The following is a 121,896-nucleotide window of genomic DNA, read 5'->3' as shown; positions in this document are numbered from 1 at the left end:
CAGAATGATGTGGATGAAAAGGAGATCCAATTCAACTCAGTCAGATGGAAGTAAGTCAGAAAAAGAAAGACAAATACCATATGATATCACTTATATGTGGAATCTAAAATATGACACAAATGAACATGTCTGTGAAACTGAGTTACGGACATAGAGAACAAACTTGTGGTTGACAAGGCGGAGAGGATTAGGGGAGGGATGGAGTGGGAAGCTAGGGTTAGCAGATGTAAGCTATTATATATAGAATGGATAAACAACAGGTCCTACTGCAGAGCACAGAGTAATGTATTCAATAACCTATGATAAACCATAATGGAAAATAATATTTAAAAAAGAATGTATCTATATGTATGTATAACTAAATCACTTTGCTGAACAGCAGAAATTAACACAACATTGTAAATCAACTATATTCAATTAAAAGATAAAAATAAAAAAATAAAAAATAAAGCTCATGTTCTCAATATAGCATACCACCTTCGCCATCAGAGGGCGAGAAGCATCCTTACCTAGACTCCTACATCACGGCAGGGTTTGCCTTCTCCTTGGGAGCCCCAGGACTGAGCAGCTGGAAAGCCACGTAGGCTGCCACCAGGAGATTTGCTCCATCCTTTGTGGGTGTGCACCATCAGGAAACCCACATGGGTGTTTGGCCCCAGCCCCAGCATGGGAGCCACTGACAAAGTGCTGAGGCCCCCAGCAGAGAGCCATAACTATCCCGCATCCAGCCAAGTCATGGGTGTGGGTCTGGACCCACTACTCTTACTTAAGTAACTTATCCTCTTCCAGCCTCAGTTTTCCTCTCTGTAAAATGTGCATAATAACATCCACCTTGAAATATTTCATGGTTCAAATGAGGCTAAAGTGAAGAAAGGCTAGTACATAATGTACTAACTGTCTTTTGCTTTTCTCCTAAGGCAGGCCGTAGAGTGGTTAGAGCATAAAGCTCTGAAACAAGGCTGCTTGTTTCCACTTCTGTGTGATCTTGGGCAAGTCTCTTAACCTCTCTGTGCCTCAGGGTGCTCACCCATAAAATTACTACAGTAATAGAACTTACTTCATAGAGACATAGGGTTCAAAGAGACTGCACATGTTGACTGTTGAGTGCCAGTGCCTGGAGCAGAGCTTGGCAGAGAATAGGGTCTCAGCTGAACATGGCCCCTGGCGCAAATAAGTACCAATAGGTATTGACCATTATTTATATTGTTATTATTGTGTTATCTCTCCCTGGCCTATCTTTCCTCTGGCGAGACCAAAGCAGTTCTCATCTGCCAAGAATCTCTTCCTCTACTTCTATATTCTCTTTCCATCTAACCCTTCAGCCTGACTCTAGTGGGGGATGGCAGGAGTCCCGCAGATGTGGGCAAAATCAGTGATGCGCACACACACACACACACACACACACACACACACACACGAGTCAGGAAAAGGGCTCCACAGACAGACACACCACAGGCTCCTAAAGCAGAAGAGACTTCCTGCGAGCTAGAGGTTTTGTTATTCACTGTTCAGACAGATTGAATTCTGTCAATTATTACCCAACTAGTTATCTCTCCAGAGGTCATTAAAAAAAAATGCGTGTTTGTTGTGGGTGAGTATGCGTCTGTGTTGTGTGTGAAGTGGGCATGCGGGGAGCAGTCAAATAGGAAGTGCTCTAGTATTTATATTAAACTGCAGACTGGTTTAAATTACCCACCAGGAAATATGTGGCTGTATGAGTATGCTTAATTCATGCTCATTCAACGTGTTCCGGGGCTGTTTTCTCCCCCTCCCTTCTTGCCTCTCTGTTCATATAACCCAAGCTGCCTGCAGCCTGTCTTTGCCCACTTGACTCACTGGCCCTGAGCACGGAAAGGAGCAGAGAGTCTCTGAGAATGGGCACTTTCTTCTCTGAGCCAGGATGGCTTTGCCTGACTGTCACCGCAGTGCTGGGAGGAACAATTTTTTGCAAACTCAAGAAGAGCCAAGGGCAGGTGGGGAGAAAGGTGGTCTGCCTGGCGGGCCTCTGGGGAGGGGCTTGCCTGCTCAGGCTGTCCCTCTTCTGGGGCTTGATCCTCTTCTCCCTGTCATGTTTCCTCGTATATACTTACTTTTCTGGCCAAGAGTTGTTACCTGCGGATCAAAAGGCGGTGCTGATCACTGGTAAGCAGACGGCACTTCGATTCTCCCTCAGGGCAGGAACTGACACTTGCTTTGCCTTACGGGGACTCTTTCAGATTAGTTTTAAGAAGAAAATACTTGGCATGGAGTAAATGAAAGCACTTCCCCAGTGTCTTTCACTACACTGTTTCGGTTTGCTTTCTTTAGGAGGTGCACTTGAGGGGCTGATGGTGAGAGGGACTGGGAAGGGGACGTGCACCTAAGCCACGAGTTTGTTAATTTCCCAGCATGTGTATGAGTAAGTGAACGCGGTTTGTTTCGTTGTAGCCAGGATTGTCGCCTCGGTTTTTTAAAGCTTAAACCAAATTTCGTTCTGAGATTAATGTTCAGCTGCGTTCTAGACTTGGCCTCTTATTTCCTAGGTGCGCAAAAAAGCTGTCAAATTTAGGTTATCCTTGTACCTTGCTTCATTTTTTTAAAGATCGAAGAGACTTACCTGAGCTGGAAATTTTGCGGTTTTCCCCGACTGCTGTCAAGAACCTTGGGTCTCATCTGAACCTTTGTCTTCAGATCTGTCATTGGACCACTAATATTTACTAATTGGATCAAGCTGGCAGTGTGTCCAGAAGGCGGCTGCTTGTTGGCTGAGCTGCCAGCTTTTTCCTTCTTTTGTGTTTCTTTTTCCGATGCAAGTGTGAGGCCAAATTAAATTCCTGGGTGTTGTAAAACTGGTTTGTTTGGTTGTGAAGTTTGAGCTTGGATAGGGCTTTAATTAGGATCACCCAGCGTTATCCTAACCCAGAAAGCCCAGCCAAGGTGAGGATACCAGCTGTAGAATCGTTTGCCGGGAGGTCATCACCCCACTCCCTGCCCCCAACCCCCAGGCTGTGACCTGCGGGAGTGAAGGCAAACAGGGAGTGGTGAACAGAAGCAAATCAGGCGGTTTCCCAGTTCAATGAGAAATGGACTAGAAAGTGACTTGTCTATCTTGCCTTCGACTTTAACTCAATAGTGAAATTCTCTCTTAAAATGAGATGCAAGTTGGCCCTTGTTGGAGTTTTGAAGTGCTGCAGAAATAAAGCTTCTGTGATGAAAAACAAAAATAACCAAAACAGTTCAAAGGTAGAAAATTCAGCTGATCCATGGGACGCTTATCTCTGTGAATGTCTGGTATCACCTGGAATAATGCATCCAGAAGACTGGCTGTGTTTTCCACTGTTCCACTTGAATTCTCTGGGGCTGGCTGGGTGAAAAGCTATAACAGCAGTATAAATTTTTCTGTTCTGTGTGTAGTAGCAAGTACCCATGGTCTTCAGAGTAATTCTAGGTCAAAGTTATTTTTTGTACTTTTCCACTTGCACGAAAGAAAACAGAACAATTAAGCATGTTAAAGAAAATAATGGCGATGCTGTGGTTGACACTAATGAAACATGATCTCCTGGAGGTCCAAATATTCCTGGGAAATCAATTTCAGGGAGCAGCACTTCTAAGGCTCATAGATAAGAATAAGAAAGCTTAGGATAAACAGAGGCAAACTTCAAGGTAACCGAGAAAATAGGAATTATCTCTTGCTTGTTTGTCTTGTCAATGTTCTTTATCCTCTGCTTTTGAAGATGTAGGCATGCAGAAACTCACCAAATACACACCCAATTCAGTTAGTTCACATCAGCCATTGAAATGTCCTGACTTGTGTTCAGTGTCATGGAAAATGACTGATTCAATTAGGCAACTTGAGCCCAATGACTAATCCCTCAATGAAATGCTTAGCAATTAGAAAGCTTAGAATTAAGAAAGGAACGACATACATTAAGGCTGACTGAAATGTGCCTTTCAGGTTCTTTGTCATTTTCATGAAGAATGCCATAGATTCCACATAATTCTAGAGACGCTTTCAAGACCTTTGTACTAAATAGGGAAATTTTAAATGACTTCATTTAGTTAGGCCAAAACTCATTAAAAAATGAGTCATCGTGACTTGGAGTAACTTTTGTTTCAGGTTGGCTTATGTTATAAATTGGTACACATTTTAGTGTCGGGGGATACAGAGAGAAATGTCTCAGTATACGTCAAAACCATAAATATTATTCCTTTATCCGATAATTCAAGATTTGGACATTTCTCTTAAAGAAATAATCTGAAATGTAAAAAAAGGGTAGATGCAAACCAAAATGGCACATTCACAAAGTTGTTCAACACAACCTTATTTAAAATTGTGAAATATCAAAAGCAATCAAAATGGTGACAACACAACCTTATTTAAAATTGTGAAATATCAAAAGCAATCAAAATGGTAAAATTAGAAAGAAAACAATAAATGTCATTAAAAATGAAAAAAAAAGAAAACCCGAAATGGTGACAAATTACGGTATATCCTCTGGATGTAAAAATAGGCAACAATTAAAAATGACAACCACAGGACTGTGTTATAACATGGAAACTGAACTAAGAGAAAACACTCCGGGGATCTAGGTGTTTGGATAAGACTGCATCTATGTCACATGAAGAGGAAAACACTGGAAGGAAACAGTCTGTGAATGGTTGGATCAGAGTACTTGGATTTGTTTTTCCCTTAGAATTACTCTAATATAGTTATGTAACTTACATAACAAAAATATTTAACAAAGAGATTATGTTAAAAGGGGAAAGTCCATTTTAGTGCCTACTTAATTATGGACCCAGGTATAGGACAATGACAAGAACAATTTCAAAAAACCTTTTTTTCTTTGAGTCCCCTACTTCACTTTGCTAAGATAAAGGTCTTTTGTCTCTGAGACATATACTTATAGCAAGAAGAAGAAATAAGCAAGCACAGGGCATTTGAACACACATTTGTCCTCAAGGCCCCTGAAGCCACAGCAGCCATTCAATTTTTAAAATAACTATAAGATTAGTGAAGAACAGGTCCACAAGATTGCGATAGCATCTCAAGCACAATACAGTGAAAAGAATGTTGAAGTCTGACAGGTCTGGCTTTGAATCTTGCATTTACTTTGCCTTAGGGTAGGTTCTCCAGGGGCAGGGCTTGAGATGAAGATTTGTGTGAAAGGGATTTATTAGGAAGTTCTCCAAGGAACAGAGGTCCCAGAGTAAGGAAGATGGACAGGGAAGGGGAGGAGGCCAAGCCCGGGTTCAGCATCAAGAGAAGCCTGCTGAGGGTCCCATGTTGGCTTAATCGCCCGGGGCAGATCTGGAGGCACTGGGGGGCGGGGGGGTCACAGGTGAGAGCCATCCCCATTGTGGGCCAGGGAGCTGTACTCCTTATACCCCCACACCTGTCAATCATTAGTTAAGGGCTGTCACCCCCATCCTCTTTGGTGGTAGGAGGGGAGGCTTAAACTCCAGGCACTTCTGGCTCTCCATGGTCACTGGCAAAAAGGACCCCAGCATCCTGGGCAGCCCTTGGACAAAGTCGCAGGTTCAGGTGGCTGGGAGTGAAGGTGGTATGGATTAGAGCACCAAAAAATGGTCAAGGGATCTGGGGCAGCATGACATCTGCTACATACCTCTTACTAGAAGTGTGATCCCTGAAAGTACCCAGTTTTAGGCTTTTGAACTTTTGCTTTCTCCTCTGTAAACTGGAAATGATATACACACACACACACACACACACACACACACACACACACACACACTCTCATAGATGGAGTTAGTAGATGAGAGAGGGAGAGGAAGGGAGGAAGATAGGAGATTCTGTGTGTTGACAAGGTGAGCGTTGAGGTTAGGGAGAATAAGAAGAGAACAAAAAGAAAAAAGAACAGCTGACAACGAAATGGAAAGAAGAAACATCCATTTATTCATTCTATTCATTCAACTATTGATTGAGTCCTTGGTATGTGCCATGTATTGTCCAGAAGCAGTGGGGGAAGAAAGTTAAAGACCATGCAGTTGTTATGTTGTTGGGCGATGGGATCTGAGTTCCCAGTTTTCCTTAACCTTGGACCCACGTCCCCTGGGGGTTCCTTCCCCTTCTTACGAGGTCGTGCATTGTCATTCTCAGCCTACCCTTTGAACCTGGTAGAAGATACACAAGTGACTGATTTTCCACCCTCAGGGCTTTCATCCTGGCCCCTCCAGTGTTTCTCGCCCATCTCGAAAGTTAACTACTGATTTGGCATCTGCTGTGTGCAAGGCAGACACCTGGAGGCTTTCCTAGTCCACTGGGACAGATATGGCCACAGCTTACTGTAGCCATGAGGTGGGGTACAGAGGGTGCCTTCAGGAGGGTTCCCAGAGTGCCATGGGTCCCAGTGTTGGGTGCAGGAGGGGCCTCATTAGGAACTGAAAAGTAGCTTTCTACAGAGAAAATGAGGTCTTCCAGGCTAACTGGTTAATAAGGTATGACACACATCTAGCCCTCATTAAAATTTGTTGAGTTGAATAATTTTAATTGGAATTTTCGAAATTGGGTACAAAGGAAGAGAGATCAGGGAGGGGAAGAAAGATATGTTTGATGTGGAAGTCTTTAACTTATGCTCCAAACAAAGTGTCTAGGTCGATGGTGACCCCCTTCTAGGGCTTATTAGGTAGTCTAATTAAGGTTCTAAAATGGAATACTGTTGGCATCAGCCTGGGATTTGGGCTCCTTTGACTTTAATGGTAGACTACTGAAATGGATAAACATTGACAGTGGACTAGGGACTAAAGCAAATAACATCTCTGCACTCAGAGCTTTACATACCTTTTATATTTGATTCCCATAACCCTAATAACTAACATGAATGAGGAAACGGTGTCCAAAGTCCCTGAACTACTAAGCAGCAGAGATGGGACTAAACCCAGATCAGACCCATTTGCCACCCAAAGCCTTTTTCTTAACCACTGTTATTATCAGTGTTATAGCTACAGTTACTAGTAGCCTACAAAGCTTTCCAGGATATAAAATGTGTCCATTCATCGGCAAGTGAGTGTTGAACATCTTTTATGTGCACAAGACTCTGCTTGATACAGAACTTGGCAATTGACTGGATGCAAGATATGCTCATGAGAGAAGATAAAATGAAGGCACCATGGATGGGGAAACCTTTGAAAAGGGTGATAACTGAGAGATGACATATGGTGAATTTGACTTCGGGTTTGAGTTTGAGGGCAGTGAGGGGGCAGTGCAGGTGAAAAGTCATTGGCAGTTGGGAATACAGACCTAGACCTTGATTAGGTTTGGAGAAGGAGGATGGAGAAACACAAGCAATACGGTGATGGTTAATATTACAAGGGAAGAGGTCATTGGTATATATTGTATGAATCAATACTGTCCTCAGTGAGTCTATAATTCAGTCGGTCTGTCAGATTTTTTTTTTTTTTATGAGCACATATCCTCTTTTATCATTCAGTTTGAGCTTAACCTTAGCCCTCTACAGAGAGGCATAAAAAAGGGATTGCTAACTTGGGTAATTTTGTAAAGGTTTGAACAGTGACTTTATTAGGCATTCTAGATGACGTGTTTAGGTTGGCGGATACTCTCATGGAATGAAGTCCCCCAAATGTATCATAAGCTGTTTGATGGCAGGGACCAGATATTTTTTATAACCAAGTCTCTCCTCAGTCTCTGAGCACGTTAGACCCAATACAATGTTAATGAGTGAGTGAGCCGTGAATGAGTGAACCAAGCTGGTGAAATGTCCTCCCATTTTCGTGGTCATTGGTTAGACACAATGGGTTTGTGCCAATCTGCCCACTTGCTTAGGTACTTATCTCTGCCGGTTCTTTTTGCTGGGGTCACCTGTGTAGAAAGGGCAGAGTGACATGGCTGAGCTCTGAAGGCCCCATTGTTCTACAGTGACTTCTTGTTGGCTTGCTCTGGACAGGGCTTCGTGGTGACTTGGTTCTAAGCACGCTCCTGCTCACCCAGGATGTAGCACGAACAGACTGTCCTCTGGTCACACCCCCAACCCCTCCCAGCAGGCTGCTGAAGCTGCTCTCCCAAGGGTCACTGGTGCCCTCCTAGTCCCCAGAGCTTGTTTCTACTCCAGCACTGCTGACCATATTTTCCTTCTTGACACGGCCTCCTTTGCCTTCTGGGATACTACATGTCCATGCTTCTCCCCCACTTCTCCATCCTTTGACTCCTCCGGGTCCTTCTTCCTACCCCTCCCACTAGGTGGCCTCTATGGCTCTGTCCTTAGCTCTCTTCAGAAGGGTTCATGGTACCAACAAGTTCTTATCTCAGAAAGTGAACAAAGATTATCCTTGCTTACCCCCTCATGGCCAAAGCTGCCTTTTCCATTTGTTTATGTCACTCTGTGAACCTTGATTACCCCACAGATTTTGGCATCCCCTATTTATGCTCCTAAAGATGAACCCTTCCCAGATGCTATTCCTTTGCCTTATCCCCTACCTTCCAGCATTGGGGTTCAATGCTGAGCCTCAGAGTTGGGGATTACATTAGATCATAGGGTGTCAATATATATCTGCTAGGACATGGTGTGGGCAAAGGTTCTGAAGCAAGACCGGAGATAGCAGGTTAATGGGTAGATGGTTCAGATAGTTCCATTTTGCTGAAACAAATGGAGATAAACAGACACCTGGGGATGACACAAGTCAGTAAATCCAGGGGCCAAAGAGGACAAGATGGGGGCAAGGTAAGCAGGGAGCATGAGGAAGTCTCGTGCGGAGACAGAGCGGAATGGAGAAACATGTCCATCTTGGATGATACAGGGACCCCTGGGTCTGTCCCATTCACCACTGTCACAAAGTGGCATCTCCTCTTTAACATGGAATTCACTACATGCAGCACACCCTGGTGTTCCCTGACCCCCACCCCCTTGCCCACTAGTCTGCATCATGAGATCCTTCCTCTGTGCTCAGAATTGCCATCTCCCATGGATTTCATGCCATAAACAGGACATTGAAAAGATACATATCCTGCTCGCCAGGCAGGGTCTGGTCACATGCAAGGGTCTCCCTTGGCCTGACTCATTTGTAACAAGCCCGTTGTGATACTGGGTGGAAAAAATAATGAGGAGGAAAGAACATCTCATCTGACACTTTGGCATTTACACAAGCTACGGATAAACTTCATTTCCACCATGAAAAGGTACTGAAAAACAATTCTAAAATTCAAAAACAGAAGCCATTAGGAACCTTGAATGCCCTCTGTGTGCAGAGGACTCAAGGTCCAGGGACTGGGCCAGGTGAATTTTAATTTGGAACAGTCAGTGGCCAGCATGGTCTTAGATTGAATAGAACCCAAATTCCACTTTTATGGATCAAAGGCTTTGATAGGGCAGTTGAAACACTGGAAAGGGATCTGGATTTCATTGAATTCTATTTTCTAAAGACTCACACCTACCGAGGTCCAATAGCCTATAGAGTCAAACCAAACCTGGGCATCATTAAGGAGAGGAATAGAAACAAAACTATGTTCCTCTCTTGAAACAACACATGTGCATCTAAGTGCAGGTCTGGTCACTGTCATTCAGGGTGGGCAGTAGGTTGCAGTGGTTCACACCATACACTTAGGACAATGACTGATATGGCTACCAGCTCCTGCCTTGCCACTTACTAGCTTTCTGACCTAGGGCAAATTAATTAACCTGTCTGAACCTCAGTTTCCTTATCTGTAAAATGGAGATAATCATAGTAGTGATCTCACTGGGATTGTTGCCAGGATGGAAAGAAATAACACCCATAAAGGGCTATCTGTAGATGGTAACTCTCATTCTTAGCCAAACAGGGCAGCATGAGGGTGGTGACCACATAGTCAAAGGATGAGGTTGCTGAAAGAGTCCTTCAACTCTGAAAAGAGAAGAATGAGAATGAGCATGATTGCAATAGGCTCTGGAATATGAGATGGAGGGAATCACTTCCTTAGGATCCTCCCACCCAATACCAACACCTTTTCCCACTTAAAGTTTGAGAGATGCTTCTAGAAGCCACAGAGAGTGGGTGTTCACATACAGATAGTAAACCAATAAGTCATCCTAGGGAAATATCATTGTAGGGACAATGGTGTAGGGGCTGGGGTTCCACTGCATCCTGTGCCCCAGTCAGGGTCTGGTCACATGCAAGGGGCCCCTGGCCTGACTCATTTGTATCAAGCCCGTTGTGATACTGGGTGGAAAAAAATCATGAGGAGGAAAGAACATCTCATTCTGCCACTTTGGCATTTACACAAGCTATGGATAAACTTTATTTCCACCAGCCATCTCCCAATGCCTGAATGACCTTTTCAGGATCATCCATTTAATCCAGTGGGGTTACCCCTGTAATGGAAAACTCATTACCTTCTCAGGGAAATCATTTCACTTTTATCCAATGCTAATCGTTGTAAATATTTTCTTTATAATGAGCCAAAATATGCCTCCCTAAAATATCCAACAGTGTACTCAGTTCTGCCCTTGGAAGTCACATAATCTAATTAAACCACTCTTTTGCACGGTAGCCCTTGAAAAATGTGAAGACTGCATCATATCATAGCCAAATCTGCTTTGAACTAAATCTTCTCATTCGTTTTATCATTCCTCCCATGACCTGGTTTCCAGAACTTTCACCATTCTACTAAGTCTCCTCTGGACCATTTCCAATTTCTTGACATTCCTTTGAGATGTCAACTCATTTTTAACATCAGGTGCCATCTCGGTATGAGCAATACACATCAGACTGGAACTAATGCGGTGAAATTAAATCAGTGTACATGCAAGGTTCTTCTTAGACGTTGTTGCTTTGTTTGGTGGGGTCAATCCATAACTCCCTTTTTAATATCCCCAGCTGAGTTCTGAACTAATAGACATAGACAAGTGGAAATCAAGATGTCAGCTTTATTCCCGATGGAAGCCTTGGAGAAGGTGTCTTAGATGTGTAGTACTAATGGTACACCCAGTCAAGGCAGGGTTGAAAAGACTCAAGCCTTGCCCACAAGGTAGGGCTTGGGTTGAACAGCTAGGCTATCACAGCCTAATTGCACAGGCGCTCTGCAGGCTGGGCGATGCCGAGGAGGAGAGGAGAGCTTCCATGTGACACTCTGCCCTCTTGAGTTTTCTCCTCTATTTCTCAGTCCTGATCATTTGCTCTGAACTGTCCTTTTGGTTCTTCTGTTAGAGAGAGGAAAGACCTTTGCATCCAGTGAAACGGTCTTGTACAGTTCTTTCTGTCAAAATCACCAATCAGATGCTTTTCTCCACCTCCCGAGGGGGAGGGAGGAGTGGGAGACAGAGAAGGTCCAGTGTCACACTGATAGATATCCCTCCATACGGAAGGAAGCATAGGCAGTGAGGAAGAAGTGTTCGCCCTAATATTAGGCTCAGAAAACCGGCTCTGTGGGTGGAGGATGCTGTATCTGAACTGTGGCTTATGTGATAGAGGTCCAGGGAGGTCTGACTACAAACTTAAATGGGGTCAATAGTGGGCAGCTTGCCCACAGCCTACCCCCCACACCCATCCCAACACACACACACACATACACACACAATATCTAAAAGAAGGTATTAGACCACTGACTAGCTCTGGGCCCTTGAACAAGTTGCTTTACCTCTCTGAGGTTAGTTTTCCTCCTGTGGAAAAAGGGAATCACGATGGATACCTCTTCTCAGGATTAAATAAGATTACAAATATACATGTATGCTACATGGCACATAGTAGATGCTTCCTGAAATATAATAACTTTTACCCTTCCCCATCTTGTCCGGTTTAGTAATCTCCTTGGCAAAGGAGATAAAAGCGAAATAGGAGTTTGGTAATTCTGCCTTCTGTACCATTCATGAATACTACCTCATTGGCCTCCATTTTGCCTGCTCCTTTGCTCTTTTGCATTATGACCATCACTTGAAAGACAAGCCTTCTTTCTGTGGTTAACTCATTTCTGCAGGCCTCAGACTCATCTAGGTTTTCACTTACAGATGCTTTTCTTACATGGGTAGGGCTTCTCCCATGTCAGGACCCTTAGTTCTGTGCTGTACCTATGTTTGGTTCTTACCCTTTTAAGCCCTGGCCTCATCTGAGAGCTCCCTATGTGGTCACTCTAGCCTCTTGAGTTTTCGCCCATGATTCTTCTCAGTCTTGATCCTTTTCTCTGCGTTGTCTTTTTGCTTCTTCTCTTAGAGAGAGAGTCTTTGGAGGGCATTGGATCAGGAGCCCTTGCTCTGGGTATAGCGCTCAGCTGCTGTCTCTCCTCCTGAGTCTCTACCTCTATATGAGAATCCTAGGCTGGGTGTGAGGGGTGCCGAGAGTGATGAGGATGTGTGACTGACTTGAGCTGTGATGGGAAACACAACTGGTTATTGTCTTCACGTTTCCAATCACCACTTGTCAACTGCCCCCTGAGCACACTTGACATACAATGGGGAGCAAAGACAGACAAGGTCTCTGCCCTCATGAAGCTTAATTCCAGTGGAGAAAAACATAATACAAACCAACCAATAAATAGATAAAATAATCCCAGCATGGCAAGACTTTGATGGCACGGATAGTGACTTCACTGTACTGCTGAGAACCACCTTGTATTGGAGGCTTCCTATGTGTTAGAAACTGCATCAGCCACTGTGATTAGCATTTTCCATGCCTAATTTCAGTCAGTTTTCACAATACCTCATAAGAAAATTTTTTTAATATATGCAAAGCTTTAAATATATGAAAGTAGGGTAAATATTCACAACATGCCCAATACCCATATTCTAAAATCATGATGGAGAGATCGATGAGATAATATCTATCATTAATCCCATTCAGAGATGAAGAAATTGAGGCTTTCAAGGGATTATACAACTTAGGTCATATAACATAAAATAAGTAAGTGGCAGTGCTAGAATTTAAATGCAAGTATTCTATCCTTCTTTTAGTTCAAGCAGATGATAGAGTAGTGCAGACAGGGGAATGGCAGGTGTGCCTCTTCTGGGGGAAAGGGACAAGGATGGCCAAATGTTTCAGACCTGCTAAGCTGTCTCAAGCATCTCTGGCTTCCACATTCAGGCCTAGGGTGTGACGGTAAAGCAGACTCTCAGCAATGGAAGGAGAGCTCTATCACCCAGCAAGGCTCACCTTGGCAGCTCCAGAAAACCTTGAGGACTGAACAAGCAGGGACTTCCCTAGGGTTTCTCTCCAACAGCAGGGTTGTTATGTTTCCCATGAGAAGCCGTTAGTGCCCCGTGCAAGGTGACTTCTCACAGGGAGTCAGTTCCTATTTTCCAAATATTCCCAACTGTGCCCTGGGGCTGTCACTTGGCTACCTCTAGGTTATTACTTCAAACCTACCTTGTGTACTGTTGAGTTTTGTGAAGTTTTCGGTAGTGTGCAAAGGGGATTAGAATCTATTCATTCATTATTTCACCAATAATTATTGAGCACCCTGTGCTGGGTACTGGGAATACAGGGACAAATAGCATGCATTCATTACACTGAATAAACTTACAGTGTAGTTGGGGGGATAGATGAGGAACAGGACATTACAAGGCAATGCAACATGTGAGCGTTCAGAGAAGTGAGAAGAAGTAAGAGGAGATAAGACCCCCTAGGAGTCTGGGGCAGAGGCCAGGAGTTTGGAGAGCAGCAGCTGATTGGAGGGACCTTATGATGGGAGAATCAGAGGACTTGCTAGCTCATTGGGTCTAGGTAGAGAAGAGGAGAGAGCCACTGCACATTAGACTTTCCCTACTATAACCCTCAGCAAAGCTCTTTGTGATTTCTTTTGACAGTCTATCTTGCCAGATGGACGGTGAGCTCCACGAGGGCAGGCAATATGTAAAGCATGGTGCCCACAGCAAGCTCAAGGAATGAATTCATGAACAAATGGATGTAGACAATGATTCTGAGGCACTGAGAATGATTCTTCCTACTAAGAGAAACAGATTTTGAGAGGCTGAGGGGAAAGAATTGACTTTGAAGAAAAGATAAAGCCTTTTGTTTGAGACACTTCAAATCTGAGGTGCCAAGGTTGTATCCAGGTGGAGTGTCCAGATGAATTGGAAAAGTGAGGCTAAAATCCAGAAGGAGCCCAAGACTGGAGATACAATTAGGTTAGTCTTCCACATAGGTAGGATAAATAAAGCTCTGAAAGCTAAAACAATGCCTGAGAGTAGAGTGTAGATAGAGATTGGGACAGGGAACTGGGCAGTGAAGGCTACCCAAGTCTATAGAAGAGAGGTAGAAGGTAGATCTGAATGGTGTAGGGTTCCAAGGAAGAGGAAAGTTCCAACGAGGAAAGTTATAAACAACTTCCAATATGGAGGACAGATTGAGTGGGATGACAAGATACCTCTGGATTCAGTTCTCTGGGGAAACTGATTAGAGACATTTCAGGAAAGGGTATAAGAAGAAGCCCCAATGCAAGGACAGTGAGGGGATGGTGTTGGTGAGCAACTCTGAAGTTCTGAGAACACTGGTGGAAAAAGGAAGGAGCAAGATGGGAGATTCGCTCTAGGGAATAGTAAGATCAAAAGAACTTTTGGGGAGGGAGAAATTTGTGGGAGTGGTTTTGGAGCCCCAAAAGGAAGGACTCAATGAAGAAGACATTGAAAGTGCAACAAAGATTGTGGTAATTGATGAAGTGGGAGGCTCTTGCCCAGGGGATGAAGAAGAAGTACAAGCAGTCACTGTCTCAGCTTTCCTTCAATTTACTTCATTTCAATTCACTTACGTAGTGAATCGTCAATGGTTTGTGGTGCCAGTTATGGTTATAGGGTAGTTACGAGAATAAAATGATATAAGGCATGCCAGATGCTTAGTAGTGTGCCTGGCTGCATATTACAAAATCAGTGAATGCTACTGCAGGAAACTAGAGAAGACAAAAGACAATAAAGTAATCAGAGAAAGCCTCATGTTGGAAGTAATACCAGCTATTTTTCTGGGCTGGAACAGGTAGTCTCCATGTTGGACTCTTATCTCTCTGTTCCTGCCAAGTTAAACAGAATGTCTCCTGTCATCACATTTGCCAACCTTTATGAGTATTTGTTTGATGTCTTCTTCCTTCTAGAGCAGTAGCTCTTGACTGGAGCAATTTTGCTTCCCAGAGGACATTTTAGCAATGTCTGAAGATATTTTTGGTTGTCACAACTTGGGGGCATGGGAACAATCCATTGGCATCTAATGGGTAGAAGCCAGGGATGCTGTTAAACATTGCACAGCATGGTCCCCATAACAAAGAATTACTTGATGTCGGATGTCAGTAGTACTGAGGTTGAGACACCCTGTCCTAAGGTGTGAGCTCCCTAGATCAGGGGCCATATCACTTTTACTGATCACGGTATCCCCAAGTGCCAGGTACAGAGCAAGTCACACGATGGGTACCCAATAAAAATAAAAGAAAATGAAGGAAACGGATAAAGAAGATGTGAGATACACACACACACACACACACACACACACACACACAGGAATATTACTCAGCCATAAAGAAAGAATAAAATATTGCCATTTGTGATACGATGGATGGACCTAGAGGGTACTATGCTAAGTGAAATAAGTCAGACAGAGAAAGACAAATACTGTATGATTTCACTTATATGTGGAATCTAAAAACCAAAACAAATAAACAAACATGATAAAACAGAAGCAGAGTTATAGATACAGAGAACAAATAGAGGGGGGCGGCCGATGAGAGAAATAGGTGAGGGAGATTAAAAGGTACAAACTTCCAGTTGCAAAATAAATGCATCACGGATATGAAATGTACAGCATGGGGAATGTAGTCAATAACTATGTAATATTTTTGTATGGTGACACATTATAACTAGACTTGTGGTGATCATTTTGAAATGTATAGAAAGACCAAATCACTATGTTGTGTAACAGGAACTAACATAGTCTTGTAGGTCAATTATACTTCAAAAACAAACAAACTAACAAATTCATAGAGAAAGAGATCAGATTTGCCGTTACCAGAGGCGGGAAAGGGGGAATTGGATAAAGGCAGTCAAAAGGAAGGAAAAAAAAAAGGAAATTGGGGATTGAACTGGAGCTTGAAGAATAGGCCAGGTCTGAATGTATTCTTCTCTGCTTTGAGTACACAGTGGCAGAGGGTGCTGGGAGTTGTTTGGAAAAAAAAGTTCACAAAGGAGACTGTAAATATTCTATCCCCAGTGGAATGGAAGAGATGAAGCAGCCCTGGGGCTTCCCCAGGAGACTGACACTGCTATAAACAAGAGTCTCAGAACAAAGGGCTTGGAACTGAAGGTAACACAAGGACATCCCAGACTATGAGCAGTTCATTGTTTTGACAGAATTCAGCCAGTCTCAGAAGCAGCAGAGATAGAATTTTAAATAGACACAAAACAGAGGGTTCTTTTGGTAATGCACAAAGGTGAGGTTTCTCAGCCTACTGTGGGCTGCCGTGCACACAGAGAAGGTCTCCACCTTGGGGCAGGTCTACGAGTCTGTGGGATGTCAACCGTCACTGTGCACTAGAATCATCTGTGGGGCTTTTAGAGCATACTGATGCTTGGGCACCCACTCCCAGAGCTCAGGTTTACCTGATCTAAGGTGTGTGACCTGGGCATTGGTATTTCTTACAGCGCCCCATCCCAGGTGAAGCTACATTGAGAATGGAGCACAGCTCAAAGCCTCCTATAAGCAATTCCTCTCTCTAACACCTTATGTACCCAAGTCCACTGGGTGTCTCGGACTTGCCATGTCTGGAAGTGAGCTCTTGATTCGGGACCCCCTCCTACCTGGCCCTGGCTCAGTCTTCCCCACCTTGGAGATCCACACTACCCAGCACCCTGTGGAGACCAGAATCCCTGCTTCTCCTCCTTCTCCCCCCAGATCCAGTTCATTGCCAGTGCCGATACCCCCGTTGCTCTCCTGCACCACCTCTGTGCTAGTCAAGGCTGCCATCATCTCTTCCTGGGCAGTTCCGGGCCTCTGGGGTTCCACTCTTGCCCCCCGGCCCAAATCATTCTCTGCAGAGCAGCCAGAGTGCCCCTCTCTGGTTTAAAAACCTTCAGAGGCTTTCCATGGTAAAGAATAAAACCCCAAACTTCTGCCCAAGCCCAGGGGCCCTGCATGATCTGCTCCCTCTCATCCCACACCTTTCTCCCCTACTCCTTAGCCTGAGACACTAAGCTTTTCCTGGCATTGTAGCCTGTGCACATGCTGTTCCTTCCATCTGGAATGCTTGGGGCAGGGGAGCCCCTTTACAGGGCTGGCATCTTCTTCACCTTCATATCTTAGTCTAAATCAGGGTTCCTCAGTCACCATTAACATCCCAGGCCATAAAATTCTTTGTGGTTGGTGTTGTCCTAGGCATTGTAGGATGTTTAGAAGCATCCATGGCCTCTACTCACTAGAGGCTAGTAGCACCCTACCCCACCATTTTTGATTGTGACCACCAAAAATGTCTCCAGACAATGTCCCATGGGGGCCAAATCACTGACCAATTGGAACACTACTGGTTTAGTTTAATTCTTTTTAAAAAAAATTTTACTGACGTATAGTTGATTTACAATGTTGTGTTACACTGGTTTAAGTATTCCCTTCTTGAGCAAGTGTTCCCTCGCGTCCGGGCTTTAAGTCTCCAGCTGTTATTCTCATTCTCCATATCTTACTTTCATAGCACTTTTCTCACTCAGAAATTAAATATACGTAGCCTTTCCCCACTAGATTACCTTGACCTGTTCACTCAGTTCTGTATTAACACAGCTGCTGGCACATAGTAGATACTCACTAAACATGTATTGAACAAGTGTATGCATGAACAGATGAATGCATGAATAAGCCAGGACTGCTGGACATGTGAGTGGGAGATGATCTAGCACAGTAGAAAAAGCATGGACTTTGGAGCCAGCAAGTTCTGGCTTCCCAGAAGCCAGACCTGTGTGACCTGGAACAGTGTAATGAATACCTCAGAGCCTTAATTTAATTGTCTACAAAATGGGGACACTATCCTTGAGTGTCTCATCAGCTGTGCATTCCTTCCTGCTCTCTCCCAGATCACAGGTGATTTTCATGCTCCTTCCTGTGTCCTTGGCAGCTGGAGCAGGTCTGTGTCAGAGCTCACCATTGCCAAGGTCAGGAATCAACACTGTATCCTCCAGGCCTTATTTGATGCCAAAGCATATCATAGGTGTTCCGCCAACGATCTCTGTTCAGTGTGACCAGAGATCACGTTGTATCCATGCTTTTGTGACAGCACTGTGGCCAGTCTGCTGGGATGATTCCTACGGGGCCGGTCCCTGGGAAAAATGGCCTATCCCAGATCCCTCCTTGGTAGGTCATGGGTCTGGGCAGGTTGTGCCCCTCTCTGTTATGGGTTCACATTCATGTAGGCCTTCTGGCTTCATGCAGAAAATTGGGAAGCCTGGCCTGGGTCCTCCAGTTTCTCTGTTCCTCCTTCTTCTCCAGGCTTTGCAAATAATGAATTTGATGATGATGTTGTCCGACTGACTCTTTAACCCAGGGAACTGAGGGTGGGGAATAAGGCCCTCCTCTTCCTCATTCACCAGAAAAGGGAATCTCCGTGTCTCCAAGATGGTTCTAGGAAAGAGTCCTTGTGAGTGGAGTTATCAATAAGTTCTAGTTTGTTCCTAGCAGGAGCTCCCTCAGGAGGCATCCCTTTTGTAAAAAAAAAAATATATATGTATTTATTTATTTATTTGGCTGCGTCAGGTCTTAGTTGCAGCATGTGGGATCTAGTTCCCTGACCAGGGATCAAACGCGGGCCCCCTGCACTGGTGGCATGGAGTCTTAGGCACTGGACCACCAGGGAAGTCCCAGGAAGCATCCCTTTGAGGTGCCCTACCTTCTCAGAAGCCCGCAAGAGGAGGCTAGCCCCTGGGGTATGCATTTCCCTTGGGACTGGCTCATCCGAGTCCCACTAGGCCAGCAAGCGGCAAAGCAAGGATCTGAATCTAGGTCTTGTCCATCTCTCTATTTAATGCTCAAAATCCACATCCTGGCGGAAAATATCCTTTTCCCCAGCTCCAGCAGGGTTGGGCTATCCAACCAAGATGCCACGTGGTAGTGAAGGGGTAGCCCCCTCTGTAGTGTCCTAGGGATGCTGTAATAAAGGACCGTATACTGGGTGGCTTAAAACATCAGAATAGTTGTTTTTAAGTTGGTTTCTTTTTTAAATTTTATTGGAGTATAGTTGAGCTATACAATGTTGTGGTAGTTTCAGGTGTACAGCAAAGTGATTCAGTTATATGTATACCTACATTCATTCTTTTTTAGATTCTTTTCTCATATAGGTTATCACTGAATATTGAGTAGAGTTCCCTGTGCTATACAGTAGGTCCTTGTTGGTTATCTATCTTATATATATTAGTGTATGTATTCATCCCAAGCTCCTGATTTATCCCTCCCCCTGCCCACTTTTAAGTTGTCTTACGGTTCTGAAGCCAGAACTCCAAAATCAAGGTGTCAGTAGGGCCTTGCTCTCTTAGAAGCCTCTAGGGGAGGATACTTACTTGCTTCTTACAGCATCCATTGGCCCCTGGTGATACTTGGCTTGTGGCAGAATAACTCTAATCTCTGCCTCCATCTTCACATGACTGTCTTCCCTCTGTGCGTCCAAAGTTCCCTTTTCTTATAAGGACACCAGTCATATTGGATTAAGGGCCCATCCTACTCCAGTATGACCTCATGTTAACTAATTCATCTGCCACAACCCCATTCCCAAATGAAGGTCACATTTTGAGGTACTGGAGGTTGGGACTTCAACTTATCTTTTTGGAGGATGCAATTCAACTCATAACATCCCCTCAAACCAAAGCAAGGTCCCATCACCAGAAGAAGAGGGAACGGATGTTGAGCAGATGTGCCGGCTACAGGCAAATCCACACTGCACCCACCCCTTCTCCATGCATCTTCCTCCCTCTGCTCTCCATCCTGGAGACTGACCTCAGCCAATGGAGAGCAAGGGTCAGAGGTTGCAGGAAAGGAGAAGTGTGAAATCAGATTAGTCCTCCTGGCACCCTCCCTGTAGGGTCACTGGGGGCTGCCTAACTCCCTTGCTGGAAGGTCACAGTTCACTCTCTCTAGATTCCAGTATCTAATCCCTCCCTTTGCCCCTTCAGGCCTAGGAAAGGGGATCCTGACTTTTACATGCCCGGGGTGTTCTACTGTCCTTTTACCCTTCCCACACCCCTTATTGACTTTCCTTCCAATCACCCAATTTGCCATCTCTTTACTCAAGATATCCTGCCTTATACAGCAGCAAATACAACGGATGTCCACTGAACTTCTAAGAAATGTTCATTCTTCCGTTATTTCTTGATAAAATAAACACTTTGCTAAATGACATCTCTTGGTCACGACTTCCGGTTCTCCGTGTTTCTTTGATCCTTCATCTAATCATAACTCATTAACTAAAGTGCTTTCTAAGAACTTTTCCTAGCAGCACAGGCTTTGGGTGCACTGAAGGTGCAGAAACATAAGGACCCGCAGAGCCCGTGCAGATCAGGGAGTTAGTGACTTGGACCACAGAGAAAAGAAGCCAAGCCAAAAAGCACTAAGAGCAGGGGAGATTTGGAAGAGGCACGCATTCCAAACAGGCTAAGATTAACATGCCCCTTGTGCAGAGTCTACAGAGGAGACAGAGATCCTTGAAATCGTCACCATTTTTCATTCTCCTGAGTTAAAAACAATGGCAGGGATTGCAAACTAAGACAGCAAATACCAGCATAACCAATGGTAAATTTAGCAGGAATGGGAAAAGTCCGGAGTGCCAGCCATGGACTCTGAGTTTCCCACCGGACTGTAAGCCCCTTGAGGGCAGCGACTGGGTCAATCTCGGTCATCATTCTACCCCCAGCATCCAGCCCAGTGTGAGGCAGAGAGAAGCTGAGTGAATTAATGAGTGAGACTCTTTGGTTGGGGCTAGCTTCTAAAGGTGTTATAAATCAACTCTGAGACTATGCAGAGAGAAAACTTGACTGTGTGTGTTTTTGTCCCTGAGGGAGGCTTCACCTCTGGTTGCTGCTGGGAACCAACACAAGGCTGGATGTGGAGAGTCGCCCATGGGCAGGGTATCCCCTTGGCACTATGCAAGGAGGTTCTAACCTAGAATATATAACCATAGATAGAAGTTCACGTTTTGATTTAATCAAGCAAATAATCAAAGTGACTCAGATATCAGGGAGGGTCACCCTGCCCCATTAAGTCAAGATATCATCTGCTTGAGTCCCTATATGATACCCTGTGAGAGGTCCATCCATGCTCTCTAAAACATGTTTGCAAATCCCCAATCTTTCTCCAAGTCAGCTCTGACTCTCATTTCCAGTGAAGGTGAACTCCTGTTCTCCACACTGCTTTCCATCAAAACATTTAAGAGCCCCTTCTCCTTAAATACTCACCCTCAAACCACCTACCAAAAAAGGAAAAAAAAAAAAAGCCACACACACCACGCACACAAATCAGCTGAAAGTAGTAAGTTTTCCAGAAAATTCAAGGCTCTTCTGTCATAGCAGACACGGTAGATATTAGACTGCCCTATTCTTCTATTATTTTTTATATCTTACTTTTTATTGACTTATAATTCACATACCATGAAATTCACCATTTAAAGTGTACAATGCAGTGGTTTTTAGTATATCCATAAGGTTATCCAACCGTCATCACTAACTAATCCCAAATTTTCATCACCCCCAAAAGAAACCTGGAACCATTAGCAGACTGTTCTGTTCTGAAAATGTCACTTAGTCATTTCTGCCAATTCGACTTCTCAGCCTCCCGACATGTTGCTTTCCATCCCCACCACCTCCACTTCATCTCTTTGGGGTGTCGCTCTTTCTCCCTTTCCATTAGTGTTTTTAGCTGGAAGGGAATAGCACACGGCAGTACTGTCCAGTGGAAATATAATGAAAGCCACATAAGTAATTTAGGTTTTTCTAGTAGTCACATTTTTAAAAAATGAAAAAGAAACAGGTAAAATTAATGTTAATCATATATTTTACTTAATGCAATATATCCAAAATGTTATCATTGCAGTATGTAATTGGTGTAAAAGTTATTAATGAGGTATTTTTCCTTGTACTAAATTTTTGGTGATTTGTTTGTATGTTACTTCCTTGGAGAACTCTTCCACGATCTGCCTCCTCAAGGCTGGTCCCTTCTGCCTCTGTTATTCATCACAGCACTCATTTAGTTCCTCTGTAACACTTAAAACAATTCATCATTTTCTTTTTTATATCATACAGGTAATGTGTGTATCCCACACTGGACTGTAAACTTTGTGAAGATGGTACTATAGTCTGAATTATGTTCTCCCCAGGAATTCCCTGGTGGTCCAGTAGTTAAGACTTCATGCTTCCACTGCAAGGGGCACGGGTTCGACTCCTGATCAGGGAACTAAGATCTCACAAGCTGCGCATGCAGCCAAAAAAAAAAAAGAATTACATTCTCCCAAAATTCATATATTGAAGCCCTAGCCCTACCCGCCCCCCCCAAAGTGATGGTATTCAGAGATGGGGCCTTTGGAAGGTGACTGGGTTTAGATGAATTCATGAGGGTGGGGCCCCCATGATGGGATCAGTGTCCTTACAAGAAGAGATACCAGAGAGCTCTCTCTCCTTTGCTCCCTCTCTGTCATGTGAGGACACAGTGAGGAGGCCTGCAGTGAGATTTCTTCCTGTAGGCCAGGAAGATAGCTTTCACCAGAACCTGATCATGCTGGCACCCTGGTTTCTGATTTCCGGCCTCCAGAACTGTGGGAGAATGGATTTCTGTTGTTGAAGCCATCCAGTCTACGGTATTTTGTTATGGTAGCCTGAGCTGACTAATACAGATGGGGATCACATTTATCTTCCTCATCAATATATCCCAAGTGCCTACCACAGTGCCTGGCACACAGTATGATCTCAGTAAAAACTTGGCGAATGAATGAATAAATAGATACGGATGTCAAAAATTACTAAGGTGTAGCAATAGCTACTTAGACAAGTCACCTAGAATAGTATCCATTGGGAACTTTTCTTTCTGGGAATTGTCACCACACTTGGAGATTGTTCTCCTGGGAATGGGCCACACAATACAAATGAGATTTACTCATAGCTGTGGTCCAGGCAACAAATGTTGAAACTCAGTTCTCTTGTCTGTGAAATGGGGATAAACAGATTGACCCTAGGAGCCATTTATTCACTCAACAAACACAGAGTTCCCAGTGTACTCCAGGCACTGTGCTAGGTGCTAGAGATTGAACAGGTCACAAAGCAAAGTTCTTGCCCTCATCAAGTCTGCATTCTACTGGGAAAGACAAATATTTAAAAATTAACGTACCGGGACTTCCCTGGTGGCGCGGTGGTTAAGAATCCGCCTGCCAATGCAGGGGACACGGGTTCCATCCCTGGTCCGGGAAGATCCCACATGCCACAGAGCAACTAAGCCCGTGTGCCACAACTACTGAGCCTGCGCTCTAGAGCCCGTGCGCCACAACTACTGAGCCCGCATGCCACAACTACTGAAGCCTGCACGCCTAGAGCCTGTGCTCCGCAACAAGAGAAGCCACTGCAATGAGAAGCCCGTGCACTGCAATGAAGAGTAGACCCCGCTCTCCACAACTAGAGAAAGCCCGTGAGCGGCAACGAAGACCCAACACAGCCATAAATAAATAAATAAATTTATAAAAAAAAAAGTTAACATACCAATATGTCATACAATGTCAGGTAGTGGTAGGAACAATGAATGAAAATACTGAGATATCCTAGTTAAGGTGTGTAGTACAGTGTCTCAAATATAATAAGGGGCCAATAAATGGTAGCCTTTATATCACTCCTACTATTCAAGTTATGATTTACTACACAGTAACTAAAGAGATACTTTTAAAATCAAAGTCAGCTCATGTCACTCCTTTGTTCAAAACTTTCTGATGCCATCTCATCACACTTAGAATAAAAGCTGTAGTCATCACCATGTTGAAGGCAGGGTTTCTCTATCTTGGCACCATTGACATTGGGGCTGGATACTTCCCTGTTGTAGGGCTGCCCTGTGCATTGTGGGATATTAAGCAGCATCCTTAGAATCTACACACTAGATGCCAGTAGCACCACTCAACTGTGATAACTAAAAATGCCTCCAGGTACTGTTGGATGTCCCCTGGGGTGGGGGCCAAATCGCCCCAGTTGAGAACCATTGGCTTAATGGCCCCACATGAACTGGCCTTGAACCACTGCTCTGATTTACCTATTATTCCCTTCCACACCTACTCTGCTCTGGTCAAAATGGCCTCCTTGTTCTTCCTCTAATAATTATGTCCTAAGAGCTCTTCCCTGTGCCTATACAGCCTTCCCTGGGATATCTGTTCAACTGTTCCTGCACAGAGGTGCCTTCCCTGACCTCCATACAGAACCTGGCATCCTCCTCCCCAGTCGCAGCACTCCTCACTTCTTAATATCATATGCATTTGTTTGCGTGTTTATTGGATGTATCCCATCTCCTTCTACCATGTAAGTTCCATGGGACAGGGACTTGGGTGGTTTTATGTACTGCTGTACCCCCATGATCTACTATGTGCATAGCACATAGTAGGTACTTAATAAATAGCTGTTGAGATGGCCAGTAGGCACATGAAAAGATGCTCAGCATCACTAATTATTAGAGAAATCAAAACTACAATGAAGTACCACCTCCTGCCAGTCAGAATGGCCATCATTAGAAAGTCTACAGATAACAAATGCTGGAGTGGGTGTGGAGAAAAGGGAACCTTCCTACACTGTTGGTGGAAATATAAGTTGGTGCAGCCACTGTGGAAAACAGTATGGAGGTTCCTCAGAAAATTAAAAATAGAATTACCATATGATCCAGCAATCCCACTCCTGGTCATATACCCAGACAAAACTATAATTCAAAAAGATACATGCACCCCTGTGTTCATAGCAGCACTATTCACAATAGCCAAGACATGGAAACAACCTAAATGTCCATGGACAGAGGAATGGATAAAGAAGATGTGGTACATATATACAATGGAATACTACTCAGCCATAAAAAAAGAATGAAATAATGCCATTTGCAGCAACATAGATGGAACTAGAGATTATCATACTAAGTGAAATAAGTCAGAAAGAGAAAGACAAACACCATATGATATCACTCATATATGGACTCTAACACGTGACACAATGAACCTATCTATGAAACAGAAACAGAATCACGGACATAGAGAACAGACTGCTGGTTGCCAAGAGGGAGTGGCGTGGGAGAGGGATGGATTGGGAATTTGGGATTAGCAGATGCGAACTGGTATGTATAGAATTGATAAACAACAAGGTCCTACTGTATAGCACAGGGAACTATATTCAATATCCTGTGATAAACCATGAATGGAAAATAATATGAAAAAGAATGTATTGGGTTGGCCCAAAAGTTCGTTCGGTTTTTCTCCGTAAGATGGCTCTAGTAGCACCTAGTTGTCTTTAACTTCACTCGAAACAATTTTGTTAGACTGTATTGTGACAGCTGTCATATCAGTGCGCATTTAAAAAAAAGTTATCAAAATTGGTGAATTTTTGTGCAGCCATTTTAATGTTGAAGATGAAAAAAAAAGCAACATTTTCAGCATATTACACTTTATTATTTCAAGAAAGGTAAAAATGCAACTGAAACGCGAGAAAAGATTTGTGCCGTGTATGGAGAAGTGCTGTGGCTGCTCGAAAGTGTCAAAAGTGGTTTGTGAAGTTTCGTGCTGGAGATTTCTCGCTAGACGATGCTGCAATGTCGGGTGACTGAGTCACTTTGCTGCACAGCAGTAATTAACACAACATTGTAAATCAACTATTCTTCAACAAAAAATAAATAGCTGTTGAAAGAATTAATTAATGAATAAATGTATGATTATCAGAAGGATAGGCAGGAACACACAGGATGGAAAAAAGCAGGACATGTGTGGGATGATGAAGAAATCAGCCTGACTGGAATACAAGGTAGAGCCTAATCTTGGGCTTGGTTGGGCGTGTTATAGAGATTATTGAAATCCAGGCAGGGTACTTCATCCATTACTTATCAGACAAGAGGGAGCCAGAGGAGGTTCATAAGTCGGGGAGAGATATGGTAAAGATGGAGTAGAAATTAGAAGCCAGACTCCAACTAGAAAACAATGGAATGAAAGTCTGGATCCAACTAGAAAATAACACAATGTTTTGTGTGTGAGTAGGGATGGCAAATAGCTTCCTCTCTTTGCTGTCTCTGGTTGGTTAGGCATATGGGGGGGAGTGGGTTCTAAGGGAGAGAGGGCTTTGATTGAACAATGTCCATGGTGGCATCAGAGGGGTGTGGTGGCAGGGACATCCCAACCCTGTTGGAAGGAACTAAGTCATTGGCGGTGATTGTTAATGAAACAGGAAATAGAGAACTTCTGTAAATCAGAGATCTCTTGGATTTCTGGGCAGTATTTTAGTCATCTTTGGCAGGTAGCATCTTGTACCATTATATGTTAGAAGCAGCCAAGTGAGTTTTTGGCTACATGTTGGCAAGACGGACATCCTGTCAGTCAGGAAACACCTTTCCTGTGTAAAAGACGCACAGAGATATTATTAAGGCAGTCCTTTGCAGATGAAACTAGAGATAATCATAGGGAGGAGGAACTAAGCCACCCTGGGACAATGGGGGAATTTAAAGACATCTCTAGGTAGTTTTCCCTTCTTTGTGTTATGTTAATCTTAAGTAAATTTACTTTTTATGTAGTAGTGTGCTATTTTTTTACGGAGTTGCTTAACATGTTTTTACAAGTGTTACTTTGCTTGTAAACTTTCTTGTGAAATACAGGGTTGGAACCTTTTGAAAAAAAATTCCACTAACCAAACCACGTGAAAACAAAGCAGAATGAACAAGAGAATCCAGCTTCAAAAAGGAGTAATGCATGGCTCCATTTATTTAAAGTGAAAATCAGGCACAAGTGATCCGCTGTTAGAAGCCAGGATAATGGTAACTTATGGAGTGGGGATCACTGGAAGGAGGTACAAGGGAGATTTCTGGTGAGCTAGTAATGTTCTGTGTTTTGATCTGGTTGTGGCTGCATGAGTGAATTCACTCTGAGAAAATTCATCAAGGTGTACATTATAAAAAGTAAAAAAAAAAAACTAAGGAAGTGGCGGGGGGGTGGTGGTGGTGGGATGAATTGGGAGATTGGGATTGACATATACACACTAATATGTGTAAAAGAGATAACTAATAAGGACCTGCTGTATAAAAAAATAAATAAAATAAAATTCAAAAATTCAAAAAAAAAAAGACAAGGAAGTTTCTCTGTAATGTACACAGCAGACTGATAGTCTCAAAACTGTTGTTGCTTAAGTAACTCCATCAGGTGAAATATACACTAGTCACTGATTTACAAAGATTGACTATATTCAGATGAAACATGGTGAATAGGAAAAAAAAAACCACCACCCTGTGATTTAGAATCTAATGATTTTAATTGCACCTCTGCTCTTGTTAGTTTAGTGATGGTGGATGGAAACTTTATATTCTTTGAAGCTTGGTTTCCTCACCTATAAAATGGAAATAAAAAGATACAATTTTTTTTTTAAACAATATTCTGCTTGCTTTTCTTTTTCTTTTTTTTTTTTAAAATTAATTAATTAATTTATTTATTTATGGCTGTGTTGGGTCTTCGTTTCTGTGCGAGGGCTTTCTCCAGTTGTGGCAAGCGGGGGCCGCTCTTCATCGCGGAGCGCGGGCCTCTCACTATCACGGCCTCTCTTGTCACGGAGCACAGGCTCCAGACACGCAGGCTCAGTAATTGTGGCTCACGGGCCCAGCTGCTCCGCGGCATGTGGAATCTTCCGGGACCAGGGCTCGAACCCGTGTCCCCTGCATTGGCAGGCGGATTCTTAACCACTGCGCCACCAGGGAAGCCAAAAAGATATAATTTTATAGGAGCCAACTGAAAGAGCTCCAAATGGCCAAAGCTGGAATAATTTGAGCAATAAAATAAAGTAGTATTGGATTATAACCCAAAGTATAAAATTAACATCCAAGAGTCCATAATGATATGAATAAATGAATACATTTATAAATGAGGGAGAAGAGACAAATCTCCAATGCAGAAGAATTCCAAACAATTTATGTAGATATTTATGCATAGAGGCTTCCTTCCAAAGAGTACAGTATGGAAGGAGGTGGCAGGGGTGGGGGCGGGTGTATAAAGAGCAACTTCATAGTGGAGAAACCTCCCCACTTTACTTCATCCAGGTGATCAAGGGCAACATCAACATTCATAAGTCTTGTCGACTGTATGTACTCAATACAATGTGATGAAAGTGGCACTTTACCTGTGATCTCCTCCCCCAAACTCATAACCCCAGTCCAATCATAAGGAAAACATCAGACAAATTCTAATAGAGGAGCATCCTGCAACATACTTGACCAGTACTCTTTAAAACCATCAAAGATATCAAAAACAAGGAAAAGTCTAAGAAAATGTCACAGCTGAGAGGAGCCTGAGGAGATAGGATGAATAAATATAATATGGGATCCTGGATGGGATCCTGGAACAGAAAAAGGGCATTAAGTAAAAAGTAAGGAAATCTGAATAAAGTATGGAATTTAGTTAATAATGATGATTCAGTATTGGTTCATTAATTATAGAAAATGTAGCATACTAATGTAAGATGTTAATAATAGGGGAAACTGCCTGCAGGGTATATGGGAACTCTCTATACTCTCTTCCCAATTTTTCTATAAATCTAAAACTGCTTAAAAAATTAAAATCTATTTTTAAAAAAAGACCCACTTTACCCTGAGATCTTGGGCATGAAATAAGGTAACATATATAAACATAAGGCTCTCAGACTTTTGGGACCTAGATCCCAGCACTGTTTTAGGCACAGAGGACTGAACAGTGTAGTAGATAACCCAGTAGATTCCCTGCCCTGATGGAGGTGACCTAGTTCTTTCTCTTTCCTGCCTGTATTCTTCTCCAATGGGGTGTTCACTAAAGGAGGGACTTTAAGTTCTCTGTAAACAAAAACTATGGCCTGTAGTTCCCAGGACTTTTCTTAATGTCTGTCTTCCCCCACACCAGGGTTTCTTCACCTCAGCACTATTGCCATTTGGATCATTCCTTGTAGTGGGGTCTGCCCTGAGTGCTGTGGGATGTTCAGCAGCATCCCTGGCTTCTACTACTGGAGGCCAATAGCACTCTCAGAGTTATGACAACCAGAAATGTCTCCAAATATTGCCAAGTATCCAGGGGGACAAATTCACCCGTGACTGAGATCCCTGCCTTAAGTGATTCTCGACCCTGGCTGTACACTGAAATCACTTGGAGAGCTTTAGAAGCTATTGCCAATACTAAGCCCCATCCCAGGCCAACTAATTAAGACTCTCTGGGGATGGGGTCTGGGTACTGACATTTTTTAGAGTATCTCAGTGATTCTAGTGGGATTCACGATTGAGAACCTCTGTTCTAGGCAGTAAGCTTCATGAAGGCAGGGAAATGTCTTTCTTTTATGGTGGTATTTCTAGGACCTAACACAGTGATCCCTTAGTGAATGAAAAATGAATAAATGAATGAATGAATAAAGGTGAAGAGAGGCAGGAAGACGTGTCAGAAGTTAAAAGTGGCATTTAGGGAAAGCCAGAGCACCACTTTTTTTATGGTCATGGACACCAATTGTTGAATAGATTCTTCCTATTTCTTTTTGAGAAGGTGGGCATTTAATAGATTCTTTAGAAGTATTCTCTGAGTCTCTGAAAAGGCACCCTAAGAGGAAATGGTCTGGGGAGGTTTGGCTGAGTCCCCTAGTACTGCCAAGAAGGAGTTTTCACACTCTTGTCTAGATACTTAACTCACCTCTTTCTAATGGCTTCTGGTCTTGGCTGAGGATTTCTGAAATTCTGGCCATCTCAGCTGACTGAACATCATGCCCATCAGCATAAATTTCGGGGATGTCAGTACTGAGTTTCATGTCCAGTGTTTCTTAACTGGCATACTCTTAACAGATGTAATATGAAATCTTGGACAATTATGATGTCATTTTCTGTGGCATTTGAGGATGTATATCCCTAACTTGGTGGCAATCTGATGGGAAGCTGAGCTGAGTTGGCTTTTTTTTGTCATGAAATGCAGAAAAGGAGCTATAGATAGATGTCAACGTCTTAGGATGAAAGGCATGGGTACTGAATGGAGGTGAGGACTGGGAGAGAAGGTTTTGGTCCTAAGTAACTGGAAGGAGGGTGATGTCATCTAGGAGAATAAGAAATTCCAGAAGGTGAAGCAACTGGGGGCAATTGGTGATGAATTCTGTTTGAATTTGGAATGGCAACAGGTGGAGTTCAAGAGAGGTTTCAGGACTGGACTGTGGTCTGGAAATCCAGCCACTTGCTCAAACCCAGCAGGGCTACTTTTTTTTTTTTATCTTACCCACAGGATATAATCGTTATTTTTTTTTCCTCTAACAATACATTTTATTTTATTTATTTCTTTTTAACATCTTTATTGGAGTATAATTGCTTTACAATGGTGTGTTAGTTTCTGCTTTATAACAAAGTGAATCAGCTATACATATAAATATATCCCCATATGTCTTCCCCCTTGTGCCTCCCTCCCACCCTCCCTATCCCACCCCTCTAGGTGATCACAAAGAACCGAGCTGATCTCCCTGTGCTATGTGGCTGCTTCCCACTAGTTATCTATTTTCCATTTGGTAGTGTATATATGTCCATGCCATTTGGTAGTGTATATATGTCACTTCCTCCCAGCTTATCCTTCACCCTCCCTGTGTCCTCAAGTCCATTCTCTACATCCAGAAGAGCTACTTTGATTGGTTGCTTATTTTGCTGCACGGCTAGGAGTGGCTCCCTCATGCACCACTGAGAATAAACCCATTGCATTTTTCCTTCTGGAAGAGCTCTCAGGCAGAGAGCTTTCATCATTGGTGTCCCCACTTTGTGCACCCCCCCACCCCCACCAAGTGCTCAAGGAGATGATGAATGAATCATAGCAGTAAAAGAATGTGAAAGAACAAGTCTGGGTTTGAGAGTCAACTCTAGTACATCCCAGCTGTGTAGCCTTGAATGAGTATATAATCTCTTGGCATCTCAGTTGCCCACCTTAACATAGGAATATCAATAGTATAGAAGAATTATTCATAAAGGTTACATTCCAGGAAAAATGCATCTATTTTCATTAAAAAATTGATGTGAGAGAGACCTTCAAGATGGTGGAAGAGGAAGACGTGGAGATCACCTTCCTCCCCACAAATACATCAGAAATACATCTACATGAGGAACAGCTCCTACAGAACACCTACTGAACGCTGGCAGAAGACCTCAGACCTCCCAAAAGGCAAGAAACTTCCCACGTACCTGGGTAGGGCAAAAGAAAAAAGAAAAAACAGAGACACAAGAATAGGGACAGGACCTGCACCACTGGGAGGGAGCTATGAAGGAGGAAAGGTTCCCACATACTAGGAAGCCCCTTCACTGGCGGAGACGGGGGTTGGCGGTGGGGGAAAGCTTCGGAGCCACGGAGGAGAGCGCAGCCACAGGGGTGCAGAGGGCAAAGTGGAGAGATTCCCGCATGGAGGATCGGTGCCAACCTGCACTCACCAGCCTGAGAGGCTTGTCTGCTCACCCACCGGGATGGGTGCGGGCTGGGAGCTGAGGCTCAGGCTGCGGAGGTCAGATCCCAGGGAGAGGACTGGGGTTGACTGTGTGAACACAGCCTGAAGGGGCTAGAGCGCCACAGCTAGCTGGGAGGGAGTCCGGGAAAAAGTCTGGAGCTGCGGAAGAGGCAAGAGACCATTGTTTCGGGGTGTGCGAGGAGAGGGGATTCAGAACACCGCCTAAACGAGCTCCAGGGATGGGCGCGAGCTGCGGCTATCAGCGCGGACCCCAGAGACGGGCATGAGACGGTAAGGCTGCTGCTGCCGCCACCAAGAAGCCTGTGGGCAGACACAGGTCACTCTCCACACCGCCCCTCCCGGGAGCCGGTGCAGCCCGCCACTGCCAGGGTCCCGTGATCCAGGGACAACTTCCCCGGGGGAACGCAGGGGGCTCCTCAGGCTGGTGCAACGTCATGCCGGCCTCTGCCGCCGCAGGCTCGCCCCGCATCCGTACCCCTCCCTCCCCCCCGCCGGAGTGAGACAGAGGCCCCTAATCAGCTGCTCCTTTAACCCCGTCCTGTCTGAGTGAAGAACAGACACCCTCAGGCGACCTACACGCAGAGGTGGGGCCAAATCCAAAGCTGAACCCCAGGAACTGTGCAAACAAAGAAGAGAAAGGGAAATCTCTCCCAGCAGCCTCAGGAGCAGCGGACTAAAGTTCCACAATCAACTTGATGTACCCTGCATCTGTGGAATACCTGAACAGACAAGGAATCATCCCAAAATTGAGGCGGTGGACTTTGGGAGCAACGATATATATATATATTTTTCCCTTTTTCTCTTTTTGTGAGTGTGTATGTGTATGCTTCTTTGTGTGATTTTGTCTGTACAGCTTTACTTTTACCCTTTGTCCTAGGGTTCTCTCTGTCCGTTTTTTTGTTTTTTTTAGTATAGTTTTTACGACTTGTTATCATTGGTGGATTTGTTTTTTGGTTTGCTCTCTTCTTTCCGTTTTTTCTTTTTTAATTTCTTTTAAATTCTTTTATTTTTAATAATTTTTATTATTTATTTTAATAACTTCATTTTATTTTATTTTATTTTATTTATTTATTTTTTTCTGCCTTTTCTTCTGAGCCATGTGGCTGACAGAGTCTTGGTGCTCCGGCCAGGTGTCAGGCCTGTGCCTCTGAGGTGGGAGAGCTGAGTTCAGGACATTGGTCCACCAGAGACCTCCTGGCTATACGTTATATCAAACAGCGAAAACTCCCCCAGAGGTCTCTGTCTCAACGATAAGACCCAGCTTCACTCAATGACCAGCAAGCTACAGTGCTGGACACCCTATGCCAAACAACTAACAAGACAGGAACACACCCCACCCATTAGCAGAGAGGCTGCCTAAAATCATAATAAGGCCACAGACACCCCAAAACACACCACCGGATGTGGTCCTGCCCACCAGAAAGACATGATCCAGCCTCATCCTCCAGAACACAGGCACCAGCCCCCTCCACCAGGAAGCCTAAACAACCCACTGAACCAACCTCAGCCACTGGGGGCAGACACCAAAAACAACAGGAACTACGAACCTGCAGCCTGCGAAAAGGAGACCCCAGACACAGTAAGTTAAGCAAAATGAGAAGACAGAGAAACACACAGCAGATGAAGGAGCAAAGTAAAAACCCACCAGACCAAACAAATGAAGAGGAAATAGGCAGTCTACCTGAAAAACAATTCAGAGTAATGATAGTAAGGATGATCCAAAATCTTGGATATAGAATGGAGAAAATACAAGAAATGTTTAACAAGGACCTAGAAGAACTAAAGAGCAAACAAACAATGATGAACAACACAATGAATGAAATTAAAAATTCACTAGAAGGAATCAATAGCAGAATAACTGAGCCAGAAGAATGGATAAGTGACATGGAAGATAAAATAGTGGAAATAACTACTGCAGAGCAGAATAAAGAAAAAAGAATGAAGAGAATTGAGGACAGTCTCAGAGACCTCTGGGACAACATTAAACGCACCAACATTCAAATTATAGGGGTCCCAGAAGAAGAAGAGAAAAAGAAAAGGACTGAGAAAATATTTGAAGAGATTATAGTTGAAAACTTCCCTAATATGGGAAAGGAAATAGTTAATCAAGTCCAAAAAGTGCAGAGAGTCGCATACAGGATAAATCCAAGGAGAAACACGCCAAGACACATATTAATCAAACTATCAAAAATTAAATACAAAGAAAAAAAAGTAAAACCAGCAAGGGAAAAACAACAAATAACATACAAGAGAATCCCCATAAGGTTAATGGCTGATCTTTCAGCAGAAACTCTGCAAGCCAGAAGGGAGTGGCAGGACATACTCAAAGTGATGAAATGGAAAAAGCTACAACCAAGATTATGCTACCCAGCAAGGATCTCATTCAGATTCTACGGAGAAATTAAAACCCTTACAGACAAGCTAAGAGAATTCAGCACCATCAAACCAGCTTTACACCAAATGCTAAAGGAACTTCTCTAGGCAGGAAACACAAGAGAAGGAAAAGACCTACAATAACAAACCCAAAACAATTAAGAAAATGGTAATAGGAACATACATATCGATAATTACCTTAAATGTAAATGGATTAAATGCTCCAACCAAAAGACATAGACTGCCTGAATGGATACAAAAACAAGACCCGTATATATGCTGTCTACAAGAGACCCACTTCAGACCTAGGGACACATACAGACTGAAAGTGAGGGGATGGAAAAAGATATTCCATGCAAATGGAAATCAAAAGAAAGCTGGAGTAGCAATTCTCATATCAGACAAAATAGACTTTAAAATAAACGCTATTACAAGAGACAAAGAAGGGCACTACATAATGATCAAGGGATCGACCCAAGAAGAAGATATAACAATTGTAAATATTTATGCACCCAACATAGGAGCACCTCAATACATAAGGCAAATACTAACAGCCATAAAAGGGGAAATCGACAGTAACACAATCACAGTAGGGGACTTTAACACCCCACTTTCACCAATGGACAGATCATGCAAAATGAAAGTAAATAAGGAAACACAAGCTTTAAATGATACATTAAACAAGATGGACTTAATTGATATTTATAGAACATTCCATCCAAAAACAATAGAATACACTTTCTTCTCAAGTGCTCATGGAACATTCTCCAGGATAGATCATATCTTGGGTCACAAATCAAGCCTTGGTAAATTTAAGAATATTGAAATCGTATCAAGTATCTTTTCCGACCACAACTCTATGAGACTAGACATCAATTACAGGAAAAAAACTGTAAAAAATACAAACACATGGAGGCTACACAACACACTACTTAATAACCAAAATATCACTGAAGAAATCAAAGAGGAAATCAAAAAATACCTAGAAACAAATGATAATGAAGACACGACTATCCAAAACCTATGGGATGCAGCAAAAGCAGTTCTAAGAGGGAAGTTTATAGCAATACAATCCTACCTCAAGAAACAAGAAACATCTCAAATAAACAACCTAACCTTACACCTAAAGCAATTAGAGGAAGAAGAACAAAAAAACCCCAAAGTTAGGAGAAGGAAAGAAATGATAAAGATCAGATCAGAAATAAATGAAAAAGAAATGAAGGAAACAATAGCAAGGATCAATAAAAATAAAAACTGGTTCTTTGAGAAGATAAACAAAATTGATAAACCATTAGCCAGACTCATCAAGAAAAAAAGGGAGAAGACTCAAATCAATAGAATTAGAAATGAAAAAGGAGAAGTAACAACTGACACTGCAGAAATACAAAGGATCATGAGAGATTACTACAAGCAACTCTATGCCAATAAAACGGACAACCTGGAAGAAACGGACAAATTCTTAGAAAAGCACAGCCTTCCGAGACTGAACCAGGAAGAAATAGAAAATATAAACAGACCAATCACAAGCACTGAAATTGAGACTGTGATTAAAAATCTTCCAACAAACAAAAGCCCATGACCAGATGGCTTCACAGGCAAATTCTATCAAACATTTAGAGAAGAGCTAACACCTATCCTTCTCAAACTCTTCCAAAATATAGCAGAGGGAGGAACACTCCCAAACTCATTCTATGAGACCACCATCACCCTGATACCAAAACCAGACAAAGATGTCAAAAAGAAAGAAAACTACAGGCCAATATCACTGATGAACATAGATGCAAAAATCCTCAATAAAATACTAGCAAACAGAATTCAACAGCACATTAAAAGGGTCATCTACGATGATCAAGTGGGGTTTATCCCAGGAATGCAACGATTCTTCCATATTTGCAAATCAATCAATGTGATCCACCATATTAACAAACTGAAGGAGAAAATCCATATGATCATCTCAATAGATGCAGAAAAAGCTTTTGACAAAATTCAACACCCATTTATGATAAAAACCCTCCAGAAAGTAGGCAGAGAGGGATCTTACCTCAACATAATAAAGGCCATATATGACAAACCCACAGCCAACATCATTCTCAATGGTGAAAAACTCAAACCATTTCCACTAAGATCAGGAACACGACAAGGTTGCCCACTCTCATCACTATTATTCAACATAGTTTTGGAAGTTTTAGCCACAGCAATCAGAGAAGAAAAAGAAATAAAAGGAATCCAAATTGGAAAAGAAGAAGTAAATCTGGCACTGTTTGCAGATGACATGATACTATACATAGAGAATCCTAAAGATATTACCAGAAAACTACTAGAGCTAATCAATGAATTTGGTAAATTAGCAGGATACAAAATTAATGCTCAGAAATCTCTTGCATTCCTACACACTAATGATGAAAAATCTGAAAGAGAAATTAAGGAAACACTCCCATTTACCACTGCAACAAAAAGAATAAAATACCTAGGAATAAACCTACCTAAGGAGACAAAAGACCTGTATGCAGAAAACTATAAGACACTGATGAAGGAAATTAAAGATGATACCAACAGATGGAGAGATATACCATGTTCTTGGATTGGAAGAATCAACATTGTGAAAATGACCCAAAGCAATCTACAGATTCAATGCAATCCCTATCAAACTACCAATGGCGTTTTTCACAGAACTAGAACAAAAAATTGCACAATTTGTATGGAAACACAAAAGACCCCAAATAGCCACAGCGATCTTGAGAAACAAAAACAGAGCTGGAGGAATCAGGCTCCCTGACTTCAGACTATACTACAAAGCCACAGTAATCAAGACAGTATGGTACTGGCACAAAAACAGAAATAGAGATCAATGGAACAGGATAGAAAGCCCAGAGATAAACCCACGCACATATGGTCACCTTATCTTTGATAAAGGAGGCAAGAATATACAATGGAGAAAAGACAGGCTCTTCAGTAAGTGGTGCTGGGAAAACTGGACAGCTACATGTAAAAGAATGAGATTAGAACACTCCCTAACACCATACACAAAAAGAAACTCAAAATGGATTAAAGACCTAAATGTAAGGCCAGACACTATCAAACTCTTAGAGGAAAACATAGGCAGAACACTCTATGACATAAATCACAGCAAGATCCTTTTTGACCCACCTCCTAGAGAAATGGAAATAAAAACAAAAATAAACAAATGGGACCTAATGAAACTTAAAAGCTTTTGCACAGCAAAGGAAACCATAACCAAGATGAAAAGCCAACCCTCAGAATGGGCGAAAATATTTGCAAATGAAGCAACTGGCAAAGGATTAATGTCCAAAATTTACAAGCAGCTCATGCAGCCCAATATCAAAAAAACAAACAACCCAATCCAAAAATGGGCAGAAGACCTAAATAGACATTTCTCCAAAGAAGATATACAGATTGCCAACAAGCACATGAAGAATGCTCAACATCACTAATCATTAGAGAAATGCAAATCAAAACTTCAATGAGGTATCACCTCACACCAGTCAGAATGGCCATCATCAAAAAATCTACAAACAATAAGTGCTGGAGAGGGTGTGGAGAAAAGGGAACACTCTTGCACTGTTGGTGGGAATGTAAATTGATACAGCCACTATGGAGAACAGTATGGAGGTTCCTTAAAAAACTGAAAATAGAACTACCATATGACCCAGCAATCCCACTACTGGGCATATACCCTGAGAAAACCATAATTCAAAAGGAGTCATGTACCACAATGTTCATTGTAGCACTATTTACAGTAGCCAGGACATGGAAGCAACCTAAGTGTCCATCGACAGATGAATGGATAAAGAAGTTGTGGCACATATATACAATAGAATATTACTGAGCCATAAAAAGAAATGAAATTGAGTTATTTGTAGTGAGGTGGAGGGACCTAGAGACTGTCATACAGAGTGAAGTAAGTCAGAAAGAGAAAAATAAATACTGTATGCTAACACATATATATGAAATCTGAAAAAAAAAAAAAAAAAGGTTCTGAAGAACCTAGAGGCAGGACAGGACTAAAGACGCAGATGTAGAGAATGGACTTGACACGTGGAGGGTGAATGGCAAGCTGGGATGAAGTGAGAGAGTGACACGGACTTATACATACTACCAAATGTAAAATAGATAGCTAGTGGGAAGCAGCCGCATAGCACAGGGAGATCAGCTCGGTGCTCCGTGACCACCTGGAGGGGTGGAATAGGGAGGGTGGGAGAGAGACGCAAGAGGGAGGAGATATGGGGATATATGTTTATGTATAGCTGATTCACTTTGTTATAAAGCAGAAACTAACACACCAGTGTAAAGCAATTATACTCCAATGAAGATGTTAAAAAAAAAAAAACTGACGTGAAAGATCTAGGTATTTCCCAGGGCCTCACCACCCAGCAAGTTACTATCCTTTAAGAGTGCCATGGGCAAGGAAGGTGGGGTGTCAGTAGTACAACTGTCAAGTATTTTCTCTTCTTGGATTAGGAGCTGAGCCTTGTATGGCTCTCAGGGAAGTCTTATGTGCACTAGAGTTTTATTCTATTTATCTACCATTTTATTATACCTCAATCAATTTTATAGGGAACAGGCCATGTCAACATGAGGGTGGCAACCTGATGGATTGCTTAAATCTTAAACAAGGGAGGGGAAAGTCCTTTCCTCCTTAGTTTTCCACAGGTTTCCAGATAAACAGGGCTAGCCCCAGATGAACTTTGTTAAGTGGGACAAAGAATTGCCTGTGTGTTGGGCTGTGGGCGGGGCGGGGGTGGGGTGGGGGGGCGAGTCCCAGTGGTGAGGATGTTGGCCATAGAAAGGCGCATGCGCCCTAGGAAGTGGTGAGTCTTGATCTGAGAGCATGACCCGTGGGAGGGGGCAGCTTTGGGATCCTCAGCTTGAGCTCCTGACTTCATTGTAGGAACGCAGGCCTGGGGTTGGCCCATCTCCTGGTTAATCAAGAGAAACCATCGATCTGGCTTTTCAGGTGAAATAGCTGGACTCCAAGTGTTCAAATTTTTTACAAAATACAGTGTGTGGGCCAAGCAAAAACACATATTCAGACGGTGTCCTCTTATTTGGTATCAATACATAGCAGGTCCTCAATTTGTGTTTGTCTATTCCACTGATAGAACTGAAATTCCACTATGAGAATGGGCCTTGATACCTCTGAAGACACTCATCCACTGAGAAGCTCTGCTTTAAGCTGCTGTTGTTCAAAGATATTGACAAAGGGGAGACTTGGAGGAGCTTTAGGGACAGAGTCTGGGAGAGATGGGACCACTGGCAGAAAGCAGAGGGTAGTCCTTGGCCAATTCATCACTGTGGTTAGAATAGCTGTGATGACCTTCTGAGATAAGAACTGAACTGAAAATCCTTTTGGTTCCAGGAACTAGAAGTAGCCAATGAAAGGAGTAGCATGGATTAAAAACTTTAAAAAACCCAGTTGCCATTTATTTAACTAACATCTGGATAGTAATTGCCATGTGCCAGGCTGTGGTCCAATTACTTTAGTACATAAAATCATTTAATCCTTCTAACAATCTTATGAGGCAGGTCCTAGTATCACCTCACTTTATAGATGAGGAAACTGAGGCACAGAGAGGTTAACTGGCCAAGGTCACACAGCTGGTAAGTAGCAGAGCAAGGATTTGAACCCAGGTATCCTGGCTCAAGAACCCAGGCTCTCATCATTTCTGTCTCTACTGCATTTTGACTGGGAGAATTTTACCCAATAGTGAAAAATGATGATTTATGGTTTTGTAGACTATGTAGAAATAGCTAAAACTGGTTTATGTAATATTAATTTAAAAATTAGTTGTCAAATCATGTGTGTGCTATAACTGTAATTGTTAAAGAATAGTGTATAGGAAAAAAAGACTAGAAGAAAAAGTACAAAAGTTATGTTAGATTGGTGAGGTTATGGATAGTTTCTTCTTCTTTTGTTTATCTTGTTGTTCTTAAAGTTTTATTACTTATATGATGTTTTACTAATGTCTAGAAATTGTTTACAGGCTTGCAAATTCTTCCCCCTTCATCTCTCTTTCTGAATGCAGCTTCCAAGGGACCAGCTTGTGTCCAAGAGCACATGCAGTCTGTCTTTACAGGGTGGGTGTGTTTCATTCAAGGGACATAGCCCTGAAGAACTTCGGAACTCGAATTATTCACAACTTGCCTAATTTAAGACTTGACCCAACAAATGATGGGACGTGTTTCTGTTCAACAGCTAATCCGGCGCCCCCATGTGGTAATAGCGTAGATCCACTTACAATTAGCCCACCAGCTCTGAAACTATACAACTCTTAATTCTTCTGGATTAAAGGGATTCACGTTTCCGTTTTTCACACAAATTGAATTTATTAATATTTTAGAATAAATCACTATCTCACATTCACTCCTATTCTGCAAAAATGGGACTCTAGTACTCGTTGCTTGCTCCAAGCTGATGGATTTCTAGGCCACTAGAGATAGAATGATCTCAAAGGGCATAGCTTAAAACCACCCCCAGCATTTTCCCCACCCTCTCTTGGGGTAGACATCCAACTCAATATGTTTGCTGGGACTTATTTTGAGTCAGGAACCCTAGTGCCATAGGACTCTCTCTCTCGCTCTGCATTTTTAAGGCATTAAGGCCAATGCCCTCTTTTTTTTTTTTTAACATTTATTTATTTATTTATTTTGGCTGCACCGGGTCTTAGTTGCAGCACGCAGGATCTTTGTTGTGGCATGTGGGATCTACAGTTGCGGCATGCAGGCTTGTTAGCTGCAGCATGTGGACTCTTAGTTGTGGCATGCATGCAGGATCTAGTTCCCTGACCAGGGATCGAACCCGGGCCCCCTACATTGGAAGCACAGAGTCTTACCCACTGGACCACCAGGGATGTCCCAAGGCCAACGCCCTCTTAAATGCCCATTTAGCCAACTCATGCTTTTTTTTGATCACCTACTATATGCTAAGCCCTGTGCTCCGGAAGCTTTGAATATTTTACACTCCAGATGTTTATATGCCAAGCCCTGCCTGGGTTCCAGCCTACCTCTGCCATGTGCAGCTGAATGACTTAACCCTTCTGTGTTTCATTTTCCTCCTCTGTAAAGCGATGATGGTAAAATGACTTATCTCCCAGGGTGGTTGGAGTTAATATGTGTGAGGCTGGCTGGACCTTGGTAAGCATTAGAGTCATACTAGGTATGATACTCTTCAGAGGTTACTATTGGGTAACTTATGAAACACTTTGCCTTTTCACAAAGGCCCCCACCTTGTCTTTGGGTTTCTGGAGTGCACAAGGGCTACTCTATCTTGACAGGGAGCGGCTCCCCAGCCACATACTTTCCCAAGGCCCTCTTACCCCTGCACAGCCCTAAGACACCAGGGCTAGCATAGCCTGATCTCTGACAGGAGATCAAAAATGATGTCTGGGTTAGAGCCACGCTACTGATAACAAGTCACATATGACAGGCTGGGCCTTGTGCAGAACATCCTCTGTCTTGTTGACTTCCAGGGTCAGCCTAGGAGGGAGGTACTGGTATAACCCCACTTCCCAGACGAGGAAGTGGAGGATCCACACGACTGTATGTAACATTTCCCAAGGCTCAGACATGGGAGAGGCAGAATCAAGCAGTCTGAGTCTTCACCAAGATGTTTAGCTGACTGTCAGTAGAGGCAAACTCCCCATCTACCAATATCATGAATGTAAAGGCCTGTAAGTCAAGAAGGATGTCATGTGCCTAGTATTATTAAAAAAAAAAAAAAAAAAAAAAGATCTATTATAGTAATTACAGGCACTGTTAAGCACATCACAAATATCAACTGGTGTAGGCACCATTATCAAGCCTGTTTTACAGATGAGGAAGCTGAGGCACAGAGGGGTTAAATAACCTGACCGGGGTTGCACAGGTAGGGATGGTGGGGCCAGGCTCAAAACCAGGCCTCTATGCTACCTTTTCTCACTGGTAAGGACAAACAAATGGTCCCCCGTGAACTTTGGCTTTCTTAATTCACTGTCAAATAAAAAAAAAAACAAATCCAGGTTTTGTATGGAAAGACTTTATAGGATTACTATGGGGCCAGGGGCAGGACTGTTGCAGTGAAGGGAACACTTTGACCACAGGTCTGCAAGTATCTCAAGGGTTAGTCAAAAAAGAGTTTTGCTTTCATGGGGAGGGTGAACAAGTCTGAAAAGAACCAGGTGAGGGGAATGGGGATAGGCCAGGAGTGATCAGACGGCAGAGGAGGGACCATCTTCTCTGAGGCCAGCCTGTTCTCAGGAGGGGCTATCTGCTGCCTCAGGCTGACGGTGGGCCAGGACCTGGGGGAAGGAAAGAATCTATACCAAAGTCTGGTTAACAAGCATTTTGTTCCAGTGACTCACTGGGGACAAACAGTTTAGCTTGTCATTTATGAAGCAAAGGGTGGGAATTTGGAGGGCCTGGGTCTGGCCTTGTCATTGGTAAACAAGGAGGGCATCCCTGAATCCTCTCTAATTCACATGGAGAAGGTGACTCCTGTGCAGGAAACTATTTCCCAGAACACAAAGAGTGGAAGTGTTTTTTAACTTTTGCTGTTTTCCAGGACCACAGGGCTCGGTAAAGTTCAATATGTCATCTCTCATTTTGTGGCCAGCATCTCCCGTAGGCCAGGCTCTTCCTAGGGACTTTCCGAAGAGAGTTAGATCCTGGATTCACGAAGCTGCCTAAGCTGGTCTAAGGCATTACCTTCGAAACTGTCTTTGGATCATTCTCTACTCAGAGAAAATGGGGTCAGGATCAGCGTGTCTCTTCCTTCTTTAACCTAGCATAATGTTTTCAAGATTCAACCTTGTTGCAGTGTGTATCAGAACCCCATTCCCTTCTATTGCTGAATAATATTCCCTTGTATGGATAGACCACGTTTTGTTTATCCACTCAGCCACTGATAGATGACCCTTTCTCACCTTCCTTGGTATGCACCCTGGCTGAGTTTATTTGCTGCGTGGAGCTGAAGGCCACAGCCTGCATCTCTGCACCACAGGATGATTCTCTCTGCGCAGAGGGAACATGCTGCCATCCTGATATGACACAAACCTTTCAGGGGAACTGGGAGCTTTAAAACCCATGGCCCCAATATGCCCAGCCACACCACCCAGGAGGCAGAAGCACAGGGTGTGGTGCGTCGCAAATGGGAGGGGCCTTCTGTGAACACCTGCTCTCACCCAGCAGAGTGTGTATCACCTGGCTCCAGGTCCACGCTTCACTCCAGTCTGGTTCTGAGTTAGTTATTTTCAGGTTAATTCATATCCTTCCTTGCTGGGCCACAAGAGGCTCATTCAGAGGCTGGCTTCCCCAGACCTTCCTTCTCTGCTTTCACAGATAAAGGAGAAGGTGGTCCAGGATGAGGAAGAGTCATGCACCGGGATTCAGGTCCATCCCTTCTATCTCTGTGACCTTGGCCTCTCTCATTTTCACTTTCCCCATCTGTAAAATGGGAATGATAATCTCGACTGGAGACATGGGGAGAATAATTTTACAAGACAGATTTGACCACCAGTGACATTTGGTGGTTTCCAGGGAGAGGCCACATGCATTGCACCCACCACCTGGTGAACTTGCCACTGTCAAAGATCTGGCCTCAGATCATTTTTTTTTTTTTTTTTCCTCTAAAATACTTAGCTTTACTAGAGAAATGGCACTAAAAATAACAAAGATTCAAACAACATTTGCTCTATTCTACTTACATATCATAAATAAGAAGCTTTGATACAAGACACACACTCCTTCACAATCTTTCCACGCAGACTCCGAAGCTGGATTTGTCCAACTGCAGGTCCATTTCTACAGGGCAAAGCTACATCTGCAGGGCTCGCAAAATTGTTATATGCATGTAGTATTATATTTTAAAACCAGAATTCTAATGTGCTAATTTACAGCACAGCAGAGATCTGTCACGTGGCCCAGATGCTTAGGTCTGCCTCAAATGGTACGGTCTCCTCCTCTTACCAGGACCAGGCAGGAAACCATGCACACACAGGTAGATGTGGACGTACAAGAAACAAAGTAAAGTGCAATCAACTATGGTAACCAGACGCCTTCATCTTGTGTTAGGAGGGGCAGAAGTGCCCGCACCTCTTCCTAAGGCTGCACCCTCTTGGGCAGTGTTTGCAGACGCCACCTACAATGGCCTCTTGGTAATACCTTTTCCTACACTTATAGGGCCCATCTTCATTCTAATTGGCATGACCTTTAAAAGAAGAGGAATTACACAAGAAAAATCAGTACTCTCTTGCAGCAAAAATGGAAAACATTGTAAAACAAAGCTCCGTCCATTCTGCCTCTCCTCCTAGAGGCAACTACTATTACCATCTTGGTGTCTCTCGTTGCAAATCCTTCCTTCTATATTTGCATGCATGGGTAGGTAGAGAATTAGTTTCCTCCGCCCCTGTTTTGGGTCATAAGCTGGATTCTGTATAATAATGGCTGTAACTGTAACATTTTATTTCACTTAACAAAGTATCTTGGAGCAGGTATCTATGCCAGTTTATATAGTTCTACCCTATCTTTTAAAATCGCTGTGTCATATTCCATCATAGGTACCATAATTTATGCAACCATTCTCCAATTCATGGATGGTAAGGTTAATTCCTTCTTTTGCTATTATATACAGTCCTGTAAAGAACATCCTTTGTCTCTGAATACATGTGAGTTTTTCCTCTAGGACAGATACTGAGACTTTTTGGGTCTCAGTATCGAAAATGGTCATAGATTTCAGCCCTTCACATTTATCAGCAGTATCTGTGAATGCCTGTCTCTCTGTCCTTTTGCCTTTTGATGGTGATTACCCTCTCTTTGGAGACCGCAACACTTCTGGTCAGATTCCAGGCAGGTCTTGTTAGCTTTGAAGTCAGACATCTTTTCTGATCACTTGCATACTGATCCTTGAGTTGACTGTCAGCATGCTGATCTCCTGAATTTTCTGATTCTCAGGGGGATGCCTGACTGTAGCCCCCAACTGCTGACAAGACAGATTCCCCCAAGGTTTACAGGAAAGACTGCCTGACACAGCCAATGTGAAGATGATCTCTCGTCTTTAGAGCTGTAGAAACATATTGTTACACGCTTTTTCTGGTATGGCTCAAAGGGTGATTTTATGTCCACATTATCTTCATCTTCGGAATTTCAGGTATCTACGTTTGTACTTGTGGGTGTGACACAATTTCTCTAGGGTCCATAATATCCTCCAGAGTGGGTTGGGTAAACTCCCATCTCAGATTCTGGTAGGCTTGACATGTATTTTACATATGATCTTATCCTCTGGTTTCACAAAGCAGTGCACTTAGGGATTTCTATCTGGTTTCTGTTGCAGCTGTCTTCCTAGGACTGATGTCTATTCAGTGGTTTGGGAGAAGGCCATGGCTAGGGAAAAAGTTCTGAGGAGGTGAGAAGGGCAGGTGGCTATGGGCCTTCATCCTTCATAATCCAGAAGGAACTGGTCCCTGTGGGCAGCCTCTGCTATTGTCCTGGGTCCACTATGAATCAGGACCCGACACTTTGCTCCATCTTTAAAATGAAGAAACCAACTCCAAAGTATTAGTTTGTAATGAACGTTTTACTGAACATTTTATGTAGTGATGGAGGTTATTACATAAAATACTACATGCGGAGACTAATAAAACAGCTTCCATTAGATGTCTTAGTTTCCCCTCCTACGTTCTTTGGCCACCAGCCACTCCTGGACCCCCTCCCCCTCATCAGCATTTCTCCTCCCACTTACGCCCCCACCTCAAATTCTACCTCGCCTCCCTTTTTTTTTTCATACAGAGAAATTTGTCTCTTGTGGCTTCTCTGCCCATTTTCCCACTTAGCAAAAAAAAAAAAAAAAAAAAAAAACAAACTTCCTCAAGACCTACTCTCTCCAGAGAACATGGACCATCATAAATAGCATGCAGTGATTTTCTTCTTCAATGATTTTTTTCCTACCATCGTGGTTTGAGCCCACTTTGTATTGCCTTGACCCCTTGCAGGTGGCGATTCTGGGATTGGCCATGCCTTGTCCAAGTATCTGGACGAGTTGGGCTTCACAGTATTTGCTGGAGTTCTGGATGAAAAGGGATCAGGAGCGGAGGAATTACGAAGAACCTGCTCCAAGCGTCTCTCCGTGCTCCAGCTGGACATCACCAACCCGCAACAGATAAAAGATGCCCACAGCAAAGTGAAGGAAAAGGTGCAGAACGGAGGTACTGCCTTCAGCCACCTGCGCCCTCGAATGCCCTCCACCCTCCTTGCAAATGCCCAACACTGGTTCCAGCCTCTAATTACCATTGTCCTCTAGTCTGTTCTGGCACCTGGACACCCCTGTACTGAGCACCTGCCACACGCTGGCACCTTTCACAGACATGAAGACATTAGGAATGAGTCAGGTGTGGTCCGTCCTCAGAACTTACAGAATTCTCCATCCCATTCCCTCCAACATCTGCTTGGTCACTCTCCCATTAATTATTGCCCCTCCTCATTTCTTTCCTCTCACTGATATTAACTTGTATTAGACTTAAGAAAATAGCTTCATAATCACTGCCTTCCCTTAGCCACTGCCTGTCTCTTCCTCTTCCTTTACAGCCAAGCTCTTTGGAACCCTGCCGCCCTGTTTTCACTTCTCACCATGCCTCCCTAACTGGTCTGGCCAAGCGAATCAGTATTATCCTAAACACCAAGCTCTTAATTTCTCTGCTGTCTTTCAGTGTGTTGATTATCCTCCCCTGCTTGGGCTTTGGGGTCTCCAGCCCCCTCTTGCTCTCCTAGTTCTCTGATCATTCTTTCTGCTTCTCCTGTATGAACCTTTTCCTCCGTCCCCTCCCCCTATTCCCCTAAATGTGAATGTTACTGAGGACTCCATCCCCAAACTTCCCACTCCATGTTTCCCAGGCTATACTGTTCTCTCTCTATACCAGGAATTCTCACCTGGGAAGTGTTTTAAAATACCTATGCTTGGGCCCAGGATGGGCTATGTAACTTGAGGGGCCCAGGGCAAAATGCGAATTATGTGGGGCCCCTCGTTTACAAAATGTTTAAGATGTTTAGGTGGTGCCAGCAGAAAATTAAACCAAACATGAGACCTTTCTGAAACACAGGTCACACACCCGTGATACCCACCCAACCTGGGACCTTCCCCCAACAGATTAAATCAGCATCTACAGAAAATAACTCAGCTAATACTTCCACAGTGAGGCCAGTACTCTTGCTCTCCTTTTGCTGAGAATGTCCACTGTAAAGAAGATCCCATTTGGGGGTCCCAGGTATCAATACATTTGAAAGCTCCCCAGGTGATGCTAATATTCTGCCAGAGTTGAGAAACACTGCGATCTAATACAATAACTTCTGAATGTGTGTTACCAACCTAGCTCTCTTCTAAACGTCAGGACCTATATGCATATAAAATTGGTTAGCAGACATCCCACCTCAGTTTGTCAAAAACTGACCTCATAATCTTTTTCTCTGCTGCCGGTCTGCAAATCAGTTTACCCTCCTGCATCCGACGACTCAGACACTGGCTCAAACGCCAGCACTGCCACCTAATCTGTCATTCAAGTCAGCAACCTGGGGGGTCACTTAGACCTGCCGCTTACCCTCGATTTCTGCATCCTATTGGTCCGGAGTCCTGTCAATTCTACGTCCTAGATCTTTATCATCCCGCCCCTTCCTATCATCCCCAGGCAGCTGCGGCTTAACTGGGGCCCTCATCTCCCGCCTGAGCTCCCACAATGGCCTCCTTGCAACTAGGCTTTCCTTCCCCATTGCTTTCCAAATGGAGAGTGGTCTCTACAAGGTGCACATCTTATAGTGTCATCCATTTCCTGAAAACCTTTTGATAATCAGAGCCTCCATGTCTTGCATTCCTCCCATGAGCAAGGCCTATGCTTTGCCTCACTGAATGGTTCTGTGGTTCTCCATCCACCACCAAACACCTTAACAAGGATTCGAAGGCCCTTCAGGAAAACGGCCCTTCCCAAACCCTTAATCTGCAATACCTGCTGGTCCACTCAGTAAATTCTGCAATGGTTTCCAGAATAGAATTTACAAGTTTACATCTTTGCACGTCCAGCTTCCTCTTACCCAAATTTCCCTCTTGCCTCACTCCATTCCTCTAGACTTTTGCTTTTGTCCAGCTGCAGACTCTACTCTCACAGGAGATCTAGCTCAAACATCTCTTGCATGACCTTCCTGGTAATCCAGGTAACGTCATTCACTTCCTGTTCTGGACCTTCACCTGATATCCCTTGCACACACTGGTATTACCAATTATACAAATCTGTCCACCTCTCACTCCTCGCCACAAGGTTCCTTGAGAACCAGAACCATGTCTCCAACAGGATTCTTTCAGACGCAAGTGACACAACCCAATTCAAAATTGCTAAAGCATAAAGGGAATGTCTTTTGCTTATATAACTAAAAAGGCCCACTGATTTCAGGCATGTCTGGATCCAGGCACTTAAGCAACGTCATCAGCACCCAGTCTCTGTTTCTTAGCTCTGCTTTCTCCTGTTTTGCCTTCACTTGGGGGTTTTCCGTGGAGGCCTCAAGCACTTCCTGCTTACATCCTCTTTACAGCTGATCTTCCCAGCAAAAAGAGAGCGATATTATCTGCTTCATTTGGTAGTTGAAGGAGTAGTTATTATATACGGAGCACTTACAAGAGTCCCTGACATGAGGCAAGCAGTCAGTAAGAACTCCTATTTTCCAGTCATTCAACATTAAGCACAGCCCCTGGCATATAGTAAGTGCTCAATATACATCTGAGAAATGAGAGGAGGAGAGAAAAATAGATGGTTGGTAATTAGAAATTAATTTTCAGCAAGTTTAGCAGTGTGTGGTTATTTTCTAGAAAGGTAGTTTTCCTGGCTTTGCCTTTTACTATCCCTCTTATTATTGACTTGATGGTATCTTTAGGAGATATTCAATACAGACCCATCTGGTGAGGCCCAGAAGGACAGTATTGACCATAATGAATGATAGTGGTTCTTTTTTTTTTTTTAGGCCACGCTGTGCAGCATGCAGGATCTTAGTTCCCCAACCAGGGGTTGAACCCGTGCCCCTGGCATGGGGAGTGTGGAGTCTTAACCATTGGACCCCCATGGAAGTCCCAAAGTAGTGGTTCTTGATACGCTAATACTATCCCAGTGTCCTGGGATGAAGGGGTCCAGCGAGTACATTTTCCAAGGTATGAGCCCATGCTATTTTGGGGCCAGCCTTCTGGAGAGCAATCCTCCTCTGAGGCAGCATTACCAATACACCAATACGATACCAATACAGAATTGCCTGCTCCCCTCGAGGTCTCTCTCGACTTCAGCCTCTCAAGTCAAAAAGAAAGTGCAGCAGTAAAATAGGCTCATTAAAAATCACTAAGAAGGATGTTTGCTAAAGAACCCTCTGGGCCACGTGGATAAACCAGAAAACCTCAGCTCCTGCAAGAGGGCCAGCAACTGTGCTGTGTTCCTACACGCATATTTTAAAATTATTATGAACATATTGTTAATTATTAATTAATATTATTTAAAAACTATTATTAAGTCCTACAGGTATAATGGGCTTATTGGCCAGCTTAGAGTTCTATGGCAGGAGTTGGCAAGCTGTGGCCCTGCCTGTTTTTTTTTTTTTTTAACGTTTTATTTTGAAATAATAGTAGACGCAAGTCTCCCCCAGTATCAACATCTTGCATAACTATAGTACAATATCAAAACCAGGAAATTGGCATTGGTATAATCCCCAGAGTTTATTCAGATTTCACCAGCTATATATGCAAGTGCGTATGTGTGTGTGCAATTCTGTAACGTGTAGCTTTGTGCAAAAATCACCTCACTCAAGATACAGAACTGTTCCATCACCACCAGGCTTTCTCATGCTACCTTTTTAGAGCCCTATTCTCATCTTTAACCTGTTCTCTATCTCTTTAACTTCGTCATTTAAAGAATATTCTATAGATCTGCCACCTGTTTTTGTGTAGCCTGTGAGCTCAGGGTGGTTTTTACATTTCTAAACGGTTAAAAGAAATCAGAAGATTTTTTTGACACATGAAAATTATATGGAATACGAATGTCAATGTCCATAATGTTTTATTGGAACACAGCCACTCCCATTCATTTACAGATTGTCTGTAATGGCAGAGTTGAGTGAGTAGGACGTGCAGTGCTAAAACACTTACTATCCACCCTTTTATAGAAAATGTTTGCTGGCCCCTGTTCTAGGGCATTCTCAAGCTGCCACCTGCATGTGGACTGGTCAAAGGTGTGCATCAGGCTGAGTGAATTAAAACCATCATTTGGAGGTGGGAGTGGAGGCATCCTCTCCTCCTATCACCATCCTCGTAATAGCTGTTGAGCTCTTACTACGTGCCAGGCATCATCTCACTTAACGCTCCCAATCACTATTGCATGTAAATGTCAGACCACCAACTCAGGTGTGCAAGAAATGTAATTTTATTTTCTATAAGTCAACGCAGTTTCTATTTTGAGCCGTCTTTCTGCCACGTGGCGAAAACTGTTTCAGTCATTTTGAGCTTTATCCCATTTCCCCAGGGTAGCATCTTAAATTCCTGGGGATGGGACATTTCATCTCCGATGGTCAGTGCCTCATGCTGGACTCTGCTGAGATGTCCAGTGCTCTGTCCAGCCCTCATGCAGGTTGGCAGCTACCTACCTCTTGGAAGCCACCAGAAAGGCACTGTTAGGGCTGGTGCCTCCTGCCATTTCTGTGCTTTTGCTGGCACTGAGGCTCATTCTGCTCCTCTACATCCCACTGGTTCTCACACTGGGGTGTGCATCAGGACCACCTCGAGGGCACGTTATATCACAATGCTGAGCTTCAACAACAATTTCTGATCACCAGTTTCTGATCCAGCAGGTCTGAGGTGGGGCTCCAGAATGTGCATTTCTAACAAGTTCCCAATTGATGCTGATGGTGCTGGTTCTGGACCACACCTTGAGAAACAGCCGGCCTAAACCACGCCGAGGCTCAGGGAACTCAGAGAATCTGCTTCAGGTCTATCTAGCTGAACACACCCCGATGTTTCTCCTCTGTAAAGAGGACCCAGGGACTTCCCTGGTGGCGCAGTGGTTAAAAATCCGCCTGCCAATGCAGGGGACGTGAGTTCAAGCCCCAGTCCAGGAAGGTCCCACATGCTGCGGAGCAACTAAGCCCGTGCGCCACAACTACTGAAGCCCGCGCACCCAGAGCCCGTGCTGCGCAACAAGAGAAGCCACCGCAATGAGAAGCCCGCGCACTGCAACGAAGAGTAGCCTCCCGCTCGCCGCAACTAGAGAAAGCCCGTGTGCAGCAACGAAGACCCAACGCAGCCAAAAATAAATAAATAAAAATTTTTTGAAAAGCCCAGAAATTAGAAAAAAAAGAGGACCCAGGTCACTCACTTCTGCTCCAGATCCCCCTCCCCCAAAACATCTGGAGTTTTTGTATTACCTCTCTGCTACCGTTTAGGGCAATGACTCCAAAGCTTGGTTGTACATTGGAATCACCTAGGTAGGGAATTTTAAAAACTACTAATGCCAAGGTCCCCTTTCTTCACCACCCCACAGTTTCTGATCTAATTGGCTGGGGTGTGGCCTGGGCATTGGGGTTTTAAAAAGCTCCCCAGGTGATTTTAATGTGCAAAGATGAAAAATCACCGGTTGTGGACAGCGGTTCTCCAAGTGTGGTCCAGGCCTACAGCATCAGCATCACCTGGGAACTTGTTAGAGATGCAGATTCTCAGGCCCTACCCCAGACACCCCCAGTCAGATTCTCTGGAGGTGGGGCCTGGCGACCTGTGTGTGAACAAGCCCTCTTGGTGATCCTGGTCAGTCGAGGGGATCAGGCTGGCTGGGGAAGGGACTAGAGCTCAGGGACTCTGCAATCTTTTTAGCTCTTGGCACTTCTAGTTTTCCTGGACTAAGGAATCTTTTCTAGTCGAAGGAAAAGGGAAGACAGGATCTTATATCATTGCACTGCACGTAAGATATATCGTCTTATATCTGCATGTCCTAAAGATATCATTCTGTCTCCACACACTCCTTTGAGGGAGAAACATGAGGTAGACTTTGATTAAACCTCCTCCTTGCTGTGTCATCCCTCCATAGGTATAACAAATATCTAGCTGCCCGGATGTAGGAAAGGGCTTTGGGGCAAAAGAATATACCTCCGAAAAACCGTTGCTTAATATTTCACAAGTAATCAAGGAGACTAAGGTTTGAGAGTTGAAGTCATCTGCCTAGATCCTAAATCTCAAAGGGGTCCTTTTGACTTCAGAGCTTGAAGGGTTAAAAATCTTCCCACTCTCCCATCTTGCCTGACCTCAGAGTTGTTCCCTTCTGTCCTCAGGACTGTGGGCTGTGGTCAACAATGCTGGGGTCCTTGGCCTCCCAACTGACGGGGAGCTCATTCCCATGACCGAATACAAACGATGCATGGCCGTGAACTTCTTCGGGGCCGTGGAAGTCACAAAGGCATTTTTGCCTCTTCTTAGGAAATCCAAGGGGAGGCTGGTGAACATCAGCAGCATGGCAGGTGAGTTGGCCTTTCCCCACAAGGTCGTGGGTGCCAGTCATGCAAGATGTGACTCGCAGTGCTCCCTGTGGGCTGAACAAGAAAGCAGGGCACTCTCATGCAGGGCTGGGTGAAGAATAGTCAAATCGTGTGTTTACCGTTGATCTGAGTACAATAAAACCTTCCTTTCCTTTCAAATCCTTTCATGTACTGACTCTTACCTACCTTCTAACTCATCTACTCATTACTGGGGATTTAGGGCTCTCACATATCTTCACAGTGTGACCGCTAATGCACAAGCTTCCTAGATTTGGAAAGGAAACCCTGCATACAGTTAACGTCATCGTGACAGGGAACCTGTTCTCAACCCTCCCTGAATTCTGCACACTCTGTTTTTCCCTGTGAGATGAACAGCAAATGTCTTCACTCTGTTGGCACTGTCAGAGCCCTGTGTCTCAGTTGGCTGCCTGCTAGTATTTTCCATAAGACAATTCCCATCGTTCTGCAATCTCAAGGCAGTTGTGGCAGGGTGTGACATTTGATAACTCATCTCTCTCCATTTCAAAGAACAGATAGTCAACAAGTCAAGGGTTTACCAATCTCCCTTCCATAAAAAATGCCCATGTATGTGATGTCTCATTCTTTCTTCTAGAACAGATATTTCCAAACTGGGGTTCCTCAGAGCCTTACTCAGCTTTGAGTGGTGTCCATGGGGTTGTCTTTTGGGCCACTGCACAGGTGAGAGGGAAGCCAAGAGGGTGGGCTCTGGACTCCAGGATCCTGCCTTCACATTGAGGAATACCACTCTTCACTGTTGGATCAGTTGGTTCTGAGTGAGATTTTTTTTTTTTAAATAAAGGATCCAACTATTTGGTTGGTTGGTTTTGGTTTCTTTGTTTTTTTTTTTTAAGGGAGACATTTTTGTGTATTTTCTAGACAATCGTTGTCCCTCATATTTTCTTACCTGGTTCTAACTTGGCAACTTCTAACTTACTAGCTATGTGAGTGTGTCACTAGCGTTGCTTGTTGGCCTGAGGAAGGAAGGAAGGAAAGAAGGAAGGAAGGGAGGAAGGGAGGAAGGGAGGAAGGGAGGGAGGGAGGGAGGAAGGAAGGAAAGGGAAGGGAAGGAAAAGAGGGAGGGAGGAGGAGAAAGGATGGAGAGAGAGACGTCTAAGGTGGTTAAGAGCAATGAGTACTGTGTTTCAAATTTTATGAGAACCCCAAAATATTTCCAATTTTTTTCTACCTTGCTAAAGCAAACAAATCCTGAGAAAATACATTTGCAGTATTTCACCCTTAACTTTCTTCTGAACTTAGCCTTTACATTTTTGACCTCTGTGGAAACCTCACTTTTCTCAGTTCCCTGGTACAATCTGGTACATCTGGAAAAGTCTCACATGCTCCTTTGCCTCACTCATTCAACAAATATTTACTGCAATGACTTATCATTGCCTTCTCCTTGACACAGTGACAAGGAAGATTTTTCTCTTCCTCTCTTGGTTCTCAACTTTGAGCAGCTCATTCGTTCATAAGATTTTACTTACGTATCACTGATATGCACACTACCTGCTATAGGCCCAGTGTCTGGCATGAAGTAGAAGCTCAATTAATAAATTAAAAAATGCAAGTGTGCAGATGAATGAATGGGCGAGTGACGAATTTATCCTACAGAGGATGCCCATTCATAAACCTTCAACTTGACCTCTAAAACTTTTTCTAAGCCAAGACGTTGAATGGACTTGTCACATATTTCCACTGGAGGAAAATGTTTGAGGGTTAAAATAAATCACACACCTCACTCCTATTCTCACCACTGGACATACAAAATCTTTTATACCCAGCCTTACTAGTTCCATTCCAGTATCTTACCATCGTCACCAAGTCAACATGTCTGAAGCTAAACTTTCTATCAGCCATTCAGCGCTTCCTCTCTTGACTTCTTTCTGTTCACTCCTAGTCTTTTAGGTTTCAGAGCTTTGAGCCTTCTTGGATTTGTTTCTCCCTGTGCCTTTCTCTCCTTTTCTCCCACCCAGTCAGTCACCAAGATGTATGGAGTCTTCCTTCATCACATCCAGCTTTGAATCCTTATGTTTCAAGGAAACTCTAGAAATAGGTTCATTTGCAGGACTCAGAAACCACCCAGGGAATTTTATAAAGTTGTTAAAACAATAGCATGAAAGCAGAACAGAAAGGAAACGTATGTACTTGACAGGGCAGGTGTTTGTAAGAGGACAGGAGCCAAAGATCTTAAATCATGCTTATAGTTTCCCTCATTGATGAGGGGCAGAGGAGTTCAGCAGAATCCCTAGCACTTTGCTGATGAGTGTTTTGCGAAACAATGGAAAAGATTTTTGAGCAAGGGGATAAGAAGCTAGACTGTAACACAAGAATCAGAAAAGTCATGGCATGTGTAAAAGAGACTATATAACCAACCACCAATCCACAAAATTAACATCCAATGTGATGCCAACTTGATGATGTGTCTCTTGGCAAAGCTAATGTAACAGTAATTTTGGAAAACGTACTTATTTGGGAGTTCACCCTGGTCTTTTTCTCATTTTGAAGATGGAGGTATGGAGAGAGAGAGAGACAGCCAGTAAGTGTTCTCCAAAAGGAGTTCATGGTTGCCCTGACCCATCAGGTTGTCTTGAGTCTGGCACCTCGGCCACCCTCTGCATGACAAGAATTTCAATGATGTAGATTTATCATGGAAGTTTGCATCAGCCAGGAGGAGCTGAGCTGGAACTGCTGACTCTATTCAAGTTATCCACTGCTGCGTAGTAAATAACCCCAAAGAAAGTGTCTCAGGATACTGTGAGTAGGCAACCGGTTTGGTAGAATAGTGGTCTCTCAAATACATGCATGTCCTAAAACCTGGAACCTGGAATATGTGACCTTACCTGGCAAAAGGGACTTTGCAGGTATGATTGAGTTAAGGATCTGAAGGCAGAGATGATCCTAGATTATCTAGGTGGGTCTGATGCGGTTACAAGAATCCTTATAAGAGGGAGGCAGGAAGGTCAGACTCAAAGAGAGGTTGGAAGATGGAGGAAGGAGCCGTGAGCCAAAGAATGCAGGTAACTTTCAGAAGCTGGAAAATTCAGTGGGGATAAACTGCCTAGGTTTTGATCCTGTCTTTACCACTGACAATGGAGTGACCTAGGACAAAGTGCTGAACTTCTGAGTTGCAGCTTCTGCGTTTTACGATGGGGATAATAATGATCGTTTCTTCTTAGGCCCATGTTGAGATGAGATGAAATGACACGGTTTTAAGCATCAGCCTTGCACCTGGCACATGGTAGGGTTAGAGACCCAAAAGCCATCTGCCATGAAGAGGCTGGCTCTGTGTGCACCTGTGGCTTTTTATCCTGCCTACCGCTGGCATTGCCACCTGTGACTGTTCCATCCTGTTGCTCCCTGTCACGCACTGGCTCCTGGGCAAATAATCCCAACAGGTCATTACTTCCACATTTGACCACATCTTCTCTGGGAGGATTTTCCACCCCCCTGTAATCATGTTTATCATCCCTCCCACAGAAATAGAATAGCTCTTTAACCTAAATCCTGGCAAGGAAGTTTGATAAATATTTAACCAAGGATTGAAGGAAGTGGGAGATGACTCTTTGATTGATTGTACAAAGGGCACTTGAAAAATCTTTATGTTTGAGAGGTCTAAAAGTCTTTTCTGGCCAGTTTTCCTCTTAAGAAATTGCAGAGTAAATACCCGTGTTATGTCGTAAGCTGTGCTTGAATGAGAACAGCTGAAAGCAAACCTTATAAAACGACTAAGGCCTCAGGGATTTTGAGCCGGTTGTGCTTTGACTCGTGCTCTTGTATTACTAGCTGGGTGATCTGGGGCAAGTAGCCCCACTTGTCTGTGTCCATTTCATCTTCTGTCGTGATAGGGTGACACAGCTCCTGAGTCTAAGGCAGCATTTCTCAATCTGAACGTTATCGATATCTGGGGGAGGCTAATTCTTTCTGTGGGGGGCTGTCCGATGCATTGTAGGATGTTTAGCAACATCTGTGTTCTTGACCCATTAGATGCAAGTAGCACCCAGTGCTGACCTTCAGATATTACCACGTGTCCACTGGGGTGGGGGTGGGGTGCAAAATCAGCCCCAGTTGAGAACTTCTGGTCTCAACTGTAGATCTAAATGCATTGTGGATTCTGAGTGTTTAGCACAGTTACTGGTACACAGAAAGTACCCTAGTAACAGGGACCTCTCTACTGAGAGACAGTAATGGTTGCCCATCACATCGAGCTATTTAAAATGCATGAAAATTACTTTACACCAAAGTAAGTGGCCTCAGAGAGTCTTACAAGTCTACAGATTTTAGGTATCTGGCAGATTTCACAGTTCCAAACTTGAGCCTGGTCTTACTTAGTCCGGAGAAGTTGACAATGGGATCATTCCTGGATTTTTTTTCTTGCCGAGGTAGCTGCCTTAAGGGAATCATCTGGCAAATCATTCAGCCAGTCTCAGCTGCTCAGTGACGTGAGAGGGAGCCAAAGCTGAGATTCGTTTCCTTAAAACTCTCACACTAGCCAGGGCTTAGCGTAGAGTAAGGGGGAGAGGGGAGAGCAAGATGGTGTGAACGTCTTCATGCTGAGTTGAATTAGATGCTTACACCCCTGAAGTCATTCAGTTCTAACATGTGCAGGATGCAGATACTGATTCCTTTTTAGATCAAGCACACCCTAGCCCAGGATCATCTAGCTGGTAAGCAATGATCAGTGCTGGTAACTGGGTCTATTTAACTCCAAATTCTGTGTTCCTCTCACTTTTCCAGATTACCAAGCAAGAACACACCAGGGAAACGGGGGGCGGGGGGGAGGGCCAAAAAAACACAGACCCTAACGCTAGTACGTTTAAGCAATGATTAGGAAGTGTTAGCAATTTAGGGCTGTCTCCTACCCCAGTGCTTCAAACATTATGTGTATAGTGATCAGCTGGGGGTCTTGTTAAAATGCAGAATTTGACTGAGTTGGTCTGAGGGGGGCCTAAGATTCTGTATTTCTATAACTAGTTCGTAAGTGACTGCTACTGGTCCCTGGACAATTTTTTCAAACTTCAGATGCATTTGATTCACCAGGAGGGCTACTTAATAACGACTGCAGGAAATCAAAACTTCAATGAGATAATATTTCACACCCACTAGGATGGCTATAATCAAAAAACCAGAAAACAGCACTTGATGGCAAGGGTCTGGAGAAACTGGAACTCTCCTGAGTTGCTGGTGGGAACGTAAAATGGTGCAACCTTTGTGGAAAACACTTGGCAGTTCCTCAATAAATTAAACACAGAGTTACAACTCAGCAATTCTACTCCTAAGTGTATGCTCAAGAGAACAGACAACAGGTGTTCCAACAAACACTTGTACATAGGTTTTCATAGCATTATTTATAATAGCCAGAGATGGAGACAACCCAAATGTCCATCAACTGATGAATTAATAAACAAAATGTGGTCTATCCATACAATGGAATATTATTAATCCATAAAAAGGAATGAGGCACTGATACTCTGAAGGGTGAATCTTGAAAAGATTGTGCTAAGTGACAGAAGCCAGACACAAAAGGCCATATCTTGGGACAATCCTATTTATGTGAAATGTCCAAAACAGGCAAACCCATAGCGACAGAAAGCATATTAGTGGTTGTCAGGGGCTGGGGTATGGGGGTTCCTTTTGGGGCGTTGAAAATACAGAACTAGATAGTGCTATTGGTTGTACAACATTGTAAACGTACTAAAAGCCACTGAATTGTACACCTTAAAAGGGTTAAATGGTGAATTTTATGTTTTATGTATTTTACCACAATAAGAAAAAAATTCTGCCCGATCCCCAGAATTTCTGATTCAGTGGGTCTGGAGTGAGACCTGAGGGCTTGCACTTCTAACAGATTCCCAGCTACTGCTGCTTCTCAATCACACTTTGAACAAGGTCTCAGACATTGATTTTGATACCAAACAGTTGTCGAATCCCCAGAGATTGTCAAATTACAAGGGAACAATCAGATGCTATTAGTCTCCAATTTCTGCTAACCATGCCTAAAGTTTTTTTTTTTTGGCCGCACCACGCGGCATGTGGAACTTCCCCAACCAGGGATCAAACCCACGCCCCCTGCAGTGGAAGCGCGGAATCTTAACCACCTGACCACCAGGTGGTGGTTACTTTTTTTTCCTTTTTTTTTTTTTTTTTGGCCACGCTGCATGGCTTGTGGGATCTTAGTTCCCCGACCAGGGATTGAACCCGGACCCTCGGCAGGGAAAGCTCAGAGTCCTAACCACTGGACCGCCAGGGAATTCCCTGGACTTGGTTACTTGAGTTGAGTCCAGTTGACCTTGGAGGAGGCAGAAACCAGCTGGGAGCCCTCATTACTTTCTCCTGAGACAAGGTCATGGGTGTTCTGGCTTGGGAAGATATTAGAGAATGAGAAAGCTGCTGTGGGCATGGGACCCTGGTACCCCTATAAAAGTGTCCTGCACCTGGTTCCATATTGGAGAGAGGAGTTTCCCCAACACCAACAAGCAATGCTCAGATACCAGCAGGGTGTCCTACAATTCAACTCAATTCTGAAGCTCTCTACCTGGAGAGAGCATCAGATCCCACAGGTTAGGGCTCAGTCCTACAAGGCTGCCCCCCATCCCCACTTTGGATGCCAGTGGCAAGCCCAGGTTATCACCTGTGCTTCTGACTGATGCGCTATAGATCAGAGGTACCAACTACCCCCTCCTTGGGTTCGATTAATTTGCTAGAGCAGCTCACAGAACTCAGGAAACCTGCTTACTCACTGGATTACCGGTTTATTACAAAGGATATTAAAGGATACAAATCAACAGCCAGATGAAGAGATACACAGGGCAAGGCACAGGGAAAAGGTGTGATGCTACCACGCTCTCTGAACTCGCTACTCTCCCCGAATCTCCCTGCTCACCAACCTGGAAGCTCTCCCAACCCCCTCCTTTGGGGTTTTTATAGAGGCTTCATTATAGCATGTGATTGACTAAATCATTAGCCATTGGTGATTGATCTCAATCTTTCTCCCCTCCCCGGGGTCGGGGTAGGACTGAAAGTTCCAACCCTCTAATCACAAGATTGGATCCGCTTGCAGCCAGCCCTCCACCCATTCTTAGGAGAGGTTCTCGTTGCCTCATTAACATAACAAAAGTCCTCATTAACCTTTGCCACTCTCATCACTTAGGAAATTCCCAGGGTTTTAGAAGCCCTGTGCCAGGAACAGTGACCATGACCAAATACGTATTTATTATAAATCAAAAAATCACACCTTACCTATACAGCCTCAGGCTGAAAAGCTGCAATATTTCTGCCCTGTGTTAATAGAGCACTCGCTTGGAAAGCCCTTTCTTTTCCATAATTCCTATATGGTCATATGTTAGCTTTAGATCAGGAACAAGAGGATCTCCTGGTAGGTGTTGATCATTATGGCTAGGATGAGTGTTGTGAGGCCCTGTGTTACCTCAGGGGACATCAAGAACATTTGAATGCTAGAACCTTGGGAAATGTTACTAACTTGTTGCTTATGCCACACCAAAGGAGTCAGGCAAAGACCAGGACCGAGCCCCCCGAGGGGGGTGTGGGGAAAGGGCCTCACAATTCTGTAAGCTCCAGGATTGTAACTTCAAGTTTCCCTCCGTGTTAGCCACGGCCAACAGTATGCCATAAGGTCAAAACAAGGACCACCAGAAAGACAAGGACCACCAGAGTGATCAGAAACGTGAGTGCTGAGTTTATGCTTGCCAGGGGACAGATTCACTGAGTAGTTCCCTGAGGCAGAAAAGCTGGGTGGGGGGGACTGGTATGTTCTAGAAGAGGGGGAGGATGCTGCCTTCATGGTAGCTGCACCGAGTAGGGCTAGATGATTTGCAGTTATGAAGGATGGAAAGAGTCCATAGGTCTGTACGTGGTTGGTTAAAACACGTCCCATTGTTGACTGGGTGTTCCATTAAGTCGCTGAATAACAAGGTCACACCATATTCTGAGCCATTTACCAGCACTGGCTACTTAGAGTCGATTGGAGGGAACCCCAGCATTCAGTTTTGGTACCTCCTAGGTGAGTACTGCTCTAAGGGCAAAGTTTTGCCTTTGCATTAGCCACGTCCATCAGTGATGGGGGTGAGCGTGGAATGGAATGAGGAAGAAGTATATTGTCACTTTAAATTCAGTTGCAGCCTTGGCAGAAAATGTTTCAAAAGCTCTAGCTTGCTTAGGGGGCGCTTCTCTTATGTTTTAATATTTCAAATTAGCCAGGCCTTGATTTTTGGGCCTCCCATGCCAAACTTCAATAAACTTAATTTTTTAGTTTTATTTACCAAAATGTTAGGAGACCTTATGACCTTGGTATGGCCAAAGACCTACATGGGAGCTAGGCAGTTCTCCTGACCTAAGCGTGTTTCTTTTTAAATTTAAATTTTAATTTTTTTAAAAATTTTTGGCTGCGTTGGGTCTTTGTTGCTGTGCACGGGCTTTCTCTAGTTGCGTCGAGCGGGGGCAACTCTTCGTGGCAGTGCGTAGGCTTCTCATTGCGGTGGCTTCTCTTGTTGCAGAGTACGGGCTCTAGGTGCGTGGGCTCAGTAGTTGTGGCTCACGGGCTCAGTAGTTGTGGCTCACGGGCTCTAGAGTGCAGGCTCAGTAGTTGTGGCACGCGGGCTTAGTTGCTCCGCGGCACGTGGGATCTTCCCGGACCAGGGCTCGAACCCATGTCCCCTGCGTTGGCAGGCGGATTCTTAACCACTGCACCACCAGGGAAGCCACCTAAGCGTGTCTTAAAGGGAGTATGCATTTTTAAACTTTTTATTTGGAAATAATTATAGACTCACAGGAAGCTGCAAGGAAATGTACAGGGAAGTCCTGTTCGCCCTTCATCCAGACTCCCCTAATGATAACATTTTATATAACTACAGTACGATATCAAAACCATTGGTACCATGCACAGAACTTATTCAGATTTCACCAGTTATATCTGCACCCATTTATGTGTGTGTGTTTATAGGTCTGTGCAGTTTTGTCATATGTATAGCTTCCTGTAACTATGAACACAATCAAATACAGAATGTTTCCAGCACCATAATGATCCTGAGATACCCCTTTTATAGCCACATCCACACGCTCACCCCATCCCCAACTCCTGGCAACCACGAATCTGTTTTCCATCTCTGTAATTTTCTTTCAAGAATATTATATAAATGGAATCATACAGTAATGCAACCTTTTGAAACTGGCTTTCACTCAACATAATTTAAAGGAAATATATTTTGACCAAGGTATATGTAGCTCAAAAACAAACAAGCAAAACCGAACATATAAACAAAAAACGTTTCTTCCAGCATAGCACTAGAAAGTCTCTTTTAATTTCAGTCTCTTGAAACACAACATACCTTAGGCCCCACATCTGTGAGACTTGGATCAAGGATCAAACAGCACTGCCAGGTCACTATCCAACTTCTGAGATCACAACTTCTACAACCAAAACAGAGATCTCAGTTTTTCCAGAGCCCAAGCTGTATTAATATTTACATGTCCAGAGGACAGAAATAGATCGAAAAAAATCATGGATGTTCTCTAGAAGTGTTTAACAACCCTATCTGCCCATTGGAATCACCTGGGGGAGCTTTTAAAAATCCCAGTGCCTTGGCAAATAATAGGAAGGTCTAATAGGGAGCTTACTTTGTGCCAAACACTGTTCTAATATATTAATTCACTTAACTTTCATAACAACCCTGTGATACATGTATTATCATTATTCTTAATTTACAGATTAAAGGACAGGCACATAAACATAAACTGGTTTTCCTAACTTTAACTGCTTTTACTAATCAATGGCAGAGCTGGGATTTGAACACAGGCAGTGTTGGCTCCAGAACCTGGCTCTTAACTGCTGCCCTCTGCTAACCTCCCTTCCAGCTGGCCAAGCTCACCTCACCTTAAAAACCGTGGAGAGGGGCTTCCCTGGTGGCGCAGTGGTTGAGAATCTGCCTGCCAATGCAGGGGACACGGGTTCGAGCCCTGGTCTGGGAAGATCCCACATGCCGCGGAGCAACTGGGCCCGTGAGCCACAATTACTGAGCCTGCGCATCTGGAGCCTGTGCTCCGCAACAAAGAGAGGCCGCGATGGTGAGAGGCCCGCGCACCGTGATGAAGAGTGGCCCCCGCTTGCCACAACTAGAGAAAGCCCTCGCATAGAAACGAAGACCCAACACAGCCATAAAATAAAAAAATAAATTAATTAATTAATTTAAAAAAAAATTAAAAAAAAAAAAAAGAATCAGAAGAAACATTAAAAAAAAAAAAAAACCGTGGAGAAATGAGAATAGTCTAACCGCACAGACTGGGTTGAAACTTTGAACAAGTTGCTTTAACTTCTTTGGCCCTTCTCCCCAGTCAAAGGAAGGAATTGGATTTTGAACTCTTAAGATTTGGTGAAACTAAAAATCACTTAAATAAGAATCAGCTGGTCATACGTGACAAGATGGGAACCACAGTTGAATGTTTGATGCCAGATACTATACTGAAATTTCACCAGTTAAGCCTCAGGACTCTTCCTTTTAAGTGACAGGGCCAAACCTCAGACAGACTTAAGGGAGAAGGAGGTGATTAGCTCACCGACTGTTTGGAACCAAGTTCCGAGTCATCGTAACTCTCCCCCACCTCCACTCCCCGTTTCCGTCCTCAACCCCTACCTCCAGCTTTCTGAGCTCCCTTCTCGCTCCTCTGTTTCCCTTTGTTTCCCTTCTCCTGTGTGGGGGCAGAAATGGCCCCTGGGAGTGCCGGTGTTGCACCATTATCACACTTAAGTAGCCAGGAATAAACCATAAAAGCATCTCGCTTCCACGATCTAGGTCAGGACTCTGGCTCAGCTGAGGTCACGTGCCCAGCCCCAAGCCAATCTCCGGGTCCAGGGGATAGGATATTATGATCAGTCAGTCTGCCTCTCTGAATGAGGACAAACCGTTGACTGACAGCCTTCCTACAAAGACAGGGAGGTAAGGATGAGTGTTTCCCAAAAGGAAGTTATGTGAGCCAGACCAAAGCTTTTTTTTTTTTTTCATTTTGGCCACACCGCGCGCGGCATGTGAGATCTTAGTTCCCCCACCAGGAATGAAACCCGCGTCCACTGCATTGGACGGCCAGGGAAGTCCCAGACCAAAGCTTTAATAATCATGTAAGAATCATGATGATAATTGACATTAGCTATTCTAGGTATCTCTACTTCAATGCCTACATTCCCTGCCCCCAGTTTGATTGGGCTATAATTGGCATATAACATTGTATTAGTTTCAGGTGTACCACATGATTTGCTACATGTATATGTTGCGAAATGATTACCACAATAAGCTTAGTTAACATCCATACCTCACAGTTACAATTTTTTTTCTTGGGATAAGAGCTTTTAAGATTTAGTCTCTTGGACTTCCCTGGTGGTGCAATGGTTAAGAATCCGCCTGCCAATGCAGGGGACACGGGGTTCGAGCCCTGGCCCGGGAAGCTCCCACATGCTGCGGAGCAACTAAGCCTGTGCGCTACAACTACTGAGCCTGCGCTCTAGAGCCCACGAGCCACGACTACTGAAGCCCATGCGCCGAGAGCCCGTGCTCTGCAACAAGAGAAGGCACCGCAATGAGAAGCCCATGCACCACAATAAAGAGCAGCCCCTGCTCGCCGCAACTAGAGAAAGCCCACGCGCAGCAACGAAGACCCAACACAGTCAAAAATAAAAAATATAAATAAATTTATGAAAAAAAAATTTACTGTTAACAGCTTTCAAATATACAACACAGTATTGTTAACTATAGTCAGTATGTTGCACGTTACGTCCCCAGAATGTATTTATGTTTTAACTGGAAGTTTGTACCTTTTGACCACCTTCATGCATTTCCCCAGCACCCCACCCCTCACCTCTGGTAATCACCAATCTGTTCTCTGTATCCATGAGTTAGTGTTTTGTGTGTGTTTTTTTTTTTTTTTTTAAGATTCCACATATAAGGGAGATCCCATGGTATTTGTCTTTCTCTGTCTGACTTATTTTACTTAGCATAATGCCCTCAAGGTCCATAGATATGTACCTAGGAAACCATCACCACAATCAAGATAGTGAACATGACCTTCATTCCCCAGACTTCCTTGTCCCCCATTCTAACCCATATACCCTGGCCCCCCAGCAGGTAACCACTGATCCATTCTATCACTATAGATTTGTTGGCATTTTCTAGACTTATAAATAAATGGAATTATACAATACATACTGTTTTTTTGTCCGGCTCTTTCTTTCACCATAATTATTTTGAGACTCATCCATGCTGTTGTGAGTATCAAGTTCATTCCTTCTAACAGCTGAGTTGTATTCCATTGTACGGCTGTATCACAGTTTATCAATTCAGCCAGTGGATGCTTCTTTGACCAGGGAAATCTTTGCCAAACCTGGGACCCTTAATGTCATGGGCTCAGTCATCCTGGGTTCCCCATGAGGTCTCCTGGGTGCTCTGAACCCCTTCATAATCTCGTGTTTTCCAGTGAAAGGACACCAGGAACACACCCGTATTCATTTCCTAGGGCCGCCGTAACAAATCAGAGTGGCTTAAAACAACAGGAATCTATAGTGTCACAGTTCTGGCGGCCAGAAGTTCTGAAATCAAAGTGCTGGCAGGGCCACCTCCCTCTGAAGGCTGTAAGGGAGAATGCCTCCTTGCCTGTCCCAGCTTCTGTAGCCCCAGGAATTCCTAGGCTTGTGGCAGCATCAGTCAAATCTCTGTCTCCATCTTGACATGGTCTGCTCCCTTGTTTCTCTGTGTCTTCTCTTTCTCTGTCTCTTACAAGGACAGCCATCATTGGATTTAGGACCCATCCTAATCCAGGATGGTCTCATCTTGAGATTTGTACCTTAATTACATCTGCAGAGAACCTTATTCCAAGTAAGGTCACACCACTTTTCTGGCTTCCTTTGCTTCTGCCTTCCATAGCTCATCCCTCACAGCTGGTCCAATGAGAGACGCAGTTTAAGGCTCAATCTCTCTCAGCTTCTAAAAGAAATGTGATTCAAGTGGAATAAAGAGCATCTGCCCCCAGCACTAGCTAGCCCTCCTAGAATAAGTCCTTTCTCACACCCTCTTTTTTTTTAACCCCCAATTTATTATTTTACAGTTCTGCAGGCCAGAAGTCTGAAATGAGCCTCACTGGGCTAAAACCAATGTTTTGGCAGGCCTGAATTCCTTCTGGAGGCTCTACGAGCAAATCCATTTCCTTGTCTTTTCTAGGTTCTAGAGGCTGCCTGCATTCTTGGTTCATGGTCCCATTTCTCTGTCTTTAAAGCAGCAACATCAGGCCATCTCTCTCATTCCAATGCCCTTCTCGCCTCTCTTTCACTTATAAGAACCCTTGTGATTACATTGGACCCACCTGGATAATCCAGGCTAAGCTCATGATCTCAAGGTTGATTAGCAACCTCAGTTCCCCTTTTTCCATATAATCTAACATATTCATAGGTTCCAGAGACATCTCTGGACATCTTTGAGGGACCATTATTCTGCCTACCATACCTCTCTTTCCTATTTTCCACTTTCTCTGTATCCCTAGTGATTTCCTCAGATCTAGCTTTTAGGTAACAAATTCTCAACTGTGTTTGAACTACCATCTAATTTGTCTACTGAATTTTTTTTTTTAAGTTTAGTTGATTTACAATATTGTGTTAGTTTCAGGTGTACAGCAAAGTAGTTCATATATATATATTTCAGATTTTTCATTATAGGTTATTACAAGATATTGAATATAGTTCTCTGTGCTATACAATAAATCCTTGTTGCTTATCTAGTTTATGTATAGTAGCTTGTAACTGTTAATCCCATACTTCTAATTTATTCTCCCCCCGCTTTCCCCTTTGATAACCATAAGTTTGTTTTCTATGTCTGTGAGTCTGTTTCTGTTTTGTATATCGATTCATTTGTAGTATTTTTTAGATCCCACATATAAGTGATATCATATAATTTTGTCTTTGACTTACTACACTAATAGTCTCAGGTCCATCCATACTGCTGCAAATGGCAATATTTCATTATTTTTTATGGCTGAGCACTATTCCATTTCATATATATGGTATATATATATATACCACAGCTTCTTAAGCCAACTGTCTGTTGATGGGCACTTGGGTTGTTTCCATGTCTTGGCTATTGTAAATAGTGCTACTATGAACATTGGGGTGTATGATGTATCTTTTCAAATTAGAGTTTTCATCTTTTCTGGATACATATGCAGGAGTGGGATACCTGGATCGTATGGTAGCTCTTTTTTTAGTTTTTAAAGTAATCTCCATACTGTTTTCTATAGTGGCTGCACCAATTTATATTCCCATCAACAGGGTAATAGGGTTCCCTTTTTGCCACACTCTCTCCAGCATTTATTATTTATAGACTTTTTGATGACAGCCATTCTGACTGCTCATACCCTCTTACAGAGATGCCCCATGGTTCCCTATGGCGTGTGTTACTCCTTGTTGCAACAAGTATTAAACCCAATTTGTTCAACTACAAGCTCTGTAATGGAGAGAACAGTGCCCACTCTGCCCCCACTTCCCCAAAGATATGTCCATCCAGAACCTCAGAATGTAGGTTGGCCAAACTGGAAGGTCAGAGGCTGGGGCAGATGCTCTTTATCCCAACTAAATCACATTTAGCTTAGAAGCTGGGAGAGATTGAGCCTTACACTTGGTTTGCCATTGGACCAGCTGTGATGAAGCAGGCATGGAAAGCGAAAGCAAAGGAAGCCAGACAATGATGTGACCAAGAATATGCGTTCACCTGCATACAGAGGGCCTTTGTCTTCCTTTCTCTGCCTTAGTCACCACTGATACCAGCTCCTGGCATGAAGTAGGTGCCATCTAAATACGTAGTGGATGAACAAATGAAAACATCAGACCTGATTTTTTTTTCTCCCATTATTCCCATAGGAGGGGTTCCAATGGAGAAGATGGCAGCCTATAGCTCATCCAAGGCAGCTCTGACCATGTTTTCAGCAGTCATGAGACAAGAGCTATCCAAATGGGGAGTTAAAGTCTCTGTCATCCAGCCCGGAGGCTTCCGAACAAGTAGGTGTCTGAGCCCAAGAGCCCTGCAATATTAATTCTGGAAGGGATGCTGAAGGTCCTTTGTTCTGATAGAGTTCAAGCCGAACCCCTCAGTGGTGGGCCAAAGAGGGGTTGGGATGGGTGGGCTTCTTCTAAGCATAGAGGGGCAGGTGCCAGGTTTTGCAATGTACAGTTGCTCCCCTGCCTCCTTTCACCAAGGAATTAAGTTTTGATGTTATGTATTTTTCAAACACAACCTCCTCCCCTCTGAAGGACATGACCCACATCCTTCTACCCCGGGAGGAGATGGCCATCCTCTCCTCTCCGCTCCCTGAATTTCTGGACCCTGAGCAGATGTAGACGACCCCCATGGCTCAGCCCTTAGTTCTGGGTCATCAACCATGTAATTGGTGATCGAAATGAAGACGTAAAAGACCATATCTAATAAAAGACCACGCACTGGGAGGGATGCCTAACACACTAAAGAACAAACCCTAGAGGTTTGAATATTAACCCAAATGCACCAGATAAAAATCTAAAAGAAAAGCAGAACTTTGTCTTGAAGCATTTAGCAGCCAGGATCTCCCAGAGTTGTCCAGGAGGAGCACGAAGACTCGGTGAAAGGGCTCATCTGGGAAGGAAACCGAGGGAAAGAGACCTGGGCCACTCAGGTTGAGAGGCGGGACCAGGGCAGTAGGAATGGAGGGAAGGTGAAGTCTTGAGAGGGGTTTCCAACTTGGGGACTCCCTGGGCAGGTAGGAGAGTTGAGGGGAGTTGATGGAGAAGGAGGTGGGGGTGGTCAAAGATGATGCCGAATATGGCAGCCTGAGAGACAGAGCACAAAAAGCTGCCTGACAGCTAGTGGAAGGGGAGAATGATGAATTTGATTTTGAACCTGGCAGGAGGATTGAGAGTTTGGTGACACAGCCAATGAAAACTTCCAACACACAGATGCAAGATTCCCTTTGGACCAGAGAGCAACCCTGCAGTTAAGTTACAGTTTCAAGGACTCACTGAAATTGTCATAGCTAGCATTTTGGGCAGCTGTTCTTATCAGGCACTAGCCATTTTCCGTACATTCTTTCCTGATCTTATTTTTTTAATTGAGAAATATATCATATACACACATAGTTTAATAAATTATCAATATTATAAAAATTCATGTACTTAACATCCAGATAAAAAAATAAAACATTGCCAGCTCTCAGAAGCCCTCACATGGTCCTCTCCAGTTTTAGCCCTCTCCTCCCTGCAACATGTAACCTGTCGTACTTTTTGTAACATTCGTTTATTTGCTGTTCTTGACAGTGTTCCATGCATACATGCATCCCCAAACAATAGTTTGGCTTTACTGGTTTTTGAACTTTAAATGGAATCAATGTGTGTGTATTTTTTTGCGTCTGGCTTCTTTCACCGAACATTATGTTTTCACAGTTCATTTATATTGTGTGTAGCTGTAGTTCATTCATTTTCATTGTTAGTATTCCGTGAATATGCCACAATTTTTCTACTATCGATGGGATATTTGGGTCCCTTTTGGACGACTGTGAACAATTCAGCTGTGGACCTTCTGGCACACCTACTGTGGCATATGTGTGTGTGATTTTTCCTATGACATATATACCCAGGAATGGGATGACTGGATCATAGATTTTAATTATCTCCAACTTTATTGGATATTTCCAAATTGTTTCCTTAATTATCATTCCAGTTTTACTCCCATCCTTTCCATATATGTCTTAATCTGCATCACAGCCCTGAGGAGTAGGTTTAATTGACGTCATTCACCAGGTGAGGACACTGAAGTAGGGTGGGTAATATATAGCTCAGCATGGATGTCTGTGACACCACGATGGTGGGGAATTTGAAACCAGATCCCTAGGTGCAGAGCCTGGTTCTTTCTTTTATATCAGGATGTCCTCAGTTTAAAGCTGACATTTGATGGGCTCTCTAAAGGCAAGAGGCCAGACGGTGGAGAGCTGAGGACTTAAGTTTGGAGAATGACATTTGAAGTGGGGGATGAGACAAGGAATCTTTAGGGACACAGAGAGCTCCTGAAGACATTCAGGGAGACATATCAGATTTTTTGGGTACCCTGCAATAAAAAATAGCTCAAGCATATTGCACGCTTCGCAGATTTTAAGACTTTATGTGTACAATCTCACTTAATCCTCACCTATGAGGTAGGCCTCATAATATTCCCATCTTATGGGTAGAAAACCGAGGCTCAGAGAAGTTAAGGAATTTCTCAAGCCACAGTGCTGATAAGAGGCAGAGATGGGATTTGGATCCACGTCATCTTACCAGTTTTATTGTGTGTAGCCCCAAAGTGGCAGGGGATGGGCAAGTGTGTGTCAAAAGTGGCAGATGAAGGTTGACAAAAGGGTGGTGGCTTTGTCACCAATAAAGAGAGTTTTGGGGATTTTCGACAGGGTAGGCACAAGAGTGATTAGAAAGTCCATGAGATGTTTAAAGAGGGAGGAAGTGGAGAGGAAAAGGAATCCCCTGTGAGAGTAGAGACTGGGGCAGAAGTAGCTGGAGGAACAATAGTTCATGCAAACATGTTTCTTAAGATGCAGAAGTCTCTGGAGTAGTAACTGTCAGGGTAATCATTTCTTTAAGTACCGTCGTGCCTTCATGAAAAGAAATGAGCAGTTGAAACTCCGTTTGCATTTCCATGAGTATAATTGGATTTCACTGGCTTACATTTCATAGCGAGACTCCCCTGCAGTCCTGGTATCCAGGAGTCACCCAAGCTAGCAAAGACTCATCCCCAAAGCAATCCCTGAGCAATCACACACTTTGTAGGAGGGAGTGTGGGTTGCTGCAACCTTTCTGGAAAGTAATCTGGTACTAGCTATTAAAATTCAAAATGGGGGCTTCCCTGGTGGCGCAGTGGTTGAGAATCTGCCTGCCAATGCAGGGGACACGGGTTCGAGCCCTGGTCTGGGAAGATCCCACATGCCGCGGAGCAACTAGGCCCGTGAGCCACAATTGCTGAGCCTGCGCATCTGGAGCCTGTGCCCCGCAACAAGAGAGGCCGCGATAGTGAGGGGCCCGCGCACCGCGATGAAGAGTGGCCCCCACTTGCCACAACTAGAGAAAGCCCTCGCACAGAGACGAAGACCCAACACAGCCATAAATAAATAAATAAATAAAGGAAAAAAAACGCCATAGAATAATTAATTTACAAAAAAAAAAATTCAAAATGAATGTGTTTTTTGACCAGACAGCCACCCTTTGGGGACCGTAGCCTAAAGAAGTGAACGCCGAAAAACAAAAGGATACATTGTGCAAAGCTGGTGATGGCAGCGTTCCCTGAAATGGTGAAACCTAGGAACGACTGGCAAGTCATTTGATAGAGAAATGGTGACTAAAAGCTGCTCAGTGGAAAATTCTGCTGCTCTGGTTTAAAACTATAGCCATTGACCAGGAGGCAGGTCTGTGATTCATTACTAAGCAAACAAACAAAAATCAAAACCCACAGACAAACAAAAAAGCAAATTCCTAGAAAATACGTCTAGTATGATCCTTTTTGTGTTTTGTTTGTTCCTGGTAAAATAAAATTAAGCCAAAGCCAAACATATCTATATGTTTGTATGAGCAAGGAGGGAGTGTAGAATGACACATAATACTGTAAGTTTCCTCAGAGGAGATTAATTTTAAAAACATATGCATCTCCTTATTATTCAGTATTTATATAATGAGCAGCCATTGCTACTATATTTTAAAGTAAATATATAGATACTATTAGATTTTATATAATAAGCAAGAATTTACTTCTATATTAAATATATGGTTATATATTTAATCACATATAATTTATACATTAAAATTTAATGTATTATTTAAAATGAAATTAAAATTATATTTATTAAATAGATAACATGAGGGACTTCCCTGGTGGTCCAGTGGTTAAGACTTCGCCTTCCAGTGCCGGGGCGGGGTTGTGGGGATGGGAGGGGTGGGGTATGGGTTTGATCACTGGTCAGGGAGTTAGGATCCCACATGCCTTGGGGCCAAAAAACGAAAAACATAAAATAGAAGCAACACTGTAACAAATTCAAGAAAGACTTAAAAAAAAATAGATAGCATGATGCTCAACATTACATATTTTTTTAACCTTTTCTTTTATTTTTTTTTTGGCCGCGTGGCTTGTGGGAACTTCCCTGACCAGGGATTGAACCCAGGTCACGGCAGCGGAAGCCCGGAATCCCAACCACTAGGCCACCAGGGAACTCCCAACATTATATATTTAATTTTATACACAGAAGCAGGCGTTACTGCTATATTTTTTAAAATTACGTGTATGTATATACATAGGTATATACATATCGTATAGATAATATATATTATATACATTATATTTTATATTGTATATAATAGTCATGAAAAGATATGTACTAGAATGTTTGTGGCAGCACTATTCGTAAGAGCCTCAAATTGAAAACAACCCAAACGCCCATCATAGTATAATAGATAAATAATTTATGGCATATTTACAGAATGGAAAGCTACTGACTACACAATACATGCATCCATGTGTGCATATGTCTAAAGTCAGGCAAAGCTACTCTACTCTGTTCATCTGACAGTGGCTCCTGGGAAGGTGGCCAAGGCTGGTTTGTCCTTTTCTTGGTCTGGTTGCTGGTTACATGAGCTATTCGGTTTGTGCAAACCTATTCATCTGTGCACTGTTCTGTATGTATGTTTAAAAGAATAGAATTGCCATTATAAAGCACATACTTTAAAAGGCATTTGGGAATGTCCTTCCCAACAGAAGCCAATTCACAAGGGCCTTCTTCCCAATTAGGGGTAGGACATGCCTGTTTTAGCCTTCCCAGCATCTGAGCCTCTCTTTTTTTCTTGCATCTCAGACATCACAGGCACGAGTGACATGTGGGACAAGCTGGAGAAGAACATCCTGGACCACCTCACCCCTGACGTGCAAGAGGACTACGGCCAGGACTATATCCTTAGGGAACGCAATTTTCTCATGCTAATGCAAACCTACTCTGTAATGGACGTCTCCCCAGTGCTCCTGGACGTCCAGCATGCCATCTCTGCTAAGAGCCCCTTTGCATTTTATGCACCGGGGAAAATGTCTTATCTGTGGCTCTGCTTTGTTTCCTTTAGCCCTACTGGCATATTTGATTATTTTAGCAAAAAAATGCACAGCCATGGAAAGAGCATGCCCAGAGTGTTAAGCATGCCTAACTGGAAGAATGAGGCCATGTAGGCAAATCAGTGGGAAATGTTATTTAGAGTCTTGGAATGAAAGGCAATCTCGAGCTTCCCATTAAAGTTGTGGTTTCCTACCTTGCAGCCCCTGTGAACTCTGTTGGTTGAATAGTGAGACAGCAGGGAAGAGGGCAGGGCACAACCTTGAAAAGAATGACATAGACATTGAGCATATGACATGAAACTGGTTAGAACCGACTAGGCCCAAGATGGCAGAAGATTCAACTTCCAGGGGACCTTCTGCCTCATTATACGCTCACTGTAACATATTACCTAAATGACACACCCACTGGCGCCCTAATAGTTCTGAGGCAGACCATAAAAAGCCAAAAAGTGGGCGGTGGCCCAATTCCTGGAAATCCCCACCCCTTCCCCGAAATAGTTGGAATAATCCTCCCACTCATTAGCCTGTGAAATCACCCAGCCCATAAAAACTAACCACCCCATATTTTGGGGTGCTCTCAAGCCTTTTGAGATGGACCAAATTCTGTCTATGGGGTGTGTATCTCTCTCAGTAAATCTACTTCTTACGTATCACTTTGTCTCTCACTGAATTCCTTCTGTGATGAGACATAAAGAACCTGAGCTTCATTAAGTCGTGAGACCAGGTGTGCGATTTCAGTTAAAAGACGGTGGGTTTGAGTCTCAGTCTGGGTTGTGAGGTTTCAGTAGGACTTACTGCAGGGTGGAAATGATCACCATGGAGAGCATTAATTGGGTGTTTACACTGAATAGATTTCAGATATTCTCTCATCTAGTTCTCATTTGAGAATGGAGGTAGGAAACTTCACCCCTACTTCATAGGTAAGGGAATTAAGGATCAGAGAAGTTAAGTTCCTAGTTCATTGTCACACAGCTAACAAAAGGCAGAGCTAGAATTGAAATCCAGGTTGGACTACACTGCCTGCCAGGAGAGGCAGAAGAGAAAGAGAGATGAAGAGGGAAAAGAGAGAGGAAAGGGAGAAAAGGAGGAGGAAATGGTAAGGACCACAGTCAAATCGAGTCTTTCTCACTGTGCATTGATATCCTACTGTAACTACTGCTTCCAAGGTATTGGATTCATTGTATGTAATCAGCGCTCCATGCCCCTCTTCTCCCTTCCTCTACCAGGAGCCCTGGGGATAATAAGATGAGGTCTCCCGTCTCAAGCAGTGCCCCTGAGGTCTTTTGGCAGACATGGGGCATGTGACTGGCTGGGTTTGGTGTCCATAGTAACCATCCCTGTGGCCTCCACCTGAGCATCCAGGATGGAAAAGGCAGCATTATCACTTGGAGAAGGCCAGCTGAAAGGAGCAACGTCAGACACTAAGGGAGGTGTAGCCAAGTTCACCTGGTAGAGGCAAAAGGGGAGGAGCTGGTGAACAGAGGGGGCATGAAAGTAACCAGAAAAAAACCCAGCTTGACATGAGGGAAGCAGAGGTCCAGATATCTTGCTCATTGCAAACCTCCCTTTGTCCCATTTCCTTTCTAGAATGTGCAGGTTTTCTATTTTCCAACCCCATGGAGGTTTGCGGAGAGTAGATAAACTGACAATGCTCTGTGATTTCACCCCAAAGAAAATAATAAAAAAAAGATATAGTGAGATAAATAGTTATAAAATACTAATATGATACATTTTTAATGGCTGGTCATGCTGACTGTCCAGTGGTTCTACAGCATTGTTTTAGGGTAGAACAGAAAAAAAAAAAGAAGAAAAAAAATCAAGTGTTAAGTGCTGATTTCCAAAATAGGCACTTTTTGGGGATAAGAGTTATGAAGCCCAAGGCTTCCATTTGCATGATTTGGATGTTGAGAGAACAAAGTTTTTATACAACCTGCTGCCCAAGGTTTGGAGGACTGAGGATTGTGTGTTTCACTCTAAGCCAGTGGTTCTCAGAGTGTGGTCCCTGGACCTGCAGCATCAGCACCACCTGAGAACAGTTGACCTAAAATAATAAAACAGCCAGTTATTATTTTACCAGCAAAATGAGTTTATTCAAAACAGCAAAGAATTGCAACTTGGGACAGGCAATCTATGGCAAACCACAGGCAAGTCTAGAGAACAGAGAGGTCTTTTCTTTTATAGAGGAGAAGGGGGAGTTGGGAGGAGCTGTTATAAACAAAGAGTCCATTGGAGGAAACTGGGAGTTCGAAGTGTAGTGGCTTTTCATTGGCTGAGCTGTGACAGTCTCTCATTGGCTGGAACGTTGCCCAGCAAGGAGTTCTTCCTCCTGCTGGGTAGTAAAGTAGTAACCTTCTTCCTATTGGAGATGCAAAGTACCTCTCTTTCTGATGGGTCTGCAATTCCTCTAGTGGTCGGGCATGAGAGCACCCCCTTCTGGCCTCCTGGCTCCATTTAAAATGAGGTTTCTCTTTATTAATTTCCAGAGAACCTATTAGAAACGCAGGTTCTCAGGAGCCAACCCAATCGTACTTTAGGTTCCTATGGCTGCTGTAACAAATCACAAAAAAACTTAGCAGCTTAAGACAATAGACATTTATTATTTTACACTTCTGGAGGTCAGAATTCTGAAGCGGGTCATACAAGGGTAAAGTTGTCAGCAGAGCTGTGTTCCTTCTGGAGGCTCTAGGGGAGAATTCATTTCCTGCCTTTTCCAGCTTCCAAAAGTCTTCTGTATTTCTTTGCTTGTGGCTGCATCACTCTGACCTCTGCCTCTTTCATCTCATCTCCTTTGACTCTTACCCTCCTGATTCACTCTTTTAAGGAAATTGTGATGACTTTGGACCCACACAGATAATCCAGGATCATCTCCCACCTCAAGATCCTTAACTTAATCATGTCTGCAAAGTCCCTTTTGCCATGTGAGGGTCACATATTCACAGGCTCCAGGAATTCTTGTGCCATTATCATTAGCCATATATCAGACCATTATTCTACCGACCATACCTACTAAATCAGAAATTCTGGGGGTGGGCCCAGCAACTTGTGTTGTAATGAGCCCTCCAGGAGATGCACACCCGACTTTGAGAACCACTGCTCTAAGCCATAGAGTAAGCAGGCTGCGGGATTTGTGGTCAGGTCACAGAAGGAGAGGGAATCTCTTTGAGGACAGTGGGAGAGAGCTGGAGACATCAAACAGGGTCTACTTTCTGTTCCGTAGCCTCCCAGGGGTTGAAATCACTGTGAGGCATGGGGAGAAGGTGCTGAATACAGACCCAGGTGGGTCTCAGAATCCTGGATCAGAGAAGCTCCTAGCTGGTTTCCCATAGGAGTGCTTCCACACTACCTTGGGGTTACCTCGGAGGGCAAGAAACCACAGTGTGGCCTATCTGGTTGGAGAAAGACTGACCACCTCTCACCAGCACTCCGGCCATGACTCCCCTGGGTTTGGGTGGGAGTGGGGGGTCTGGAATAGTTGCTGAGTCTCCTGGAGAGAGTAGTGAAGAGCTCCAGAATGAAGACCCAGCGCACCTGTGGGGTGGTTCAGGGGAATACTGTAGCAGAGGCCACTTGAGCTAGGGGCTAAAGCGAGGATGAGAACTCCAATCAGAGGCCAGTGAAGATGAGACAACACTGCTTCCCTGGTGCCAGGAAAATACACCAGCTCCTACGCACCCAGATTCTTAGGATTAGGGCAAGGAAAAGAAGAAGAGATGGCAGGGGAGGGGATCTTGAATTCCACTGCATATTCACCTGGAAGACCCTGTTTTAAACCAGAAGAGACTAAGTTACCTGAAAGTATTAATAAGCATTAAAATATATTTCAGTTTTAGCACAATACCTATAGGTTCTCAGAAAACAAGAGACAAGTATTACATATGAAATCCAGGCCCTGACCATGTCTGCACAGTAAATGATGTCCCTGGTTTACTGTAAGAAACCAGTAAGAGCTAATGGCAGAGGGAAGCCCCCAATATATCCACAATTCGTCGTATTCTTGGTGGAAGGCATGATGAACAGGTAATTCAACAACAGGACTCCTGGCAAAAAGTATTTTATCTTCCCCAGTCCTGCTTTCTGCTCAAGGGCAGGATACAAGGTACATTTAATACCTGGCCACACAGCATCACATGCAAATTCCATGCAAACCCTCACCCACTCTCCTTTATCTCTTCCCTTTCTGTATTTTCCCAATGCTGGCAGAGGCAAGTGGGCCATCCTCACAACCCAGGATAAGAGGAAGGAATTAGAAAAAAGCATCCAGGGAAAATATGATTTCTTTTATTGCACAGGGAGCTGATAAAGGCCTACAAATAAACTTTACTATACTATTGAATGGAACATTAAATTTCATCAGTTTCATTATACTGGTGATAAAGACCATGTTTTGCAATGTCATTCTGGATGGTGTAATTCTGAGGAAGAGTAATTCCATGCAAACAGCTCTGACGAGGTGCTGGTATCTCCTGCCCAGTAAAATTTCCCAGGCCAACTCACACACAGTCGTCCACTCAGGGACCTAGGACCCCTGAACACCTGCTCTGGAGTGGCTCCAAATAATGTTTCTCTACTGATTTATCTTATAAGCCAATATTTCCCTCTGGGATCTCAGGTGTAGTGGTGTCCATGGCAGGACCAGGTGGGTGTTTCAGAGTCTCAGCTTAATACCCAACTCAGAATTCCACAGCAAGAAATAAGAAGCAAAAGGAAGGGAGAGAGTTTGGGAACTAATGTAAAGGTTGAAGATATGTTTGTAGTCTGAAGTTGCTTACTCTTGCCTGCCCAGCATTCCTTTGGGGGAGGATTTTAGTGAGACTGTCATTCAATGGACTCTACATCCCCATCATAGGGGTGGGCATGTGACCCAGGCTGGCCAATCAACTCATACCCTTGGCTCCAGTGACTTGTTCGGGGCAAGGGGGCACATGACCCAGGAAGAACCAGTCATGGCTCCCGATGGTGGGAGGATTGCTAATGGGCTCTGGGAGAAAAAGGATATCCTTTTCCACTGTAATGTCCATGTTAAACTGAAGCCTCTAGAGCTCACAAAGAGGAGAGCCTGGTAGAGAATGAAGCCAGGATAGAGGAAAGTGGGCCAGAATGATGAGGAAAAACCAAAGTTTGATGACATAGTTTGAGTCCCTTGATCTAGCTATACCTGCTGATCTACTGTTTGGACTGATTTCCAAATTGTGTGAGCAGATACATTTCCTTTAAACTATTTTGAGTTGGGTTTCCATCTTTTGCAACAGAATTAATTTCTGACAAATATACACTCTAGGGAAGGATTCAGTGAAGAATGAGAAGTAAAATAATGCTTGATGGAGAAAATAGGCAATGCCACAATATCCTAGGAGAGGAAGAAAGCCGAGACTAAAGAAAAAAATGAAGGAGGTTAGGGTGGGTGATATTACTGTTTAGTGGCCCTCTTCCATAGAAAAGCAATTTTTCTGTTAAAATTTCCTTTGGGGTTTTATCCCCAAAGTCTGCGAGCATGGTCCCTCTGGAAAAAGGTGACACAAAATCCTTGCTGAGGCCCATGATGGAAATCAAAGATTTCAGCTGATCACTGGCAATTCTAGACTACTGAAATCACACTTGGCTAGAAGAACAGTGGTAGGTACAGTGCGTCTAGTGTGGTAAGACACCCTGTCCTGGATCATCACAAAACTTACTTACCATATTGCAAAACATGAAGATGACGAAAGTGAGAATCCCAGCTTACCATGGGAAGCAGGAAGATCAACAAAGAAACTCAAAACTTTTGTTCTAAATTATTTGTTCTTCTCAGGTTATTCCATCCACGTGAGAGTGTTCTGGCCACCAGGTAATTGCCCTGGGAATTTTACCAGAGAGATAATTTTGTTTAGCTCTACTTTCTGTTCTTCCTCCTATTTTGATAATAGGTAATGATTCACCGCTGGATATCATGTAACCTCTTTCTTTGACTTTGTCCTGTGCTCTCTCTCCTAACTATCCAAGATGAACTAATTCCATATAGAGAAGGTCTTAACTGGAAACATGCTATTTTTTTAGACTGGGTATGATTTTTAGGTAAGACAAATGTTTGTGCAAGACATTTTCATTGATGAACACAAAAGTTACATTTTCATCTTGAATATTCATGGTATTCAAGCAAACTGGGACTGGAAAAAATCCTAAAAGGGCTACTGATATTAATACATGTCATTGCTATTGCAATGGCTGGAATTTTTTGGCAGGAGTGGGGGTAAGGGGGACGTTGTGTGGTTCAGCATCCACTTACCTTCCTATTTGGAAGTCATTCCCCAGGTGTGAGATCTTGGTGGAAAGCAATGCTTTTCCTCCAACTATGGAAGCCAGAGATCTAAAGCCTGCCTCTCCCAGAATCTTAACCTTTAGGACTTGGGCATCGTGAACAAATGTATGACCTTCCTAGGATATGGAATGTCGATTGAGGGATATGAAGAGTGATGATGGCAGTCTCCCACAAATGACAGTCGTTGCGTTTCCTGTTTCTTGACCCTTTGGAGGCACTTGGTCCCATCAATTCTATTTTTCAAACCTAGTCTTCCAGACTTGCCTTGATTAAGTGAATCTCATATATATATATATAAACAACTCCCATTTTGTTCAAAGAGTCAGAACTCAGTTTCCATTGCTTACAGCCACAAGTATTTTAATTATCTCCTCCTCTTCCTCCTCCTCATCGCCACAGTGTTTTCAAAGGCCCACTCCCAAAACACAGTCCCATATTTTCATGGGTCCTCAGGGCGAATGGCTCCAAGAAGGATGCACCCTCTACAAAGAGGGATAGAGTGTGCATTTCTCCTTGTGTACCATCCCAAAAGCCCGCTCCTCCTCTCGCTCTGTCTAGGACTCTGCCTCACCTGCAGGGACGCAGTAGCATGGGGACCCAGGCAGGCCCTGGATTCCCATCTCTTCTTTTTTGGTTTCTACTGAGAAACAACTTCATAATCCCAAGTCATTAGGTGGCCTCCCCTGGACGGAAGGCTTCAGGCTATAATGTAAGGGGTGAGACTAAGATTTGACCTGGGCATGTTGGGAGAGGAAAGGGAGACTGGTGTTTGAGGGAACACTTTTCCAGGGAAGCTTATAAGAAGAACTGGGGAGACTCTACTAGTCTCTCCCATTTTAAGGTCAAAGGAGAACTCTCTCCTCCTCCTGCACAGTGATTCGTTTTGTTTTGTGTTTTGAATTCTGGTTAATATTGCTCCAAACATGTCACACTCTTGGTAGCAAAGCAGCATGGTGGTATAATATGGGTATTTTGGAATTATTTTTAGAGAGTGTTATGAACTGAATGCATGCCCTCCAAATTCATATGTTGAAAACCTACCCCACAATGTGACGGTATTAGGAGTGGAACTTTTGGGAGGTAATTAGTTCATGAGGGTAGAGCCCTCATGATGGGATTAGTGCCCTTAGAAGAAGAGAAAGGAGAGAGCTTGCTTTTCTCTCTCTCTGCCACAAGATGGCCATCTGAAAACCAGGAAGTGGGTCTTCTCCAGACACCATATCTGCTGGCACATTGATCTTGGACTTGCCACACTCCAGAACTGTGAGAAATAAATGTTTGTTGTTGAAGCCATTTCATGCATGGTGATTTGTTATTATAACAGTCAGAACTGACTAAGATGCGTAGACTTGGTTTCAAATCTTGGGTCTGTTGTTCAGCAGCTGGGTGACCTTAAGCAAGCTGTTTAACTTCTCTGCATGTTAGGGATTTTCTTCTTTTTCCTCTAATGCAGGTGATAATGCTGATTTCATACAGTTACCATGATAATAGGATGATAATGCAAAGGGTTTAGCTGGTGCCTAGCAGTTAATAAGGGCCCCCAAACATAGGATAATAGTAGTTGGTTTTTTCTTCTTTGTATCTGAGCACATTTGCTGTGGAGATGAGGTTACCTTGGTGTGTCCTTTCTAGGTTGAGGCTGGATGGTGGGACGGCTGATGATTGATTGGCTAATGCTTCTTCCTCCCACAAGAGTACAAGGTAGTCTTTCATGGACAAACAATGAAGCTCACACCTCGTGTTCTTCCTGATAAGAATCTTTACTGCCTTTATTTATTTATTTATTTATTTGTTAAGCTAACAATCATTTCTGTCTTCCTATGTGCCAGGAACTCTGCTGAGCAATTTACTTGAATTAACCAATTCGATCCTTACAGCAACCCCACGACGCACGTACTGTTATCATCTCCCTTTTTAGATAAGAAATCAGACTTAGAAGGTTAATTTGCCCAAAGTCACACAGCTAGTATGTAGTAGAACTGAGTTCTTTAAAAATTGTGGTAAAATATACATACCATACGAATTTATCATTTTAACCACTTCTAAGTATGTAATGCAGTGGTGTAAAAAGTACATTCACAATGCTATGCAACTATAACCACTATCCATCTCTGGAACTTTTTCATCATCCCAAGAGTTGAGCTTTTTAAGTTGAATTTGTGCAACTTCTAATTTGTGAAAGGAGCCTATTGTGAAGTGGTTATAGCATAAATTCTTCCAAGGTTCAAATCTCAGTTCTGCCACTGATGAGCTATGAGATCTTGGGGGGAAGTTACTTTATTTTTCTAGTGCTCCAGTACCTTCATCTGTAAATGGAGAGGATGATAATTAATGGTGCCTATCTTATAGAGTGGTTATAATATTAAATGACTTAAGTTATATTAAGTACTTAGAATTTACCTGGTAAATATTATGCATACAATAAGCATTAGTTATTATTACTCCATATTGCTAATTATAGGGTGCTGTGGTACTGATGGGAGGGAAGCTGGAACATGAGAGCATTAGGAAAGATGTTGTGATGTGGAGAAGGCTTTGGACCAAATGAAGTTTTATTCAAGCTCACTTCTTTGAGCTGGGCTTGAGGTGACACATCATTTCCTTGCATAAGGTTGATGGGGTTTCATTAGGTCTCCAAAATCTCCTCTAATATTGAAAGGCAACATGATCTCTCTCATCACTAGATAACTGGGTGACCCAAGCAGGCAACTGAATACACAAATGTGTGTCTCTACCTACAGAGCTGGGTCCCTGGCAGATGGAGAGCCTGGGATGAACTGCAGAACAGAAGCCTGTGTAGGCAACATCCTCAAAGCCCTCTCTTCCTCTGGACTCCAGGCCACAAGCAAAAAGCTCACAACTTCCATGCCACCTCCCTCCTCCTTCCATACTGTTAAGGAATAAGTTTCAGAAAATATTAAAATCTCAAACAAATGCAGAGTGAGCATGCACCAAAGTTTTATTTAACTCATAATGAGAGAACCAGTGGGATGGCAGAGCTGGCTTCAGAGAGGATATGAGAACTGATATATAAAATATAGCGCTCTTAAAATAATAGAAGGATGCTAGAATTAGATTGCTAAATGCAATACAAAACTGCAAGACTGGTTAAGGTTCTACAAACAATATGTTCATACTGTTTGGGTCTATATTCTCTGCTGATCAGAAATCATCTGCATCTCTACTGCATAAAAATATTGTAATTTGCACCCTCCAAGTTTTTTCCAAGTTACTATCTACCCTTGCAGAGCTGGGTCCCTTGTCAATATGTAAGTTCACATTTCCTTGGAGGGTCAGGTGGTTCTTAGAGGGCTTTTAGACAATGCTCTGGCCTGATACTAGAAAGATCACAGATGTCGTTGTGCCTTATTTCCAAGTTTTGGGTGACTTTTTCATAATAATAACCAAGGTAGGGATTGATGAGCAATCAGAAATTCTTTTCCACCAAGCCTTAGATAAGGCCTCAGTTGCCTTCTCCAGAACTGTGCTCCATGCGGCCACTACCAGTTGATGGGAACTAGTGCAAAGGACGAAACTGATTTGCCATCCACCTTGATGATGACAGTGGCTTGGTTTAGAAGTTCCAGATAGCTTCTCCCACAGCTGGCTGAGGCTATTCCAATGACTCAGTCAAAGCTCTGGCTTAGCCACGAGGAAAGACCTAAACAAGCATCATCTCTCATTGAAAGAAGGTGAGAGGCCAAAGGAAGTGGGAGGGCAAAGAAAACTATTTTTTTTCATCCTAGATGAATGTTCACTTGCTCTTCCTAAAGTCAGGATTTCATAGATAAGCTACATGGCTTCAGAGCCATTTATGTCAGGCTGATGGGATGTTTTGATTGTTCCTAGTGTAGAGAGTTGTGTGTTAATGGGTGAGGAGCTCGGAAGGGGATGGGAGATTTGCTCTTACTTACATTGGGTGCCGCTAATGATCTTACAGAGTGTATGGTCCATCCATCCAGTCAACGGACCTGTTGTAATCAAGAGAAATGGGAAGATTAGGCCCCTGAGGAGAAGCAATCATCCTTCATTCATTCCAAGGCATCCCCTGGCACCTACTATGTGCCAAGCTTTATTGAAGTCCATTGGAAGCTGTCAATGAGTCTCTCCCCTAGAAAGACCATGAGATGCTACCATATAACAAGTTTCCTTTGTGAGCTACACCAAGGCCCACATGCTTCTGGTCTATTTGCAGCTAGAGGGAAGACTTAAGTACTGTGTCAGTGTCCTTCGTTGAAGTGTTCTTTCTTATAATTACACAGTGTTTAAATTGTCAACAAAAACTCCTGCTTGAAAATTACACTTGACATTTATATTTCTATGCAAAATTGGGAAGAAGGTGGTTCCTCAATGTTTCAAATAAGGTAAGAGAACACTAATTCAGTGTCATCATAGGTCTTTCATTTCTGTCCTGAGTGAAATGATACAAAGGGACAGGAAATTCCCCCTCTCAGGACAGCTGTGAATGGTCAGGTGAAGAAAAGCACAAGGAGGCAGAGGCTGGAAGCTGAGCAGGTAATACATGGCATTGTGATTTTTATGCAGTAAAGGGAAAGTGGAAGATGTGACCCATCTCTGTGTCTTGGTGTCCTGTGGCTTCTGCTTCACTGTTCATTAAGAGTGAAATTCCTACCTTGTTGAGAGATGGGAGACAACCCCACTTTGGTAGACCATGAAGCAACTGCACTGGGTGAGAAGCTATGGGAGGGTGGGGTGGGTCCAAAGCAAAGAAGACAGCCCCTGCCCTCCCAGAACTCACTGACCCTCAGAAGGCTGATAGTCAACGTCCACAAGGACATTGAAACTAGAGGGTGTCAACAAGAGAAACATCCTAAGATTGTAGGTAAGAAGATTAATTATACCATGCAAATACTAATCAAAAAAATGTTGGCATAGCTATACCAATGCCAGAAAAAGTAGACTCTAAGGGAAAGAGTGTTTCATACATTTTATATCCTGCACACCCCAACTGGAGGCGAAATGTTTCTGCTCTGTGACTCCTGGCCACTCTGCCTTTTCTGATCTTCCCTGGGGTGTGAATGTCAAGCCAGATCGTGGCTGTCCGCTTTACCCATCCGTCCTACACCGTTAAAAGGAGGGAGTTCTGCCTCAACCCTAAACCTTAGGTTTTCGCTTTCATCTCTCACCTACTGCATTACCAACTCCTTCTCCTGCTCAACAAGTTTTTCCTGAGTTCCCACGCTGTTCCAGGTACATCTGGGAAAAAGACAGATGGATCCCTGCTCTCTTGGGAATTGACAGTATAATGAGGAAGACAAACATGCAGCGACTGAAGAGTCTGAGGTTAACGTGTGGTCATTGCTATTACTTTTGTGTGCACAGGGAGCTCTACTGACCTATGACAAGGGGTTCCTGATTTTAGCTGTTTCCCACCAGGGCTCCGACCACCAAGCCAATTACCACTGGCTCTTCTGAAAAGATTCCAGTAGAGGATGAAACCCTTGACAATCAGCCCCAGGAGGTGTAAGAAGGATAACAGCCCTCTCCTGAATAACTGCTTGATGTTTCAGGCTGCTCAACTCTAACTCAGATGTCTGCTGCTCCTAGACTCTTGAGAAGTGACCACCATCCCCATCTGACACCTGTGGGGGACGCTTGGCTCTGCTCAGGGCTGATTGTAAAGTCAGCCCCAATGTGGGGCCTTAGCACCCAGGCCTGCAGGCCCTGGGCCACAAGGAGGAACCTGTGTTCTGGCTCGAGGTGACAAATTGCAGAATCAGTTTGGTCTGGTAATTGATTTTGAAACACCTGGGGACAGGCCAGGTGGCAGAGGCCCATGAGGGAGCAAGGGCCTCTCTAGCCAAAGCTGAGTGGATGGATGGAAATTGTCGGGCAGGGGTTGTGGCTGATTTTACATCATGTAACTTGCTGAACATCAGGTAACAGGCCTCATTGAAAACTGGCTCATGCCTTTAGGCGGCTTCTTTCATACCTTCTCAGAAAAGCCTGTAAATCAGGGCCCTGAATGGCTGCAGGGCTTCTGAATTCAGCCAAAGTCAGTTCCCTTCCTGTCTTCCCCAGGCTAGGTTTCAGGGTGGATGCTAGACTCTTTAGTACCTTTTGCAAATTAGTACACAATTTTACTAATTGTCCACTAGACAGATACAGTCCCAGGGACGTATGGTTTGTTAAGGGGAGTGAAGGCTGGGTTTCAGGTCCCTCTTACCGCCTTAGCAGGATGTGTTGTGAAATGCACAACCTGTGCAACTGTGCATGTCAGCCTTGCTGAGCTTTATGATCTCCAAGGACAGTTTCTATCACCCCTCCTTAAAATATGTACCTTGCAAAGACAGAGTTAGCATCAGACCCAAGGGGATGAGCAAGTAGCAATTAGAGAACAAAAGGTAGTAATCCAGCTTCAATTCTACTTCCCTGGCGAAGCCTTCGGTTCTAGGGGCACCAGAAATGATTCTGGATCCTGAACAGGTACCGAATAACCACAGAGACTCTGATAGGACACCCAGAAGGCAGGGCAAGTTTGGGGTTTCAAAGTCCAAACTAACAACCAGGTGTGTTGTTATTATCTCTTACTTTGTGATCCTCAACATCTTGGAGGAGGCAGCCTGGAAAGCATTTCTAGGGGAAGAAGATGAGGAGACTGGGATGGGAAAGCAAGGAGATGATGGGTGGAGCAAAGGCTGGAGGTGGTGGGAGGGAATGGGGCAAACATATAGGGGAAGGGGAGCAACAAAAAAAAGAAGAGAGGGTAAGCGGGGGGGTGGGGGATGGAGGTTGGTTGTAGAGCAGGGGGATGAGGAATCTTGGCTGGATAACATTCTATCTTTTTCAGGTTGAAGTCAGTACAATGCTGAAGGGACTGAAGGTCTAGAGTGGTAATGGAGGACCTCTCTGAGGAGGTAACATTTAGGCTAAGAGCAGAGGTTGAGAGGAATTAGTGGACATAATCATTTCAAACAGAGATTTTTTAAATTGAGTATTATTTCATGTATGAGAAACACACACACACACACACACACACACACACACACACACACCCCTTAAGCACATGGCTCAAAGAGTTTTGAGAAATGAATAGAGCTGTGTAGCCCACGCTGGTGGGAGTAGAGATCAAGGTTCCCTTTTTTCCATATAGACATCCAGGTGTTCCTGAACCATTTGTTGAAAAGACTTTACCTACCCCACTGAGTTGCTGTCATGCTTTGTAAAAAATTTACTGGTCATATAGATATGGGTCTATTTCTGGATTCTCCTCTGTTCCATTGATATATTTGTCTATCTTATGCCAATACCATGTGCTTTTTATTTCTTTTTTCCCCCTCTTTTTCTGTCTTTTATTTTTGGCCTCCTTTTTTTAACTTGACCATATTTTACTTCAATTCCTTTGGTGGTTAGTCAAAATTTTAACAGGTACACTTAAGGGTTTTTTTTTTTTTTTTTAAATAAATTTATTTATTTATTTTTGGCTGCATTGGGTCTTTGTTGCTGCGTGCGGGTTTTCTCTCGTTACGGCGAGCAGGGGCTACTCTTCGTTGCAGTGCGCGGGCTTCTCATTGCCGTGGCTTCTCTTGTTGCTGAGCACGGGCTCTAGGTGTGCGGGCTTCAGTAGTTGTGGCACATTTGCTTAGTAGTTGTCGCTTGCGGGCTCTAGAGCGCAGGCTCAGTAGTTGTGGCGCACGGGCTTAGTTGCTCCGCGGCATGTGGCATCTTCCTGGACCAGGGATTGAACCCGTGTCCCCTGCATTGGCAGGTGGATTCTTAACCACTGTGCCACCAGGGAAGCCCCTGGTGTTATTTTTTAAACCAGATAATTAGACTATTTACAATCAATGCATATTTAAAATTTTTAAATAATTACACAACTTACAATCAATGCACACGTAGACTGTCCAATCAATTTTTGCTGATTTCTGTCCTCACTAATTCTTCTTACATGACACAACCTTTGTCTTTATTTTCCTAGTTCCATTCTTTAATACTGTTTTCAGGGAGGGTCTGTGAAGAATAATAGCTCTTGATCTCTGGGTTTCTGAAAATGAATTTCAATCCAGAGTTCTATGCTCAAATGAGCTATCATCACGAGTGATTCCATTTCTAAGCATGAGTTCAAGGTGTAGTTCCCAAAGGATTTATCTTATGGACAGCCTCACATGAGTTACACAGCTGTTTTCTTTTTTTTTTTTAAGACAATTTTTTAGAAAGAAGTTTTAGGTTCACAGCAAAGTTCAGGGGAGAGTACAGAGATCTGTAATATAACCACTGTCCCCACACATACACAGGCTCCCCCACTATCCATATCCCCCACCACAGTGGTACATTTGTTACAAATGATGAACCTACATTGACACGTCATAATCACCCAAAGTACAGAATTTGCCTCAGGTCTTACTGATGTCATACATTCTACAGGTTTGGATAAATGTGTAATGACATGTATCCACCACTGTAGTATCGTACAGATAGTTTCACGGCCCTAAAAATCCACTGTGCCCTGCCTATTCATCCACCCTTCCTCCCTCCCCTGGCAACCACTGATCTTTTTTTTTTTTTAATTAATTAATTAATTAATTATTTTTGGCTGTGTTGGGTCTTCGTTTCTGTGCGAGGGCTTTCTCTAGTTGTGGCAAGTGGGGGCCACTCTTCATCGCGGTGCGCGGGCCTCTCACTGTCGTGGCCTCTCTTGTTGCGGAGCACATGCTCCAGACGCGCAGGCTCAGTAGTTGTGGCTCACGGGCCTAGCCGCTCCGCGGCATGTGGGATCTTCCCAGACCAGGGCTCGAACCCGTGTCCCCTGCATTGGCAGGCAGACTCTCAACCACTGCGCCACCAGGGAAGCCCAACCACTGATCTTTTGACTGTCTCCATAGTTTTGCCTTTCCCAGAATGTCACAGAGTTGGAATCATCCAGTATGTAGCCTTTTCAGATTGATTTCTTTCACACAGTAACGTACATTTACGTTTCCTCCCTATCTTTTCATGGCTTGATAGCTCATTTCTTCTTAGCACTGAATAACATTCCATTGCCTGGATGGACCAGTTTATTTATCCCTTCACCTACTGAAGGACATCTTGGTTGCTGCCAAGTTTGGGGAATTATGAATAAAGCTGCTGTAAACATCCGTGTGCAGGTTTTTGTGTGGACATATTTTCAACACCCTTGGGTAAATACCAAGGAGCGTGATTGCTGGATCAGACGGTAAGAATGTATTTTAGTTTTGTAAGAAACCGCCAAATTGTTTTCCAAAGTGGCTGTACCATTTTGCATTCCCAGGCCACATGGTTTTGATTTCTGCTTGTTACTGGGGCTAAGTTCCCCTGGTGGCCACGGGAACATTTTGTCTTTTGTTTTCAGGTTTCGCTATATGTTTTTAAACTTGGGGCGTAGTCTGTATCTGTTTAGTCCTCCATCTTGGGCAGACTTGTTTACACTCAGGAACAAGCACTACAGAGACAGAGAACAAAGCAAGTGCACAAACCCTACTGAGGCGAGAGGTTTGGAGAGAAGGCCGTCTGATTGTATGGTCATAAGAGACTGAGAGCTAATAAGGTGAGATTACAAAGGCAGGTCTGAACCACACAGGGCCAGGGTAAGGAGTTTTGAATTTATTCCCAGTGTGGTGGAAAACCATAGAAACATTTTAAGTAGAGAAAGTGACATGATTGATTTCAAGATTTAAAAAGTAATTTGGCATTTATTGCTGGCTTTCTCATTCTCTTTACTTATCTAGCTTCTGAGAGCTCCTGATTTTACTTTCATATACATATGGCTGTTTCCACAGCCTCCAAGCATTTACATTTTGAGAATGCCTTCCAAAATATAAATAAAAGTTTCCAACATTAGTCTGCAGAAAAGAAGAAATCATGGTAAAGAACTGGACTAACACTGGGTTATAAACTGCATGACTCAAAGGAAGCAAAAATGTAATTTGCATTAGTTTTAGCCAAATCTTAGTAAATTAAAATATATCAAGTAATTATTTAATAAATGCAGTGCAAGAAAAAGAGTGAGATGGAGTAGGGAAACTGTAGATTAAAAGAGACTTAAAAGAAATATCAATGAGTGATTATGTGGAGAACTTATTTGGATCTTGATTTAAGCAAACTGTAAAAAAAAAATATGACATTTGTTAGATAGTTGAATTGGATATTTTATGATATTAAGAAATTGTTACTTTACATGTGATAATAGTTATTTTAAGAGCCCTTATCTTTTAGACATATATACTAAAATATTTTCAGATGAAATGGTATGACGTGATATTTCATTCAAAATAATACAGAGTGGGGTAAGTGGATGGAAGTATAAATGTAACAAGATGGCTGTAAGTAAGTTGTTGAAGCTGGAAAATGGGTACATGGAAACTTATGATACTATTCAGTCTACTTTTGTATAGATTTGAAATTCCACAATAAAAATCTTTGAAAGAAATTTGCCATTTTTAAACATTCAGTAAGAAATATGAATGTAATCAATACAGATTTTCTAGATAAAAGTCTGTGATCCTTCTCCTTTCCAATCATTCTTTTCTTGATTTTATGTATTATCTATCTATCTATCTATCTATCTATCTATCTATCTATCTATCTATCATCTATCTGTCTGCCTGCCAATCTACCCTTATATTGACAATAACAATTGTTCCAAAGTCTGACTCAGAGTTGCTGTCTCAATTTGGGTTCCCCCAGAAGCAGACCCTGAGATGAGGGTTCAAGTGCAAGCAGTTTATTTTGGAAGTGCAGGAAACATGCAAACAACGTGGATAAATCTCAAAACATTATGCTGAGCAAAAGAAACTGGGTACAAAAAAAAATGTACTATAAGATTACATTTATATGAAATTTTAGAACAAGCAAAACTAACATAATGTGGCAGAAACAGATCAGTGGTTGCCTAAGACAGGAGATCAGGAATTGACCACAGGGAGGAATGAGGGAATTTCTAGGATGGATGGAAGCAGTCTACATCTCCATTGTGGTGATGGTTACCCAGGTGAATACTTTTGTCAAAAGTCATCAAACCATAGATTTAAAATGGGTGCATCTTATCACATACACATTATACCTCAATGTTGACTAAAAACAGAAATTCCTTTTACCAGTTGACAGAGTGTCAAAATAAAAGGGACATATAAAATGACCTGACCTTTTAAAAGAGTTACTTTTAAAATCTTCAGCTTGAAGCCAATCTCTTCCTTGGCCCCTTCTCAGGGAAGTTCAGTGAAAAAAGAGCTTTCCATACTTCCTCCACCTTTTCATTTTCTTCCTAAGGAAGAAAGTATTTATTCCTCATCAAGGAAATGAAGAGTGAATTTATATTCGATTTTTTACATTCAGAGTTGATTTAATACGAATTAGAATTTTTGGAATCAGACAGTACTAATTCTAACACTTTTAAGTATTAAAGCCAATAAGCTTCCAACACGCATAATTCACATTCACGAGACGGCTTTTCTTAGCTTCATAATTATTACTTCCTCACACCTTTGGAATCACTGGCATCTATTTCGTGTCTTTCTCATTTTTTGTAATCTCTTCATCTGGGAGAAGTAAGCTCAGGGAGACTTCAGGCATTTCTTAGTTTTGCTCTTCTGCTCCCAGGTATAAACACTTGGAAACATAGTTTCTGATTTGAAAATTACTGACTGCCAATCCATGGGTGCTGTAGGGTGTTTTGAAACCCTCTGCCGCCACCCAGCTGTCTCTGCCTCATCATGAGGACAGATGTTTCAGCCTCACTTTCTTTCACCAGCGAGCCTTCTGGCCCAGTGGTTTCCTACTCGATTCCTGCTGGAAGCTCTAGGGCTTCTGCTACTTTTGCTACAGAGGATAGAAGCCACCTCAGAATTGTACATTTGGCCATATGGATTGTAATGTCTAAAAATCCAGATGCCAGCTTTCCCAGAATCAAGGGCATAGAGGCCATAATCTGTTGAACAGTTCTGAAATCAGCTACAGTCTTACCACCATCTTGTGCAATAACTACCATCTTGCGTAATAACTGGCCAGCCAGCAACCTAACATTCTGGGATTATTTGCTTCCCTTCAAATTTCTCTCCAGCAATATCTGCACTGCAGTTTATCCCACAGAGTTGATTTCTCCTGGCTAATTCGGAGAAACATGTTTTTTCCCTTTCCAAACCTTATTATCCAATTTACAGCGGTAGGAGGTATTCACAGGGATTCAAGAAAAGATTCCCAACCCTCTCACCTGTTGGTGGGAATGTAAATTGGTGCAGCCACTATTGAGAACAGTGTGGAGGTTCCTTAAAAAACTAAAAATAGAGTTACCATACCATTCAGCAATCCCACTCCTGGGCATATATCCAGAAAACATGAAAACTCTAATTTGAAAAGATACATGCACCCCAATGCATGTATAGCAGCGCTATTTACAATAGCCAAGATATAGAAGCAACCTAAATGTCCATCGACAAATGAATGGATAAAGAAGATGTGGTACATATATACAACAGAATACTACCCAGCCATAAAAAAGAATGAACTAATGCCATTTGCAGCAACATGGACGGACCTAGAGCAGGGGTCCCCAACCCCTAGGCCGAGGACCGGTACTGGTCTGCAGCCTGTTAGGAACAGGGCCACACAGCAGGAGGTGAGCAGAGGGTGAGCGAGCGAAGCTTCATCTGCTCCCCATCGTTCCCGATCACTCGCATTACTGCCTGAACCATCGCTTGTATTACTGCCTGAACCACCCCCCCTCCCATCCCTGGAAAAACTGTCTTCCACGAAACCAGTCCCTGGTACCAAAAAGGTTTGGGACCGCTGACCTAGAGATTATCATACGAAGTGAAGTAAGTCAGACAGAGAAAGACAAATAACATATGATAACACTTACATGTGGAATCTAAAAAAACAATACAAATGAACTTATTTACAAAACAGAAATAGACTCACAGACATAGGAAAAATACTTATGGCTACCAAAGGGGAAAGGGGTGGGGGGGAAGGATAAATTAGGAGTTAGGGATTAGCAGATGCATACTACTATATATAAAACAGATAAACAACAAGAACCTACCGTATAGCACAGGGAACTACATTCAATATCTTGTAATAACCTATAATGAAAAAGAATATAAGAAAGAATATATATATTGATATATATAAAATATATATAATTGAATCACTTTTCTCTACACCTGAAACTAACACAACGTTGTAAATCAACTGTACTTCAATTAAAAAAAAAAAAGATTCCCGGGACTTCCCTGGTGGTGCAGTGGGTAAGACTCCGTGCTCCCAATGCAGGGGGCCCGGGTTCGATTCCTGGTCGGGGAACTAGATCCTGCATACATGCCGCAAGTAAGAGCCCGCATGCCGCAATTAAAGATCCTGCGTGCCACAACTAAAACCCGGAGCAGCCTAAATAAATAAATAATAAATAATTAAAAAAAAAGATTCCCGAACTCACTAGCAGCCGGGGAAATGCAGATGAGAGAAACAAAGTGCCACACCTCGTACAGATAAGATTGGCAAACATTTTAAAGTTGGTATTTTCAGAGATAGCCTCAACCACCAGAGGGCAGACAGCAGAGGCAAGAAAAACTACAATCCTGCAGCCTACAATCCTGCAGCAAGAAAAACTACAAATCCTGCAGGTTTTGTGGACCAAAAACCACAGTTACAGAAAGACAGAGAAGATGAAAAGGCAGAGGGCTATGTACCAGATGAAGGAACAAGAAAAAACCCCAGAAAAACAACTAAATGAAGTGGAGATAGGCAACCTTCCAGAAAAAGAATTCAGAATAATGATAGTGAAGATGATCCAGGACCTCGGAATAAGAATGGAGGCAAAGATCGAGAAGATGCAAGAAATGATTAACGAAGACCTAGAAGAATTAAAGAACAAACAAACAGAGATGACCAATACAATAACTGAAATGAAAACTACACTAGAAGGAATCAATAGCAGAATAACTGAGGCAGAAGAACGGATAAGTGACCTGGAAGACAGAATGGTGGAATTCACTGCTGCGGAACAGACTAAAGAAAAAAGAATGAAAAGAAATGAAGACAGCCTAAGAGACCTCTGGGACAACATTAAACGCAACAACATTCGCATTATAGGAGTCCCAGAAGGAGAAGAGAGAGAGAAAGGACCAGAGAAAATATTTGAAGAGATTATAGTCAAAAACTTCCCTAACATGGGAAAGGAAATAGCCACCCAAGTCCAGGAAGCGCAGAGAGTCCCATACAGAATAAACCCAAGGAGAAACACGCCGAGACACATAGTAATCAAAGTGGCAAAAATTAAAGACAAAGAAAAATTATTGAAAGCAGCAAGGGAAAAACGACAAATCACATACAAGGGAACTCCCATAAGGTTAACAGCTGATTTCTCAGCAGAAACTCTGCAAGCCAGAAGGGAGTGGCATGATATACTTAAAGTGATGAAAGGGAAGAACCTACAACCAAGATTACTCTACCCGGCAAGGATCTCATTTAGATTTGATGGAGAAATCAAAAGCTTTACAGACAAGCAAAAGCTAAGAGAATTCAGCACCACCAAACCAGCTCTACAACAAATGCTAAAGGAACTTCTCTAAGTGGGAAACACAAGAGAAGAAAAGGACCTACAAAAACAAACCCAAAACAATTAAGAAAATGGTCATAGGAACATACATATCGATAATTACCTTAAACGTGAATGGATTAAATGCCCCAACCAAAAGACATAGACTGGCTGAATGGATACAAAAACAAGACCCGTATATATGCTGTCTACAAGAGACCCACTTTAGACCTAGGGACACATACAGACTGAAAGTGAGGGGATGGAAAAAGATATTCCATGCAAATGGAAATCAAAAGAAAGCTGGAGTAGCAATACTCATATCAGACAAAATAGACTTTAAAATAAAGAATGTTACAAGAGACAAGGAAGGACACTACATAATGATCAAGGGATCAATCCAAGAAGAAGATATAACAATTATAAATATATATGCACCCAACATAGGAGCACCTCAATACATAAGGCAACTGCTAACAGCTATAAAAGAGGAAATCGACAGTAACACAATAATAGTGGGGGACTTTAACACCTCACTTACACCAATGGACAGATCATCCAAAATGAAAATAAATAAGGAAACACAAGCTTTAAATGACACAATAGACCAGATAGATTTAATTGATATATATAGGACATTCCATCCAAAAACAGCAGATTACACGTTCTTCTCAAGTGCGCACGGAACATTCTCCAGGATAGATCACATCTTGGGTCACAAATCAAGCCTCAGTAAATTTAAGAAAATTGAAATCATATCAAGCATCTTTTCTGACCACAACGCTATGAGATTAGAAATGAATTACAGGGAAAAAAACGTAAAAAAGACAAACACATGGAGGCTAAACAATACGTTACTAAATAACCAAGAGATCACTGAAGAAATCAAAGAGGAAATTAAAAAATACCTAGAGACAAATGACAATGAAAACACGACAACCCAAAACCTATGGGATGCAGCAAAAGCAGTTCTAAGAGGGAAGTTTATAGCTATACAAGCCTACCTAAAGAAACAAGAAAAATCTCAAGTAAACAATCTAACCTTACACCTAAAGAAACTAGAGAAAGAAGAACAAACAAAACCCAAAGTTAGCAGAAGGAAAGAAATCATAAAGATCAGAGCAGAAATAAATGAAATAGAAACAAAGAAAACAATAGCAAAGATCAATAAAACTAAAAGTTGGTTCTTTGAGAAGAAAAACAAAATTGATAAGCCATTAGCCAGACTCATCAAGAAAAAGAGGGAGAGGACTCAAATCAATAAAATCAGAAATGAAAAAGGAGAAGTTACAACAGACACCGCAGAAATACAAAGCACCCTAAGAGACTACTACAAGCAACTTTATGCCAATAAAATGGACAACCTGGAAGAAATGGACAAATTCTTAGAAAGGTATAACCTTCCAAGACTGGACCAGGAAGAAACAGAAAATATGAACAGACCAATCACAAGTAATGAAATTGAAACTGTGATTAAAAATCTTCCAACAAACAAAAGTCCAGGACCAGATGGCTTCACAGGTGAATTCTATCAAACATTTAGAGAAGAGCTAACACCCATCCTTCTCAAACTCTTCCAAAAAATTGCAGAGGAAGGAACACTCCCAAACTCATTCTATGAGGCCACCATCACCCTGATACCAAAACCAGACAAAGACACTACAAAAAAAGAAAATTACAGACCAATATCACTGATGAATATAGATGCAAAAATCCTCAACAAAATACTAGCAAACAGAATCCAACAACACATTAAAAGGATCATACACCGCGATCAAGTGGGATTTATCCCAGGGATGCAAGGATTCTTCAATATACGCAAATCAATCAATGTGATACACAATATTAACAAATTGAAGAATAAAAACCATATGATCATCTCAATAGATGCAGAAAAAGCTTTTGACAAAATTCAACACCCATTTCTGATAAAAACTCTGCAGAAAGTGGGCATAGAGGGAACCTACCTCAACATAATAAAGGCCATATATGACAAACCCACAGCAAACATCATTCTCAGTGGTGAAAAACTGAAAGCATTTCCTCTAAGATCAGGAATGAGAAAAGGATGTCCACTCTCACCACTATTATTCAACATAGTTCTGGAAGTCCTAGCCACGGCAATCAGAGAAGAAAAAGAAATAAAAGGAATACAAATTGGAAAAGAAGAAGTAAAACTGTCACTGTTTGCGGATGACATGATACTATACATAGAGAATCCTAAAACTGCCACCAGAAAACTGCTAGAGCTAATTAATGAATATGGTAAAGTTGCAGGATACAAAATTAATGCACAGAAATCTCTTGCATTCCTATACACTAATGATGAAAAATCTGAAAGAGAAATTATGGAAACACTCCCATTTACCATTGCAACAAAAAGAATAAAATACCTAGGAATAAACCTACCTAGGGAGACAAAAGACCTGTATGCAGAAAATTATAAGACACTGATGAAAGAAATTAAAGATGATACCAACAGATGGAGAGATATACCATGTTCGTGGATTGGAAGAATCAACATTGTGAAAATGAGTATACTACCCAAAGCAATCTACAGATTCAATGCAATCCCTATCAAATTACCAATGGCATTTTTTACGGAGCTAGAACAAATCATCTTAAAATTTGTATGGAGACACAAAAGACCCCGAAGAGCCAAAGCAGTCTTGAGGGAAAAAAATGGAGCTGGAGGAATCAGACTCCCTGACTTCAGACTATACTACAAAGCTACAGTAATCAAGACAATATGGTACTGGCACAAAAACAGAAACATAGATCAATGGAACAAGATAGAAAGCCCAGAGATTAACCCACGCACCTATGGTCAACTAATCTATGACAAAGGAGGCAAAGATATACAATGGAGAAAAGACAGTCTCTTCAATAAGTGGTGCTGGGAAAACTGGACAGCTACATGGAAAAGAATGAAATTAGAATACTCCCTAACACCATACACAAAAATAAACTCAAAATGGATTAGAGACCTAAATATAAGACTGGACACTATAAAACTCTTAGAGGAAAACATAGGAAGAACACTCTTTGACATAAATCACAGCAAGATCTTTTTTGATCCACCTTCTAGAGTAATGGAAATAAAAACAAAAATAAACAAGTGGGACCTAATGAAACTTCAAAGCTTTTGCACAGCAAAGGAAACCATAAACAAGACGAAAAGACAACCCTCAGAATGGGAGAAAATATTTGCAAATGAATCAACGGACAAAGGATTAATCTCCAAAATATATAAACAGCTCATTCAGCTCAATATTAAAGAAACAAACACCCCAATCCAAAAATGGGCAGAAGACCTAAATAGACATTTCTCCAAAGAAGACATACAGACGGCCACGAAGCACATGAAAAGATGCTCAACATCACTAATTATTAGAGAAATGCAAATCAAAACTACAATGAAGTATCACCTCACTCCTGTTAGAATGGGCATCATCAGAAAATCTACAAACAACAAATGCTGGAGAGGGTGTGGAGAAAAGGGAAACCTCTTGCACTGTTGGTGGGAATGTAAATTGATACAGCCACTATGGAGAACAATATGGAGGTTCCTTAAAAAACTAAAAATAGAATTACCATATGACCCAGCAATCCCACTACTGGGCATATACCCAGAGAAAACTGTAATTCAAAAAGACACATGCACCCGAATGTTCATTGCAGCACTATTTACAATAGCCAGGTCATGGAAGCAACCTAAATGCCCATCAACAGACGAATGGATAAAGAAGGTGTGGTACATATATACAATGGAATATTACTCAGCCATAAAAAGGAACGAAATTGAGTCATTTGTTGAGACGTGGATGGATCTAGAGACTGTCATACAGAGTGAAGTAAGTCAGAAAGAGAAAAACAAATATCGTATGTTAACGCATGTATGTGGAACCTAGAAAAATGGTACAGATGAGCCAGTTTGTAGGGCAGAAGTTGAGACACAGATGTAGAGAATGGACATATGGACACCAAGGGGGGAAAACTGCGGTGGGGTGGGGATGGTGGTGTGCTGAATTGGGCGATTGGGATTGACATGTATACACTGATGTGTATAAAATTGATGCCTAATAAGAACCTGCAGTATAAAAAAACAAACAAAACAACTAATACTAAACTTTCATTGGGTTATTTGTATGGAAATATGTTAATATAAATGTTTCAGACATTACATGAAATTTCTAAAAATCTTATATTTGTATTTGTACGGAAATATGTATGGAAATATGTTAATATAAATGTTTCAGACATTACATGAAATTTCTAAAAATCTTATATGTTCTGATATAATGTTATAAGTAATAATCCTAGTTATTACTTTAAAATGTATATCTCAGAAATAACTAATTTTCTTGTCAACTGCATTATTATGAACTTTCATCAAATCTTTAACCATGGTCATTTTTAAGTCTTTTGTCATTTACAGATAGTTCTGGGTGTACTCTCATGATTTTGCAAATATGTTCCTATACAAGGGTTTCATCTTCAAGAAATTCATGGAAAAGACTCTGACAAGTACAGGTTTCTGGTAACTGACTGTACTGCTGAACTGAATGAATAAGCATTTTCAGAACTCTAATGAAAAACTGATGAACTCATAAAAGTGGTAACAAAAGATCAAGATGAAAAAAAGAAAATTAATTACATGGGACTGAGTGAACTGATGAGGATGAGTATAATTTTTGTGACTTTCTGTCTGAATTAAAAAAAAAAATCCCACAAGGAAAAAAAAAAAATGTTGGTATTTTCATTAGGTATTGCTGCATAACAAAGTGCCCCCCTTAAGATTCTTGGAATCTCTCTTACATAACAAAGAAGATCTAGGAGACATACCTTTAAATCTGACATCTCAAAATCAGAAAATGTCTACAGCTGCATCCTTGACTTTGACGATTTACCTGCAAATTATTCTAAGACCAAATTTTATAGACAACACTCCAGATTTGATCTTTGCATTTTCTTACTTTGAGGACCTTTTGCTTGCTAGAAAGACCACCCTTGTCCCTAACATTTCCTCTAAATTCTGCTACAAAACTAAACAGTTCCTTCTGTAGTTCATCTCTCTGGCTTTTTAAAACCATATTTACCTATTTTACCATAGGCAGCCAGAAGAAGCCATTTGTTGCTTTTAATTTTCTACCTGGGAATTTCCCCAGCCAGATCTTACCAGCTGGGGTGGGCCCTGGAGTTAATTTCTGGGAAGAATCAGCCTCAGATGCCTTGCATCTTCTGTTTGACAGAGAGAGTAGAATCTGGTGCCTGGAATAAATCAGAAGGGAGAAGTAAATCCCAAACTAAGAATTTTATAATTCTAACCTCCTGGGGAAGGTACTGAAATTCTACTCCATTACTCTTGAAACTTCAACTAAAGACTTTGAGTTTGTGAATATATGCCTGCAGATAGAATTTTCTTGCAAAACAGTGAAGTATGCAAAATCTTTGAGGAGCCAATATTTATTAAATAAATTCACAGAGAGTCACTAAAAACATTTATGTGAGGCTAGGTAAACAGAAAAAAATTTTTTTTTCCATTCAACTCACTATTATCTTTAAATACCTACTTCTTTACAAAGCCCTACATGAGGAACTTGGTTTGGAACCAAAGAACAGTGAGGCATAATCCCTGCTTTGAAGTTAGGTAATATATCATAGAATATGACCTAAGTGAATATGTGATGACACAGTTATATTCCAACTGAGCACTCATCAAATAATTGCTTTTCCGATTTTTTTGTTAGCATAGATTGACATGTGAAATCATCCTTAATACGGGATCACTAATATTGAGAATACCCTATTTATGAAATTAATCGTTTATATTGAAAACAGATTATTAATGTGAATTTAACCCATACCATCTGGAAAAAGTAAATTTAGAAAAAAGGAAATATTAAAAATATACCAGGTAGTACAATATAATTCTGTGAGATTCTGTTTGGGAAAAATTAGGGTCTTATGGGGCTAGGTTATTTTATGCTTGTTTCCCAATTCTAGTCTTTTGCTTTCCCCTGCAGTGTGACATGAGAGAAAGAGTGTGGGCTTTGAGTTCAGTAAATCTGGGTTCATATACTGCTCTATCACTTAAAAGATGTGTGACATCAGGTGAGTTACAGAATGTCTTTGTACCTCAGTTTCTTCATGGATAAAATGGAGGCAATAAATGATATCTCCAGCCCACAAGTCAGTGCCTGGCTGAGTGTCAGAACTCAGCATTTAACAAACAATCGAGTAATATCAGAAATATTCCCGGCACATGGCTGACATTTAATGACAAATCTTCGCATGGCTATTGCAGTGGTATGAGTAACTGCTTCTACCTTGCTTCATTTTCCTCCAGGTAACATCTGGGTCCTCCATTACCAGCTCCCTTCTTGGTTAAATACCTGCTAGGGTTTCTGATGATCAAGTGTGGGTTTGTGCTTTATACTCCTGAGGTAGCTCAGGTTTTCTGTTACCATGGACTCCAGAATCTGGCCTATGGCTCACACAGCACACTTGTTGTTCTCCATTTTTAAGTTGTTGCCACCCCAGTGAGGTTAAATGAGAATCTGAGGTGGGAGCAGCGAAAAGGTTCAAGGACCGATCCACTTGACATGGGTGTCATATGTGGTAAAGTGACATCAGGGACAATGGTCAGAGCAGAGGTCAGACGGGGACGTGGGTGTGAGAGCCTGCCATGAGTGGGAGAGGAGGAAGACAAGTCGCTGGGAATCATAGTCTGCCAATATTTGTCAGGTTGTCATCTTCATTACCTGGATGGTCTTGTTTGATCCTGCTGCAATTTTGCAACACACGATTACCCCTGCTACTCATGCGCAGACAGGCTTTTCTCCCAACCGGACAATGCGGATGGAAGAGAAATTAGCAAGGGATACCATCCAGATTAAATATGCCTTAAGGAGAACAGTGTGATTTTGTACAAGCGTGTCCATGGACTCCTACTTTACAAAGAATGTCTGAAACCAGTGCATCTTTTTTCCTGGGGCAAGTGAAAACACAGGGCCACATGGAAAACAAGCTAAATATGCTGGAAGGAAACTCCAGGATATAAAATTGAGCTGCTGGCTTGGAAAGTAGTATCCTCTCTGTGTAAATAGTTTCTTTGTCCAAAGAGGGCTAAACAGGGTCCATTTAAGTGTTAATGACTTTCATAATGATTAAAATTAAAATTAGAACTTACCATGTAGTGAGAGGCTTATAGCTCTATAAAAACTTACAGAGACACCAAATAATTTTAGTAAACTGCTTATGGAAGGCTATGCCTACAGGGAGAGGGGAGGTCAGACCACAGACTCTCTTTTCAGAAGCTGCCAACACACCTTGGACTCAAATGATAAGGCACCTGTGTGTTCTCTGAAGCCAGGATTGGGAAAATGTAAGAGTGTTTCCGCAGGCAAGTGGAGAAACTGGTATCCTCATAAAAGACATTAAACACTGGAAGTTCTCTGGAGATTTTCTTGCAATTACTATTATAGCTATATCTTCTCTCCCTCCCCAAATAGCCCACTTTGATAAAGTTCGTCAACCAACTTGAATGTCAGCGAATGGCTGGTTGTATATGCATGAAATGATGATTATCTTTTAAATTGAATTATGTATCCATTAGCCAGTGGTATTCAGTTTTCTTCCCCAAGATCTGGGAGGGCAACAAATTTCAGTCGCCTAATTTGGTGGCTTTGTCTCTGTGGCATTAACCGCTGAAGGGTCTGCTTCCAGCACAGGCAGCTCCCTTAATGGCTGGAGCAAACATTCCTGATCCCACTGGTGGCATCCTCTTCTTAAGTTGGGTGCATGCTTCCTCAGAGACATGATCAAGTGGTTGTATTTTATAGTACCATTAGAAATAAACCTGAGCATTGTGAGACTGAATACACAAATGGACAATGGCCAGACCACATACAAAAACAGAATTTTGATTCATAACCTGCAGCAACCGGCCCAAGAAATCAAACTTTGTAATAAACAACTCAGGAAGCCAGCCTGCTACAAGCCAGACTTGGCAGGAAGTCAGATGGTTATCTCCAGGGACAATCCAGGAAGCTAAAAAATAACTTTGTAACAATCAGCCCCAAATGGTCAGGACTTGGTTAATAACTGACAACTTCCTTAATTTTTGTCCCAATTTCCAATTTGGGATCAACTGGAGAAAGTAAAATACGAGACCCTAAACAATGATTTAGGATACCCTGCTGCTAGCTGGCCGCCTATAGCTTTCCCATGCCAACAGCCTCCAATCAAGGTACGCCTAACCCTTCCCTTTTTCCCACTGTAAAGCTTTCCCACTCTCTGCCTGCCTGAGTCTCTGCTAAGGCACAAGTGATGGTGGCTGACTCCCTAGCTATACAGCAAGCTCAGAAGAAAGTTTTTGTTTTTTCTCATTTGGTTGGTCATTACTTCCATAGCCGTGTGGTTTAAACATGCTCTGTAGGCCAATTGGTTCCCAAATCCATTCATTTAAGAAACATTTATCAAAGCCTTTAATATGAGCCATATCCCTTGCTAAGTGCAGGAGTAAATAAAAAAAGGTAAAATATAGTTCCTGCCCTAGAGGACAGTAAGTAGCTTGACAACTAAGGGGATGAACATGAATGACTCAGCAACCAAGCCGATGGGCATTACTGTGCTGGGCAGTGTTCTCCAAAAAGTGGTCTGCTAACTTCTGGTTACATGAGATAACTTCCAGGAAGTGGAAAGGGTTGAACGTCCTTACTTTAATAGTTGTAAACTTGAATGCAGATTAGAAAAAGCAGGGTTTCAAGCCGTACCAAGCCCATGATTTCAGGTATTACTGCTTTAGGATGAGTCTGTATCTGTCAAAACCTAGTCAGGAGATAAAAGCCACCCTTACTTTAACAGGGGAAATCTAATACAAACAATTGTTAACGGGGTATTAAAAAGCTAAAAAGGCAAAAAGACAACGCTTAAGGTTATCATGCAGGAAGCTGCCACTCTTAGGGAAGAGGGTGAAATTGTTCAATTTTAGAAGCTTGGAGGGCCCTGGAGAGCTGAAACTCAAGACCTCTGACAAGAAGTTGCTGCTCAGGGTCTTGCCTGGTGGTCCAGTGGTTAAGACTTCGCCTTCCAGTTCAGGGGGTGCGGGTTTGATCCCCAGTGGGGAGCTGAGATCCCACATGCCTCAAGGCCAAAAAACCAAAACATAAAACAAAAGCAATATTGTAACAAATTCAATAAAGACTTCAAAAATGGTCCACATTAAAAAAAAAAAGAAACTTAAAAACGCTGCTGCTCAGTTAAAACCAGTGTCTCTGAGCTGAGTAGGGGGCCCTGTGGGCCAGGGTACCAGGCAGAAATCTGAGGGGCACCAAGTGTTATCAACAACTGTGACTTGAATGAACGCCAGCCTTTGTTGGGGTGAAGAGGTATTGTTTGGGGGGGGTGGGGGGTGGGCAAAGGAAGAGGAAGCAAAGAGGAAGCAGACAGGAAGGGCCAAGCCCTTTCTTCCCCCTCTAGCTTTGCTGTCTCCTTCTGGGCTCCATTGGCTGATCCTAGTAAGGAGGCAGCTGGCGAATGAGAAATGGTGTTTGCCTAGTGCCAGCCCAGCATCAAAAGCTGAGTATAGAAGAGTGTTTGAATCTGAGAAACAACAGGTTAATATTTGCAACAGTCTGTCCCTTGGGCCATTCAGCATACACGCGCACATGAACACACGCACGCACACACACGCTTCTAAACGTGATTAAACTTCCCAGAAGAAAAACTCCATTTCTACCTAACAAATTGCAAACATCCTTTGTACAAAAGATGTTCTCACTCATTCTCCAAAATCCCAGCAGACATTGTATCTGTTTCTGGGAAACAGTCACACTATTCATCTTATCTCCTGTCAGTTACACCTGGACTTTAGTCATAGACCCATCTGAATATTCTATTATCTCAAGGCTAAGAACAAAGTTAACCCTCTTTAAAAAAATGTACACAATAATAAGAGGAAGGAGGGGAGAGAAGTTAGTACACACACACACCAAGGAAGAAAAGATGTGAAACTGCTCTGTAACTTGTTCCTGTAATTGGTCGCGAGGCTGTAAGGGTCACAAGTTAATAACCTTCATTCTTTCCCTACACACTCTCTGTTTCCTCTTTCCTCAGCCAGCATCTCAACTGCTCAGGGCTGACACCCTCTAGGGTGACCCAAGACTTCATAGCCTAAAGGGTTGAAATCGTTCCCACCTCTGAGGTTGTAGTTTTCCATTAAAATTTGTCATTGGACATGGAAGTGCTAAAAAAGATGCCCTGGAGAATGCTCTGGGTTTGACATCCTTCTTCATCACCCATTGTGTAGGAACAACACAAATGTCCCTTTGTGCCCAAGATCACATGCACCAGCCAGGAGAGTAAACTTCTTTGCCCACTGATTTACTGGTAAAATGACCAGATTGTTTCAATTTCTGTCTTAATGGGACCACTGTTGTCCTCCCTGGTGGGAGCACACCTTCCTTGGGAACCCAGATCTCCAAACAATGGAGGTCAAAACTGTGAGTGAGAGGAGCCACTCCCTCTGCCTCTGTTGATTCCAGACCATACATTCTGACCATGATGAGAGCAACAGCCCCATCTGAGTGGTCAGTGGTTCAAAACATAAATTACATTTTGTAAGATGGAGTGTTGTACCCCACCTAGGGCTGTGACTGAATCTTCAGTAGACCCTTCCACCATCCTATTACACCCACCGCTCCTGGGTGTTGGGGTATGTGCTCAGACCAGTGAATTCCAGAGGCACAAGCCCACTGCTCCACTTCTTCTACTGGGAAATGGGTTCAGCTATCGGAAGTAAGGCTGTGCAGAATATCATGAGGGATTCCATAAATCAATGGATTGTGGTGCCGGCGAAGCACTGTGAAAAACTTCGAGCTTCTGCCCCAGGATGTAGGGAGCCAGAAGGTGCACTGTCCTCACCTTCACAATTAACTAGAGTCAGATTAACTTCAAAGTCACAGCCTTTTCATAACTCACCAGAGAACTGAGGTCACAGAGTAATCTGAATCTAAGGAGATTCAGAGAAAGAGGAGAAATGCACCTCATTTAATTGCTGGGAACATAATTAGATGAAATCAGTATTTCTTAGATGTCCTAGGTACATATCTCCAGATGGACAGACACACCTACACACTTAATTCCATGGGCTTCTGTATTTACTACTTAGAATAAGGTTCAGATTAGGAGATGGTCTGCTTGGTGGTAAATTCTACTGGGCTGAACTATCAAAAATCGATAATTGTTTTTGACCCATAAAAGGCAATTTCTTATGGTTCAACCTAATACATCACCATATTCTAAATTAATGGCTGTTTTTTAGAAGTTACTAATTGGACAAAAGCTCCAATACTGAATTAGACTAAAATTATTATTTGAAAGTATAAGAGAAAGAAAAGTACATGAAAACAGGTATTTATTACAGAACAATTTTTTTTCTTAATTAATTAAAGGCTTTAAACAAAAAAACATAATTCCACACACTGACATTGACTTGGTAGCATGGAAATACTTCAGCCTAGAGAGGCATGTTTGTTCTTGATGAATTTACATATAATAAATTCTCATGACGTTTGATTCCGAAATATATGTATGAATTGACTTGACATGATTATAAACATAAGGGCAATTTAAACACTGGTATTAGTTTACATGAGTCAATTCAAGGTCAGTGACTGGAGAACTATATTAAAAAATATCTGAGATAAAAAATTCTTTAGGAAGCAACCACATACCTATGTATAGTTGAAGATCAAGGGTTAAAAATCCACTCTTGATGAATACCATTAAGCAAAGGATGTATAACATCCATCACACATCTGTTCCAAAAACAGCATGTTTCCAAAATTATACATGTCTTTACAAATAAACATTACAGCATTAATAACTATAGAGGAACCAACAGAATGAGTTCCAAAATGTGCTAATTCTCACAAGGCAACCCTGAGCCATATCTTAAGGCATCCGTTTTAATCTTGGGGCTTTAAGAACATCTTCCTTGTTTTAATTGGTTTTATGTCTCCATTTTCATCTTCTTCATAATTGGCACGGTCTCTTTTTTTGGCAAATTTTTTCCCAATTGTCCCCACCAAGGTCTCATATCTGTTAAGATGATATACAGAACAAGTTTAGTTTCAAATAAAAAAGGTAGGAATCAAGACTTGTCAAGAATATCAAACCAAATACACAACAAAGAATAAGAAAAATCAAAACTTTGATTAAAAGAAACCATCTGATTTAAAATTTATGAACTTCTCTATGAACGATTAAATTCTTCACTGTTTTTTTTTTTTTTGGTTTTGCATTATCCTAAATAAATTGAGATGTATATTTTAAAATATGTATTAGAAGCAGCACTAGAAATAAGCCCTCAATTTGCCAGCCTGTGACAGGTATAAATCCACCCCAGGCCATGTTAGAAGATGACTAAGCCAAGATGACTTCCTGCTGGGGTATTCCCTTCAAAGGTATGGCAGACCAGTCACCGTGCGGAACGAGTGCACATGTGAGAGCCAGTGAATGCTGGGCTCAGATTATAAAGCTGGTCCAAGATAACAGTTACCTTCTAGCCATTTCTTCATCTGACACATCGAGCTCCACTGTTTCCTCTTCAACTTCTTCTGCTTTGTTCTTAGCATTCATCTGAAGCATTAATTTCTGAAAAATACAACAATGGGGACTAGCAGGGCTGGAAAAAGCTTGTTAAAGGAACTGGTGTCAAATGTATTTGAAGGTAGAGACACAGAAGCCACAGAATCTACATGACTAACCAAAATTTATAAGGGATTCTCTGTAATACTTTATTCTATAATACGCTAATAGACGCCAGCTCTGAATTAAAAAAATAATAAGACAAAGCTCCACTAGATTAGACTTACTGTTAATGAGTTTAAATGTATTTTAGATCATAAATTTATTAGTGGGGCTTCCCTGGTGGCGCAGTGGTTGAGAATCTGCCTGCCAATGCAGGGGACACAGGTTCGAGCCCTGGTCTGGGAAGATCCCACATGCCACGGAGCAACTGGGTCCGTGAGCCACAACTACTGAGCCTGTGCGTCTGGAGCTTGTGCTCCGCAACAAGAGAGGCCGTGATAGTGAGAGGCCCACACACCGCGATGAAGAGTGGCCCCCGCTCGCCGCAACTAGAGAAAGCCCTCGCACAGAAACGAAGACCCAACACAGCCAAAAAAAAAAAAAAAAAAAAAAAAAAAAAATTATTAGTTACTTGTATCTAAAGCAGGCACACTGCTGACACACTCTAGTGATTGGGGGAAAGAAGAAGTAAACTTTCAGATACCCTTTGAACTTCCCAACTTTGAGCCAAATGGGAGAAACATTACAGTCAAGAGTAATTTTAAATGCAGTTTTTGGTGGTGGTTGGGGAAGGGGAGCAGCAAACTGCTGGAAGAACTGGAAGGCTGGCTCTGGTATATCTGGGAGACCTTCCTCACCCCTGAACACGCGGGCGGATAACGCACTGATTTCCACATGATGTCCACGCGTCATGGGTCTCTCCTTCATTTCTTTTTCTCACATTAACCTTTTCTTGATAGTTATCCTCTGACAGACTTAAAAAAAAAAGTACACTACCTTCTTTATCACTAGAAACACATAGATATTAAAAAATGTGTTCTAAGTTTACCCTGCTTATAATAAAGTAAGTACTCTCAAGTTGGTATCATTCTTTTTATAACCAGGTACCTTGAACTTTTCTCACAATTTATGACAGCTCAGATCTGCAAGCCAAACAGTTCAAAACCTTTTCCCAGAGAGAATATATTCAGTGTTACAGAGTGCCAGTAATGAAAGTCATTTTCTAATAACTTCCCCCATCAAATCTGGAGGGCCAGATCAACTCCTTTTCCCACTGTATCAGACATACTTTGGAGTCCTTGCCCGCCCAGTACCCTAGTCTCTGGGCATCATCCACTCATAATCTTTGCTATCTTTTTTTCCCTTTTACCCCATTGTCCTCTTTGTCTTCCTAATCTAAAGCTTTAAGCAGGCCAAAACAAGGAAATATATTAAAAACAAACACTTTGTGTTGATTCTGTGTAAAGCAAAATTAACACCTTAATTATCATATCCCCTCAAAAAAGGAAAAAAAAAGAAAATCAACCTACAATCTTTAAATAAACCCTGGCATTTAGTTTGGTTAACTGTGGTTCCTATAAGCATCCTGAGAGAACTGGTTTTCAACCAGGTTATGATTTTGCTTGCCAAGGGACCTCTGGCAATGTCTGGACACATTTTTGGGGGCCACAGCTGGGGTGTATATATGTATCTAGCGGGTAGAGAGCAGAAGCTAGGGACGCTGCTCAACATCCTACAGTGCACAGGAAAGCCCCCACCATAAACAATAACCTGGCCCCAAACGTCAAGAGTGCCAGGGCTAAGAAACCATGGCTTCAAGTGACAGTTACAAAACGAAAGCTTCATACCACAAACCTCCATGTGGTTGGCCAAGTACCTGACAGGATGGCTTTCAATATATAAGCCAGAGTTCTAATAATTACTTGTTAAACGAAGGTTTGTGCTTCTCTACAAACCCGAGGCAGGAAAATTAAAATGAATATCTCAGTTATAAGCTGAATATTTTGTTTTCAGACAAACTTTCCAAAGATTCATTTAAAAATCTATTTACAAGCTTGGATTAAAACCTGTCCATTAAAAAGTCAAATTACTCAAATTTTAAGTAACATTTTTTTCCACTAGAAAAGATACATTTATAGATGCCAGAAAATAATTTTTTGTAATAGCATCATATGAATAAAATCCTGACATTCCTGCAAAAGAACTGAGGTAAAATTCTAACACTTAACAGTGGCACTGTCCAGGACTGTACACTGCTATATTAAATTATCTACTCAATTCTATCATTAAGACTAGACTGCAATGCCTATAATTTCTTTAAATAGCTATGGCAATATTTCAAGCTTGTTATTTTCTATATAATGAGGAGAAATGGTATCTGGTGGAGAAAAACCTAAACCCAATTATTAGCAGAAAGAATTCAACTGCAAAAATCTTAAATGTGAAGCAATTATATTTAATACCTCAACCTCAGGATTAAATCCTCTGAATGACATTCTTCCATAGAGAAGATCTTCACATAACAAGAAACTCTGCTCTTCTATTATGAAACTCCTAGACGAGAAAATAAACCTGTATTAATACCATGACTACTTATAACAAAGCACAGCAAATAAAAGTCAAGATTTCAAATGAAAAATAGATCTTATGGTTCTCAGCGGAATCAAGTAAAAATACAGTAATATTACTAACCTAGGATTAGAAATAAAAACTGATTAATTTGGTCAACAAAAGCATTAGGAGGCAAGAGCAGCAGGGCACCTGAATTTTCCAAAAGTGAAGCAAAGGTTCCTTGACATTTATACCCCCCACCAAGTTTTTATTAAATCTGCAGAAATTAGTGTCCTAGGTGGCTTTAAAAGAGTGTTTTACTTGGAGCTCTTTGCTATAAATAACGACTGGCCCTGGATGACTTAAGCAGAGAAGTAATTTATTATAAGGATACTGGTATCTCACAGAATCAATGGGAGAGCTGGATGAGCAGAACTGGAAAATGGGCAGAAACAGGGTAGCTAGGTGGTTGACTCCAAACCAAACTCATGCTACAAAACCACCCTGGTAAAAATGACACTGCTGCTGAGAGGGCATCCAGGAGGCACTGTTGCCCTGGAAATGTGATGCAAGTGTGAATGTTTCAGTCTCCAAAAGGGATTCTCCCGTGAGTCACCAGTTTATGACCCCAATTCCAGGTAAGCATATCCGACTACAGCCCGGCAATCAAACATAAAGCAAGCCAGGAAAGCAAATACTTAGCCTTTATGGCAGATTGTTCCTTGTCAAGCAATCTTGCCCTGCTTCTTGTCAAGATACGCTCATTCATTCACTCACTCCGCAAACACTTGTTAAACCAAACTGTGTGCCAGGTACTGTTCTAGAGCTGGGGAGACAGCCATTACTGAGAGGCTCTGCTCTCATGGAGGTTATATTCTAGAGGGAGGCCAGATAATAAATAACAGACTTATATAATGGATAAACATGAAGAAGGTTATTCCACTCCTGGCCACAACGGAGCAACTGGTACCAAACCAGGCCTCTGACTGTAACCAATGAATTTAGGCACATGTTCTCCTGAATTTTTTATTCAGCCTCTTCCATGAACTAGGGATTCCCTTTCAACTGGCCGATCTTGTTTCTTGTAAAGTACAGGTGATGAAACATCACCAATGTCCCCAGTAAATCATCTCCCTCAGGAAAGCACCATACATATGCATTTAAGCATTCACTTAAGTCAAGAGGTGGACCCAAAGGCCAGGAAAGGATTCATAGTAGGGCCACTGGCCCCTCAGAGGGTTTTCCAATGGGTTTCTATTGGCCCAATAACTGTAACATTAATATAAAAAGGAGCATAAGTGCTTTGTTATCTACAGCATAGTTTCAGTGATGAGCGACACTAATTCAGTTAGCAAATAAGGGAAATATTCATCTATTTTTGCAGATGAGAAACTACTGCTCAGAAAAAAATAAACAAACTTGCCTAAAGCCACAAATAATATGCACGGCGAAACAGGGCAAAAACTCACTGCTGAGAAACAATTCTCTATGGGTCGCTCTTATTTTAGCACACCTTGTGAGTGAGGCACTAAATGCCCTTTTGTTCCGAAATATCTTTTTAAGGATATATGCACAGTGAACAGCTTTGAAAGGCAGAGCTTTGCCTTCATTCTTCCTCTGGAGCAAAGCACAGACTTGCTTAATGCCCAGTATAATAAAGATAATGCCTCCCTTGGAGCCAAGGGCAAGTCTGTCTGCAGTCTAGTATCAAAGACTCAGGTTTCCCTAAGCTCAGGACTTTGCTGCGATGCAAACCTACTGTGGGTGCCACATCCTCCTCCCTGGGATTAGGGGAAATGATGCCAATGTGACGCTCATGCTGCCTGCTGTGCTGTGAGTAATAAAGTCCTCTGTCTCTGACTCAGGAATCTCGTACCTTCCACCAGTATCCATGAAACTGTGGCAGGCTAACTTGTCAGTTTGCTAAGTAGGGTCAATCTCAGACCTCACAGTTCTTGAAGTTCACCAGGCCACAATGCACAAGCACGAGAAGCACAGGAGGCAAAAATACTTTTTAAACAACATCCTATGGCAAAGGAGTAATTAAAATGGCTATACTCACATCCTCTATACCAGGGCACATCCTTTGGAGAAAAACCATATAGCCACAACACAGCAAAAACTTGGATCTGGTAAATTCTATTCCTAGAAATTTACACTAAGTATTTTATGTCAGGTTCCCTGGAAACAGACTCTGAGACAGAGCTACGTGCAGAAGTTTTACTGGTGAGTGCTGCGTGGCAGATGCCCCTCTATGGAAATGAAGACCGCAAGACTGGGCTGAGGGAGAAGCTAACTTGCAACGTGGCTATGCCAAGACCTCACCCCCTACAAGGAACTCTAGGAAGCCCTGCAGTTGTTCCAAGCTGAGACAAAGAAGCCAGACCCTCAGCCCCCTACAAAGCCTGGTCACTGGCTAGGGGTGTCCTATAAGGGGAGGTATGAACACTGAACAGCCCTCACAGTCACTGAGTTATAGCCCAGTGCAGCTGAATGGCAACCTCTAGACGCCCAGAGCATATACACCATGGAATCTCCAGTTTCACAGATAGCAGTAACCCTCTGGAATAACTCAGATGACTATACCAAGTAAAGATTCACAGACACAAATGAGCAAAGAGAGTGGGTGAATTTCATCATATTCAAGTATAAGGAAACACATATACTGCTAACATTTCTTGTGCTTTATGCCGGGCACTGTGGTCACTGCTTCACATACATTATCTCATTTACTTCTCATAATGTAAGTGACAGATACTGTTATCACACCCAATATACAAATGACAGAAGACAGGTTCGATAACTTGCCCAAGATCCCAAGTAAGCAAGTAGCATAGGTGGGCTTCAAACCCAGGTCTGCCTGTCTCCAGAGCCCATGCACTTAATTAACCAATCCATTCCACTGTCCCCCTACTTGGGGTGTTAAAACACACACATCCCAGGGACATACCATCCATTTACCCCTCCAGATCTACTCCCCACTTTCCCCACACCCCCCGCACCATCAATGCCTTGGGAGGCTGACCTGAATGTAATACATGGAAGGGCTCCTTTGCTGTCTGGAACGGCTGGCTCCCTTCCTATGGGATTACTTGGGCTGGCTGTGCCCTCAAGTAAAGGTAGCAGCTCTTGTAAGATGCTCTCTCCACACAGCCTGCCTTTAGATTCAGTAACCATTCCCTCCCCTTGATCCTCCAGGCCTGGAGTGGAAATTATTTCTACTATACAAGCCACCAAGGTGCTGCACTGTCCACAGCGGCTCCCCTACACCTGCTCACACTTTGGTGGTCTCTGTTATACGCTCCTCAAATTACCCAATTTGACGGTGTCATCTCTTCCTGCCAACATCCTAAACTGATAATTCGTTCCTATACATAAATAGGACACTGAATGATGGCAGGAGGTTATTATTTACTGCTATGGTCTGAATGTTTGTGTCACCCCCACCCCTAAATTTGTATGTTAAAATCCTAACCCTCAAAGATGATGGTACTAGGAGGTGAGGCCTTTGGAAAGTGCATAAGTCATGAGCGTGGGGTTTTATGAAGGGGTTTAGGGCCTTAGGAAAGAGACCCCACAGAGATCCCTAGCCACTTCCACCAGGTGAGGACACAGCAAGAAGGCGCTGGCTATGAACCAGGAAGAGGGCCATCGTCAAAACATGACCATGCTGATATCTTGATCTTAAAATTCCAGCCTCCAGAACTGTGAGAAATAAATTTCTGTTGTTCATGAGCTTCCCAGTCTGTGGTATTTTGTTATAGTACCTGAACAGACTGAGACACTTACCTCCCTAGGAAAGGAATCTAGAGGTCATTTTTCTGGGACTAATATGCTGTGTTGGGGAAAAAAAAAACAATACTGAAAACAGGATACAAACTGTCTTGCTTTTCAATAAAAGTAAGTAACAAAACATGTGGCAAAACTTCGAGCAAGTTTAGCCAAGGCATAAAATTAAATTATAGCTCCTTACCAGTAATGGTCCCTTCCTACCAACCCCTGCTCCCAAATCCATACCATCTTCAGCATCATCTTCGCCTCCCTCACTAACATCTTGCTTCCATCCATCTTGCTTGCATCCATCTCTTTTCCAGCAAGAGAAAAGCAAGTTGAGAAGCAAGCAGAGAAAACAAAGTACCTTCCTTCCATCCCTCCTGGTGGGACGTACTTTCTATCTTTAGAGAAGGATGTCTAACCTTCCAGAAAAGATTCAGAAAAAGTCCGCCAAATGAACCATGGAAAACAATGTGTTAAAAAAGAAAAAAATAAATTATAAGGTATGGAAAGGAAAGACATAAATGGGCCTGGAGACAATAAGCAGCATCTTCAGTCATTTGACAAAATATAAGTAAAACTGCCATACCACAGAGGTTACCAAGGTAAGAAAAGCATCAAGGAGAAATGATAAATAGCTTCCAGAAGAATTTAGAAAAATTAATTGATGATGTGAATCCGTCACTCCTTCATTCAAAATTTATCATGCATCAACCAAGCTTAGAGGTGGAAGAGAAATGATCTAGTGTGTTATCCAGCTTCAGTAACGACTAGCTGGTGACCCTGGCCTAGTTACCCTCCCTTAAGCTTCAGTTTCATCAACTATAAAATGGATGGAAAGATAGTAGCCAGCTCTCAAGTTTGCTATCAGGATTAAATAATTAAGAGATGTAAAGTGCTTAGCCCAGTTCCTAGAACACACTATAGACTCAATTCATCTTAGCGAAGACGACTGGTATTAATAGCAAAAATTTAAAAAAAAGAAAATAAACAAAACATTCTTGACCTGCCTTTACAAAGCTCAGCCTAATGGAGAACTCTGTTACTGAAACAAAACTGGAGAGGCTTGAAGAACACATCTAATCTTCAGAACTTAATATGATACAGAGCACATTACTGATTCTCATAAAAGGTCTCCAGTTATTACCAGAGACATACAGGCTGGATTCCTTTATTCAATGTAAAAAAAAAAGAATGATGTTATAAATGATGGCCGAGGGCCAATAAAAATGTATAAATCAAACTAGAACTCTTATAGACTTATTAAAAAAAAATCTGCAAGGCTAGTTCAAGAAACTGAATAGATACTATTTCATGGGTTTTATGTCATGCAATGATCAATCGCATTTACAGGGATTTCCCTTTGAATGTCCAAAGTGTCATAAAAAACCTACTCTTTCTCTTTAAGCTCGGGCAAATCCAAGTACCAGTGCTCTTCACTAATGATTTTCTTTTCTTCCTCTTCTAGTTGTTTCTTGGTTTCTGAGTCCAGTCCCCTTTGCATGAACTGTCAAAACGAAACAAAATCAGTGTCAGCAACTATTTTTCCCAACTTCCAGTTGAGGAAAACTCAACCTGCCCTCCCTCATTTCTCTGGGAATCCCGTCTCGTGGGTGGGGGTGGGGTGACCAAGCAGCTTAGCCCTGCCCTTGACGACATCACTTCAGGAGGGAGCCTGCGAGAGCACATAAAAAGCAACATGTGTACTTCCTTTAGAAGACTTTAAAAGAGCTTTACCACATTTTAGTTTTTCTGATTTAATGAAACAGGCAAAAAACCCCAACTGTATTCAGTAAGTATCACGTTAAATATTTCAGTTTTACATAATAGCCAGTGAGCAAGGGCTAAGACAAAAGACTGATCCACAGAGCAGGACAGGCAGGTTGAGACAGAAAGTGAGGGGGGCACAAAGGAGAGGATGCTCAGTACTATCCGAATGTCTCTCTGACCTGGGAAGCCCATCGGCCTTTGCAGCTGCTGACCTGGATTTGTAATGCCCTTCTCAAGTCCTTCCACCTGGCCAACTTCTAGCCCTTCTGACATAGGTAAAGCTACTCCAACTCTGTAAAATCGTCCCTGACAGCTGCAGGTGAAATCAGCATCTCTTTCCTAGAAGCTTCCCATGGCAGCTTCAACTGGTCTCAGGACATTTTAATTTCTTGAGTATCTGTTTTTTCTGAAGACCTTCAGGGCAGGGACTGTGTTTGGATCATCTCCGTCAGTACCAGCATGACGAATGATGCATTGTAAGGGCTCTGTGAACACAGATGGCAGCAAAGCTGTATCTGTAACCCCGCTGCTCTTCACTTACATCTATCCTCTGAAACGCTCAACTCTATGGCTGCCCTTTACTCTAAAATCTGCAGAAACTCAACTCAAAACAGGCCAGTCCTGCTGTTAGTCTCTTCCTAGCACAAACAATAGCTATATTTCCTCAGGAGACGGATGAACAAACCAAGAAGTTAACTGCAGCAAAATGATAAAGTATCAATACGGGAAAAAATAAATTCAGAAAACATCCAGGAGCATCCCAGAAGTTAGGTCTAGGGTTCCACTGGTTTCCATTAATCCCCATTTATTTCCCTTATCCAGGCTCCATATTACTTTCCCCTCTACTCCAGCACTTCCAAAAACACAAGCATTTTTAGGCACAAGGGCTTTACCAATGGCTACAAAAAGAAATGAAAAAACTTGAAAAATGTTCACAAATAAATTACAGTGATAACATCAAGTTCTGATGATGATGTAGAGAAACTGGATCACTCCTACACTGCTGGAGGGAAAGTAAAATGGTATAACCTCTGTGGAAAATAGCTTGACAATTTCTTACACAAGTAAACATACACTTACCATAGAACCCAGCAACTGTCCTCTTGGGCATTTATCCCAGAGAATGAAAAGTTACATTCACTCAAAAAGTTATACAAGAATATTCACAGCAGCTCTATATGCAATAGTCCCAAACTGGAAAGAACCAAAATACTCTTCAAGAGGTGAATGGTTAAGTATACGGTATGTCCATAGCATAGAATATTACTCACCAATAAAAAGGAACTACTGATTGACTCAATAACCTAGAAGGATCTCAAGTGAATTACGCTGAGTGAAAAAAGTCAATCTCAAAAGGTTACACATTGTAATGATTACATTTATACAACATCTTTGAAGTAACACAATTATAGGAATGGGAACAGATCCGTGGTTGTCAGAGGTTAGGCATGATAGAAGGGAGTGGGCGTGGCTACAAAGGGGTCGGTCAAGGTAACTTGGTGGTGACGGAACAATTCTGTATCCTGAATGTGGTAATGGTTACATGAATCTACACATGATAAACACTCTCACATACACCTGCCCCCACACACGAAGGAGTGCAGGTAAAACAGTGAAATCTGAGCAGGCTCTGTGGATTGTACCACTGTCAATTTCCTGGCTTTGCACTGTACTCTAGCAATATAAGACAGGGAGGTGAAGTGTGCACGGCATCTCTCTACATTTTTTGCAACTTCTTGTGAAACTATCATTATTTTAAACAAACATAAAAGAAATGTTTGCAATCTATCTGAAGTGTTTTGTGGTCCTCATCCTTTCACCTCTGTGTCTATAGCCTCACCACAGGAAAGAAGAACTGGCAATTTCTGTAATGCATACCCTGTACTTCCCACTCCTTCTGCCTCTGCTACTCAACATCATGCTTCAATTTTCTGCCTGGCAAAATATTCCTCTGGGAAGGCCCAGAGCATGTGTCCTTTGGGCCTTCCCTGACTTTTTTGGCCAAGCTCTTCTCAGGTCTGTTCCCATAAAAGAATACCTTTCCCTACTTCTAAGACAGCCTTATGAACACTGGCTCATTATGCTTTTTCTGCGCCTCCCAAAAGACTAAGATTATGAATAGTAGACCATGTCTTTTGTTCATCTTGTATTACTGGTACTCAGGCAGTACTTGGTACCTGAGAAGAACTCAATAAATTTTCTCTGAACATGAGTCTAGACTTGTCTTATTTTTCCAGACTCCCTTTCTTGGATGGTTCTCTTTAAACCTAGATGCCTCATTTCATCACTTATACTCTTGGTGGCGAAACTCACCAATCCTGCCCAACTGCCCTTTTACCTCCTAATTTTAGTCAGGTAGATATTATTTATGGTATACAAAATACACAAACACACACACACACACACACATTCTGTACACATGGAAAGGACAGATCATCCTGTGAATATGAATCAAGCAACTCCCCAATTCTCCTGACTCTACAGCATCTAAGAACATACTCTAAAGATAGTGATTTAACTTTACTCACAACTGACGGCCTAGGGCAGGTCTCACAAACTAGTACAGTCCTTAGGCTGGATGTATATTGTTGTGAATAAAGCTTTACTAGAACAAGGTCATATTCATTTGGTTCTGAGCCACAATGGAAGAGCTGAGTAGTTGTAACAGTGGCCGTTTGGCCCACAAGACTAAAGTCTCTTTACAGAAAAAATTCACTAATTTCTGTCTTAAGAGTCCAAAAGAGCTAAAATCACAAGTAAGTACCCTCTCTACAACCATTCCATCATACTGACAGACCTTCCACCTACCTCCTTTACTTTCTACTTCTGGTCAGGATCACCCTCCAGCCCCCAATAGCTGACCAAGACAGAGGAATTCGAGTACACTAGAAAACAAATGAGTCAATATTAAGTCCTCAACCCTCTCATTTTTACTCTACAGTTAGCTCTGGCTGAACAGCTACGCTAGATAAGGAAACCTAATACAGCTGCTCCATTGCTTCTCAAAGGATACCCCACTCTATCTGTATATACTGTGTCTCCTGCTATCCTGCCAGTAAGTTTTTTCTCATCAATGGCTGAAGCTGCTAACCCACATAGAGAACCTGGGTAATTTTTTTCTCTCTCCTTTGCTTCCAATGTCCAGTTGTGTCTTCCCCAATCACTCAAGTAGGGGTGGATAATTTTTTTAAGTTAACTTCTTCCTTCCTAATTCCAGAGTCAGATAGTTGGTCTGAGCCCTAATTAACCAGCACATCTTCACTTGACTTATTCCAAGAGCTAAAACAACTGCTAAAATCTTTTCAGTGTCTGCTTTGCCAATCCACTTCTCTGAAGCTTACATGATGTTACAAACCATAAGCAAAAACAAAAACTCTGTTCAGTAAAGATTCAAATTTTGCTAATATGCTTGAAAGAAGTACTTTAGAAATGATAAATAATGCTATGATTTACCCTGCACCCTCACTCTCCCTATTCATCCCGAGTTACACCCTAGCTCAACTCCATTCATGTCTTGCACATGCAACGTTTACTCTCCAGTCTTTCAAAACATTATTCACGCCTTGCTTCCTTTCACTGGAAATTCCATTATTCTGTAAACATGACAGCTAACAGTCTGCATCTATGAGTGGTGTTCAGCGACAAGCAGTACAGATAGTAATTAAGAGCAAGGGCTTTGAAGCCAGACTGACTGAGTTTAAGTCCTGCCAATACTCTTTATTAGCTGTGTAACTTTGGGCAAGTTACCCACTTCTTGTTTCAGGTGCCTCAGCTGTAAGAGAGGGATAATAATCGTGCCCACCTCAAAAGGTTATTACGTGGATTTCACACGTTATAATATGCAAAGCACTGAATGTCTACCACATAGCATGTTTGCCACTACTATTAAGTTTTAAGGTTTGGGTGTTTCTCTTGTTTTAATTCCTGTATTAATTTCATACACCCTTGTCTTCCCCCACACAACTCCGAAATTATTTGGTTAAACTGATTCAATTTCAAATCTGAAAATCACTTTTCTTTCAAGTTGGGTGACACAATTCACTTTCACCTCAACTGTTAAAATTCTCTCCATTCCCACCATCACCTGAAACCCCTCACCCAGATCATCAGTTCTAGGTGGTCGTTATGACTGCAGTTTGGTCCCTTGTCGGGTCTTTCTTTCACCAATGTATTCTCCACTGGACAGTTAAAGTAACGGTGAAAAGTAAAAAGCACAGCTAATGATACTTTCCCCGGTGCTCAACTGCTTCCCAATGCTCACAAGATAAAGAAAAAAATCCTTAACCTGGCCTAAAATTCCTTGCATCTTGTGATTACTGTCTCCTTTTCCAGGCCCATTTCTTGCTACTTGCTTTCCAGACATACTGAATGACCTCTAGTTCTTGGAAATAACGGATTTTGGGGGTTTTACCTCTCAGAGTTCTGAACTCGCTTTCCCCACAGTCTATGCCGCTATGCACCCAACCCTCCCTCCTACCCTTCAGTCTCTACTAGACGCCACTTTCCTCAGAAGCCCAAGTTCCAGGGGCTTCCGGCGACTCTAGCATCACTGCACTTAGTACACTGCATTCTAATTGCCTGCTTAGGCGTCTCTCCTACCCGGCCGCGGGCTTTAAAAGAGAATCCGACGGATTTATAATCCGGTTCCCAGTGCCTAACGCAGAGCAGGCGCTAAGTGAATGAATGACGCGAGAGCTGGAGGTCCTCCGGGGCCTCTCGAATGCCCCCATACGCCCGCCGCCTCGGCTCTAACCACGTCTGGAAGACCGGGTACTCCCGCCGCCCGACCCGCATCCCTCGCGTCCCCGCACCTTCATGCGCAGCAGGTTCTTGGACAACTTAGTTTTGCGCTCGGCCGCCATACTGATCACCCCAGCCGCCGCCCTCCGCCACTAGGTCCGCCGCGCATGCGCAGTGCTGCGTGCGCGTCGGCGCCTTCTACGTACATCACGTCGTCCCGCCCCGTGGCTCCGCCCCCGTTTCTCGCGCTTCAGCTTGGCCCGCGCTTTTCGCGCGTCGCCTCCGGGAGCGCTCGCCTAGTGAAGAAGCTCAGGGGAGAGGCGCGGCCGCCAAAGCAGGAGTGAGAGCGACTTGACGCCGGGAGGGAGACCCCAAAGAGGCCTCAGCCGCAGAATGCCGGAGTCCTGGCCGCTGTCGGCCTTCCCCGAGGGCTTCGACCGGGCCCCTCAGGCCGCGCACCGGCTGAGCGCCGCCCGCCTCACGGACCCCGTCCTGCCTTGCCGACCCAGTCGCCCTGGTGAGACCTTTGAGATAGTTGCCACACCAGCCGTCGCCCCCCCACCCCCCGACCGTTTCTTTCACGTGTTTCTGACGTGGCTGGCGGGCTTTTTATGTTCTGCATCACTTTACGTGTCATAAGTTCATTTTATATTCTCGATAACCCTATGGGGCGGTCATTATCCCCTTGTTACAGTTGAGTAAACTGAGGTACAGGCAGGTTCCAGAACTTAGCCCAAAGCCAGAGGGAGGGAGGGAGGTGGGGGATGCACCCAGGCGGCCTGGCCGCAGAATGGCCCTTACAAACAGTGTTAAATCCACCTGTTAAGTGGTGTGTGCTTCTCTGAACCTAAATGATCTGTGAACGAGGAAGAATAGGAAGAGGTAGATGTCAAAGACATACGAGCATGAGAACATGACTTTGTTTTAATCCGAGGAATTCAAAGAACGTTGCCAAGATGATACTTTTAATGCTCCGTGTACCACCTAAAGACAGTTGTCACACCGTTCACAGCTGCCACACTTTGGAAAACACCCAACCTAATAGCTTTTCAGCTGATAGCGTGCACTGTATGCCGAATTCTTATGCTGGGTATCCCACGTGTATTATTTTATTTAATCCTCATAAGAACTCTGAAGAAGGTATTTGTTTGGGAACCTGAGGCCCAGAGAGGTTAAGGGACTTACCAGAGTTTACACAGCTAGTAAGTGTTAGAGCTGAGGCTGACCAGAGAGCTGACACATGAATAAAACATGGCCATGCCCTGGCAGGTTTTCTCAGAAAGTCATGATAATGTGGTAAGTGGTAATAGAAACTTATTCATTCGCATGTGCATGTGAAACGCTGGGCTAATCTCTGAGCTACACTAGCGCGTAAAAACACATGACCTCCCTTTCCTGGAGCTGACATTCTGGTGAGTGCCATGGCAGAAAGAAAATGATGATGTGATAGAGTGACTTTTAGGGTTACATTAGATAAGGTGATCTGGGATGGCTCTTGTCAGATGATATTGCCAAGGCTTGAAAGCTGAGAAAAACCTGTTGGATGAAGGGTTGGAGGTAGAGTGTACTAAGAAGAGGGAATAGCAACTGTAAAGGTCCTGAGATGAGAACGAGATGAGTTGTCATAGAGTTTACCAAGTGGGAACAACAGAGGTGATCCCATGTTATGGGTTGAATTGTGTCCCTCCAAAATTCATCAGAATTTTGTTTCAGAATGTGGCTGTATTTGGAAACAGGACCTGTAAAGAGGTGATTAAGTTAAAGTGAGGCCCTTAGAGTGGGTCCCAATCTAATCTGACTGGTGTCCTTATAAGAAGAAATTTGAACACACAGGGAGATACCAGGAATGCACATGCACAGGGGAAAGACACAGTGAGAAGGTGGACATTTGAAAGCCAAGGAGAGAGGCCTCAGAAGAAACCAAACCAGCCTGTGTCTTCATCTTGAACTTCCAGCCTCCAGAACTGTGAGAAAATAAAGTTTTGTGGTTTAAGCCACCTGGTCATACTGTTTTGTTATGGGAGCCCTAGCAAACTAATATGACACAAAATTAGGTATTGATTACAATTATAATAAGAGCCCTACATGAAAAGTATGGGGCTCATGAGAGGGTATAGCAAGGGCACCTAAACCATTCTGGCCTGGAAGAGGGAAGGACTCTTAAAAGTGGGACATTTAAGTTGAGATCTGAAAGGGGAGGAGTTAGCCTGGGGAAAGGCCTTCCAATCATTTAGTTTTGTGCCTCTGTAACTCCGATATATCCACAGAAAACTTTTCATCTTGCAAAACTGAAACTCTACCCATTGAACAATAACTTCTCATTCCCTCCTCCCCTGGTAACCACTATACCACTTCCTGCCTCTGTGAATTTGACTTTTCAGGATTTTGAAAGAGGTTCTGTGGAGCAAAGGTGAAGAAGTGATCCATTCTGTAGTCTGCATCTGGGAAACAGAGCTGACTATGAATATGATCTTGAAGGATAGGCACATGTCTTATCAGCTTAAGAGGAAAACAATTCTTGACAGAAGTAAGAGCATATGTACACCAGCTAAGGATGCTGGAAGCTCCAGACCTTCCCTCTGGACCTCTGTTGTTACCAGTCTGCTTGCACACTGGATTCTGATTCCTTTTCCTGAAACGTTGGCCTCATCATGGCCACTGACCTACTCCACAATTTACAATGACTGTCATTGTCTGAGGGATGAAGGTCAAATTCTTCAAACTTCAAAATTCTACATTTTTATTTGACACAGAAAATACTTATAATTAAAGCTAATCCCCAAAGTCTCTTTCTAGCCATCAAAATGTAATAAATGAGAAGTGATTTAAAAGTAATAATGTAATTTTAACTTTGAATTAAACTCCCAGACATGGAAGATAACTCCTTGATCTCTCTATGCTATTGAATTGTAGAATACAGAGGATTGGTTTCACACTCAATAATGTGTTAACCTGTTTTAGTTACCCAGCCAAGCAAACATCATTTTGGGGGAAGAGATATTTTCATAGGTCTTCACACAATTCTGAATCCTTCATAATGGAATTTGTTGGAAG

General features: G+C 42.7%; 2 protein-coding genes across 4 annotated transcripts; one reads left to right on the top strand and one right to left on the bottom strand.

Moving 5' to 3' along the window:
• The first annotated feature begins 1,721 nt into the window (after positions 1 to 1,721).
• HSD17B2 (hydroxysteroid 17-beta dehydrogenase 2) lies at positions 1,722 to 72,789 on the top strand. 2 transcript variants are annotated; one of them, XM_068528231.1, is made up of 5 exons: positions 1,722 to 2,142; positions 45,896 to 46,108; positions 52,236 to 52,421; positions 67,363 to 67,500; positions 72,357 to 72,789. In XM_068528231.1, the coding sequence occupies exons 1-5, from the start codon at positions 1,875 to 1,877 to the stop codon at positions 72,716 to 72,718; spliced, it is 1,167 nt and encodes a 388-aa protein (XP_068384332.1). In that variant the 5' UTR covers positions 1,722 to 1,874; the 3' UTR covers positions 72,719 to 72,789. The 2 variants fall into 2 exon arrangements, with proteins under 2 accessions (XP_068384332.1, XP_068384333.1); XM_068528232.1 differs by lacking the exon at positions 52,236 to 52,421.
• Positions 72,790 to 105,234: 32,445 nt separating this feature from the next.
• Positions 105,235 to 119,001, bottom strand: MPHOSPH6 (M-phase phosphoprotein 6). 2 transcript variants are annotated; one of them, XM_068528234.1, is made up of 6 exons: positions 118,914 to 118,988; positions 116,911 to 116,987; positions 113,727 to 113,839; positions 108,471 to 108,561; positions 105,977 to 106,071; positions 105,235 to 105,516 (listed from the first exon to the last, which is right to left on the bottom strand). In XM_068528234.1, exons 3-6 carry the CDS (start codon positions 113,834 to 113,836, stop codon positions 105,384 to 105,386), a joined length of 429 nt encoding a protein of 142 aa, XP_068384335.1. In that variant the 5' UTR covers positions 113,837 to 113,839; positions 116,911 to 116,987; positions 118,914 to 118,988; the 3' UTR covers positions 105,235 to 105,383. The 2 variants fall into 2 exon arrangements, with proteins under 2 accessions (XP_068384335.1, XP_068384334.1); XM_068528233.1 differs by lacking the exon at positions 116,911 to 116,987 and having other exon boundaries at positions 118,914 to 119,001.
• Positions 119,002 to 121,896: the final 2,895 nt, after the last annotated feature.

This window comes from Eschrichtius robustus, chromosome 19, assembly GCF_028021215.1.
Source record: "Eschrichtius robustus isolate mEscRob2 chromosome 19, mEscRob2.pri, whole genome shotgun sequence".
Classification (NCBI taxonomy): domain Eukaryota; kingdom Metazoa; phylum Chordata; class Mammalia; order Artiodactyla; family Eschrichtiidae; genus Eschrichtius; species Eschrichtius robustus.
The sequence above is the reverse complement of the archived record's forward strand: the minus strand, read 5'-3'. Positions and strand labels throughout refer to the sequence as shown.

Bases quoted from the DNA above. Each gene is read 5' to 3' on its own strand.
- HSD17B2 (XM_068528231.1), top strand. From the start codon at position 1,875: ATGGGCACTTTCTTCTCTGAGCCAGGATGGCTTTGCCTGACTGTCACC. The intron at 2,143-45,895 runs GTAAGCAGACGG...GACCCCTTGCAG, and splicing joins AAAGGCGGTGCTGATCACTG to GTGGCGATTCTGGGATTGGC. The intron at 52,422-67,362 runs GTGAGTTGGCCT...TTATTCCCATAG, and splicing joins GAACATCAGCAGCATGGCAG to GAGGGGTTCCAATGGAGAAG.
- MPHOSPH6 (XM_068528233.1), bottom strand. From the start codon at position 118,964: ATGGCGGCCGAGCGCAAAACTAAGTTGTCCAAGAACCTGCTGCGCATG. The intron at 113,840-118,913 runs GTGCGGGGACGC...TCGTTTTGACAG, and splicing joins AGAACCTGCTGCGCATGAAG to TTCATGCAAAGGGGACTGGA. The intron at 106,072-108,470 runs GTATTAAATATA...TGTATTTTTCAG, and splicing joins GATTTAATCCTGAGGTTGAG to AAATTAATGCTTCAGATGAA.